Source organism: Lacerta agilis, chromosome 8, assembly GCF_009819535.1.
Source record: "Lacerta agilis isolate rLacAgi1 chromosome 8, rLacAgi1.pri, whole genome shotgun sequence".
NCBI lineage: Eukaryota > Metazoa > Chordata > Lepidosauria > Squamata > Lacertidae > Lacerta > Lacerta agilis.
Genome location: NC_046319.1, coordinates 20,377,349 through 20,499,244, shown reverse-complemented (window position 1 = coordinate 20,499,244; position 121,896 = coordinate 20,377,349). Strand labels below are relative to the sequence as shown.

The window sequence follows — 121,896 nt, the reverse complement described above, 5'->3', positions numbered from 1 at the left end:
GCGATGCAGGGCTGTTTCCACCTGACTTAACCAAAGCCAGTGGCCCCAGCCAATTTGATTCAGGATTTGCCTGGATCTAGAGCACAGCCCTAATCCTGAATATTCAAGTACGCATTCCAGCCAAGTGAAAGAACCATACCTTCCAATAGTTTTCCAATGAAAATAGGGGTGTCCTATTCTGTTGTTGTTGTTGTTGTTGTTGTTGTTGTTGTTGTTGTTGTTGTTGTTATTGTTGTTGTCATACCCCACCCATCTGACTGGGTTGCCCCAGCCACTCTGGGCAGCTTCCAACATTAGATAATTTCCCTATACAAGGCTGCCTTCAGATGTCTTCTAAAGACTGTATAGTTACTGATCTCCTCGGCTTGAGTGTCATATAACTCCATACCCTACAACATTTCTCAGATGAAAATAGGGATGTCCTAAGGAAAAGCGGGACATTCCAGAATCAAATGGGAAATGGAGATGGCTTCTGTAAATCCAGGGCTGTTCCTGGAAATTAGGGACACTTGGAGGGTCTGAAGAACTGGAGGAGAGTGTGGAGCAAGGCTGGCGAGGGGTGTGGCCTGGTGAAGGGGTGTGGCCTGGGGATAGTCCCAGGGGCCAACAGAGAATCTTGGCGGGCTGCATTTGGCTCTCTGGCTTAAGCTTCCCCATCCCTGTGACTTGGAGGTTTACTGTGAGCTGTGTCCTGCTCCACTCTCTCCCTCCCTCCCTCCCTCCCTCCCTCCCTAACCTTCGATGGCAGCAAGGCCTCCCCACGTGGTTTTTTGAGGAGCCTGAAATGTAAAATGAAGAGAACTCCCAGGAGAGACAATCCTGCACAAGAAAGGGACAGCCAGAGACAGGAGGAGGGGGTGCAAAGTCACAGGGAGAGAAGAAAGGGAGGAGAAGGGAAAGGAGAGGCCAAGGAAAGTGATTCTTCTCCCGCAGAATACTCTTTGCAGCTCTTTTTGAAAGCATTTATCTCTTTTCCCCCTGGAAATGGTGTCTTGCGTCTTTAAGGCACTGCTGCCAGAGAGAGAGAGAGAGAGAGAGAGAGAGAGAGAGAGAGAGAGAGAGAGAGAGAGAGGCTGTCTCGAAACTGTGTGTGTGTGTGTGTGTGTCAGTCAAGAGAAATCCCTGGCTAATTGCTGTGTTGTGACAGCACTGGCGTGTTAAGGACTATCCGTGTAAGGAGGCATAGCATGTCAAGTGCTCCCCAGGGGAGGGGAGGGTTTGTTGCTTGGCTGTTACTCCCTCCCCCCTCCCTTCATGGGCAAAGGAGGGCCTAGAGTGTCCAAAAAAAAAAAAAGCAGGAGGAGGGGCAGGGAGGAAAGGACTAGACTCTCCATCCACTGTCAGGGGCAGCAAGTACCTCTGAATGCCAGCTGCTGGAAACAGCAGGAGGGGAGAGTTGCTGCACTGCTCAGGTCCTCCTTCAGGGCTTCCCATTGAGGCATCTGGTTGGCTGTGAAGGAACAAGATGCTGAATTACATGGGCCCCCTTTGGCCTGATCCAGCAGGGCCCTTCCTATGTTCTTAGCTCTAGTCTGAACTAGGAAGTGGGGGGTCACCCATCACTTGTCTCGAGAGACAATGGAGTACACCTCTGGGAATGAAGTCAAATCACTGTGTTAGCAGCACTGAAGTGACCTCCCCGGGTGGGGGGGGGAGTGCATATGGAGCTCCTGGGCTGCCCAGATGACAAAAACAATCTCCCCCTCTCGACCTCACCGATGTGGCCCAAAGGAAGGCAGAGCAATATGCTTGGCACCAGCGTGGATGTCAGAGTTGCTGCAAGCAGGCATACAAGGCGCCATCCAACCGTCTTAGGGACTCTTGTGTAGGGTGTACTCCAGGGGTTGGCAAACTTACCTGGCCTTGGGCCGGTTCCTCCAGCACCGATTGCATGGTGGGCTGGAGGGCAGGGGCTCACTATTGCCAACGCACTTCTGGGTCGGTGCAGCACAAGCGTCATTTCTGGTGCACTTCCGGGTTGGTGGACAGGCCTCCACAGACCCGGAAGTGCACCGGAAATTACGCTTGCGCATGCACACAAGCTATTTCCAGCACCACGCTGACCCAGAAGTGGGCAGCTGCGCCGGTAAGAGCGGGTGGCAGCAGTGGGCGGTGGGGGTTGCCACGGGCTGGATAATTGGCTTGCTTGGGCCGTATCCGGCCCACAGGCCTTAGTTTGGGGACCCCTGGTCTCCTTACTTTTCTTCTTCCAAAGATATCCTACAAGGCAGCGGAGGTTTAGAATCAGAGTTTAGGATCAGCTACCTTCCCAAGCTGATGAGCCCCACCTCCCTCTCACTTCCTTCCACAGCACATGCAGAAACTGCCTTCTTGACCACTCGAAACAAAATAGAAAATTCTTTCCACTAGCACCTTAGAGACCAACTGAGTTTGTTCTTGGTATGAGCTTTCGTGTGCATGCACCAGATGAGGTGGTTGTAGCTGATGCTACCTTAACAGGACCTGGAGGCAACATGGGGAAATTTAAGGAGGTGGTGGCAGTTGTGGTTGCCTTGTGTGGAGCTTATCTTTGGAGTGCCAGGCTATTCACCACCACCCATCTCTGCAACTCCTCTGTGCAGCGTCTCCACCACCCTTGTGGAGGGTTCCACTTCTCCAACTCATGCGATGCAATTCTCAGCCAACCAAAGTTATTTTAAAATTGCACATATGATGGGGAAACATGCATCTAAATGCATATATTCATAAGAACAACATATAAACATGCATTATATTATGAGGAATCGTTTGCAAAAAAATAAAATAAAAAAATGCACGTTAGCTAAAGCTGCACAGAAATATCCATTAGGAGAAATTCGCATTAAAATGCAGGGGAATTTTCACAAACATTTGGCAACAAATTGCTGCAGAGATGCGGATAACGGAATGTAAACCTGGAAGACCAAGAGGGCAAAATGGGGCCCTCCTTCCTAGCCTTGTCCATTGACTCCAGTGGTTCTACTCTGAGTAAGACTAGCCTTGAGTCCAAGCAGCAGGAGAGTGTGCAGGCCCTGCTGCCTGGGCTCCTGAGGAGCAGCCTGCTTTGCTGGTGACCCCTCCTTGGGCTGAGCTGTGCGTCAGGGCGGAGGGAAGAGAAATGTTCTGCCCGCACGGAAGCGGGCGCGAGGAAGCCCTGCACAGCGGGAGGCATTGATCTGTTTGCATGTTTCCGTGCCAAGGTTTTCGTGCCTGGCTGGTGTGTGGATGGATTCCATTCCCTCCTTGTCACCTCCGCTGAAGCTCACGCAGCAGCGATAGCGTGCTGGGATGGCCGTGACTCAGCCGCAGCTGATGCCAGAGCAGTGGGTGGCGAGGCAGAAAGCAGGATGGCCTGGCATGAAACACTTCGGGGGGGGGGGAGGGAAGATCCCAGAGGGCCCCACAGCACCATCGACTAATAGTCAAGTGGCTAGACAGAGGAGGGAGAAAGCCAGTTGTGCGCTAAAAGAAAGAAAGGGGTGGGGAGAGGACTTTTGAGCATGCAACTTGTATGGGATTTGAAAAAGCTATCTCGGCTGAGCACTACAGATGGCTTTTCCATGTCCAGTGCTTCCCACAGTGGCAAAATGCCATCTGGATATTTCTTCTTTGTGTTCTGCATGTTTCTACCTCCCAAAGTATCACTGGCTTTCTGTTGTTGTTGTTGTTGTTGTTATCACTGTTGTTTTTCTAAAAAAAAAAGAGGTGCCGGAATTCACCATGAATGCCTCCCTTGTTCTCTTATGTTGGCAATGGTGCCCACTTGAGAGGTGCTGGAACTGAGTTCCTGTGAGTTTCAGCCATAAAAATCATAAAATAATAAGACGCTAATGGAACTAATACAATACAGTGGTTTACAACCATAATCCGTTCAGGAGGTCTGGTTGTAAACCAAAACAGGTTGTATCCCAAGGCATGCTTTTGCCAATGCAGCCTCCCCCCTCCCCAAGAAAATGGGTTGTAATTAAAAAAGGGGGGGACTCGCACTTCCGGGTTTGACGTGGTTGTAATCCAAAACGGTTGTAATCCAAAGCGGTTGCAAACTGAAGTACCACTGTATACATAAAAAGCTCAGCAGTATTAAAACCCCTTTCCTTAAAAAGCAGCCAGTTCCAAAAGGTCTGCCAGAATAAAAACAGTCTTCACCTTCCTGCAAAAGGACAAGAAGGAGGGGGCCAGTTTGGCTTGTCTAGGGAGTTCCAAAGTCTGGGAACAGCCACCAAGAATACCCTCTCCTACATCCCCACCAAGCATGTCTGTGAGGGTGGTAGGACTAAGAGAAAGGCCTCCTTTCTCAGAGCCCAGGCAGGTTTGTAGGAGGGAAGACAGTCTTTCAGACAGCTTGGACCTAAGCCTGAAGTGGTAGCTGTACAACCTGAGGTGTAAATTCAGACTTGCACTCGGTTCTGCGCCTTACATCTTCTGCCATTAAGATTAGAGCTCATATTCATTGACTTGCTGAATATGTGGTTGGATGTTGCCCTGCAGACCAGGGAAGCTTATCTTTGCTTGAGCTACAGGCAGGGATTATTTCTTTACATGTTCTGGCATTGGAGCGGCAGCGGAGGAGTTTGTGTGTGCACGCTCATTTCAACACACAACATGTGTGTGCTCGCTCATTTCAACACACAACATCCTCCATTCCAGCAGGCAAGAGGCATGGTCAGAGTTCAGCCAGGCACCCAGGGATTGGGGAGAGAAACCTCAAGGGCCAGATAGAGACGGGTCTATGGGAGGGCTGCATTTGGCTCCAGGCCTAGGGTTCACCGCTTTTGGCTTAGAGGACTGCATTGCCTTAGAGGCCACTCTCCAGAGGCAAATGTGTTTGAGGCCAGAGGCAAACATGAGCTGAGGAAAGGATGCAACTCTTACTTTTGTTTCATAGGATGCAGTCCAGGCATGTAGTCATGTAGGGCTGCCATACGTCTGGGATTTCCTAGACATATCTGGGATTCGTCCGGGAGGAATTTCTGAAAACTGGGGAAAATAATGTCTGGGATATGGTAGCCCTTATTGGAAGTATTGTGTGTTTTTCTGGTGAATTTCCTTAAAAATAGCTCAAAAACTCCAAAATTTTTGGTAGGTCTTGAGGGGGGGAGCTCAACAACTTTGCCCTGTGTCTAGATTTTCACTTTTTGAAATATGGCAGCCCTACAGACAGTCACGTGCACACTCACACAACCCTGGCAGGTGAGAGGCATAGCCTAGTGCTGTGCCAAAACCTCTCCTCCAGTGTGTGTGTGTGTGTTGTGTAATCTTCTTCTGTAAAGAGGTTTCCATTTTTCCAACTCATTCCTAGGGCACTTGAGAATTAATCTAGAATTCCCCTCACTGAGGGTTTTGAACTTGACCTTAAGGTTATGTGTTTGTGCGTGCCTCGACTCCCCTAAATGAGTCTAATGGGTGCTGCGTCTAGTGGTGTTGGAGTTTAATCAATGTTTGGAGTATTAGGTGCTGAATTTAGCAGTGTCAAAATACAGGCCAAACCAGCCCCCCCCCATGCCCAGGAAACTGCCTGGGAGAAGATGGAGCATTAAAAGTGGATGAAAGAGGAGGTGAAGAGCCATTTGGAAAGCCATATAGAAAGCATAGGCTGTGCCAGACAGCAAGGGGGGTGGAGCCCCTCCATCCAGTGAGAGATAGTTAGCAGAGACAAAAGTGTAGCAGTTGTGGAGTATTGGGATTGCAAAGCCGCGAATTGAGCTGGAGGAGAAATAGTTGCAGTCTGTAGAAATGCAGGTGGCTGCAGAGGATCAGAGAACCATGGCTGATTTCTGGTTTGAGTGTAATGCTGGAAGCCCCTCGATTGTAGGTTCAGGTTGTATATATGTGGTGCTGTGGTCTAAACCACAGAGCCTAGGGCTTGCCGATCAGAAGGTCGGCGGTTCGAATCCCCGCAACGGGGTGAGCTCCCATTGCTTGGTCCCAGCTCCTGCCCACCTAGCAGTTCGAAAGCATGTCAAAGTGCAAGTAGATAAATAGGTACAGCTCCAGCGGGAAGGTAAACAGCGTTTCCGTGCACTGCTCTGGTTCACCAGAAGCAGCTTAGTCATGCTGGCCACATGACCTGGAAGCTGTCTGTGGACAAACGCCGGCTCCCTCAGCCTATAGAGCAAGATGAGTGTGCAACCCCAGAGTCGTTTGTCAGGGGTACCTTTACCTTTACCTTTATGCCATATATCATAAAGACACCACAGTCTCTGCTGTGCCTCATTTCCAAAGGAAACACAAACCCTGGGTAAGTGTTTGGAACCCCCAAAACCTCACACGGGCATGGGAATTGCGGTGGCGTGTAACATTATCATGAGATGTCCAGAGGTCAGATATGCTGCTTCTTTGCAGTAAATATGTCTCCAGCACCCTGGTGGCTCCAGGGAGCCATAGCATCTGCTTTGAATGCAAAAAGTCCCAAGTTCAGCCCTTGGCAGCAACCTGTCTGAAACCCTTGATTCAAGGGTATGGGGGAAGTATGGGAGAAGTTGTCTCGTGGTGTCTTCTCCTGGGCTTTAATTGGCGTTAGATGCTTTGCAGAATGAAAGGCCAACACCTTTAGTAAAGTAAAGTAGTAAGCCATTTAGTAAAGTAAGCCATTAAACTATGGAACTCGCTTCTGCGAGGGGCAGTGGTGACCACCAATGGATTTAGAAGAAGACTAGATTGATTTGTGAAGGACAGGGCTATCGGTGGCTACTAGCCACAATGTCTGTGTTCCACCTCCATTGCCAGAGGCAGCGTACCTCTGAATGCCAGCTGCTGGGAGTCGCCGGTGCACAGAGTGCTACTGTTGTGTTTGGGTGCTGTTAGTGGGCTTCTCATAAGAGGCATCTAGTTGGCCACTGTGATGCTAGAGCTGATGGGCCATTGGCCTAATCCATCATGCTCTTCTGGTGTTCATATAAAAGAACCTGCTCCCGGCTCTTCATCATTGCACATTTTGACATCGGGGTGCTAGGTGCTAGGTACATACAGTTGGGTTCCTCTAGCTGAGTGGGCACCTTGGCTGACCTGTGGCTTGTGAGGCATGGCCAACAGGCATGTTGACATGAAAGGGTTGGAAAGGTAAGGATATTTATACAGGTAAGGTTATTGATGGCTACAAGGCACAATAGCTGTGTCGTACCTCCACTGTCAGGGGCAGTGCCAGAAGAACATCTGAAGGCAGCCCTGTATAGGGAAGCTTTTCAATGTGTAATGTTTTATTATGTTCTTATATATCTTGGAAGCTACCAAGAGTGGCTGGTCAGATGGTGGGGTACAAATAATAACATTTAATTATTTTCTTCATAGAATGTTAATCTTTGAATGGATCAGGTCATCCACTATGAAGAACATCCACAAGTAGAACTCCATCAGCAGAATTGGCCACTCTTATAATGAGGTTCATGGAAAAGGGTTCGTGGAAAAGCTGATGCTCGGTCAAAATGCCCCCTCCATGAGTTTCCTATCTGCCTTCCTAAAGTGGAGGTTATTTTTTTTCCTACTGCTTTCTAGTGGGGTGAGGGACTTCTCTGAACATTTCAGGAAGGGGGTACCACTCACTTTCCTGGTTCCCACCAGGAAGTATGTCTCTCCAGGGAGCCATAGTATCTGCTTTGAATGCAGGAGGTCCCAAGTTCAGCCCTTGGCAGCCCCCTGTCGGACACCCTGGGGAGCTGCTGCCAGTCAGTGTAGACAGTACTGAGCAGGATGCACCAATGGTCTGGCTCAGTATAAGGCAGTTTCCTATGCTCTTTCTGCCCCCACTAGTGCTTGGGATGTTTTTTTCCAGCTCTGCCCCCCTGCTCCTCAGCTGCCAGCCAGGCCAGGGAGTTGCGGTGGGGGAAATCACATCAAAGGGTAATTGTTTGCTTCTGCCTGTTTGAAGTTGTCTGCTCGCAGTTGGCATGCGGAGTGCAGCCCCCGCTCCTCAGCTCCCACAACGAACCCTCATTGCCTTGCTCCTAAATTATCAGAGACACCTGCACCCACCAATTTCCATCTTTTATTCATGCTCTCTTGCCCAAGCAGAGGCTGACAGGCACCTTCCAAAATACAAAACGGGAGAAATCTAGAATGGGAGCAAGCGGGAATCTTTCTGTGGTCAATTGCCGCATTCCCATCTAGGCAATCTTATGGAGGCCATATGTCGCTGGTAGGCAGGACAGGGCTGGATACAAAGGTGGGTGGAGCAATTAATGCTAATTTTGCCTTTGTACAGTAGGCTGGTTTCTACTGTCCCTGCTTTTCCTTAAAGGTAAAGGTAAAGGGACCCCTGACCATTAGGTCAAGTCGCGGACGGCTCTGGGGTTGCGGCGCTCATCCTGCTTTACTGGCCGAGGGAGCCGGCGTACAACTTCCGGGTCATGTGGCCAGCATGACAAAGCCGCTTCTGGCGAAACAGAGCAGCACATGGAAATGCCATTTACCTTCCCACTGGAGCGGTACCTATTTATTTACTTGCACTTTGACGTGCTTTCAAACTGCTAGGTTGGCAGGAGCAGGGACCGAGCAACGGGAGCTCACCCCGTTGTGGGGATTCGAACTGCTGACTTTCTGATCAGCAAGCCCTAGGCACTGTGGTCCTTAGGACATCCCTATTTTCATCAGAGAAATGTTGGAGGGTATGGCGTTATTTGACCCCCTGAGCCAAGGACATACAACCTTTGGAAGGCAACTGAAGGCAGACCTGTATAGGGAAGTTTTTAAATGTTTTATGTTTTATCATGTTTTTATATATGTTGGAAGCTACCCAGAGTGGCTGGGGCAACCCAGTCAGATGGGTGGAGTATAAACAGTAAAACTGTTCTTGTTGTTTTTGTTGAATAGGATGTCCCTATTTTCATCAGAGAAATGTTGGAGGGTATGTAAGGTTTGTGGCCTGTGGAGAATTACACCAGCTCTCCAGTCAGGTGGGGCAAAAGCAACAATAATTGACAAAGAACCCGCTGCCCCCAATCTTGGGAACTTTAGTTTGTTAAGGTGCTTGGCACTATAGCTCGGTGAGGGCTGAACTACAGTTCTCAGGATTCTTTGTGTGGGGTTGGCGGGGAGAGAAATGTGTGTTAATTGTGTTTCAGGTGTATGGAGAGGATGTGACCCGAATAAGCCTAACGTCAACTAAAATGCAAACCGATCTAAATGTCTCCTCCTTCCCGATCTTGAACTTTGGGGAAACTTCGAGAGAGAGATAGCTTGTGCCAGAAGGGATAAAAGCACCTCCCTGCTGAAGTGAATGGCAGAACCCACAGATGACACCCCATCAAATAAGGAACAAAGAGGCAATCTGTGAATGGAAGAGTTTTATTCTCTGAGGACAGCCTGGACAGGAGAGGCGCAGGGATCCGAAAGAGCAGGAAGGATGAATCAACTGCCTGGCAGAATCCTCAAACCCACCCCTCTTCCTGGACCTTCCCGGCCCTGATTCTGGGGAGCAAGGTCTGTCCTGCAGCTTTTTCTCCCCCCAATGCACCCTCTTCCCTCATCTTTTAGGAGTCCCTTTTAACCCCATATGTGCTGGCTGCCAAAAAAAAAAAAAAAGACACTGGGCTCCGCAAGCCCTTGCAGTTCCTACAGGAGGTTGGTGTTTCCTCTTCCTTGGCTGCTGAATTTGTACACTGTAAAAACAAGGTATTGCATCTTTCTCTGCTTCAAAATAAAGAAAAGGAAGAAAACGAAAGAAAGAAAGAGCTTCCATAGGAAGAAAGAGTTGCTGCTATACAACTGAAGTGGCATTTGCCCTGCAGAGATGGCTAAGGTTAGCCAGGTTTATTGCGTTATGGAATGGAATGACTCAAATATTACTCGCATGTCCTACTCCTAGGATCCTGCATGTGTCACATGAAAACATATGTATGGAAACTGATCACTGGTCCACTTAATTGAGTAAGATCTGCTCTTGGGGTCCTCAACAATGACACCCTTGAGGTTTTTCCATTACACCCCTGAGCACCCTCCCCCCAGACTTACTGACCACTGGATCATGATCTCATGTTGAGAGTAGGAGTGGTTATCATCCTTTGAAAGGTACATAGAGATGACAAAGGAAGTTGGAAGAGTGACGATCTTTCCCACTTCCTCTTTCAGCTTTGTGTGCTTTTAAGGCTCAGACTAATGCTACTTGGCTGACTTTTACCCAAATATTTTGAAAGAGCAAAGTGTGCCACGCTCTGTCTTTTTTTTGTGGGGAGAATTGATGTGGTGGATAGAACCGACCAAAGAGTCTGGCACCCATGTCAACTCTCTCAAAAGTTCAAATCTGCCCACAGGCTTAAAAAGTTGGTGGTCCAGGTCTACTCCAGCAGCAGATCCCCAAGGTCTCTGGTAGAGCCCCCACCCAGCTCTGCTACCAGAGTTGAGGAGATGCCAATTATTGAACCTAAGACTTTTGGCATGCAAAGCAGGCAACTCTACCACTGAGCTACATACAGCCTTGGGAATGCACAAAGAAAGGTGGCAGCTGTAGTCAACACAGTTATACTCATAGTAGGACCACTGAAATGAGTGAACCCAAGGGTTGCATCAAATGCTAGTCCTATTTGGAGTTGATCCACTGAAATAAATAGGCATGACTAACTTAGGTCCATTAATTTCAAAGGTTCTGCTCTGAGTAAACATTAGTTGGAGACAACCCTGAGTGAGCCATGTCCATTAACCTCAATGATTCTGCTCTTAGAACTAGCATTGGGTATAAATGCTCAATTGTTATGCTGGGAGTCAACATTCCAAAAAAGATGGACCAGTTGAGCTTCCTTTATGTTGGAGACTGTGCAGGGGGTGGGGAGAGATTCTGTGCTTTTAGACCATTTTTGCTTATTCAAATGGAGGTGGGGAGGAGAGAGAACCATCTGGACTGTGGCAGACAATCCTATTTACAGGGAGGGTTGTGGGGAGTCTCTCTCACATGCATTGCTTTTTCTGTGCCTTTGTTTCCTCAGAGGGCTGTTTCTCCCCTCCTTCAAAGAGAGAGAGAGAGGAGAAGAAGAAGAAGAAGAAGAAGAAGAAGAAGAAGAAGAAGAAGAAGAAAATGGTACAGCCCAACACCAGAGTGCCTGGATCCTCTTGCCAGCAGAGAGGCCTACTAAGAGATCAATGGGCTTTCTCAGACCCAAGTTCTGTACTTGGCTCGAAACAGTCACAAATGCCTTTCAAGGAATCAAAATACATCAACCCCACCCCTCCCTGTATCCCATAATGAAAGACCAGAAGTACAGTGGTGCTTCCTAGCAGCTGAAGAGAAGCTATGTTTGGTCCCGTCCTGTCCCGGTGAGGACAAGACCTTGGTGGACATTAGAGAGATCAAATAGAAGAAGGTCTTTCTTTTAGCAGCAATGGAAGAACAGAGATAGTCTCTCCCCAGACCCGGAAGAGGAACTGGGCCACATCAGGTTAGTCTCTGGCTGGGTGAGCTGGAATGTGGGAAACCTGAGTTTGTGGCCCCAAGTGCTGGGCCCCCAGCCCAAGCTTCAGGCTTGTGGGTGTGAACTGCTGGTAGATTCAAGGTGTGGCTTTTTCCTCCCCGGCAGGCAACATCCTCCACTTCCAAAAGGATAATCTCAGATTCCAAGGCGCAGGTGAGGACCCAGAATGCATCTTCTCTGCTTGTGCTGGCTTTGGCGAGATGTTCCTTGAAAGCCCATTCTCTTCCATCCCAATAAAGGGCAGCTTAGGGTGCCTGCCAGAGCTTATTGCAATGGGATGGCAGGATAAGGCTTAAAGTCCCTTGATAGTCCTCCATCTCTGCTCATGAAGAATGGTCAGGACCATCATGCACAGCAGAAGTGCTAGTCCTTGGCCCTCTGCAAGCAAAGTCCAAGATATGGGAACTGCAGTGCATATGAAGTCCACCCTAGTAATGAATTGTGCAATGCAAGCTCCAGCTCTGCATCTCCAGGGGGGACAGGCCTTCAACTGAGAGTGGCAGATCATTCTGTGTGCAGCCCAGAATCCTACGTCTAACCAACCATCCTACCACACAACCTTTAGAGGAATTTCTTCTTGGCAGGCGCTTAGCCGCCAACACAGGTGAAGAAGCTTCTGGGTCTATAGAGGAAGGGTCCATCACAGGTGTCTTCTGGAGCCCATGGTATTAAGCAGCTGAGACCTCATGATCTGGATGCTGGTCAGGATCTTCCTCTGGTGACCCACGAGGCTGATGCCCAAACTCTGCACATCACTGTGGAAACAAAGGCAGCATCAGGCAGAACAAAAGGAAAACACTCGAAGAGGGTGCAAAGTAGGGGCAGTGAAGGGTATGGCCTGAGGAGGGTGCCAAAAACCAGAGAGAAAGAGATCTAGAGAGCAACATTTATCCTGTTCAAGGACATGCTGCAATCAGGAAAAAACACTCCTAGGGGGTATAAAGCAAGGCTGGTGAAAGGCATGGCCTGGGAAGGAGGCCCTGGGGTCATATAGAGAGAGCCACATTTGACATACACACCCTGCTGGGACCAGATGCTTCCCACCCCTGGTCTAGCAAATAATGCTCATGGGTATTCCGAGCCAGGCGACATTATGCCGATGGATCTTGCAACACAAAATGAGATTCTACCCACGTCCCTCCAAAACACCATTTAGGTTGCTTGATAATTGAAAGTGCAAAAGTGTGTTCAATGAGGGAGAATCTTTCACTGAAGCAAATCACGGGGGAGGGGCGGAATGAGTATTTCTCCCTGTTTTTTTTTCATTTTGAGTGAGATTCTTTGCAGAGCTCTATCTAAACTGTGATCACTGCCCAGGACTTGGATCCAAAGGAGTAGTGGTGGGGCGGCAATCGAAACTGTTTTCAGGGGCAATTGAAACTGATATGGCAATAGGATAAGAGACAGATCCATCACCAACACCACCACAGTGGTGGTCAGTGCCCACTGGGAATGGTAGGGTGAGGCCAATAGTAAGTGGGGACAGAGCCAACGAAAGGAAAAAGCAACTAATTCTACTCTTGTCGCCATCTCCTCCCTGCTGAGCTATACAACAGCAATACAGACTAAGGAGGAGGAAGCTGACAGCCAGGGACACCTGTCTCTCTGGACTGGTTGTCAGGAAGATGGCAGGCAGCTGGGGGCAGGCTGAGGGCACACAGAGATTATTGGGGCAGTGCACAATTTGCCCTAATGGAAAAACCTCCTCTGCCCCTGAGAGTAGGAATGGACAAGTCTGTCAATTTCAAGTTCTCTCAGTTTCTCATTTTTTCCAACCTTGAGTTCAGGTCTCCACATTTCCAGAGCAGTTGGTTCCCCTCCCCGCCCTTTTAAAGAGTCCTTGTGAAAATTCACCAGTCATTTAGCGTGAATTTCTCCCGAGAAACACACATCCGTATGCAATTTGGCCCAATACACACGTTCCTTTGCAAAGCGTTTTACCCTAACAGAATGCCTTTTTGTGTCTTATTTTCACGAGGATATGTAGTTTTAAGGACACTAGTATGTGCGTTTCTGAACACATGTTGTAGCTGGAGAAACGGCATTGCAGAGAAGTGTGAATGTTGAACGATGGCTGTGTTTCGGTTGGCACATTGGAAATTGTGAATCAGGTCGGTTTGCCTTTGAATGCAAGCCCAGTCATAATCCGCCCCCTCCCTATATATATATATTTTTCTTTTCAGAAGAAGAGTTTGGATTTGATATCCCGCTTTATCACTACCCGAAGGAGTCTCAAAGCGGCTAACATTCTCCTCTCCCTTCCTCCCCCACAACAAACACTCTGTGAGGTGAGTGAGGCTGAGAGATTTCAGAGAAGTGTGACTAGCCCAAGGTCACCCAGCAGCTGCATATGGAGGAGCGGAGACGCGAACCCGGTTCACCAGATTACGAGTCTACCACTCATAATCACTACACCACACTGGCTCTCCCCCATCCCTACCTGAAGGAGCCCTGGGCTTCAAGCTGATTTTGAGCCAAGCTGAAACGAGTTCACCCACCATGAGCCAGAAAGCGGGATCCCTTAGAATGCCTTGCTGGTCACCCATGGAGCAATGAAGTAGCTTCTGCTGATGTTTTGTGGCTGCTCTCTGAGAGAACGAGGAGGAATCTGTGCTGGCTGGGGGGGGGGGTTGAGGTAGCTGCCTATTTCCTGCACAAGCATGACTATGTCTCTTAACACCTGCACTTCCCAATTTTCTCCAACAGAACCACACCTTCTGTTCAAACCAGAACAGGTGGGGGGGGATACAGCCCAATCTGGAACAGAAAGCTCCTCAGCTGTGGCTGAGGAATTGCCTGGCGCTCCTCATACAATATTTTCTAATGCTTCTCCTGGCCTATTTCAATTGATAGGTTGTGCACCTGTTTAGGCTCCGAAAATGCAGGGGCAGGAAGATCCAGTGGGGCTCAAGAGGCTTGTAGATCCTGATTGGAGGTCAGTAGCAGAGCAGGCAGATGTTCACTGGGATTGGTAGGGTGGGAAGCAGGGAAGCCAACAGGAGGTGGAACCAGAGCCAACGAGAGACAGACCCAGAGTCAATGATAGATGGAGCCAACTAATTCTGGTTTTGTCCCCATCCTTGTCTCTGCTGAGTTCTACAAGGGCAACACTGAGGCTAAGAAGACAACAGGCAGCTGCACCCCCTAGACTGGGGACTCATCCAGACTTCCGCTTGTCACACTGCTTTCCTCAAGAAAAACCCAATCTTTTACCACTGAACTGGAGGAAATGTCGTCCGGGTTTCCTGAAGATGGACAATTGCTCCAATTTAGCACTAAAAATTGGGTTTCCCTGGGGGAAACAGCATATAGAAAACCGTTTGGATAAGCAGAAGGATGGAGGAACCCTAAATGCGAGTAAAGAGGCAGATGGGGGCTGGCTGAGGGCCGACTGAACTTGGAGGGGCAGTGTCCCACACATCCCAATGCACCAGCCTCCATTCAGTGGAATAACATGGGCCCCCTACCAAAGAGGAGCATGACCAACGCCGGTGCTGGTAAGTGGTGCAGTGTAACAGGGAAAGGGGTGTCACAGTCATAGTACAGGGGGTGGGGGATCCTTTTTAACCCAAGAGCCGCATTCCTTCTGCCAAAGGCCAAAGGCCAGGGGTGGGCAGGGCCAGAGGCAAAAGTGGGTGGAGCACCAGATGTAAATTTTACCTTTCTGCAGCAGGCTAGTTCGTACACACACTCACTCACACACCTCTCTCTAGCCTCCAACCATGCAAATGAAGTGTGTGGTCAGAGTTTGGGGACAAGTTCCAGCAAGGCAAAAACACTCAAGGAGGGTGCAAAGCAGGGGGAGTGAAGGGTATGGCCTGGGGAATGTCCAGAGAGAGAGAGAGAGAGAGAGAGAGAGAGAGAGAGAGAGAGAGAGAGAGCTACATTCAGCCTCTGGTCCCTACCCCTGCCATGGTGCCTAGCACAGTAACTGAAGATGAGGTGTTGGGACTGGAGCCCCATTTTGGCCCCCGTTCACCAAGCCTCACCCCGCCCCCTTTGTGCTTACTCGATGTTCATCCGCATCACCATGCCAAGGGAAGAGTAGCCAGCCAGAGCAAAGTTCTCTTGGTATCGCCCCAGCCGGATGGAGTCCAGCCAATCTTCCACAGTTGCACAGCTGGTGAAATCGATGCAGCCTCGTTCCGAGATGGTTTGGGTGAATCTGCAACCCAAGAGATGGAGCACAGGAAGGAGAGGTGAGTGGAAAGTGGAACAATGATTCTGGCAGCCCTTCATGTGTAGAAAGCATGTGGTAGTAACACAGCACCTAAGGAAGCATAGGCCAGTTATTTTTTCCCCTTTCCCAGAATGCACTGCTTCTTGACAAGAGGGAGAACAAAGCAGAGTACAGCCAGCTGAGCTCTGGCTCACTCTGTTCAGAGCCAGTAAGTCAGACAAGGGAAATATTCATCATCCCTGCTGGCTGGTGCTGATAGCCATTGTAGCCCAACATCTAGAGTAGTGTTTCCCAAACCTGGGGCTTCAGCTGTTTTTGGACTACAGTTCCCATCATCCCTGATCACTGGTCCTGCTAGCTAGGGATGATGGGAGTTGTAGTTAAAAACAACTGGAGACCTAAGTTTGGGAAACACTGATCTAGAGAGCCACAAGTTCTCCATTTAGTGTATCAATAGAAGTCAGAACAGTGACTCATACAGAGAAACAGCACAGGATGGGAGAACCTGTGGCCTTCCAGGTGTTGCTGGATCACAACTCCCATAATCCCTGAGCATTGGACATGCTGTCCGGGTGTTGATGGCAGTTGGAGTCCAGCAGGATCTGAAGTGTCACAGGCTCCCCATTCCTGTAGTAAGCAATCACTGCTGCTCGTCCTCTAATTCCTCAAAGGTGTTCTCCTCTGTCGGTCTACCTCATTCACAGAGTGCTTGGAAATTTCATTATAATTTCGATGGCGCATGATAGACCCCCCCCCCATCACCTCACCTTGTCCTGGGTGGTTCTAACCACCCTTGGCTGCCTTCCTCCATTCCTGCCCTCATTGCCAGGGGAACAATGGACACCGATGGCCTTACTTTGGTTTCCAGGCACGCAACTAGCTTAGTTCTCTTCCCATGGGAGCAGAGCATCTCTCTGCTGGTGAACACGTACCTGTTGACTGTGGCCGTGCACTTGAGGTTCTGTGGGCTGCGGATGAGCTTGTCCAGGATGCTGACAATCTGGGGGAAACGTGGCCTCTCATTCCGATCTTTCTGCCAGCAATCCAACATGAGTTGATGCAGAGCTGTGGGGCAGCCCATGGGGGCAGGAAGCCGGTAACCCTCCTCCACCGACTGAATGACCTGCGATGAAGGTTTGACCATGTGCATTTATTGGTGTCACACCTCCCTTTCCTCCAAGGTTGTGAACTCAAGATTCTGCCCTTCTCCATTTTATCTTCACAACAACCCTGCCTGGGAGGTTAGGCAAATAGGCAGTGACTAGCTCAAGGACACTCAGTGAGCTTCATGCCCGAGTGGAGATTTGTACCATGGTCTCCTAGGTCCTAGTCTGATTCTCTAACCACTACACAGCACTGCCCCTCCCAAGAAGCACCCTGCTAGGTGAGGCCTTTCTAAGAATCACCCTGCTAGGTGAGGTCAAGAAGTTTGTCTTGAGGCCCCCAGAGAAGCTTAGAAGCAGAAAAAGACAGTTGCAGCTAAGGAAGGGTGAACCTGTCCATTTTTTTTCAGTCTTAAAATTAGTTTTGCCCATTTCCACATCAGTTTGCATTTTTAAAGAAAAGAACAAAATTCGTCAGAAGTTCTCCTTATTTACACATTTTCATACGCTGTGCTACATAACAGACACATTTTAAAACAGCAATTTCCCTCAATAGAATGCAGTTTCATGTTATTTTCACTAATATATGCCCACGCTGTCCTAGTATATGTGTTCTCTCTAAAAACTTATTGGTTGGAGAACTGGCTTGCAAAATTCAGAGAACTGCAAATGCTGAAGGGCTGCTGTTTTCCAGTTTGTGTATTGTTTCAAGCATTGCAAACTAGGCAGGTTTGCCTTTCAATGCAAACTGATTCAAATCTCTCTCTCTCTCTCATTCCATCTTGTTAACCTCCAGCCTTGGGCCTTCAGGGCTGCCTGGAGAATCCTTGGGAAATGATACTGTGCTGCTAAAAGAGAGAGAGAGATGGAAAAAAAAGAAATGGAAAAGTAGAGTGTGTTTCTAGACCTCATATCAAATTCACGGAAGACCCTTTTTGAATGGGGAGAGTCCTGCTCCCGCCAGAGATCAGCTGCCCCATCTAACTCCCACTGCTTATTTTCGCCTGAATTTCCTTCTACTTGCATTCTTGTCCCTGGAGGCTACAGGGACAGAGTGGAGGTGCAATTTGCCTGATTTCCCCAGTTTGTTTAATTTTCTCTAGAGCCTAAGCCCGCCCCGCTTTGCAGCTGTGTCTGTTTCGTAAATGACCAGCGCTTTCGCTCTGGTGTGCTGTGCCTTTGTATGATTTCATAATTGCTTACTTAGTGTTTTGTGAACACGCACAGAATGCCTGCATGATCTACACTTCTTCCCCACTGCAACATACAGGGTGTGTGTGTGTGTGTGTGTGTGTGCGTGTGTGTGTGAGAGAGAGAGAGGGGGGTGGGGGAGAGAGAGAAATTGGAGCAGTACTAGCCATGCTGGGTAACCTGCAAGCCCCCACTTGGGAGGGTACGCAGGGATGGATAAGCAGAGACCGAGCCAGGGTTCAAGGCTCTGTGCTCTAGTCAAGGTAATTACTGCACGATTCATCCAAGGAATTGACTCAATTGCAATTAATGTTCTTTTTTAAAACAAAAAAAACAAGGCTATCAATTTATTCTTAACAGGGTAATCAAGTCACACAATTAACTGAAGCATTTTAATTTTTGACAAAAAAAGATTGTGAACACACGTGCAATCCCATGCCATGTTTGGGTAGCGAAAATTCTGAAAATTATGACTTTCTTTGCAGTCCCACCCAACAACTATGATGTGCGGAGGTTGGGGGGGGGGCTGGGAGACATCTACAGCAGATTGACCCTCTGGCTGAAGGACCTCCCTCTGCTCTTCCGTTGCCCTTCCTTGATGCCTTCTTGGGCACACTTCCTTCTAAGCTGGCAGCCTGTCTGGACTGAGTAAGAAATTCCTCAAGGAGAGGCCAGCTAGTCTGTCACAGTGCAAAGATCCCCATGGAGTCTATTTAAGACCAACACACTTGATAGAGTGGAATGTGGACTCGACAAATTCTGGGGCATGGGAGAACATGGGAGGAGCCAAAATTGGTGGAGCAATGGTGATGGCAGCAGGGTGGGGACCCTCTGAAATTTATCAGTTCAGATAGCTCTGCCAAGGTGTAGGGGGAATGAGAGAGGGAGCCACTGTGGACAAAGTGATGGGAAGAAGGGGAGAAATCCTTTTTTTAGGTCATCGATTCAGACCTCTGGTAAGAATGGTCCTTCTTCCAGGAACCTGCCAGGAGCAGGAGTGAGAGGGAGAGAAAATAGAGAGGCAGAAAGTGTGTGGGAGAGGGGGGGGAGGAGGTACGTCCCCACCCATTTTCTATTCTCACTCCATTTTCTGCCCACACGTGGCCCGGTGCCCAACTCCTGCCTGAAACCCTTGAGAGTCACTGACACTCAGTGTGCTTAGCTAGATAGGGCAAGTGTCTGAACTCGGGATAAGGCAGGTTCCTTTGTTCTCACATCTTAACAGAAGGGCCATAGCTCATTGCTTTCCATGCAAGAGGTTCCAGGTACAACTCCCAACATTTAGACAGGTAAATCCCTGTCTAAAACTATTGGGGAGCACCCAGTGGTGGAGCACCAGGGTGTGTGTGTGTGGAGAGCAGGCGGGGGTGCGGTTGGCGTGCATCCTAGGGGCGTGGCACACGTCCTGGGGGCGTGGCGCACTGCCTGCGGGGGCATGGCGCCCAGTGTGGCCAGGGGGGCAGCCACAATGGCACCCCACTGGGATCGTACTGACGGGGTGGTGCACTCCCCCTGCCCCCAATTTTTTCCCACCAGTGGGAGCACCTGCAAGTCAGTGTGGACAGTACTGAGCAGTAGTGTGATTTAGCAGAAGGCAGCTCCTGATGAAGTGCAGGAGCAGAGTGTTGAGAAGGGAGCATGTCTCTGGTCCCAGAGTCTGTTCCAGAGGCTGCAACCAGTTCTCCTACACTGGTCCCACCAGCAGGGACTATTCTTGTCTTCCTGGCAACTTGGGGAAAGGAATGACTCAAGGATGTGCACAATCCCCTCCCCACAATGCTGAAATCTACAGGGATCGCTTTCACGCAAGTTCTGTTTTAGGTGGAGGAATAGATTAAATCATGGGCAGCAGCAGCTGCTTCCCTTACGTCTCGGTTGGTCATGTTCCAGTAAGGCCGCTCCCCATAGGCCAGCACTTCCCACATGACAATGCCGTAGCTCCACACGTCACTGGCTGACGAGAACTTCCGGTATGTGATGGCTTCTGGCGCTGTCCACCGAACGGGGATTTTCCCACCCTGCAATAAGGAAAGTCCAAGGCAGAGACATGCAAGTCAACCAATCTGAATGAAGCAACCACCACAAGCCACCAAGAACCACTGGATTCATCAAAACAGGCACCAAGGGTTGTGTGAAACCCTGAACCCTTGACTGGCTGCTAAGTTAGCTAAGAGCTTTCCATAGCTAGCTGTGTTCGTGTGCATGAGCTTCTGCAGTTAAAGGTAAGCAGTGAGAGAGTGCACAGCAGTGGTAAGGAGCATTTTTCAGCCTGAGGGCCACATTCACATCTGGGAAGCCTTCAGGGGGCCACATGCCAATGGTGGGTGGAGCCAGAGGCAAAAGTGGGCGGGGAAACAAGGGTCAATTTGACCTCTTGCACAACAGGCTAATTTCACACACCCTCCCTGTCCTTCATCCAGGGATCAGAGTTGAAGGACACGTGCCAACATCTAAAGAGGGTGCAAAGTGGGGCAGGGAGAGGATTATAGAGGCTTGGGGGCTGCATTCAGCCCCCCCCCCCCTGGTAGCATTGGGAATACCTTGATAGTTTCATCTGCCCCTCAAAATGCCATCTATGCTGTAAATGTGTGTGCCATTTTCTGGGGAAAATGAAGCTCGGTTCAGGATACTTCTGAGCATTGCAAGCTGCCAGATTCATCACTCTGAAGCAGCATCAGCAGCAACATCTCAAATGCAGAACCGGATGCTGGAGGAAGACAGTGAAAGAGACCTGTGGGGGGCAATAGGAACTTGACAGGCTCCAGAGAGCAGGATCAGACATCCTTAAGGAAAGATCTGTAGCTCAGCAGGAGAGTACATGCTTGGCCTGCATAATGTCTGATGGTCAATTCCCAGCATCTCCAGGTGATGTGAAAGACCTCTGCTGAGAGCCTGGAGAGCTACTGCCAGTCGACGTGGACAGTATTGGGCATAGTGGACCATGGTCCTTCCTGATATATATAAGCCAGGGTCCTATCATGTTTTGCTGAGAAAAGAATATTGGGGGGGGGAGGCTGTCTGAGAAACAAGGAGGGGACAAGCAGAGTTAAGCTGAATGTGGTTCTCTCTGTGTGCATGTGTGTGTGAAGAGCCCCCAAGTTAGGATCTGCAGGAAGAGGCACCAATTCAACAAAGATACAAAACTGCTTGAAGGAAGGTCCCCCCAAAATCTGTCAAAGTCCAGGGAATTCTCCAGATGCCTTAAATGACTACAGAGATGCTGAGGAGTGGGGTTCATCTGGGCTAATGGGGCATTGCCCTGCTAACCTCAGTCTGTCCTCTTCCACCCCCATCTGCCTCTCTGCTTTCAGAGTCCAGAGGTGGCAATACCTGCCAGCATCAGTGTTGCCCCTGTAAGAATGCATCAGAGAGGAGGATGGGTACAAAACTAGCGATAGCTAGCTCTGCCTGTTATTGCCTCTTGCTTCACCTACTGCTGGGCTCCCTACCTTCTGCCCCACTAGATGCCATTGGTTCCAAGAGACTACCAATCTCCTTTCAGAGGCTTAGAAGCCATCGTGGCAATCCAGCAGTATATAAAATCATCATCGCTGTCAGGACTCCATATAAAGAAAGCTAATCGTAATCACAGCTTAATCACGGTGAGTACCCCCCCCCCCGGTGTGCCGCAAGCCAGAGCATACCGTGGTGGTATAAGCAGCCTCGGGGTTGTTCTCCAGGATTCGCGACAGGCCAAAGTCAGAGACTTTGCAGACCAAGTTGCCGTTGACCAATATGTTGCGCGCCGCCAAGTCGCGGTGCACGTAGCCCAAGTCCGCGAGGTAGCGCATGCCAGCACCGATGCCTCTCAGCATGACGACCAGCTGAAGCACCGTAAATTGCCCATCATGTTTCTGGAGAAAGATGAGCCCGTTTTAGTTTTCAGCCAATGTCATGTCACTGGTAGAGGCTGGTCTGGAGGGTGAACAGGGCACCGCCACACCAAACTCAGCCTGCCTCTAAGCAGCCCCAGATTGCCAGTCCAGTGGGTGGCACTGCCTGCCAGCTTCCTCCTCCTTGGTGTTGCCTTTGTAGATCTCACCAGGGAGGAGGACAGGAACGAAACTAGAATGAGTTGGCTCTGTCTCTCATGGGCAACCCCTGGAGGCACCAGCCGACACTGGATCCCACTAATGCATATCCCAGGACCAACCTAAAATACAGAGGTTACATTTCAGGGCTGACACTGAAGAAGAGCCTGGCTGCTAGATCAGGCCAAAGGGTGCTCTAGTGCATTATGCTGTTCTTGCAGTGGCCAACCAGATGCCTCTGGGAAGCCCACAAAGAGGACCAGGATGCGACAGTGCTTTCCCCAGTGGTGATTTCCAGCGACTGGAAGCAGAACACAGCCACCATGGGTTTGTTTAATCCACTTTTATAGCCATCCATGTTGGTGTTCATCACTACCCCTTGTGGAGGCAAATTCTAGAGTCTAACAATGCACCATGTGAAGCAATGCTTTCTTCCATCCTTTCCTGAACGCTGGGAGATGTTGGAAGAAGCCTGTCCTGAATCATTCAACATTCAGCTTCATCGGATGCCCCCCGTGTTCTAGTATTCATAGAATCATAAAACTGCAGAGTTGGAAGGGGCCCTGAGGATCATCTAGTCCAACCCACTGTGTTGCAGGAATATGCAGCTTTCGCATATGGGGATCGAACCTGCAACCTTGGCATTATGAGCACCATGCTTGAACCAGCTGAGCTATCGCCAGCTCCACCCCCTTGATCATTCTGGCTGCCCCTCTCTCAACCATTTTGAGCTCTATACTATCCTTCCTCCTGTGATCCTCCAGTCAGACACCACTGTCATGAGGCTGCAGCACCCGCCACTCCTTGCTCCTGTCAGTCACTCTGCCAGGAACCACGCAGCATGAATAAGAAGGCGTGCTGTTTTACCCGGAGAAAGGAATCCAGCGAGCCGTTCTCCATGTACTCGGTCACAATCATGACTAATTTGCCTGCAGGAGACAAGAGAGGTCAAGTTAATAAAGATGTGCTGATGTGTTTCTGTCTGTTCAGGACTGGTATGATACACTGTGCAGATGAGGGGCACCAATGGGTCCCCCATTCTACTTGACCACAACCGTGCAGTCTTTTCTTCTTCAGTGGCTGCACCACTCACTGCCCTCACAGATTCCCCCCTCCAAGATATCATTCTGGCAGTAGATGAAGAGTGGTGCCACTTTTGAATGGGGTGCAAGCTTAATTCCCACCCATGGCGGTCACCGGCCATCTTTATTTTCCCAAAAGGAAATCTAGGTATGTCAAACCTGGAAGAGCTTGTAGAGCAGGGGTAGGCAAACTAAGGCCCGGGGGCCAGATCCGGCCCAATCACCTTCTCAATCCAGCCCACGGATGGTCCAGGAATCAGCGTGTTTTTATATGAGTAGAATGTGACCTTTTATTTAAAATGCATCTCTGGGAATTCGTTCATTCCCCCCCCCAAAAAAAAATATAGTCCAGCCCCCCACATGGTCTGAGTAATGGTGGACCAGCCCACAGCTGAAAAAGGTTGCTGTAGAGCCTATAGAGCTATAACAACTATAGAGTCTCTAGGTCAGGAGACTGCATTTGGGGTAACCTCCGGAGTAGAGTTCAAGCTTCGCTCTCATTCCAAAGCAGAACTTATGCCTGGCTATTTCCAATAGGGCTGATTTGGAGCCCATTGGGGAAGGCGAGGAGGCAGCTGGGTCAGGCAGTGCAGTGTCCCCGGGGTGTGTGACCAGTGTCTGACTTGACCAACTGCTGGTGCCAGGTCTTGGGGTGCTTATTGGAGGGGAAGGGGCATTTAGAAAGCACTCTCCACTCCACCATAGCTCCTGTGACTTCCTCACAGGGTGCCAAAGACAGACAATCTATAGGCACCGTTCATGTTATAAAGTCATTCTGATATTTGCATCCTATTACCATAATGCTTTGCATCAGAAGTGTGACCCGAAAGCTCCCCCTCCTCCCCAGCTTTATAATTCAATTCAATTCAGCTCATCCACACACACACACACACACACACACACACACACCCCAAAATAGAGAGTGAAAGGGCATTTTACTTCTGCGCAGGAAAAGAGTCAGAAGCACAAGCCAAACGTTCCCTCCCTCCTCCCTTTTTTCTCATCTCCATCAAATGAACCGCTGCAGGAAGAACAAACCCAAATCAACGGCTCATTTTGCTAATGATATTCGCAAGGAAGCAAGGACAGCAGCCGGGGACAGGCTGCCTTCCTCTCCCTCTGAAATGAGAGGCAACAACTAAAGGAGAGAGGAGGACTAACTTCCCGCCTGAGGCTTCAGAACAATTGACAGCTGGCCAGCCACCCAGAGAGGTAGGCCAATCCAAGCTGAAGGTTACCAAGACTTGGGCTGGACCCTTGGATTGGACCCTTGTAGGTGTCTTTTTTCAGGTAGGGATGGGTGGATCATAGGAATAGAAGAAGAGCATGAGGGAATAGGACATTGACCCATGTGGCCCAGCATCCTGCTCTCACACTGGCCAACCAGATGTCCATGGGTGGGAAGCCCAAAAGGCAGATATGAGCACAACAGCACTCTGCACACATGCGACTCCCAGGAACTGGCATTGAGAGGCATAATGTTTCTGACAGTTGAATAGAACACAGTCGTGGATGCTGGGGACCAAAACTCAGTGACATATGTTGATTTAAACCAGAGAAGGAGGATCTGTGGTCCTCCAGATGTTGGACCACAAACTCCCATCACCCTTGAATATGCTGGCTGGGGCTGATGGATGCTGAAGATCTACAGCATCTATTTTTGTTTTATTTATTGCATTTCTATACTGCCCTTCATCTGAGGATCACAGGGGCAGTTTAAAATATAAAAACACAAAAATATATAGCATACCTGTAGTAACAACTAAAATCAATAATCCCCTGCCACGCACACAAAGCTTAAAGGGCCATAGATGGCTTAATTAGCCAAAGGCTAATCAAGAAGGCTGCTGGGTCCTCATCCCTCACAATCACTTTCTCAACATACAAGTTGAACCTAATTTGCATTGTGACTGGTCAGGGTAAAAAAAAAAAAAAAAGGCTGAGTTTGATAGCCAAAAGATGAGACTTGCCCAATGCCTTTCCAATGTCCCTCAATGACGCAGGTATCCCTGAAAGAAGATTGATTTCTTAAAGCCATTCACGACTCCCATCTTCATAATAAATTCCCTTTCTGGGTTGGTCTGCAATGCTGATGAGTCCAGACTGATATCAAAACGGTCTTTGATTAGTTTTTCTCTCTGCTTGGGGCCTCAAATATCCCACAGTTCTTCTGAAAACTGGCCCCTTCCACTCTCATTGCCCACAAATTGATTCTTGATGTCCTTATTCATAAGAAACCATGCATTCCTCAAGTGTCCCCCCCCTCTGTATTTTAAGAGCCTTCACACACACACACCGGCAGCCCATTTGGATGGAAGGAAGATAGGTGTATGGGTCAGGGGAGGCAGAAGAAGAGAGTAACTAGCTAAGTTGTGGCATCACATCATAAATAACTGTGAAATATGAGTGTAGACTAGTGGCTAAGAGTCTGATTCAAATCTCACCTGTGCCATGGGTTCCCTGGGTAGCCTTAGGCAAGTCACACTCTCTCAAACCTGCCACCTTCTGCAATATGGAGGATAATAATATAGACCTCTCTTACAGGATTGCTATAGGACAGCCTTCTTCAATCTCCTCCCCTCCAAACGTTCTGGACTAGAACTCCCATTATCTCTGACCATTGGCCATGGGTCCAAAACAGCTGGACAGTAGCATGGAGGAGAAGGCTGTTGGAAGAACTGAAACCAAATCATAGGCATGCAAAGTGTTTTGAACAACATCATTCTCTCTGGCAGCCCCTTGGTGTCATCATGAAACAGGCTCCCCTTGTTCCATACTCTAAACTCACCTAGCTGAGTCAGACCTGGTCTCACACTTACTTTTGGTGACCACCCCCTCCAGGTGGATGACATTGGGGTGGTCAAACTGGGCCATGATGCTGGCTTCACTCAGAAAGTCCCGTCGCTGCTTCTCTGTGTACCCAGCTTTCAGGGCCTTGACCGCCACAGGTACCTCCCTCTTCCCAGGTAGCTTCAGACGGCCATAGCACACCTCTCCTGACTCTCCTGCAGACCAAGATGGACCAGCACATCACATTCAATTTTTATCATACTGCCAAGCCCCTTCTGAGCTTCCCTTGGCCCCCAATTCCACCCTCAGATAGGCTTCTGAGAACTTTCCAGAAGGCCAATGATTCTCATTTGAGAAAATGAGATGTGCTGCCCCATTCACCTTAAAAGAACAGCTTTCCCTGCCCCTGGATATTCTCTGGGTCAAGGGAGAGGGACATCTATGGGGGAAAGGGAGTACACACCAGACCCAATGACTCTCTCGATTTTAATCCTGGAGGCTTCGATTTCTCGCGTGAACTCATGCACAGCCTGGCAGGGGTCCTCATAAGTGTGGGGCTCCACGTAGAACTTTGACTCGGGGAATTTCACTGTAGGGCATTCCGGGAAGGACAGAAGAGACATGAAGCTTGAGGCAGTTATGCAAAGCAGGGATAGGGGAGAAAGTCGATCTTGTTTGCATTTGAATGAGAAACTGGCTCCTTCGCATTTCCCAAAGCAATACAGAAACTGAACCCCCTCCCCAAATCCTCTGAAATTTGCACTTCCCTGAATGTTGCAGCGCAGTTCTCTAACCAAGCAATGTGTACATACATGAAACTTCATTATTATTATTTTTTTAAAAAGAAATCCCGCATGCATTTACAAAACAACCCCCACTATTATACAATGGAACACTGCTTGCGAAAAAGTGCATGTTAGTTAAAACTGTTTACAAAAAACAACAACACATGTCTCTTAGGAGAAATCAACACTAAGATGCTGGCAATTTTTCACGAAGATTTAAAAAGAAGAGAGTTGTAAATTGTGGAGGATATATGGATAACCACATCTAAGATTTTTTCGGGGGGGAGCCTAAGGAACTGAGAGAAACTGAAACTGACAGATTTATCTGTCCTTGGATGTGCTCAGGTGAGGCCAGTTGGTTTTTCCTGAGGTGAAGGTGCAGGAGATACAGTCATACCTCATGTTGCGTACGCTCTGTGTTGCGTACGTTCGGGATAAGCACTCCCGCACCCCGGAAGTGTTTTCTGGAGTGCAGGGGAGCGCACGCGACCGGCGGATGCGCAGAACGCTTCTGCACACTTTGTGCATGTGCAGAAGCACTCAAATCGTGCAACTTCTGGGTTTTCGGGGTTTGTTTTACGTGTGTTTGAGTTACGCACACCCGCGTTATGCACGGCGACCCAGAACGAATCGCGTGCATAACCCGGGGTTCCATTGTACATCCCATTAGGAGAAGGGAAAGGACTTATGTTTTAGGATCATCATCCCTGCTGGTCAGGCTGATGGCAGATGGAGTCCAGGAACGCCTCTCTCCCTGCTCTAGGCCAGTGATCGTTGACCAGTTGAGACCCAAGACCCACCTGAGACCCCCAAGCTACAACATGGGACCCAATTCCACATTTTCACTTTTGTTATATAGTTTTTAGTGCTAAGAATGCACACTATCAATCCTTACATGGCAATTTACAGATAATATGCATAGGATTAGCATGAAAACTAGTCCTCCAGTGTGTCAGGAGAAAGGCATAGGCATGCGGTTGGTCAGAAATATGTAACTTAGTGTAAAACAGTTTGTGCCTATCTCTTGCCACATTGCACCACTCATGAAAATTGATAAAATGAGCATCTCATCAGAACACATCCCAGTCCTGACAAGCATGTAGGGCACCTAAGCTGGAATCCAACATGGAAGCAAGAGCTTTGCTGCAACCCACCTGGTGTGGCCTTGCGACCCACCTGTGAGTCCTGACCCACTGGTTGAAGACCTATGCTTTAGGCTTGTCTACAGTAGCTAATGGTTGAGGAAATCAAGTGAAAGTCCTCTGCCAAAGGGAAATCACCCGTGGCCTCCTCAGCCCTGAAAGGATATCAGGGAAAGCAATAGCAATCTAGCAAAACATAACTCAGGGAACCAGAGATAGGCTCATACGAAGCTTCTTCCTCTAGAGAACCCAACTTCCTATCATCAAGGTTGCATCCTCCTCCCAGGTGGTTCAAACCTCGAGCCAGCCAGGTACAGTGATGCCTTCACTTTGCCTCCTGGGACAGTGTCAGAGTTCCATGTGCACCGTGATGGAGGCTCCGACCCTGCACATTTACCAGCCAAGGCTTACTCTTGGAATGGTAATGTTAGCTCTGGTGCTGCAGAGTGGGCATACATGAAGGTCACTGGACAAGCTTTAGCTCAACTCTTACCCTGTCCGTTCTGATAATGCATCTTTTCCTCGTCGGAGTCCTGGAATGCCTTGCTGTAGCCACAGTGTCTGCACGCCCGGCGATGCGGCGGGGTGGAAGGTGAGGAGAAAGATGAGACACAAAATATGCTAGTGAGGCACCACCTTAAGAACATAAGACGAGCCCTACTGGATTTGACCAAATGCCCATCTAGTCCAGCAGCCTGTTTTCACAGTGGACAACCAGGTGCCTATGGGAAATCCACAAGCAGCAGATGAAAGCAACAGTGACTTCTCCACTTGTGCTCTCCATCGACCTTCTCCTTCATAAATGGTCTAAAACTCTTTTGAAGCCATCTAAGTTGGTGGATGTCACTTGCTTGCCTTCCTTCCAAACTAAGAAGAAGAAGGCCAACCCCCCAAATGATGCAACTTTTCCTCTTAGGGGACTTGTGCATGCAAACAAGCAGAAGGGTACCGCTTGGGAGGAGACCCCTGGTGAGAGATCAGCCCTTAAAAGATAAGCCTACCTCTTCTTGCAGATCAGAAAGAGCAGCAACGCGAGGAGGCCACTGATGAGGGTGAGGCAGGTCCATACGACCGCTGTGGTGTCGTAATGGGGAGCTACTGGGAAAGAAAGATTGCAGGATTCTAGCTCTGCAGCCTGAGACAGGCAAACATGCAGCCCCACCCGTGCAAAATGCCTCTGGACATCCAGTCCTGCCCCATCCCACACCTGCACTCTCATGCACCCCTCTGCTCCCCCTGCTTTGCCTCACTTGCTTTGGCGGTCTCCACTTCCACCACCTGGCTGAATTTGCCACAGCCGGCAGAGGTGCGGGCTCGGACCTGGAAGACATAGCAGGTTGCCGGCTTCAAGCCTGAGACGGTGGTGCTGTTGCCTTTGGACTTCAGGGTGGAGTAGCTCTGCATTTCTTTGTCCTGGGGAAGCAGAAAGTGACGTCAGTCCAGGGCAGGGGTGGGGAACCTCAGGTCTGGAGAGCATACATGGCCTTCTGGGCCTCTCCATCTAGCCATCAGGACTCTCCCCAGGCCACCCTGTCATCAGCCCTGTTTTGCCTTCCCACTGCTTTTTCCTGGCTGGAATGTGTCTTTCAACTCTGGCAATGTCTTTTCAATGGTGGTTGAGGACGGATGGGTGCAGGAACTAGTCTTTTATACAAAGGTAACATCTGCAACGTTTGCTCCAATCATTTTTGCATCTGGCCACTCCCACCACCAGATCTTTGAAGGGTCCCGGGAAAACAATATTCCTCACCCCTGGATCAAAGCCTTGTGCTAGAGAAGGTATGATTGGCAATGGGGACAGGAAGTAGCAATGAGTTTGTTTCAGCCTTTCCATACTTGCTTGGCTTGCCTTCCAGGTTAACCTGGGGAATTTCTAAAATCAGTGTAGGAATTTGGCAAATGCAGGGTTTGCTGGAGTCTTCAGTTTATGGTTTTGCTCGGTTTCCGTATGGCTTACTGAAGCACACCAACCACCAGAGCTTATGAGGATGGATGAAATCTGGTCAAGAAGATTCCATCAGGATTCCTTTTTATGCTGCAATTTAGTCACTGCACATATGAGCACATGTGCATGGAATCCTGATGCAACTGCGTTTAATCAATGCACATGCATGCAATTGCATTAATATTCCATGTTGTGCTGTGATTTAATCGGTGCATATCGGAGCATGAGCAGTTGTGTGTGGAATCTCGATGCAATCATGCAGTCATGTCAGAACTCCATTTTACACTTTGATTAAATCAATGTCATCATGACAACTGTAATTTGTAAGTTAAAAAAAAGGCAAGCTGAAACTCGTGAGAAACTGCACCTGCACAGTTGTCTGAACAAAGTCTGGAAATAAAAGGAAGCAGAAATAAATAGCTGCTTGCTAACGGAGAAGTGCCCTGTGGAAGCAAGACTCTGGAAGGAGGAGGAGGGAAATTTCTATTAGCATTATTTGCACCTTGGAATCTGGGAAGCAACTTGGATGGAGAGATTTAGCACAAGCAATGGCACACAGATAGAGCAGGCCAACCAGCACAATTGCTTTTACCTTTTCATAGTACTTGATCTCATATTCCAGAATGATGCCGTTGGGCTGATCCGGTTCCTGCCACAGGAGCGTGACGCTGTTTTGGCCCACGTTCTCCTGGTGAACGGACAGCACTTGGGATGGTGCTATGGAAACAGACAATAGGAGACCATATGAGGGTGGTGCTGATAATGCCAAGGTTGCAGGTTTGATCCCTGTATAGTACAACTGCATAGATTGGGCTAGATAATCCTCAGGATCCCTTCCAACTTTACAGTTCTAGAGTTGAGGGAGAGAGAGAGAGAGAGAGAGACCGCGAGAGAGAGAGAGAGAGAGAGATGCCATGGTGGTAGTGGAGAAAGCAAGGAGGCCAGCTGTAGATGGAGCCAGAGCCATTGCAAGGTGGGCCCACCTCCTGTTTGATTGCAAGTAAGACAGTAGAAAGATAGGAGCTGGCCCAGGGGAGACTAGGTTGGTAGGGTTCTGTTCCATCTGCCTTAGTGGACCACTATTATCAAATGGGTCAAGAGGTTCCTGGTGACTTAGGTGACCAAGCTCAGCCATACAGCAATTGCTATAAGAGGGAGACTACATTTAGTCTCACAACAAGCAGGAAGGCTTACCGTTAGTGCCTGCCTTGTGACTTCCTAAAAAACACCCAACAACCATTATAGCATGACAACCATTATACCATATATTTGGTATGGACACATCTGGACGTACAATTCAGGTTGCAAATTCTCCCATTTGTTTATTTGATTCCATTTAGGAATCACTTCCCATAAAATATCTCAAAGGGACTTCGCGGCAAAAATGCCAACCACCACCAAAACAATTAAAAACAATTCCAGATACAAACCCAAAATTAATTTTAATATGTAAAAAACAACAACACAGTTTCAAGCTTTATACAGACACAGTCCGGAATAAAGATCTGCCATTGAAAGTGTTGTTGACAAAGGAAAGTTTTCAGAGAATTGGAAAGAATTCTTCAGCAAAGTATACTCCAACTCAGAATTGGAAGAGTACTTCATTCCTCAATAAATTGGTGCGTTGACCTTTTCTTGCTTTCTAGAATTAGCAATTCATAGTTGCTCTTGGTATGTAGACCACATTTTGTATGTATATAAAACATTTCTGCAGAAATGGCCCCTGCCTGATATGTAGGGGGGGATTTCAAAAGGGAGGTGCCACCACCTTAAAGGCCCCGATTGCTCTCTCATACAGAAGTGACCTCCTGAGAAGAGTAGAGTGGGCATGTCAGGGGTGAGAAGATATTGTAGGTATATTGATCCAGGTCTTTCTCATCATTAATAGTAACAGTTGGGGGATTGGACTAGACAAAATGAATTAAGGCTGCAATCCTATGCCCACTTACCTTGAGCTATGCTCCACTGAACTCATTTCTGAGTAGACATGTATAGGATTGCTCTGTTAATCTGCAATGTTTATAATGGGTCAAAACATCCAGAGTAGGGTAGGTATGTGAGATGGAGTTCTGGTTGGTTCTATCGTGGAGGGGAAAGAAAAAGAAAAGAAAAGCAGAAAATAATGGAACTGGGAAAGGTCACAAAACGCAACCCAAATGAACAGAGGATGAATAATCTTCCTCACAAAGAAAGGCTTTTTATTTTTTTTATTTTTTTTTAAAGACTATTGGAGGGACATGAAAGAGGTTTATATAATGTTTCATTGGTGTGGAGGAAGTAAACAGAGAGGATTTCTTCTCCCTCTCTCATAATACTAGAATGCAAGAGATTACCCTGGGAAATTGGTTGGCAATAGATTCAGGATGCATGGAAGGAAAGGACTTCTTCATGCAATTTCTAGAAATCAGTCAGATTTGTGGGATTCAGTGCCACAGGGGTGGCGATAGCCACTAGCCTAGGCTGCTTTTCAAGAGGATCAAGCAAGTAACAGAGGATAGAAGGCGGGCACAGGGGTGTAGGAAGGCTCCTCGGAACCAAGGGCAGCGACTGGAGGCACCCCTGGGGGCGGGGCATCATGATGTCATGCTGTGACATCACGACACAACGTCACTGCGGCTCCAGCCCCGGCAGCGGGGAAAAAGCCATTTTTTTAAAAAAAAAAAACCAAAGCAAAGGCAAGCAGGCTGCTTGCCTTGGCTTTTCTTTTTTAAAAAGGGCTTCTCTCCCCGCTGCTGGGCGGAGCTGCCTGCGGGGGGGGGGCAGTGAGGATGGGAGGGTGTCACCCTTGTGACACTCCTCCTCCTCGCTGGCCACCCCGGCAGCGGGGGAAAAAGTCCTTTTAAAAAAGAAAAGGCAAGGCAAGCAGCCTGCTTGCCTTGCCTTTTCTTTTTTTTTAAAAGGGCTTCTCTCCCCACTGCTGGGCGGAGCCACACACAGGCGCAAGGGGCGGGGCAGGCCAACGAGGATGGGGTGTCACCCTTGTGACAAGCCTGACACCCCTCCTCCTCGCTGGCCGCCTGGCAGCGGGGAGAAAAAAAAGGAAAGCAGGCGCCAGCCAGCAAGCGCGGTGCCGCCGATTGCGGGGGGCAGTGCCCCCCACCCCAAGTGTCATCCCCACCCCAGGGCGCTGCCCGGGGCGGCATGCCCCCTGCCCCCACCTTGCTACGCCCCTGGGCAGGCACCTAGGCACTGCCAAAATGAAAAAGGAGGTCCCAAGAGGGCTGATGTTTGCATAAAATCTGCACATGCCAATTTGGGGGTTGCCAGAGTGACACCTGTGGAAGCCCATGAAATTAAGCTTGAAAGAAATGTTCCATCGTTGCTAATAAAATGGGTTGCAATGTGTGCTTGGTTGCGGTGTGCACGGTACCCACCAACAGTTTCTCCAGTCTGCAAATGTGTGTATGGGCCCAAAACGGCTGGTGAACCCAGGGCTCATACATATGCACATTTTCAAATGATGGATGCAATTTAAATAGAAGTGCAATACCTAGCACAGGAGTGGGGAAGACTGTGACCAGGTGATCTGGGTGCCTGCTCAGCCAATTGTAAAGGTGCCATTTGATGGGCAAATCAAGTCCCCTTCCTTCTTTGTGTTCATTATCTTTCAACATTATCAGCAAAGCAGATCCTCCAAATGTCCCTATTTTTCAGGGACAGCCCCGAATTTACAGAAGACATCCCAGTTTCCATTTTGATCCTGGAATGTCCCATTCCCCCCCCCCCTAAGGATGTCCCTATTTTCATCGGAGAAACGTTGGAGCGTACAGAGTTATGTGACCTCCCCGAGCCAAGGAGATAAGTAACCATACAACCTTTAGATGAAATCTGAAGTCAGCCCTGTATGGGGAAGTTTTTTTTTTAAAAAAATGTTTTATTATGGTTTTTATATATGATGGAAGCTGCCCATAGTAGCTGGGGCAACCCATTCAGATGGACAGGGTCTTGTTGTTGTTGAATAGGGCATCCCTATTTTCATTGGAGAAATGTTGGAGGGTATGGTAATGCTCATGATCTGCACAGCCCTTCAAGGAGAGGACTGTCATCTGTAAAGTGGGCCACATAACCACCTGAAATAACACGCAGCTGGTGATGAAGGAACCATCCATGTCACTTCAATTTGGGAGCACCTCAATGGATTCCAGCCAGTCCTTTTTGCTTTTCTTTTTTTAGAAAAAAAGATGTTGCTACTCACCATGAAGTTGTTACATTAAGTGCCACACTTTTAGCATTTAGGGGGGAAAGGTGCCAGTACTGAACAACACTGAGTGGACAACACTTGAATTAAATGGACCAAGTGTCTGACTCAGTATAAGGCAGCTTCTTACATGCCTGATCCTGCCATAAAAACCTCTTTACCCATTCGGTGAGATCCACAATGTTTAGCGCTGGACCAGTCCCCGAGAAGCAGGCTAAGCAGAAGCTGAAAGCCAGTCTGGCAGGGCAAGGAGGGGGAGGGCATCTCCTACCTGCCTGGTTTGTGGTGATGTTGACGGCAGCGAATTTCGGCGGCTCGAGGGTCAGGTCGGAGACCCCATTGACGGCCTCCACCCAGAAGGAGTAGTTGGTGTGGGCCAGGAGGTTTGTGACGGCCAGGGATCCCTGGGCTAGGTTGACTGGCTGGGGCAGGAAGCGGATGCCAGTGCCGCAGGCCTCGCACTGGCCAGAATCCCACAGGCAGTGGCGGCAGAGGACGTTGTAGAGGATGTCGCTGCGGCCGCCTTTGTCCAGAGGTGGGGACCACTCGAGGGTGATGGAGGTGCCATTAACACTGGAGAGCAGGTTCACGGGGGCAGAGGGAGGACCTGGAAACGATCAGGAGGAGCATAGGGTTAGCCTGATTCATGGAGGAAGAGTTGGAAGGAAACTCCATAACAGCCCTAATATGTTATTATTATTAATAATAATAATATGTTATTAATAATAATAATTCTGAAGAAGTGTGCATGCACACGAAAGCTCATACCAAGAACAAACTTAGTTGGTCTCTAAGGTGCTACTGGAAGGAATTTTTTTATTTTATTTTGTTTTAGCCCTAATATTTGTTCATTTCTTTAGGGCATTTGCACCCTGTTGTTCTTCAGTCAAAGAAAAGGATCCCAGCCTGCAATCCATTAAAACAGGCTTATCATCTTAAAACACACACGCGCAACACAACACACAAGGGAAAGGGGACAGGGAGGAAAGAGGAAAACCAAAGCCAAACCTCAGGAACCAATTTCTGAACAGCTGTTCCTGTGCCAGCTGGCACAGTTCAAAAGCAAGAGGTGCCTGATGGAGCCAGGCCTCCAGCAAAGCCGAGCCTTCTGATTCTTACCTCTTCCACTGAGGCAGCCTGACGGAATGGCTGTCCCCACATGATGGGAGAAGAGGTCTGCAGGCAGACCCCCTGAATTCTCTCCTCTGCTCCTGTTGACATATAACTCAGAGTGGAGAACGTGCAGCTCTCCAGATGAGGCATAGGCTACCAAGGTGGTGCCCTCCAGATATTACTGGACTACAAGTCCCATCAGCCCCGGGGCATCCGGAGGGCACAATCTTGGCTACTCCTGCTTGAGACGATGTTGGACTCCCCTCCACCCCAACCAGCATGGTCAATGCTCAAGCAAGATGGCAGCGGGTGGGGGGGGGAGGCAAATTCTGCACAAGAATATAGGGATACTGCCCCCTCTTTTTGAGCCAGGGAAATGGGCTGCAAAACACTGCATTGGCTTGCGCAGGTGCATCATTTCAGTGTAAGGTGTTTAAATCTGCTTTTTGCATGTGTGTGCATGTAATTGATCGTATATGATTGTCAACCAGACAGATGTCTGTAGGAGATAAATGGTGTGGAGTGCCTGGTGACAGGTGAGTTTTTCCACTAGCTCTAACTATTTAGAGACAGTCAGGTGTATTCCAGTGCTTGGGCTCACTCAAAAGCTCATCCAAATGGGAATTTGGAGACAAAAATCATCCAGCAACTTGCATACAAATATTCAAAATGTTTTCGTAGTGTTTATTTATTGCATTTTATATTCCACTTCTTTCTCCAAGGAGCTCAAGGTGGTATATATATATATATAAATTCCCTCTCCCCCATTCAATCTCACAATAACCCTCATTTGATTGACAGCACCAGCTTGAACTGGGGCCCTCTTGCATCCAGTGCATGTGCTCTAGCATCAAGCTAAGGTCACTCTTTCTGACCACGGGATTAAAAACAGAGAAGCATAGAAATGAAAGCTGCCCTAAACATCCAAGTAGGACTCTGGATCCTTGCCCAAAAAAACCCCATTTGTTTACCACCTCTGCTCCCCTGTCAACAGGCATCTTCCTGACCGCAAAAAGAATTTGTTCAAGCAAATGATGGGATTTGCACGTCCATCTACAGAAAAATTGCAATGAGATGCAAATGGATTTGCATGGGGCTCCTGCTCCTAAAACGAGACAGACTCTCTTCCTCTGCCTCACCCCTCTTGCAAATTCTGGTCCCTTTTATCTTTGGCCTGCAAATCTGAGGATTTTGCTTTTTAAAAACAATGTTTCTCATTTTTCTACTCTTAAGCTGTCCACATCAGCTTTAAAAAAGCAAGTTCTTGTGAAAATGCACCAGCGCTTTACGGCAAAATCTTCCTACTGTTTTCGTACGCTGTTTTCCCTAATGCATGCATATTTTGCAAAGCAATTTTCACTCCTTTGATGGATTTTTGCAGGCTACTTTGAGGACTGGAACAAGGTGTCCAATGGTGGAAAGTCTTGGAAAGCAATAGGTTCTCCTTTGTTAGAGGTTTTTAAGCAAAGGCTGGGTAATTATCTACCAAGAATACTGGAGCAGCAAAATGGCATCCTCTCTGACTCTTACAATTGTAATATACAAACATGGATGGATAACCTTGAAATCCAAAATGCTGAAATTTAATTGATAGAACATTACTACTACTACTACTACTGCTACTACTACTACCACTACTACTACTATTTAGAGCAGGGAATTTTTTATGGACCACATCAGATCCTCTTTCAAATTTTCACACTGGGGTTTCATTTTACCTCCCTTTGGAAATGCCACACCTTTTCGACTTGGATTCCAGAATAAGTGTGCAAACAACATTTAGCATGCTGCTGGCTCCCAGGGGAAGACTTTTTTTAAAAAAATAAATTATCTAAAGGAAAACCAGTTGACAGACAGAAAGGCTGAAGCCCTTAAGAATAGCAGAGGAGCTTCTGGCTTGGCAGGTCCCCCAGGTGGCTCAGACCTTTCATGAAATGCACATGCTTGGCATGTACAAGTTTGCAGGTTCAATCCTCACCATTGCCAGTAAAATCATCACAATTTTAAAGGTAGCAGGGATAGTAAAAGCATATCTACCTGAGACAAAGTTGGGTGAAAACAGCCTGCTGAAATGATCTGCCCTGTGTATGTGTGTTTAAAAAATGGTTGTAGCCAACTAAGTTCTACTCAGAGAAGACCCACTGAAATCAATGGTCTTCAGTTAGGGCTCATCCATATTTAACTTTGCTCCATGATTTCTAGACATGGGTCCGGGCTTTCAAGGGGTCCATGTCTGGGTGGGATTTTTATTGCTCTGGCAGTTTCCCTGGGAAAAGCTGCATTTTACTGCTGAATCGGAGCAAACAGCAAACAGGTTTTTCCCAGCTTGCTATTTGCTCCAATTTAGCAATAAAATGCAGGTTTTCCTGAGGAACGTGCCAGGATAAGACCCAAAAGAAAAGAAAAACACTCAGACACAGATCTGGAAAGCTCAGACCTGTACCTAGAAAAGAACAGAGCAAAGGTAAGTATGGACGAGCCTTTTGTCGTGTTCTTTTCTTTCAATGGGCCTACTCTGAGTAGGACTATCATTGTAGAGATATGTAATGTAACAGAAAGAAAGAAAAAAAGAAACATCAGCTCAAAATTAAGAACTATCTATCAATCCTGCTTTAGGCGTATTCTTCAATATAAGCAGTCCACACGCCCAAATAGATACGCAAATGAAATGGGCAATTATAAGATATATGTTTGAATGTAGAAATGGCAGTAAGATTTTCAGCCCAGTGAGTTATGGATGGTGGGTGTTTATCTTCCTGTAAGCCACTTTGCAAGCATAAGAGCTTGAAGGGACCACTTTCATTATCTCATTTCATTCCAGCAGGGAAGCAGTTTAAAAGCACTTCACCGTATTCGCAAGCAGATAATTTGGGGGGTGTTGGATCGGAAGTGTTGGTTTTTTGGCGATTTCCCTAAAAAAATATGGCAACCCTATAATGAGCTAGGGGACATATTTTTAGTGTTTCAGCTTAGTTTGCAGCTGGAATTAGACAATTTTGATGTTTTGACATAGTTGCTGAAGACATTTTGGTTGAAGAAGGAAGTGCAACCCGGTCGTTTTATGGCAATTGTACAATTGTAGAAACGGTTTTGTTGCTTTAGTTTACGGGGTTTGTCATGAGGTTTGTCATCTTTTTCTTATTTATTTAGGAAATGCATGGATCAAAACAATCTTCCAAGTAGCGCACAAATAAGATTGGAGTGGGTGGAGCCAGAGGCAAAGGTGGGCGTGACAACACACACTCCCGTGATCCTCTCTATCCTCCATTCAGACAAGCAAGAGGCAATATCACAGTTCAAGGACACATTGTCCACAGTCACTCGAGCAGGGCTCTTCCTGTGGTGGCCCCTATTCTGTGAAATAGCATCCCTGTCAAGATACAATGGGCACCACTATCTTCACTTTCTGGAAACAATTGAAGATAGGTCTTTGCCACAAGTGTCTATTTGCATGGCTTCAGTTTTAAATGGATTTGCTCTTTCATGCATTTTTAATTGTCTTTAATTATCTTTAGTGTCAATCATATTGAGATGGTTGTTTGGAAGGTGATTAATTTACTACTACTACTACTACTACTACCGTGTTTCCCCGAAAATAAGACACTCTCTTATATTTATTTTTCCTCAAGAAGACACACTATGGCTTATTTTCAGGGGATGTCTTGTTTTTATTACATCAGTTATAAAAATCTTCTTAACCGCTCCGCGTTGGTATGCTGCATAGCCACGCCTATCACTATGTCTTATTTTCGAGATATGGCTTATATTGCGCAAACGCCTAGAAATCCTGCTACAGCTTATTTTATGGGTATGTGTTATTTTCAGGGAAACACGGTACTACTACCCAGGTAAAAATGCTGCAGATATAAGCAGTGAGAGGTGTGGCCTGAGTGGAAATCCAAGGGCCAAACAGAGTAAGCTTGAGGGCCACATTTGGCCACTGAGCCACCCACCCCCGCCCTCGTATTTATGGAGTTATGCTGTTTCGCTTCCTTATTGCATTCTGGTATCAGGCTAATGTATTTCTGATGTTCTTGATCCCAAGAAATCTGAATCACAGGATGGAAAGAAAAGCCAAGCCATTTATGAATAGTGCAATGGGTGCAGTATTATTTATTTATTATTTATTTTATTCATTATTCATTACATTTTCATCCCACCAGCTCAAGGTGGTGTAAATGGTTCTGCCTCTCCTCATTTGATCCCCACAATAACCCTGTGAGATTGGTTAGGCTGAGAGGCAGTGACTGGCCCAAGGTCATCCAGTGAGCTGCAGGGCCGAGGAAGTAGGGATTCGAACCCTGGTCTCCGAGGTCCTAGTCTGACACTCTAACCACTACAGTACACCACACTTATTATTTGTTGGCTCTGGCTCCTCCCTCACTTTGTGGCTACAGGGTACTCATCAGTATCCTGGGAATTATCCGCTTTTATCAGACTGAGACTCGCAGTAAGGGTCTGGGGTGTCCAGGCACGCATGCAATTCAAGGGAGGGTTGGCGGACGAAGTACGTACGTGTGCAGGCTGCCGAAGGAGGGTCCTGTGCTGCTCTGTAAAAGTTGCTCTCACAGCGACACACCTGTGCAGCCTGGGTCTCGGAATAGCTGTGGGCAGGGCAGGTGGCACACAGCTGATCCCCAGGGGAAGACTTGTAGAAACCCAGTTGACAGGCTAGAGGGCAAAAATAAGGAGAAGGGAGAGAGATGAGAAGGCAGAAGACCTGCAGGTCTGTGCATTAGCTCCTGCTTTGGCAGATCCCTGGGCAGCCCTAACTTTTGCTGCCGATGCGACACTGGAAAAGCAGCCCGTTCCCATTCAGATGACTCCTGCCTCCTTCATTGATTTTGTCCTATGGGAAAACTAAGCAAAAGTTGGCTGTAAATTTTAACTTTGGGTACCGTAGGCTAGTTTCTTCACATGCACCCCTGTCTATCCTCCATGAATGCATGCAAGAGGCATCATCAGATCTCCAGGGCATATTCCAGCCAGGCAAAAACACTCAAGGAGGCAGCAAAGAAGGGCCGGTGAGGGCAGGTGGCCTGGGAGAGTTCCAAGGGCAAGGTGTAGAGGGCCGCATGTCACCCATGTGACTCAGGTTCCCCACCTCTGCTATAACCACTACACCGCATTGTCGCTCTAGCTTTTAATTGGTTGGTTTAGTTTTTGGAAATCAGAGCTTTGAAGGCATGATCTTCCCAATCTGCCACTCCTTCCCATTTGTCAATAAAGAGCCACTCCCCAAATACCAGTTGCTAGGCATCACGATTGGGGAGTGTGATGTCGCACTCAATTCCTGCTTGCAGACTTTCTGGGGACATCCCACCTGGTTTTCATGAGAAAGGGAAGCTGGTCCTAATGGGCCACTGGCTTGATCTATCAGGGATCTATTTGTTCTTCTTCGTCATATTGTCCTTTGAAAAAAATGATTGTTCAAATTCTGAGAGGATAAGGAGTAGCAATCACTGGACTTGTAAACGGGTAAAAGAATATTGGGAAATGATCCATAATGAATTGGAAAAAAAATGTTTAAAAGTACTTTAAAAAAAATCCTTTCTGTTAGGGATAATTCAGACTGAAATTCCCCAGTGTTAAAAAAAGGTTATTTATATACAATATGCTACTACTGCAGCCTGTGTTTTGTTAGCCCAAAAATGGAAAACGAGCGAGGTCCCAACCAAAGAAGAAGGGCAACTTAAGTTGACTGAATGTGCACAACTTGCAGACTTAACATATAGAACAAGAGAACAAGAAGAACATGCATTTAAAGAAGATTGGAAAACATTTATTGAATATATGGGAAATAATTGTGTGCAGCTGAAAAGGCTGGCAGCATTAAGATAAATTCAACAGTATAAACAAGATTTGATGGATGCAATAATGGAATACTGAATGGTATAGTTTTTTTGTAAAATATGCAGGGATTTATGATATGTAAAATGAACCATGGAAAGAGAAGAAGGGAAGTCATGGATGTCTTAAGGATGTGAAATCAGTATTTTAAATTGTAAAACAGAAAATTTAATGTGTGTGTGTGTGTGTGTGTGTGTGTGTGGAGTGGCAATGGTTGCTAGTCAATGTGGCTCTGTTCCACCTTCACTATCAGAGACATGAAGCCTTTGAGTACCAGTTTCTGGGAGTTGCAGGCAGGGAGAGTTTCTCTTGAACTCAGGTCCTGCTTGCAGACTTCCCATAATGGGTTGACCACTATAAGACAGGATCCTGAAGCAGATGGTCCTTTGACTTGAACCAGCAGAGCTTTTCCTACGGTCTCAGAAGATGCCCTAAGGCTGCTCTGCAGATCCCATGACATTTGGAGTACACATTGGTTTTCTACCTTGGAGTACACATTGGTGTTTCTACCCATGACATTTGGAGTACACATTGGCTCATTTCCCCACTACCTTCCCCATAGGCAGGGTCCCCCCTCTGTCTCCTGTTCCTTCCTGCCTGCCCTTTTCCATCGCTGCTTTCCTTCTTCCCACCCATCTCTCTATGTAACCAGCTGCCACCTGCCGCGTCCTCCTGCCTCAGGAGCTGACAGGCTCATCTCTCAAAGCGTGGGGACGACGATGACGGGTGTGGGTGGGAGGGCCCAGCCAAGCCATCTGCAGCATGGTCCATTTGTCCTCCTGCTCGCTCTTCTGAGAGACAGGAGAACATCTGCTAATAAGCCGGTGGGATGGCTGAAATGATAGGCAGGCCTGTCTGTCAAAGAGATGATAGCAAAGCAAGAACCACTCTGCTGGGTACCAGCTCAGAGTTCAGGGGGGCGGGGGCTGCACCATGCATATGAAAGGATGTTGGGGACACAAAGGCTGCATTCAGAGCAGCTCAGCACAGGAGTAAAGAAAAACAAGAGAGGCTCATCCCCCACCCCCCACTCCCTACCCCACAATTGCCAGGTTCAGAGTCTGCAACCATCACACACACTTCTTGCAAATTCTACTGCTCAACCTTATTTACTAATTGGCTTCCCTTTGGTTTTATCTAAGGCAGGGATGGGCTCCTGTCTGGCTCTTGGGACTCTCCCCAGGCCACACCACTCTCTGGCTCTCCTTTTCACCCTGCCTGGGTGTTTCTGCCTGGCAGGAATGGGTCCTTGAGCCGGATCTACAAATTTTGCCATAGGAGGCAAATGTCTGCGCTGCCACCCTCACACTCCATGATTGTGAACTCCAAGCGTCAAGGGTCTATCTTTGATTTACTTGAATATTGATAATCTCCACTTCCCTAAAATATATTGCTACAAAAGTTGGGTGCCACCCCGCACTCTCTGCCGAGCGATAACAAAATCCCAGGGGGTTCCAGGCACACACCCAGGGTCTGTGGACTTTTGGAGAATTAAGACACAAATAGTGGGGTCTTTGTTCGCCTTCTGCCACCCATCAGTCTGCTCTCCTTCCGAGCAGCAACAGCAAAAGCTGCAACCACAGTAACCCCCCCTATCATCAACCCCAGCCTTTTGCTAGCCATGGCTAAAGGAACAGGCTCTTTAGCAATGTGGACTCCTTCCTAGGGAACAGCAAGGACAGGGCACTGCTGGAAGCTGAGAAGCTTCTACAGCTGATGCATGGGTGCCAATTTGCATAAAATATGGGGGGTTCAGGTAAGCTCCACCCTGCATATCCGATCACAACATACAGACACACCATTTGTGTGACAATGCCCATTAACGTGGGGGGGCAGCCCCTCTCAAATATTTTATTGGGGGGAGAGACAAAGGGACCTCAACCCCTAGGAGTTGGCTGATGTTTGGGGCTTGCAGAGCACCAAACCCTATGCTAGGGATCACCACTGCTTGGAAAGGTGTAGTTCAGGGGGGCTTGGCTTGGCCACACTGTGCGCCAAATCAGGCCTATGGGCCAGAGGTTTCCCCATCCCTGCTTTAACCTAGGCCCTTTCCCTTCCTGGACTGCTTGTCTGCTGGAGAAGCTGATGCTTGACGGATGGACTCCAGCCTTTCTTTGACTGTCAGTTCATTATACAGAGAGAAAACCCTGGGAGAGTTGAGGGGGTGGGAGGCGCCAAGGAAGGTAGCCCAGTTGTACTAAGCTGACAGCACCCAGGCCTCTGTGACAGGCCCTTGCCTCTGGGGACGTGCCTTGTGGTGACCTGCAAGGGATGAGAGAGACTCTGAAGCAGGAGCTCAGGTCTCCCCTCTGTGCTCTTTCCGAAGGCGATGGCTCCTGAGGGACGGCCAGGGCGGCTCCAAGGTTCAGTCTCTTTACCTCTGATTGGCACGGGGGTCGCAGCCTGCTTAGCATAAGTAACACAGCCGTGGCTGGGAGCCTTTGGAAGGGCTCGAGCAACGATCCCTGTGAAATGCTAAACTCTCCAGCGAACCAGGCTTGCAAGTCTTATGCTATTGGAGCAGTTGTAGGGCTATGAGGAAATTCTTTTGTATCTAGGACCCCCCCACCCTAGATACAGAAAGACAGCATCTTTGTGCCAATATCAGAGTACAGGGCAGAGCACATGGCATTTGTAGTTCTGCCCTCTCCCTGCACCTTAGCATTTGCCACCTGAGCTGCCTCGCTCTGCCTCTTCCTAGGGCTGGCTTTACCCACTCAGCACACCCTCTTCCCCAAACCTTGCTTCACACTCTTTTAAAGGGATCATTAGGGAAAGGAATTGAAAGCAAAAGTGCCATTATCATAATGGTGTTATATCAGTCGATGGTGCATTTGGAATACTGTGTACGAGTAACTCACATCTTAAGTGAGGGTTAGGTTCCGGGGCTCTGTGTATATATGCAAAAATGGTTAAACCAGGAACCCTGGGAAGTGGGCTCTGGAATGCTGCCAGAGCCCTTGCAAGCTCCTTCCCCAAGCCAGATAAGCCTGCAATTGCAGCTTTGTGTGGGGCCAGGGGAATAAATGAATGGAAAGTGGGTTTCCTTCACTTTCCATTGATTTATTTATCCAGCCACAATCTTACAATCACATAAGTAAAATAATTGCAAGTGACCTGTACAAAATCTCGCCATGACACCTCAGAAAGGAACTGGGGAAGGTTCAAAATAAGTCAACCAAAATGATCAAGAGGTTGGAGTGACCTCCCCCTCCAAGGAAAGGTATTTGGGACATTTTAATTTAGAGAAAAAAATAGGAAGAGGTAACAACATGACAGAAATTTGTAAATTTGCTTTGTGACCGACTGGCAGTCTCGGTGGCACAGGGAGCCAGTCTGGTCCGTGGGGCTCTTGGTTCTGCCACCTTCCTTGACCCTAAGAAATGCATAGCCACAGCAAGACTGTGATGCTTTCAGGAATTCCCAGCAAACACAGGAGGGATGACCAACTTCCTTTACAGTCTCAGTCCAGCTACAGGCACTATCCTAGGTCTCCTCTTCCGCTGCCTTGGAAGCTCCTTTCTTAGGTAAACAGTAAAGCTATAAAGAAGTCCTTAGCTGTGCAAACATATTTGAGAAATAAGATGCCTAGCTGTGAGAAGGAATTGGGAATTAATTTGGAGTCACATTAGGATGCTACCATGAAGGTAAAAGTTTAATTTCTTCCCCTGCCCCCCAAAATTGAATTTCTCTGATATTTATAGAAAGATGATTAGGACTACAAAGTGGGGTTTACATCATCCTGTCCCAATGGCAGGGAATGAAATATTACCCAGGGTGACAGCAGTGTGGGATCTCGTCCTGACAATTAAAACGGCGGCACGAGGAATTTACAATTCCAGTTGATTTAATCAATCTTGCAGTGCCAATTCTTTTCTCTACTGAAAGGGCAGCCTAAACATCAGGAAGAACTCTCTGACGGCAAGAGCTGCTCAACAGAGGAATGGTCTCCCTTGGAAGGTGGTGGACTCTCCTTCCTTGGAGGTTTTTAAGCAGAGGTTGGATGGCTATCTGCTATGGATGCTGTAGCTGACATTCCTGCATTGCAGGGGGTTGAACTGGATGGTCCTCGGGGTCCTTTCCAACTCTACAACTCTGTGATTCCAAGCCCAGGCTAAGAGTGCTTTAACGGTGGCTGGGAGATATGAGGACATCGTGCCAATGATTCACCAGGGATGTCCACACGCCACATTCAATGAGTGTGCTAGTGTGCGTGCCTGTGTACACAAGTGGTGAACCTGTGCACTCGCACTGTTGTTCAGATGCAGCATTCAACAAACATGGAATCTCTGGTCTTCACAAATTTGCTGCCAGACAAAGGAAAGGGTTTAAAGTGACGCCGATTAAGGTTGCATTAATACGAAACTGTTTTCCGTTTCTCTGATGTTTCCCTAACTGCTAATTTCCGCATTATATTTGAGTTTCCACACAATGTAAAAGCCACTTCCAGAAATGTAGCAGAATATAGCACATGTTTAGCACTCGTTCATCTGTTACTTGCTTGAGAATTATGTGCTTTGCAAATAACACAGAAACAAGCACTAAATTTCCAGAAGTGGCTTTGACGTTGGGTGAAAGCTCAGGTGTAATGTGGAAGTTGGGGGAACGTTGGGGAAACAGGTTCAACTGCTGTGTGAATGCAGGGATAATATGCCATTGAAGCAATTCCCTTTTACTGGCAACGAGGCAAGGCGTGCTAGGTCTATTGTGCTTCCTAAAAAAAAACCAAGCCTGCTACCAAGGTTTACATTTGATAGAAAGAATTGTGCAGTGTTGCTCTTTTCATTCTTTTTTTTCTGCACAGGGTCTTAACTTTAGAACAAAAACACTAACTTCTCCAACTATCAGACTTATACCAATTTAAAAACACACCTGTAAATAAATAATTCTTACTGTCTAAGGGGTGTTCACATGTTCAGTTCAAGGCACGCACCATCTGTGCACCCGTGTACACAAATAGCTAAGCTGTACCAAGTATATTACTTCACACAGTACATGCAGAGAGAGAACTTGTACCTGTGTTCAGTGTAATCCCAGGTCTTTTGGGGGTCCAAGGTGCTGGTTTTGATCCTTAAGTCCCTTCACAGCTCAGGGAAGGATTCTTTGACTCTCTCTCTCCCTCTCTCTCTCTCTCTCCCCACCCCCACTTATATCTCCCCAGACCATCATATTTTCCCTGAAGGGTCTTCTCCAACTGCCCCTATTGCAGTGATGCCCATGTGACCTCATGAGACCTCAGGTGCAGGACAGGAAAAAATTCCAGGGCATTACTGAAAAGGAAGAACTGGAGTTCTATTTTAGGGGAAATTGCTAGCAAAGAATATACAACAATAGAATTGCAGAGTTGGAAGGGGTGCCTAGCGGTCATCTAGCCCCACCCCAGTCTGCTTGACCTGACATTCACTTTCCTGCCTGATGCCTATCCCTCCGGATCACCCCTCCACTCAACAGCTGTTGAGGGGGCAATCCTGAGAGGGAGGCGCCTCCAGTCTTGGTCTGGAGGAGGGGGGGCTCCTTCCCCAGTCCTCTCCTTCCTATATCATAATTATGATTTTAATACCTAATTAAGCATTAGCAGGGCCAATGAGGGCTGTGGCTTGCAGAGAGGGAATGTGGCCTAGGGAGAGTCTTGACGGCCTGATAGAGAACCCTGGAGGGCCACATTCAGCCTCTAGGCAGGAAGTTCCCTCTTTGCTTCACCTGGTTCACAGCCTATGTGACTTCCGAACTTGCAATGTGTCCAGGGCACGTGAAGACGGGCATCTGTCTAGCTTAGCCGTGTCCTTCCCTGCGTGACTTTGCCAGAGGTAACCTTGCGCAAGGTATTGTCAATCCTGCTGTTCACATTCCCCCCCCCCATCGCCTCTAAACAAATCCGCCTTTTCATATTTGCCAAGTCAAAGCTCTGCTCCTCTAAATAGCACTCCCCCCCCCTGAAAGAAAGTGAAAGCAAACAAAGCCTCCTATGAGGGCCCCAGTCAAGTCGCCTGTTGTACACATGTAGCCTCAGGGCAGTGTGTACTGCTGCCTTCTGCACAGCTGCTGCCTCCTTATCGTCGTTTATACAGTTGCGAGCTGCAGCCGTCTTCCCAGAGCCCACGGACACTCGGGGAAAATGCCTCCGTCTTCCTCCAAGTGCTCGCCGGCGATGGATTAAGGAGATAGCTCTGTTTCTGTTGACTTTGCTTTTGTTTTCTTTGCCGAGGAAATTTCCTGCCAAAGGAAAGGCAGGGCTGCAGGAAAAAAACAGCCGGCTGATGGAGCCCAGAAGTGGCCAGAGGCCCCCCCCCCCCAGGGATGGCCCTGGAGCAGAGCCAAATGCACACAGCTGGGGGGGAGGCCGCTCGGCACGGCGCCAAATAATCAATGCATATGAGGCTGGAGCTCAGGGCAATCTCTACGCGGAGCAAATCGGGTATCTCCATTGTTATTGACTCCTGCACTGTACGTGGGCCCAGAAGGACCTCCAGCTTCTAATTACACCTCGAGAAGTCCTGAGAAGGTAGACAGCGGTGGAACCGGGAACATTGTAATAATCCTTGACTCCAGGATGCGTGCTGTAAGCTGTTAGGGGTATAAGCGGGCCGTTTCCCTCTTCTGTCCGGTTTCCTATTTTTCTCCCCTTAACCAACACCTCGGCATCCTCCAGGTTATGGAAGCAGCACCAGATTTAGGGTGGTGTGGGCTAAGGGGGCATAAAATTGAGGAAACCCATAATCCATTTGGGGGTGCCAAATTTTGGCCTTGCACAAGGCATTGTATTATTAGGGTTGCCATTTTCTGGACATATCCATAACATCGCAGTCGGCAGCAGTGTCCGGGCAGAAATAGGTCAAATATAGACCTACGGCAGCCCATGTCAGCAGTGCTGAAGAACAGCAATTCTTTTTGTGATTTTGCAAAAAAAAAAAAAAAAAACTCAACAACTTTTCTGTCCAGATTTTCACTTATTGAAATATGGCAACCTTAGCATTATGAAAGATTGCTGAAGTCTGCCCCTGATGGAAGCTCACAGGTCAATATTGTGATATTTTTTTTTAGCTGCAATTCAAGGGGGGGCAACCCTGTTTCTGTTCTTTGAAGTGGACCTGATCAAATAGAGCAGCACCGAAACGTTTTTCCCCAGTGCCTCTTCCCTCCATCCCTCCCAACAGCAGCAACAGTAGTTTTGTACAACCCACATCCAGACTTACCCAGACACGAATCCCTCTGCTCCTCATAGCCGGCACTGCAGACGCATTTTCCGATGGGCACCAGCCACTCCCCGTCAGCACTGCAGTACATTTTTGGGGTGTCCCTTTCCTCGGAGTGCCCCACGCACTCACCCCGCACCTCCACAAGGGATGAGGAGTCTGCTCCTGTCACTGCCTCGGAGAAGGACGCCAAGTTCCTCACCATGGCCGGGCACTTCTTGTAGTAAACTCGGACCGAGACGATGGCAATGCAGGCTCCAATGTCCTGGAAGGCCAGGTAGAAGCCTCTTTTGCTCAGGGGCCCCACGCCACGCACTTCCGTGTTGAGCTTGAGTCGCCGAACGCCCAGGTCCACATTGGTGAAGCTCTCGTCGGCCGCGATGGTGTCAATCTTCACAAACTGGCTCTCGCGGGGGGTGCTGCCCAGATCGCGGTCCGACTGGAGGTAGTAGAGGTTGAAGGTCTCCTTGCATGTGCCCAGGACCCCTGGCATGCTGTTGCAGTCCCGCAGGGTGAACCGGATCTCTGCGTACACCCGGTGAGCCCCGTGACGCTGCACCCAGCTAGTCCGCAACCAGTTGTTCTGGTTGGGCGACATGACGTTGCAGACTTGGTAGGTGTGGATGGGGTTGAAGAATTCATCCATTTCGTTGATGGAGTCCCACTTGGAAGGAAAGAGCAGGAGAGAGGCGTTAAGAGGCACCAGGTACAGCAGATTTTGTACTTCAAACCTACGTCCCAAGGTAAGGGATGTCACAGCAGATAGAAGCTAGGCGGGATTCATTCTTTAACTGACACCTTGACCTTTGTCAAGAGATAAGTGTAGGGGGGAGCTGTAGGGCTACAATCAAAAAGACACCGACTTCAGTCTCACTGAACTCGGTCAGGCTAGGGGAAGAAAGTGGTTCAATTCACATTTTAATGCCGAGTCTGTGCTTTCAAAGGCGAATATGCAAACTGAAACACATTTCTCTGAATTTTGCAGTGCAGTTCTCCGGCCAAGCAATAAAAGTTAAAGTGCACATATTCATGAAATGTGCACACAAAATAAAGTATAGAAATGCATTCCATCTGGGGAAAGTTGCTCGTGAAACTGCATATACCAGAAACAAATGTGTATAAAAATGTACATATTAGCAGAAATGAGCACAAAAAAGCAAGTGCGAATTTTCATATTGCCGTTTTGGGGGTAGGGAAATGTATGTGGGAATGGGGCAATCTAAATTAAGATTGGGGAAATGAGAAACTGGAAGAAACCAAAATATGCAGATTCATCCATCCCTAAACAGGACTTATTTTGAGCAAACATTCACAGGATTGTTAGTTGGATGAGTTCAATGGTTACAGAACTAAATCTGGACAGAGGACCAGGCCGAGAAGTGGCCAACCTGACACAGCCCACTCTGGCAGGTAGGCGGGCAATGTACCTGTCACTCATCTGATGCTATATGATGTTAGGTCATCGAAAGTTCAAGCCCAGGTGTGCACCCTAAGTGTGCTCTTGATCCTTCCTTTGCAAACAAAATTTGGTGTGTTTTGAAGTTGGAGACTTTTTTTCTTTTACTGTGCAAGGCAGCAGAAAAAAAGGCATCCAATTCAAAAAGTTCAGGGTTTTGCCTGCTGAATGCTCTCATATGACTTGAATTTTCTCATATGACATCAGGCCCAGGAAAGATGGCCGAGGTTTGCCCCAAACAGCCTTGCAAGCCGGCCTCCAAGACCATATTAGGCCCATGAGGTGGAAGTTTCCCAACAGCTGATTATTTAAAGCACTTTCCATATTTGAAATAGGTTCCTCTGATTAACTGGGATGCAAACTGTGCAAGAAAAGGGACAGGCTGTGAGAGCTCCTATTACAGCCTAACATGCACCACCTTGTTCCTATCTCTGTTTCTTTTTTCATAAAGCGAAATGACTCTCCTCTCTTCCCATGTCATTGAGATAAGGTCTCCTAGCAAGATGAAAATGAGGACATCATAATTAATGCGCCAGGCAAGCGGGTTTGATTACATCTGTATTCAGGAACTTGTTAACAGTTTAAATTAAAATCAACACAATATTTTAAACACACACGCACACACATACACACCAGATTATAAAGGGATAAAGATGCAAATAATAGATACGAGTGTGGCTTAAGCTTGCCCACATGGGCAAAGGAAGAAGGAAGCACAGATGTTTGCTGGGAGAAATTGTTTGGCACAGGGGGGGATTTTTTCCTCCTCCTACGGTACTAGAATTTGGGGTTATTCAATGAAGCTGAACAATGGAAGATTCGGGACAGACAAAAAGAAGTAACTCTTCTTCACACAGTGCATATTTAAACTGTGGAGCTCTCTCCCCCAAGAGGCGGTGGTGGCCACCAACTTGGAAGGCATTAAAAGAGGAATAAATAAATTCATGGAGGAGAGGACTATCAATAGCTATCAGCCACAATGGTTATATTCTACCTCCACTGTCGGAAGCAGGGTGCTTCTAAACACCAGAGTCTGGGAATTTGCAAGTGTGGAGTGTGTGCGTTTGCAACCTGGTCCTGCTTCTGGGCTTCCCATTGGGGCATCTCGTTGGCCACAGTGAGAACAGGGAGCTGGACCAGTCAGGCCATTGGCACTTCTTTTGTCCACAAGGATGGGGTGCCGCCAATCTCAGCTGCCACGTGTCTCAAACAGCTCAGGGAGGACAGGCCTGCGCCAGGCAGCAGCGCACACCAAGAGGCTGCCTTGAGTGAGTAGCTTGTCATCCAGGACAACAATTCCATCACTCAGGTGAGTGGATCTCGATAGGCAGCATAATTTAGCAAGGCATCATTGGAGAAGGGACTGCCCTCTCCATCCAGGCCCTCTCCCCACAGACTATGCCTTTCAGCAGCTGTGCTCTGCGCTACATTGAGGGCTGGAATGTGAACTGGGATAATTAGAGTTGTAGACAGGCCCCTTGATTTGATATGGGGCAAACCCATGGGCATAGCCAGGCTTTATCGGGCAGGCAGGTAGTCAGGATTTATATTGCGGGGGCAGGAAACTCACCTGTCACCGTCCTCTGTCTGGCTCAGTCTAGCAGATTTGGATTGAAATGTCTCAACAACAGTTGCTTTAAATTACTTCCTTTTGACCCATGGGCCAACCCAACATGATCTAGAATTGGAACCAATTTGTGGACCTTACACAGCCGTGGTTCGGGTTGGGGGGGAGATTTGTCCCTCCTTCTCCCCCACCCACAACTGAATGTGTAACCACTCTTTTAAATACGTGTCTCTTTCTCAACACCCCCTCCAATCCCATGTTTAATTGAGATTTTAACCCTTGACTAAACATGCGGTCAGGAAATACAGCCAGGCTGCCTGTACATCTCCTTTGCCCCCCCAGCCTTGCCACCAAGACCGCCCCTCTTTTGACAACCCCTGACCCAATCAGAGACTGGAATGGTCCATGGCTGCCTCAGTCTAATCTGGCCAAATCCCAAGTCAAGATAAATTGGCTCAACTCACTTCCAGTTATGGGATTCAGCAGCTTCCTGTGCACAGTTCTAATGATAATATATATTTTTTGCCACTATGAAGGATGGAGAGATGTGGGTGGGGCATGTGCCTCTGTGTAGAATGCAGCCTACTGTGCAAAGGTAAGAGTCACACCTGTAGCTCCACCCTCTTTTCCCCCTGGCTCCACCCACCACTAGCATGTGGCTCCCAGAAGGTTGCCTATGAGGGAATATGGCCCACAGGCTGGAAAAGAAGAAGAATAGAGGCCGTGGGGCAATCAGTTCCCCACTGAGCCTTCTAAAGCTGTAGCCTAAGTCAGTCCATAAAAAAGATGGTGGCTACTTCCTTCCCAAGTGGTGGGATTCTCAGAAATGTTGGGAAACAAGAAACTTCACAGTGTGGAAATTTGACTCAACCCAACAGGAATAAAAAAAAGTGTAGAATTGGAAGAGACCACAAAGATCATCTAGTTCACCCCCTGCAATGTGGCAATTTTTCACCCAGCATGGGGTTCAGACCCACAATTAAGATTCCCATGCTCTACCAACTGTCCCATCGCTCATCCCTCTCCTTAGGTTTTCCAGGTGACTTACCCCATGGGAAGGGTAGGTGAACCAGCCCCAGTCGCCAATAATGGTGGAAGTGTCCAACAAGTTCACTGAAAGATATGAGAAGAAAACTTTCATTAGACAGAGAATGTGATGCATGCACAGTCCAACGAATGCTTGGGCCTTCTTAGGAACCCATTCATCAAAAGTCAGAGTCTGAAGGACCTGGGAGCCCTCAAATGAATGGATGCTCTAATGGAGGGGTGGGGAACCTGCGGCCCAGGAGCCAAATGCAGCCTTTCCGTTTGCCCCTTGGGATTCTTCCCAGGCCACACCCCATTTTCAGACACACACCCTCTCCCCAGGCCACACCCCTCTCTGGCCCAACTCTGCACCCTCCTTGAGTGTTTTCACCTGGCTGGAATCTGTCCTTGATAAGGCCTTCTGTTTGCCTAGATGGAGGATAGAGAGGGTTGTGTGCGAAACTAACCAACTATACCATGGTAAAATTGTGCGGTGTGCATCAAAATGTATGGATTAGTTAAAAAAATAATTATACAAACATGCATTCCATTAGGGGAAACTGCTTTGTATAAATGTGCAAAAATACCTGCAAAACTGCCAAGAGAAATTCTCATTAAAACGCTCAGTTTCCATGAGGATGTTTTTTTAAAAAAAATTCACAAACTGATGTGGACATGTAGAAAAGCAAATTTAAGAGTGGAATGGAGAGAAACAGAAACTCACAGATTGGGCCATCACTAAGCCTGAGCGAAGGCAAGGTTGGGACTCTCTGCCCTGGGAAGTGTGATGGCGGAAGCAGCAACATTTGTTCAACAGCTTGTATTTGAGTCTGACATCGCACACATGCAAGCACACCTCTAAAGCCCAGTGGTGTTACCCAGAGCTTTTTTCAGCCAGAACTCACAGGAACTGCATTCTGGCACCTCTCAGGTGGGCACCATTGCCATTATAAGAGAACAAGGGAGGTATTCATGGTGAGTTCCAGCACCCCTTTTTCTAGAAAGGGGTGTTAGCCACAACTGCAGAATAGAGCTTGCTTTTTCCATAATGGACCAGCCTCCATCGTACACCTGAGTTTTGATTTTGATTAACTGCTCTGAGAGCCTTTTTGGCTGAAGAGTAAGGTACAGATCCACCAAATAAAATAATAAATCCATCTGGACACCTGGAAGAAATACCAGGTCCAGCATTTCTCCCCATGAATCTGTGCGTTGTTCTTTCTTTCTTTCTTTCTTTCTTTCTTTCTTTCTTTCTTTCAAGGGCAGAGCCACTCCATCCAAAACTACGTGCTCCCACTTCCCCCTTGCAATCTTTACTTTCCAGAGGCTCAGCCAAGTCCTTCTCTGTTTGTTTCATACTTCCTGCGGGAATTAATCCAGGTTTGAAGTCTGCACACTAAAGCCAAAGTAATTATGCCCCGTGGTGCACAGCTACAACACGCACACAAGCACACACACGCAAACCCATACCAATACCTCTCGGCTCACACCAAAAGAAGCGAGCGAGCAGGATCTCCCAAGCAGAGATTTCATGGAGTAGGGGGAGACAGCAGGGGTGGAATCAAAGTCACCTGCTCCAAAGTTGTCCGCCTCCAGGGAGCCCAGCTTAAGTTAATGAGGAAATCGAGGCAAATTGCTCAGCTCGTGATCTGGAAACCAAATGCCTTTCAACACTCTGGTGAAGGTTCTCTTTAATCTAGCCATGTGTGTGTGTGCTGTGGGTGGGCAGCCAAAAGCCCAGCCTCCTCCATGTTGGACATTCGTTGTGTCAAACAAGAGCCTCATGGGACCATTTTCTTGGCAACCTTGTGATGGTTGGGAATGAGAAAAGACTAGCAGCTGCCAGCCAAGGTCCGTCATACCGTCCAACATTTATCCAATGAAAAGAGGGACGTCCTGTTCCATCATCATCATCATCATCACAATAATTTTATATTTATACCCTGCCCATCTGAACAGGGTTGCCTCAACCATTCTGGGCAGCTTCCAACATATATAAAAACATAGCAAAACATTAAACATTAAGAAACTTTCCTACGCAGACCTGTCTTCAGATGGCTCGGGGGTTGGATAGCTCCATACCCTCCAACATTTCTCCGGTGAAAATAGGGATGTCCTAAGGAAAAGGGGACATTCTAAGAACAAATCAGAAACTGCAATGGCTTCCGTAAATCTGGGACTGACCCTGGAAAATAGGGACACTTGCATGGATACTTTTGTAGGATACAGCTCATGCTGCAAGCCAACAGATTTTGGATCAGGGACATAGGCCTTATACTGTGTCAGAATCTTAGGTTTATCTATGTCAGTACTGTCTGCACAGGAGAAGAACCTTGTAGCTTTCCTAGAACTCCTTGGCAGAAGGATGTGACTGAAATATACCTCTGAGTGTGCCCGTTTTATTCCTGCAATGTATTCATCCTGCTTTGTCTGAATAATTTTTCTGGAGGTTTTCCTTCCTTTAAGTTTCTAGCACCTGATATGCCAACCATGCATTGGAGAACAAAGCCCCACTGCGTACCTGCCCATTAAGTAGCAAATCCCCCCATTTTTCTTCCCCTAGGGCGCCAGCACAGAAATATTTTCTGCTCTCCATGCTGACATTTCCCATCCCCGCATTTCCTCTGCACCACTTCAGCCACAAATAGGCCACAAATTACGATCCAGTTCTTCAGGGGAACACAGATGTTCTGAGTCTGGCCTTTGTTTTGAATCTGAGAAGTGATTCCAAGGCTTAAAATGTGCTTGTGGTGAGAAAACAACTCACCACCCAGCCAGCAATAAACTGCAATATTTATGCTGCTGGATAAATATTATTCTCAGCATCAAATTGCATGGCTGTGGCCACCATGAGTTGCTTAGTCAAATACAGTGGCATGCAGGGCCGGCACGAGACATTTTGACACCCGAGGCGAAGCCACCCCCTCCACTCCAGGGAAGAAGGGGTAAGTGAAGATCAGGAAGATCAGGATCGGGGGGGGGGGATAAAGATCTACACTGCAATTTGTTGTCCCTGTAGAACCTGCCACCTGAGGCATGGCCTCCCCTTGTCTCGTGGGTGGGCCAGCCCTGGTGGCATATGTCAAATCAGCCTCTGGCTAGTGCTGGTGAAGACACAACTAGGAATTTGGACCCTCAATGTCATGCTCACATCATGTTGAACATTGCACTGTCTTTAGAACTAAGTTTCATTAACTTACTCCAAGGTAAGTGAGCACAGAAATCCAGCCTTCATTGCAAACCCTGCACATGTCTACTCAGAAGCAAGCCCAGTTGAAATCGGTGGGATTTACTCTCAGATAAGTATGTATAGGATTGCGAGTTTGGGGAGCACTCCTGTACCCATTTGCTTAGATGTAAGGATGAGCACCTATGCCAATTTTGGTTTTTCTCAGTTCCTAATTTTTCCATTCTTAAATTTGGCCCTCCATATTTCTACATCAGTTTGCAATTCTTTTACAAAGTCCTCATGAAAATTCATCAGCATTTTAGGGCAAATTTCTCCTAATCTATACTTTTGTATGCCATTATCCCTAATAGACACATTTTTTTTTTGCAAAGCAATTTCCCCAAATAAAATTCATTTCTGTATGTTGTTTTTTAAGTCATACGTACATTTGTATGCACACCTTATCCTTACATGCACATTTTTTGGTAGACATTACTCGACTGGAGAACTGCATTGCAAAATTCAGAGAAATGCAAATTTCAGTTCTTGTTTTGCTTCTGAAAGTGCAAATTAGGTGGGTTCACCTTTAAATGTGAATGGAATTGGACTACCCCCCCCCGACTACTTGGAAGTAAGCCCCACTGGACTTAATTCTAAGTAGACATGCATAAGGATTCCACTGTTAATATTTTAAATTATTCTTTTTAAAAATTGGGAGGATGTGGAATCAGCAAGCAAACACACACACCCCTACCTATTGTATCACCCAATTGCCAAGAGGCTCAATTAGTTCTTCAAACCAAAAGGCTGGCCCAACCCCCCCCCCCTTTCCAGCATTGCTCTGACCATTTCATTCTGTCTCCCCACCCCCCATCCAGGTTCTCTTTTGGCCGACGAAACTCCCTTTCCACTTTTTCTACATTAGTTCATTTGCCCATAAATTAGGATTGACCTAGATGTGCCGTTGTTTGTGCAATTAGCAATTGCACGGATAGGATTAAAAGCAAAAACTGTAAACGAAGCTGGCATGGTCCGTAGTGATGGTGTTGAGAAAAGGGACTTAATCCTTGCTTCTACTATGACTCTGCACCCCCCCCCCAAACTGCAGCAAGCCAGAACTTTGACTGCCTCCGCTCCCCATAGTCCAGCTTTGACAGGTGGTTGACCCTGCCCACTTGTCAGTCACTTGACATCATTATGATGACAGGTGACAACTTCAAAGAGGCTGATCAGCTGTTGGAGGAATGCTGTCAGCATCAAGAGGCAGATTCTGCTGAAGATATGTCTCCGAAGGAGCTTGCTATAACCCCTGGCAAGCTGCCTACGGAATGAAAATATCTATTTGCAGTTTGTATTCTTAGCCGTTCCGTCATTTACGAATCAGGTGTGGGGTAGGTAAGTACCGCTTGTGGAAAACCTTTTGGCTGTTCCCTCACTGGGAGAAGTGAAGCTATAGGGAGTCAGGCAGAGGGCCTTCTCAGTAGTGGCACCCACCCTGTGGAACGTTCTCCCATCAGATGTCAAGGAGATAAGTAACTATACAATCTTTGGAAGACATCTGAAGGCAGCTCTTTATAGGGAAGTTTATAATGTTTGCTGTTTCATTATATTTCTGTATATGCTGGAATATGCTGCTGACCAAATTAAAACAACCTTGTGGGACAAATGGAGACATGTGTCATGTCTGTTTAATGAGCCAGAGGCTCTCTACCTCTGCACTGTTACATTGGGAGGAAGGCTCTCATCAGCGGTGGGGGAAACTGCTTCTCTTGTACCACAGCACACATCTCACCTTACTGGGGAGTGCCAGAGAGAAAGAGAGATTCTCAGTCTATTTTGGTTCTGCACTTTTGCTCCTGGAAGCGAAATTGGTTAAGCTCCATTTAGAGCATGCTGTGTGGCAAGGCAGTTCCCAAAGCTAGGTAGCAAAAACATTTCTCCTCCACCTCCGCCTTCTCCTGGCATTCTGACCTGGCAAACTGCATATAGTTAATTAAAGGACCTGTTAGGGCCGTGGGGAGGAAGGGGATGCAAGAAGTTTAAGAAGGTTGCAGGACGTTTAGCAGGATTGCATAATTAAGCAATTGAATGAGGCAGTCGGTGCTGCTGGGTTCTGGTTCTCTCTCACACATAGCCTTCCTGCACATTGGGGAGAAAATGTGTCTCTACAGAATTAATGCTGCAATTGACCTGTATCTCCTGCATTTATGACATTTGCATGGGGAAGGATGATCCTGTAACAGGGGTAGTTGATCATATTTTATTTTATTTTATTTTATTTATTTTATTTTATTTTATTTATTTTATTTATTTTATTTTATTTTATTTTATTTTATTTTATTTTATTTTATTTTTATTTTATTTTATTTTATTTATTATCCCCAAGCATTGGCCATGCTGGCTGGGACAAAAAAAATGCTTTTAAAAGCATACTCGAGAGATTCAGAAGCACTGTTTTGATTATTTTTTTAAGTTTTAAATATCCAATAAATGCAGATTTTTGGTGCAGATTATCATTCTTTTTAATCCACATAATAATGCAGGAATGGGATGAAAGTAACCCAGACATAATGTGCCCTCTTTAAGCAGGGATGTACCATGCAAATACCTGATTATGTCATGCCTCACAATTACTTTGAAGCCCGACAACACAGATGAGTCCAGTGAGAGTGATCAGTGCCTTATTCTGGGAGGGAGTTATACTTCCCTGCATAAAGAGGTTTCAGAAAACTAGCATCCAGTTTGCAATATTCCTTTCCAGGACAAGGAGGTTGAGAAAATGGTGGCTGGCCAGATGCAGATGTTCCTGGGGGAATATATAAACTATTTAGATCTATTCCAGTCTTGTTTCAGACCTGGTTTTGCCACTGAAACACCCCTGATTGCCCTGAATTATTACCTCTGTTGGGAGAGAGCTGGAGGATTGGTTCTCCTTGACATCTCAGTTGCTTTTGACACCACTGGCCATGGTGTCTCCTTTTTTAAAATAAGTCTTTATTAAATTTGTGTTTTTTAAAAAAAGGATTTCAAACATAAAACAAAACAAAACATTAAATCTTACATCACACAAATAATAACAGACATAAATTTACAATAGTCTCTTCAAATTATGCATCAAATTTAAAATATGACTTCATATTGCTTCTACAACGGTTTTTCTTAGTATAATACTCATTTCATTACTCTAACTAATAATTAATTACTCTCATTCTTACAAACAAACAAACAAACAAAAAACAACAAAAATCAAAATTTTATATAGTTCAAATCTCCCACGTGCATAACTTAATCTAAGCAAATCATTAGTCCGGTTTTCAAACCTTCTTTCTTAAATATTCTTCACATATTTCCATTCTGCTTTTGTTTCTGTTGTTGTATGTCTCTTATTGCCGCTGTCATCCTTGCTAAATTCATATATTCTATTAGCTTAATTTGCCATTCTTGGACTGTTGGTATTTTTTTCTCCTTTCCAGGTTTTAGCTATAAGTATCCTAGCTGTGGTGTCTCCTTCTGGAGCAGCTCAGGGAGGTAGGTATTGGAGGCCCTGTACTAGAGGGTTTTGCCCCTACTTATGGGATCAAGAATGTTGAGTGTTGACCAAGCTAGTTGTTTATTCACTATGCATTTGGATAGCTCTTGAGATATCATGGCCAAATTTTGCATGGCGGTCCCTGAGATGAAGGAGCAGGTTTTCATCTCTGTTTGGATACAATTTTGATTCAAGATGGTGGACTGAAGCATTCAAAACCAAACTGATTTTGACTACTGGTTTCAAAACTGCACAGTCCTTTTTGTTTTCCAGGAATTCCTTAGCAATGTTGGGTGCAAGGCTGCTAGTAAGTACATAAATATGACATGAGTTTAGCATTGACCAACTGAAGAGATCCCACATGGTCAGGAATTAATTCCTCTTTGCACTCGCTTCTTAATTTCCATCCCTCTGCTATTTCCTCCTCTCAAATCAAATACAGGCAGATCTTGGCTGGCCAGCTACAGAATCAGGCTACAATAATCACACCCAGTAGAAAACAAAGGAAAACATGCCAGACCAATGAGTTTGTACTAATGATGGCAAGTGGCCCCTTTCTTTCTCACGCTCATTCCGCACCACACAGGACTGTCAGAACGATGAAACGCTTCCAGACGGCCGAAGGCCTTGCTTTGAAAGCAATAGCCAATTAAACTGAATTTTGCATGATGTCAATAGAAGTCTCATTCTGAGGATATTGCATGACAAAAGCAGGCACCAGCCTGCTTAATAAGTCGGACAAATCACACACTAGAAAATCATTTCAAAATGGATCTCCTGCCGACATGGCTTATAAAACTATCATCAACAGCTTTTCGAAGGGTGTAGTTACAGTTAATGAAAAATTAGCCTCTCTCTCTCTCTCTCTCTCTCTCTCTCTCTCTCTCTCGTGTGTGTGTGTGTTATGTGTACAGATAAATATGTCCTTGCATTCCTCCCTTCCTAAAAGCACACACACATCAAACATATTTTAAAACTAGATAGCTGGAAACAAGTGTCCGTAGTCGTAAGCATAAAGCAAGTATTGTCAATTTACTTATGTAAGCATGTGTGAGAGAGATGTGGGGTCTTACAGAAGCAATTCTGGGGTGACCTCCAGTTTGAAGAAATGAATTCCAAAATTAGTGTTTATTGTGAGCATTTCAGGGAATGAAACATTTTTAAGGGCACTGAAAAATTCACACATAATCAGGAAACATGATTGACACAAAATAAAATGGAGTGAAATAAATTCTCCTGAATACATTTAAAGATACTGAGTTGTATCCAGTGCTTGTGCTACAGAGTAGACCCATTGAACTTAATGAACCTTAGTCATGTCTATTACCTGTACTGAGTTTGAGTAGAACTAATATTGACTGCAACCCATAAAGTTTTTATAGATAATTACATAACTTTTTTTAAAAAAAAACAAAAAACTATTGACATTCTAAAAAAACAAGGGTGAAGTTCATGGTGAGCTCTGGCACTTGTTTTTCTAGAAAAATAGCATTGTATACACACATTATATCCAGCGCGAAAGTAGGTGTAAAAGGTAAACTAATAATTTTTAGCAACACTTCTAACACACCAAGGATAATGCAGTAGCACCTGCTATAGAAAACATTCAATGTGGAATTCGTCATAATAAAATGTGACCTCTAGTTTGGTGACAGACTGGGAGCTTGCTTACCCCTTTTAAGGACCCACAATTTTAGGACTAAGGAATGACGTTTCTAGTTTTCAGTGACTGTTTGGGGCATGTGGATATTCTAGTCCACACCAGTGACTCGGAGTGGGGGACTGTATGGCCTAGTCTTTAAAAACTTGAGACCAGTTCACTAGAAGGATCACCTTAACCAATATAGACCCACTCAGCCACCTCGATCTGACACTTTTAAAGAGTCCCAACCAATCTTTGTGCTGTATGTGTAAGGAACTGATCGTTTCTACATTCTGGATAGGAATGGCCACTGTGCATCCTAAGAACAGAACTAGAGGCTCCTGGATCAGGCCAATGGCTCATCTAGTCCAGCATCCTGTGCTCACAGTCACTGGCAGAGAAAGGGGGGTGCGATAGGTGCGGTCCGTCCTGGGCGTCATCCCTGAGGGGTGTGTGACAAAAAGGCAAACAGCAGGGGGCTTGTGCGCAGTGGCTCGAGCCACCACCATGCATGGCAGATGACCCCCAATGCCACCGCTGCCATGCATGGCACATGGGCCCCCCCCATGCAGCTCACACAGATTGCCCACCCCCCCAACTCTCAGTGGATCGCCTGCCCCCGCGCAGCTCGCCCTGCCCCCTGGGTGACATAGCCACCACTCCTGGTGCCCATGCAACTAACTCCGCCACTGCTCACAGTTGCCCCCCAGATGAACCAATGGGAAGCCCCAAAACAAGACCTGAGCACAGCAGCATTCTCCCTTGGTTTCCAGCACTGGTATTCAGAAACAATCCACCTTTGACTTGGGGAGGCAGAGCGTAACCATTATGGCTGGTAGCCTTTGATAGCCTTCCCCTCCGTGAATTCGTCTAATCCTCTTTAAAAGCTGTCCAAGTCGGTGGCCATCACTGCCTCCCGGGGAAATGAGTTCCAATGTTTAGCTACACTCCGTGTGAATACTTCCTTTTGTCCTTCCAACATTCAGCTTTTTTTGGATGCCCGCAAGTTCTAGTGTTGTGAGAGAGGGAGAAAGACCAGAGCCCCCATCGTCCGGCCCATATTTTTTCAGCGCATTTTTTTTTTCTAGCCACAAAACTAAACAAACAAGCACACAAAGATTTCTCACCCTATCCACTTTGATTGCAAGGTAGTGAGGCACCAACCTGCTTCTGACTGATTTAGAAAACGCAGACTGTTCATAATCCCAAGGAAGCTGATAATTAAGTTTCTACAATTCAGTTCACTTGGGGTAAAAACTTCAGGAAGTCAATGAATCAGTGAGCAATACCGTCCTTTGGCTTGCATTCCCCCCCCCAATACTTTACTATGGTATATTTTATTAGATTTTTAAATTTCCTTTTAATAGCTTGCTTTAATTAAGTAGTGGATTCTTCTGCTGGGGTTATGTTGTCATAGCCATAACCTACAGGCGTAGCTCTAAATAATGTTGTGGCACCTTCTGCATCTTGTGGACTGGAGCCTTACTCAGAAGGGCTAGGATGCTAGGATCACGATAGACCACATTCGCAGGTCAGTTTATTCTGTTTCCCCTATTAATTTCTGCATTATATTTGAGCTGTCAGGTGACATAAAAGCCCTAATTCCAAAAGGTTAGCAGAATATAGTGGAAATTTAGGACTCATTTCCATGTTAATTGCTTCCGGGGGGGGGAGACCCTTGCAACCACGTTGACCCAGAAAATTGTGGGAGTAAAGTGACGAAATTTGGGGCAGTATACTGGCATACAGTTCTTTCTTGCCATTTCGATGGGTGAATGATGGGGGAACAGAAACATGCATATGTGGAAAGGGTGTGGGAGTAGCTATTATTATTATTATTATTATTATTATTATTATTATTCAATTATGTTCATTGTTGTGTCACACCATGCCCACTGGTGAAACAAGATGCAAACGAAAACACAGCCATTTTTTTGAATTTTTAAGCTATCTGGATTTTCCAACGCATTTCTCCAGCCAAATGACGCGTATAAAAGTGCATACACCAGGAGACAATGTGCATTGTAATGCATGCATTAGTGAAAATAACACGTGGAAATGCATAATCTAAGGGGAAACTGCTTTTCAGAAATGTGTGTATCAGACAAAATTGCGTACAGATCTATGTATGGAAGGGAAAATTCAAATTATTTATTTATTTATTTATCATTATTCAAATGCTGCTGAATTTTCATGAAGGATTTTTTTTAATTAAAAAAATTGTAAACTGATTTCAAAATGTGGAATTATTAATTATTATTGTTATTATTATTTTTCAAATGCTGCTGAATTTTCATGAAGGATTTTTTTAATTTAAAAAATTGTAAACTGATTTCAAAATGTGGAAAACTGAATGGAAAAATGAATTAAAAAATGAAATGGACAAATTCACCCAGGGTCAAATAGTACCCTGTGTTAAGGGTGGGCAACCTACAACGCACAGACTAATTTTATGTGGCTCTTGGCTTAATTTCTTGCAGGTGGCATAGAAGGGGGAAGGGGGAAAGGGAGGTGGCAGGAAGTGAAGGAGGGATAATACCAGACAGACAAAACAGAAAGGTGGCTCCACTCACCTTTTACTCCAGCCCCACCCACAGCTCCCCCTTGATTATCCCTGCTCACCCCTGCCCTACATTAAACTACAACAAACTTCAGACAGACCTCATTTGGGATTGGGATCACATTCAGCTAAAGGAAAGGCTTTTCAAATGCACCACCCTCCCACCCAAACATGCTGTTGTCCCAACGAAAATCCCTTCTTCCTTTAAGCAGAGAGGGAGGGTGAAATTAGTGGTGACTGGCAGTGGAGAAAGAGAGGATCGTGGGTCAACGGAAGTGCAGGTCAACCAGCTCTTTACCTGTCCGACTTTGAAATCATTTCCTCTTTTTCTGTCTGTCTCTCTGACACACAAAATACTGAATGCATAGGTAAGGTAATTGAGCACCCTCTGAGTCAAAGGTAGAGAAGCTTTTTTCCTCAGGTGATGGAGGTGATTTGTCTTGGGTGCGAGACCAGATTCCTCCTCCTGCCACTCCCATATCTCTCTCTCTCTCTCTCTCTCTCTCTCTCTCTCTCTCTCCCTCCCTCCCTCCCTCCCTCTCTCTCTCTCTCTCTCTCTCTCTCTCTCTCTTTTCTGGTACTCCTACTCTTTCTCCCTCTCCACTCATTCTGCATTCACACAGCAGTTTATTCCACTTTCTTCAATGTTCCCCTAACTGTTAAATTCCATATTATATCTGAGCTTTCACATGACACCTCTGGGGGGGTGGGGAAAGAAAAAGAAAACGTAGCTCAAGTTTAGCATTCATTTCTGTGTTATTTACTTCCTGAAAAGAATCTGGTTGCAAATAACACAGGAATAAGTGCTGAACTTGTGCTATATTCCACTATATATCTGAAGGTGGCTTTTATGTCATGTGAAAGCTCAATCTCTGGTGGCGGCGGGAGGGCACCATTTCGTGGTTCTGGAATTGGAATGGACCATTTGGCCAATAGCATCTGAGCATTTATCTTTTCAGACACATTGCTTCCTGCATGAGTTCAATGTCCATGCTCCAATTCTGGAGTATGACGTGGTGTTAGAAGCACATGGCTGCCAGGACCAAACCATCCTGTTACTGGATGCAACCTTGACACCACACAATACTGTGACCCAACTGTGATCCTGGAACTAATAATAAATTATCTGGGCATGTCCTGTACTGGAACAGCCTCTGGTTGTGTGAGTAGAAGGTCACAAATACACACTAGGTTTGGATGGATCTGGCAGCCTTGGTTCCTCTGACTTTTTCATTTTTGTAAGCGACAGTTCAGTTCTCCATGTTTCCACATCGTTCGTGATAGGCACACAAACATATATACATTGATAGATAAAGATATATTTAAATATCCTTATGAAAATTCTTCAGCAATTTAGTGGACATACAGCTTTTGCCAAGAATGCCCATTTGTATATTATTTCATGAAAATATGCATTTTATGCAGGCGTTGCCCTAATAAATCCATGGTTGTACTTCTTAAACTTTCTTGGGGGGCGGTGTCAGAGTACTGCATTTCAAAATTTGGAGACGTATGAGGGTTCATCCAGATTTTCCTTTGCCCCGTTGCTTTCCCCCGGGGAAGCCTACTCTTTAGTGATAAATTGGAGCAAATGTCAATTGAGTTTTTTCTGGATTGACATTTGCTCTGATTTATAGCTAAAGAGTAGGTTCTCCTGGGGAAAGTGGTGGTGCAAGGGCCCAGCTGCTTGGACCCATGCTTTCTAGACAAAGGACAGGTGGAAGGAAGTGTGGGTGAGCTCGGAGTTTCCAGCGATTGTGCTTTGGCTCATGCAGTGGATGAATTAGTTGGTCTGCATTAAAATGTGAACTCAACTGAGTTTATTCCCTGTGCCCACCACAAACAGTATGGTCACAATTGGAAAACCCAGACAAGTAGGTCCACCCACCCTGGAAAATATTTTTGTGTGTGAACGCAATGGGCATAAATATGTCCAAAAATATTTTCTCATGAACTCAGTTCCTGCCAGGCAGGAGATCTTTGATATGGAGAGGAAAGGGTGGGATTTGGGGATCAAGTATGTAATGGAATAAGGATCTGGAATCAAGGCAGTGGCGACGGATCTTCAGAATGGAAAGACCGCAGCCACTCCCCCCCCCCCAGCCACCAACCCTCCTTCTGTAAGGTGGCATTTGGAAAACATTAATGCCAGTACCAAACCTCTGCATTGCTTGGCAGGGACCTGGCAGCAAGGGCAGCATCATGCTGGAGCCAAGGACAAATTAGCCTCGTGTGGCCCATACTTCAAACCCAACCAGCATCGGGGGCGGGAGACCCGCTCTGCAAATCATAGCATGCTGTTACGTAAACAGGAGCAGACCCTCCCAGCCAGAGACAGGATGGCATGAACAGTTTGGACAGCTCACAGGCACCATGCCCCCCAAGGAGACAGAGCAAGTGCACTGCCCCAAGCCCCGAGGTCAAGGTGATGGGCCCTTTGTTTACCTGGCCTCAACTCACATCAGAACCATCTTTCCAGAAGGGTGGACTGCGAGAAGCAACGTCGACCACTCAGCACAGGCCATGCCAGGGTATTAGGAGCCAAAGGAACGCAGGTCACCACGATCTCATGCAAATTCCCCAAGACACCTTCCTCTCTCCCACTTATCTCTACCAGCCTGGAAACTGCAGGTGTGGTGCCTGCGCAAAAGCTGCAGGAAAGGGCAGCGAAAAAATGATCAAGGGGCTGCAGCAACTCAAATGTTCCGGCGCTTTAGGCTTTTTCACTCGGGGAAAAAAAAAGACACAATGGTGTGGGGAGGGGGACAACAGCACATAATCCAGGTGTGTAAAATGGTGCCCGGCATGAAGAAAGTAGAAAGGGAAGCATTGTACCCCCCCATAATACCAGAAACCAGCGGGGTCACCCCTCAAAGCTGAATGGTGCGAGATTCAAGGCAGCGAGTGATTAAACTGCAGAATTCGCTGCCACAAGATGTGGAGGTCACTAGCTTAGACAGCCTCAAAAGGGGGTTGAGTAAATTCATGGAGGAGAAGTCTGTCAGTGTCTATGATAGTCAGGACCGGTGCTAGGGCTTCTGGCGCCCTAGGCAAGACCAATCTTCTGGCGCCCCACCCCCCTGCCAAAGCCTGCTTTAGCGGGAGGTGGGGGGGTGGAGAGGCAAGAAGTGGTTTCTCAGCTTTAGCGGAGAAGCCGCTGTTTGCCCACCCCGCCCCCACCAAAGCCTGCTTTAGCGGGAGCCGGAGGCCGGGGTGATGCAGCATCCTCCAGTTGGAGGCCAGGCGGCAGCCTACGGGCTGCCGGGCAGCGGGCACAGGCGGGCCAGCAGCGCCCCCCTCCATTTTGGCGCTCTAGGCAGTTGCCTAGTTTCCCTAAATGGACGCACCGGCCCTGATGATAGTCCTAATGGCTACAGACAGCCTCCAAGATCACAGGAAGCATGTCCCTGAAGACCAGTCTCTAGAGAACAGCAGGGGGGGTGCTGCTCTTCTGTGCTGCTTGTGGGGAAACAGGTTGTGACCCTAGATAGGCTCAACAGCCCTCTCCTCTTGTGAGTCCCCTGCAGATCTGTAATAGGCCTTGAGTTTGATCCAGCAGGGCTCATTTGAGGCGCCCATCCTCCGTCACAATCCCTTTTCTGCCAGCTGCCTTTGACCTGACATGCTCTCTCCATGTGGCTGTGGTTAATGTAGCTTCAGAGTTGGCGTGTGAGAGAGAGCAGCTAGGGAGCTGGGAGGGTTGTGGGAGATGCTTTGCCCTGCCGTGACCTCCTTGTGATCCCTCAGCCACCAGGGGAAGCAGGTAAGAACCGTGGGTGATGATCCTCCTGTCTCTAGGTGGCAAGGAAACACAACTGCACTTGTGATTCTGAAGGGCTAGGCCAGGGTAGAGGAGGAGGACGAGCACCAGGAGAGGGGAATATCTTCTTTAACAAGCACACGGAGGCAGGTGAGCACCCAAGGAGAGCACTGCTGGATCAGACCAAAGGGCAATTGAATTCTACATCCTGTCTCCCACAGTGGTCAATCCGATGGCTCTGGGAAGCCCATAGGCAATGCATAAAGATAATAACCCTCCTTCACTGCTATTCACAAGAACGTAAGAAGAACCCCTTTGGATCAGACCAAGCACCCATCCTATCCAGCATCTTGTCTCTGCCAGGTCATCCAGATGCCCATGGGATGGCCCAACCATCCATCCCCCATTGTCCTCACCCCCCAGCAACTGATATTGAGATGTATGCTTCCCCTGAACCTATAGGTTGCTTTTAGCATTAATAAATGCTAAAATAAATGGCATTAATAGAATTATCCTACATGAATTTGTTGATTCATAGAATTGTAGAGTTGGAAGGGACCACAAGGGTCATCTTGTGCAAATGCAGTAAATATTTTGCCCATTGTGGGTCTTGAACCCACAACTCTGAGATTAAGAGTCTCATGCTCTTCTGACTAGGCTATCCCAGCTTTTTACCTTTGTAAGAGAGACTTGTAGCAGTTAGAGTCATGGCAAGTACTGGGGAGACTCAGGGTCATATCCCAATGAAGCCACAAGGTTCACTGGATGCCTCTTGGCTAGCTTCTCTCTCTCTCTCTCTCTCTCTCTCTCTCTCTCTCTCTCTCTCTCCCCCTCCCTCCCTCCCTCCCTCCTACCTCACAAGGGTGTTGTAAGGGTAAAGTAAGGTAAAAGGTAAAGGGATCCCTGACCATTAGGTCCAGTCGTGTCCGACTCTGGGGTTGCAGCACTCATCCCGCTTTACTGGGCAAGGGAGCCGGCGTACAGCTTCCGGGTCACGTGGCCAGCATGACTAAGCCACTTCTGCCAAACCAGAGCAGTGCACGGAAACGACGTTTACCTTCCCGCCAGAGCAGTACCTATTTATCTACTTGCACTTTGATGTGCTTTCGAACTGCTAGGTTGGCTGGAGCAGGGACCAAGCAACGGGAGCTCACCCCATCCCGGGGATTCGAACCACCGACCTTCTGATCAGCAAACCCTAGGCTCTGTGGTTTAACCCACAGCACCATCCGCGTCCCGCAAGGGTAAACTAGAAGGAAGGAAATTCATGTATCTTGAAGAAAAGAAGGGATATAAATGAAAGCAGATACAGTGGTACCTTGGTTCTCGAACTTAATCCATTCTGGAAGTCCATTTGACTCCCAAAACGTTTCAAAAACCAAAGTGTGGATTCTGATTGCCTGCAGGAGCTTCCTGCACTCAATCAGAAGCCGCGGAAGCTGCATCGGACTTTCAGCTTCCGAAAAAGGTTCGCAAACCAGAACACTCACTTCTGGGTTTGCAGCATTCAGGAGCCAATTTGTTTGGGAGCCAAACCATTCGGGAACCAATGTACCACTGTAAATGAATGCACAAATCAGGTAGGGGATTTGGAAGTATGGTTGTGGCACAAAATTGACAGGAATAATGGAAAGGTGGGCAGCTCTACCAAGAGGCATGCTGTAGCTCAGCTTTTGCCAGCCTTGTGCCCTCCAGATGCTGGCTGCGGCTGATGGGAGATGTAGCACCAAAAAACATCTGGAGAGCACCAGGTTGGTGAAAGCTTCTGTAGGCGAAGAGGTGTGGAGACTTCGCTGTAGTTGCTGGAGAGGAGTAGTGGAAGAACTCAAGCTAACAGCACCAGACTTCACAGAACTGGTCAGTACTCTGGCTAGTTATCCATCTACCTGATATTCACTCTGAGGCCCCATAGAACAATCCTGGATGTCTTCCAGAGATGAGTCAAGGAAGAGCAGAGGTCAACAGTGGAATGCGAACATGCCAGTGGATGGGCACTTATTTAAAGTCCAGGGAAGTTGGCCATGCAGAGTTAGCAGCTCCATTGCAGGAGTTGGTTCTGCCATAGTTTCACAAGTAGGCATGCGCCATGGTGGAAGATGCAGGTGGTCTTGACAGTATCAGAGGGAGGGGTCAGCAGAAATGGGCAGCTGCTCTAGAACCAACAATGCCAGTCAAGACAGACTGGCACTAGAGGTGGCCTCAGCCCAAAATCCCCCCCCTGCTGATCCCAAAAAGCCAAGGGCACCGAGACCAGCATTTGGGCAAAGGAACCAGCAACAATGTTGTGGGACAGTCTCCTCCTAAAGCATAGAGGTGATGAGTAGTTGTGTCCTGTCTGCCTCCCCTTCCTGGACTTTTCTACGCAACAAAGTCCATCTTTTAACAGCTCAGTGACCCACCCTCTTCCTCTTCTCAACTCACAGACCACAAACGCCCACTGCGCTCACGCAAAACTGGGGCATTCTGTCTGCACACCCCCTGCCACTGCTGGCGCCCTGGGCTGGGCACTCTCTTCATTATTTACAGAGCGGGAGTTCCCAACGTCCTTCTCCTCCGCTGTGTGGCGAAGGACCGTAGCTCCCTGAGCCCCTGCCTTCCAACAAAAGGTCCCTGGTTCAAATCCCGCCGTCTCCTGCCCGAAACCCAGTCAGTGTGGGCAACGCTGAGCTGGAGGGACAAGCGGTCTCGGGCAGGTTCCCGGGTCGCTGTCCACCAAACCTCCAGGAGCATCAAACTCTGGGAGACCCTCCCCAGCAGTGCGGGAGGAAGTTTGCTGGGCGACAAGCCCTCGCGAGCGCCCAACCCACCCGCCCCAGCCGGCACCTGAGGCAAGGGCTGCTTCTCCGCGCTGCTCCCGGGCTCTTACCTTCGCTGGTGGTGGCCGCGAGGCAGGCGGCACAGGAAGCGAGGAAGGCGGCCAAGGAGGCTGCGCGCTCCGCCGGGGTCCTGGCCATAGTGCACCGGGGGCAGCCCGGCGGGCCAGAGCGAGCGCCCTGGCTGCGTGCTGTCAGCGGAGCCCCGGCGCCTCCGACTGCACTTTCCCCACATTTGCTCGCATCCACACTCCGGCAGCGCTGCGCGCGGGAGGAGGGGGCGAGGCGCCCGGCTGCCTGTCACGGCGCAGAAGCCAATTGGATTTGCAGCCTCGCCAAAGTTTCCCCCTTCCCTCCTCCCCCACTCTCCTCTCCTCCCCATCCGCCACCTCCCACCCATCCCGATCACTGGGCCAGGAAAGCGTCTCCTTCCGCGCAGCCAGGGAACTGGGTGGGCACCTTTGGTCAAACACCGCCTGCGCCTCCTCTGCGCGCAGCTCCAAAAACAAGCCCTTGCCTCTTCTCGGTCCTTTGCGCCTTCCGCATGGCAGGTTGTTTGCGGTTGCTAGGGAACCGAGCCTGGGCAGTCTGCTGACGGTTTCCCCTTCCCGGACCCTCGGGTTGGGTGGATGCTCAAGTGAGGGGAAGGGGCTGCTGGACAGGTCCCGGACCCAGCCGCTTGGACGGGAAGGCTGCAAAGAGCTGGCTAGAATGGCACGGATGGATTTGTCGATTGCGGTTCCTCATCCCCTCGGCCCCCAGTCTGAAGTTCGGTTCTGTACATTTGAGCATCAGTTTATGGTTTATTTGTTTATTTTAGTACACATTTCTCCTGATCTGCCTCCTTTTTTTGCAAGCAGTTAGTATAATGTGTTTTGCACATTGTTTTCACGAAATTATCATTGCAATTTATTACCCACCCTTCACCCTAAGGTCCCGGGGTGGGTTACAACAATTAAAACACAGCACTGATATTAAATCACAATATTGCACAATATTGGACAGGACCCTCACGATCTTAACACTCAAGAGGGTCTGTATGGAAGGAAGCAGTCTTTCATAGATTTGGGACCTGAGTAATTTATATGCATTTTATGCATAGGCTATACCCACCAAGGGGTGGATCTCCTATTAATCTAATGGAGATTCAGCTTTACAGCCCCTAATCCCGGAGGGGCCTCCGAAGTGACTTTAGTTCACATTGCTTTTTAAAAAATGGGTCTAGTAAAACCAATTTCAGTTGCACAACTCAAATTGATTATTATTATTATTTTGTTGTTGTATATATTTCAACAATCCCAAAGTCTGAGATTCAGTTGCCTTTCCTCTTAACTAAGCCGCAGACTTGCCCCCCCCCCCCCGCTACTTCAGGACTCCATATTTTCTTGCCTCTCGTGAAAATCATCAAAATGTTGATTTTGTAGGTTTTCTGCTCAGCCTTAAAATACATCTTTAAAATGACAAATTCACAGCACCATGTGATGACACGTAACGTTAAAAACTAAAGTGTACAATTAAAACGAGCAAATCACGTTTAAAAGCAGAAGTAACACATCTGTTTCTAATCAAGCTCAGTGTATTGATCTGGAAGTATAATTTTAAAAATGCTGTCCTGAGTGATAAAATGTTTGTTCTCCTCCAGTTCCTGACCTTCAGCAGAGGTAGAGAACCTTTCCTCAGCCCCTAGGCTTCACTCTCCCATGGAGAACCCGCTAGGGATTGACTATGGGATTGGGGGTCCCCTTCATCAGCGGATGAAAGAGAGGGCCGAGGGGCAGAGGGGGAAATTGCATGCAAATCAAGCCCCATGCAAATCAAATCAATAAGGTGAGTCCATAGTGGCTATCAGTGGCCCTCTGGTTTCAGGTAGTCACACTATCATCCTCCGACTCCACTGAAAGGCTGCTGGAGCAGTTGAGGTGGTCCCTTCCCAGAGTGTGCAGCTGCAGTGGAACTGCTGCTCCTACATAAGGCTCAATCTAGAACTGAAGCAACATCAGAGGGTGAGGCCAGGCCTCTGACGAGGTCAAGGCTTGCATCACAACACTGGTGGGCAACCAATTCCTAGGCTTCTAAACAGGGCTGTGCACCAAATCTGTCCGAATTCCAGATCTCAAACCAAACTGGGCCAATTTGGATCAATGCAGGATTCAGCTGGGTCTGGCAGAGGCAGCCACAGATTGAAGCGGGTCTGCCCTGAATCATCCAGGGCTTTTAAAAGGGCCTGTTCTGACAGGTGGGGAAGAGAGAGAAGAGGAAATGCCATGATCTCCATTTTCTATCCCTCCCAACTGCATGCTCTATTAACCACCGTCCAAGGCCCCTGAACTGAGCTGGGAGCCAGATTCGGGTTGGGTCAGCCCCAGTTTGTGTTGGGTCAGGTTGGGGCCAGTCTGAAGCATCAGGGTTTTTTTTGTGAAACTCCTACTTCTACTATAACTGCATCTTGCCCCTTTCACTGCCTCTTATTCGAAAGGCTGGCTAGAGCATCTGCACACTGCCTGTTGCGGAGGAGGATGCTGTCGCTATTTGACACCAGACTTCTGTTTTATTTTGTTTCCCAGGAAGCTCTGGGAACACAGTTCTCATTGATGAAAGAGTGGCCATAAATAGAGTAGGGTTTATTTGGGGTTTTTGCTTCTTTTATCATTTCCCACATAGCAATGAATCCCCATGGTCTTAACTCAGAGTCCTTGCCATGATGACTAATCTGACCAGATTCTGGAACTGCAGAAAAGGCAGATCTTCTAGTGCAGAGGTACGGGACCTCCTTCCTTGGACCATTTGACCACACCCTTCAACTTTTCACAGATGAAAACAAGAATGCTCTTGTAAGACCTCTGCCCTCATACTACAGATCACTGTATTGTGCAAGTTCACCCCCACCCTTTTCCTCTTAACTTTGTTGGATCCAGGATATAAAGGACTCTGAGACACAGCACCATGCGTGGACCTGTCTAACCCAGTACAAGCTGAGAATTCTCTTGGGTTGAATCTGATCTTCATGGCTACTTTGTACCAAGTGGAAATGCTAATACTGTAAAAGTGATGGGCCCTCTTGCTGGTCTTGTGTCAAGGAACTGTGAACGAGCCAGGTCAACCACAGGGCAGGGACACAAATGGCAGGCACGGAATGCAATTAGCTCTTTATTAACAGAAAATAACAACACAGAAGAGTCCTCTGGTTCACCTTAATCCAGCTAAGATGGTGCTGAAACTGACCGCTAACTCCAGCCTTCCCCCTCTAGCCTCTCACTTTGAATCCCTCCCAAGAAGATGAAGGGGGTGAGATCCTCCTCCTCTGGGCCTGTCTGGCCTGTTGCTCAAATAATGTACAGCACTCTCCTCGATCGGGGTGTCAGAGGGGGAGGTGAGCCACCAGGACTGGGACTGTCCTTCTGCTGTGTAGCAGGGCCAACCTCTGACTCCTCTCTATCTGAGTCTGTGCTCACATGGTGACTCTCAGCTTCTAACCCTGTCTTGGTAGACCCTCCTTCTCCTGACCCCTCTTGATCTCTCAAACTCCCTGCTTCTCATCCCTTCTGCAGACTGCTCTTCAGTGTCCCACCACTAGGATCCGGGATCTAAGTTGTCTTCTTCTGTGCCCTCCTTAGGAGGCTCTTGGGTAGGTGGCTCCCACCACTCTTCCTCATCTCAGCCAGTCCCTGACATCTTGGGACCCTGACAAATGACCAAGTTTGCCACCTTCTGGAGCCAGCTCTGCCAACTATATGTTGCTAAGCCACCTCTGATCCATGCTTTATTCCAGGGACGGGGAACCTATTTCAGGCTGAGTGCTGCATTCTCTTCTGGGCCACCTTCCTAAGTCCTCATGGCAGTGGTGGGTGGGGCCAGACACAAATGCAAATTTTACCTTTGCTCAGCACACTAGTTTCTGCAAACACCCCTTTCTATCCTCCATCCAGGCAAGCAATAATCACTATCGGAGTTCAAGGACATATTCCAGGCAGGAAAATGCAAAGCTGGGCTGGTGAGGGGTGTGGCCTCAGGAGACAGGGCATGGTTGGGGGCGGTGTCCTGCGGAAGGAGGATGTGAAGCAGGGCTGGGGAGGTGAGGGGCCTAGGGGAGGTCCTTAGGGCTAGAGGGAGAGGCCTGAGGCACTGGGCTTGAGGTTCCTCACGGCTGACCTAGATAAAGCAGTGGCCAGAAATGGCATGAGGCAGCTTCCTCGGTCCCAGCCAAACCCAGCTAGAAATTTCAGAAGCCGCCGTCTATTTGAGATCCATCCATAATGCAGAGCTATTAACTTTAAACTGTTGTCTTTGCTGCCGGGCCTTTGCTCACGCTGCGAATGCAAATATCAGCGAGACCCAAATTACACAGAGATGTGCATAATCCCTTTGAAAGCAATTGGTAAAAGTACACGCTCTGTGCAGAGCACCGTTCCCTTGGCCCAGGCAAATTATAACTAAGGGCTGGGCTACGCCTTATGGTTACCGGGGTTGACAAACCATCGCAGCTCTGCTTGTCTGGAACTCAGAGGGCAGGCTGAAGGCAGGACAGCTCCCCAACAGCTTAGGAGAATTGGTGGGGCATAAAGTTGTCCTTACATGGAAGGAGGAGCTATGGACTGGCCACCATTCTTCTACTAGCTCACCCTGGTTACCTCTTCTTTGTAGTTTAATCTGCCAGGGGTTACTTACCAGCAGTGGGTGGGACCAGAGATTAAAGTAGGTGTGGCCAAAACCATTGGAGGCGGGGCAGGCTAAAGAGGGGAGGTGTCACATATTTACTCTCTCCTTCAGCTAGAAGTTGGAATGGGAGGGGGAACAAAATAGGAGAGAGAGAGAGAGAGAGAGAGAGAGAGAGAGAGAGAGAGAGAGAGAGAGAGAGAGAGAATTGGCACATTCACACAATACCTTTAACACACTTTTGAAACAGTCATGGCTTCCCCCAAATAATTCCGGGAAAGGTTCACGGGCTATGAAGGACTTGCTCACAAATTTATTGACAGCTGCACAAATTATGATGGCTAGGAAGTGGAAGGGGCAAGCAGAATATAAAATGGATGAATGGTATAAAGAAGTGTGGGGTATAGCTATTAATGAGAAATTAACATATGCCATTAAGGTAAGAGGGGGAATATGCAGGAAAAATGATTTCGAAAAGATATGGAAGGTGTTTGTAGAATTTGTACTGTTAAAACAGAAAGGGGTCAAACCATCGCAAGAGGTGTTGACATTTTGGGAGGTTGGATAGTTACAATGGAATAGTCTCAGTGGTAGGGGGTGCACATTTTTATTCTTATTTATTTATTTGTGATTATAGCTTTCTCAAAACAAAAATGAATGAATGAATTCTGGGAGCTGTAGTTATTCCCCTCCCAGAGCTACAGTTCCCAGAATTCTCTCTGAAGAGGAATCAATGGCATAGTGTGGGTTGCCAGTGCCCGGGGCCATGAGGAATGTGAGTGTGAGGGAGGGAAACAGATTGAATACACATGCACATTCACCTCTCTCGGGGTGTCTGTGCATCACCCAGGAGATCGCAACCACACAGATATGAAAACAAGAGTCATACCTTTGTCTGGAAAGGTCACTTTCTGGTTTGCATGGAGAAACCATTTTCAACGGAGCCCAGCAACGGAAGCATGCAGCTGTTTTGAGGCAGCAGCGGGTGTTGAAATTTTGCACCCCTAACAATTTTGCACCTGCGGCAACAGCCCCGTAGGTCCCCCCTCCATGCTACTCCACTGAGAGGGGTTGTTAAACCACTCTGTAGTGGTTTAACAACCACTCAGAGCGAGGGAGAGGAGATGATGAGACCAAGGCCCAGCCATCACCGCTACCATGGAAGTGAAGAAGGGCAGAAGCCAGTCCTGGTCATGTCACTGAAGAAGCTGATCTTCAAAACTGCCTGATGTTTTGGGGAGGGGGCACATCCTGGAGAGCAGATGGCGTGAAAAGATGACCTAAGCAATGGTTTTGGAGTGTCCCCACGCTAGTAGGTGGCGCTCCCAGCTGCCCTGACCAGAATGTAGATGCTGGCCTCGTACAATGGATTCCCAGAGTGCAGTTGGCAGGTCAGCTACCTTCTAATCCCATCTGAGGGTGTCAATGAGGCTCAGTAGTCACACGCCTAAGCGCTCCGTATTCCACCCCCGGGCTCAGCTTTGTATGATGCCAGCCTCCATGAAATCGTTCTGACATTAGCCACTTCCTAATAAAGCTGTCAGAGGCACCCCCATTATCTCCCAGCCTACCAGCCCCACTTGCCCTCAGTTTCACCAGATAATCTGCCTTTTAAAAATAGATTTTCTGCTGGCTCAGTGGAAGTTGAGCCCCATCTCAGCTACTTGTTACCACAGTGCAATGCAAAAAAAAAAGAAGAAGAAGAAGGGGAGGGGGGGGACTTGATTGTCACAGAGACTAATTATTGTGCCATTCCCAAAAGTCCTGTTGAATGAAATTAAAACGTTTCAAGGGAAAAACTCAAGCACCTCCACTTTCGAGCCCAGGCTTGTGGAGGTTAGGAGTACAGGTAGATAGATCAGATTAGTAGTGTCAGGTAAGGCGAAGAAATTCAATTCAGTTTGCATTTAAAGGTAAACCTGCCTAATTGTCAGATTAAGACACAATATGCAAGCTGAAATCTGCAAATGTTCCTAATTTTGTAATGCAGCTCTTCAGCTAAGGAACATGTGTCAAAAATGCATATAGTAGGGTAAATAACAATGCACTTATTGGTGGAAAAAACATTTAAAAACGCACAGTATTAGGGGGAATTTCATTCATTCATAGATAGATAGATGAGAGGGGGGAGGAGGGGAGATCACAAACTCTTGTGGAAATGTGGAGAACACAGCACAGCACATCATTAAAAGCTTGGCAGGCAGGGCATAGAAACTGTTGGGACATATTTCTTGCTTCCATCCAGTTCTGAACTTCTTGCCTGATTCAGGATCTCCTCAGTTGTGACTTTTGAGCCCTGTCCTCTGCCAAGCAAGTCCTGCTCTTTCTCACGGCTGGATAATGTTGGACAGGAGCAAGGACACCTTCTTCACACACTGGCTCTGCTCTGTTCTGCCCTCCCCTTGAGTCTTTTCGGCCCAGTTGGGAATGTCTCGTTGAACTCTTGCTTTCCTGCATGGAGGACAGAGAAAGGGGTGTGTGGCAACTAGCCTACTGTGGAAAGGCAAATTTTACATTTGGTGCTCCACCACTTTTGGCTCTGGCCCTGCCCACCACTAGAAATTCTCCCCAAGTAGTTTACAGAGAAGGGAATGTGGTCCTTGCCCTGTAAAAAGTTCTCCTGCCGTATTGGTTCTGTTCTTCCCATATATATTGAGTTCGTTCTGTTCAGAGCAGATCCGTTGAACTTAATAGACAAAACTAGTTTAGGACCAATAATTCCTATGGGATTACTCTGAGTAAGACTTGGTTAGATACATTGCATTACATCCAGGGACAACTGTATCCTATTGATCATCTGGCTGTGATTACTGCATTGCAAGGGGCAAGTCAAGATGACCCTTTGGGTCCCTTCCAACTGTACAATTCTATGATTTGCTCTGTGCCAGCATTTTTTCTGATCAGCTCACCACGTCCATATTCTCTCCCTTTTTGCACCATGCACCCATATCCATGCATCTCACCCTCCCGTCTTCTAATTTTTGTGTAGAGCCATTTATGTTTGTATATACAGTCCGTTGCTATTGAGAACCTCAACTATAGAGGATTGCATACATTTCAACTTGGTCTTGGTTTTTTGTTTTTTGTTTTAAGAGAGATGCAGGTCAGTGCCCAGCAGGGGAGCCCTGGCAGACATAGAACAGCTGTGTGCAGCCTGCAAAGGGATATGCCAATCACGCAAAGCAGCAGCTGCAAACACCAGACATGCTATATGGGGGGGGGGGGAGAGGAGGCTGCAAGTAGACCAAGCCCAAAGAACACAAAAAGTTGTAAACTTCAAAGAGAGACCCCGGTTCAGCTCACTAATGGGAATAGATGTTTGTGCTAGGAGGCAGACAAGATGCAATGGAGGATTTAAGGCTTCTCAAGATTTGTTGTTGTTGTTTTCAGGTGTATTACACAAGGACGTGAATTGAGGCTGCTGAATCAGGCCAATGGGCCATCTATTCCCACAGATAGATGCCTGTGTGAAGTCTGCAAGATGGTTATGAACAGAACAGCAACTCTTGCCTACTGCAATTGACAGCAACTGGTGTTCAGAGGCATACGGCCTCTGGCAGTGGAGACAGAGCATAGCCATCATAGCTAGTAACTGTTATAGCCTTGACCTCCATGAGAATCAGAATCAGGAGAATCTTTATTTGCATCTGCCACTAGCCATAGCAATAAAATAAAATGTACTGAAGACAGAGGTGAAAACTTGACTATACAAAATACATTGCATCAATAATCAAATCATAGATCTTATTCTAATTGCCCCTGCTAAAAACCTTGCAGTTTTTGCTGTCACCTGATCATCTTGATCTGCTAAAAGAAAGGACACAGTAGCAATGGTTGAGCGACCTGGTATGGACAATAATAGAGGGGTAATAACCTCGCTCCTCAAATCTTTATAAAGAGTGCAAGCCAGAAGCACATGAGCCACCGACTCAATACTGCCATCTCCACATGGACATAACCATTTTTCCAGTGGAATTCTTTGAAATCGACCTTCAAATACAGCCGAAGGCAGTATATTCAATCTTGTGAAAGTGAAAGCGGGTCTGTATTTTGGAATTGTTAAATTTTGCAAATAGGGTGTCTAAGTGACTAGGTGGGAAATAATCATACCATGGACAAAATTTCCTTATTGTGGCCAAATTATTCTGTGACTCAATATCATATAGTCCGTCCTGCCTAATTAAATGATTTGCTTTGTTGAAGCCCAGTGTTAATAACCAGAAAAGTACAGCTTTGGGTTGACCATTTCAGCCCAATCTCATGAAAATCATTGTCCTCCATGAGTTTTATCCGTTTGTCTTTTGAAGCTGCCTTCTTTGGGAGAGAGTTCTGTAGATTCAACTATGTGCTGCGTGATTAATTCCTTTTTATTCTGCAACATGTCGTTGACACATTAGCACTGCATTAGTGTGGTGGAGGATTGTCCACAGCTTATTCTACTTTATTAGTTGCTCTTCAATGCTTCTGCTATGTTGGCAAATTATTGCCACCTGGAGGGGCTGTCTTGTGCTATAGTGCAACAAAAGCAGGACAAAACCACAAACCGGAACATTTGTGGGACGGAAAGTTCCATGCTGTCTTCAGGAAGTTTCAGGACTGATTGTAAGCATAGCAGTGTCCAATCATAGAAGTGTGGAGTTGGAAGGGTCATCTCATCCAACCACCTACAATGCAGGAATCACAGCTGAAGAATCCCTGGCAGGTGGTCATCCAAACCTCTCTTTAGAAGCCTCCAATGAAGGGGAGTCAACCACCTTCCAAGGTAGTCTCTTTGACTGTCAAATAGCTCTTACTATCATAAAGTTCTCCCTAATGTCAGAATCTCCTTTCTTGTCATATGAATCCATTGTTTTGGGTCCTACCCTCTGGAGCAGCAGAAAAGAGGCTTGCTTCACCTTCCGTGTGATAGCCCTTCAGATATTGAAAGGTGGCTATCATCACCTCTCAGTTTTCTCTTCTCTTCTCTTCTCTTCTCTTCTCTTCTCTTCTCTTCTCTTCTCTAGGTCAAACATACCCAACTCCCTCAACTGGTCCTCACAAGGCTTGTTTTCCATCTTGGTCGCTCTCCTCTGCACATGTTCCAAATTGTCTATTGACAAGGTCTTCTTAAACTGTGGTGCTGAAAACTGGACACACTACTCCACATGGAGACTGACCAAAGCATAATAGAATGGTAATATACTTTCCAGTAGTTGTGGGAAGAATTGCAGGAGGTATGTTTTCCTCTTTTTCTGTACAGGACAGGTGAGCAACCTGCAGCCCTGAACGCAATGCAAACTCACCATTCCATAAGGAGGTAGGTTTTGGGTAGAAGAACTATGGAGGAAAGGGGTGTCATTGGTGGCTACGAGAGACGTTGTGTGCCTCCCCTTCAATGAACCGGGTGGAAGGTATGGAAACTATAGATCCTATGAAACCCAGGGGGGAGAGCCATAGCCCAGTGCTTTCCATGCAGAAGGTTCTAGGTTTAATCCCTAGCATCTCTAGGTAGGCCTGAAAAAGAGGTGGTCTAAAATTCTGGAAAACACCTGGCTGTCAATATAGTCAATAATGAGCTAGCTAGATCAATCCATAGTCTGGCTAAATATAAGGCAGCTTCCCATGTTCCTATTTAAACAGTTGGAACCTTGAGGACTCAATTCTTGAATTACCTTTAAGGAAACAGACCACAGCTCTGTAGTAGAACATCTGCTTGGCACGCAGAAGGTCTTGGGTTTAATCCCAGGTAGCCTACTGGATGAGCGTCTGAAAACCTGGAAGGCTGCTGCCAATCAGTGCAGGCAAGGCCAAGCTAGATGGAGCAACGGTCTGACTCTGTATAAGGCAGCTTTCTAGGTTCCTTTGTAATGGAGCGGAGTGGACAGAATTCTGAGCAGGCATGCTCTGCATTGCAGTTTCCACTTGAGTATTTGGGTTGCTAATTGATTGTATTATTTGTAAGGAGGCTTAGACACTGATGAGTGCAACGGTGGGATGAAACAGTTTAAAATAAATGAAACAAGTAAATCCGAACACACACACACAGCCTTCTATCAGCCTGCTCTCTCCTTGATTTTCCCAGTGGCGAGGCAAAACCTCATTGGGATGCATGGCGCGCTCGCTTACGATTGACAAAAGGCATCACAATCTTCTCCATCTCCCTGTCACCATGAACACCTCCCAGGCCCCTGAGACTGGCCACTTCTGGGGTCTTGGGGCTGATTCTCATTCATGTCAGTCCGCCTGGTGGTCAGAATGTGCTGGCCTAGCTTCCGTGGTAGTGAGTGGTGGCAGTGGTGTGTGCTCACGTTGTACGTACAAAGTCCAGCAGAGTCTGGCTCAAAGCGATGTGGACTTGGTTCAAAATGGCCCCAGCGACCCAGCATGGGCAGCTGAGATTCCTTTGTCCCATGGTTCTCCGTCTCAGACTGTAGAAGGCAGCTGGGATGAAGCTGTCTCACAACAGGCAAGGCTGAAGATGTAAGGAGAGGCATGAAATTAGCAATGACAGTTGTAACCGCCACCGCGTCAGGCATTAAATGGAACATGGGCCACACAGCGTGGGTCCTTTCTCGCCATCAGCTACACTGCGCCCAGTGCTGCAAAGCCTGTCATGTGAAGATAAAGGAACAAGTACAATGAGATGAGCAGAAAAGAGAGGATTGGCTCAACCACTAGGCCACTGACAGCAGTTGCTCCAGAAAGACACCTTTCTTCTCTCCTCAAAATATGAAGTTTACTAAGACAAGATATGGTAACCGTTCCAATGCCTAGCCTTAGCGAGGGAGGCCTTTTGTATGGGGACTGGAAGGAAAAAAGAAGCCACTTCCAGGATGTGTTTGAGCAAATTTGTAAGTGAACCAATCACAAGATTCAAGTTCACCCCATTTGGATATAATGCTCTTTTTATGATTTTCAATTTTATACATTTCAATAATTTTACACTCATTTAAACATTTCAAAACTCGACTTTCTTCCCCCCTCTTTCTGTGGTTCCTTAAATTTATTTTTTATATTTCCTGCATATTCCAAATTAACTTAATGTACTCACTTATTCATCTACTTTTAAAATATACTCTTATAAAACTGCAGGTTATTACAATAATCCCGCCAATGTTCTCTGGTTACAGTTTATTTGTAAATATTCAATAAACCATTTCCATTCTTTTATAAAAAGTTTGTTATCTTGATTTCTTATTTTTCCGGTAAGTTTCACCATTTCTGCATAATGCGTATTCCATAAGATTTTGTATCCATTCTTCTTTCACTGGGACTTTTTTTTCTTTCCATTATTGGACAAGTAACATTTTTGCCACTGTAGTCACATACATGTATAAATTTCTATACAGTTTGGGTAGTTCTGTCCCTATAATTCCCAAAATTCCTTTTCGAATATAATGTTCTTCGCTTCCCACTAGCACCCATTCCACTCTCCCTGTGTTCAGCCCAAAGGCACCAGGTTGGCCCCAAGATCGTGGGGGCCCAGCACATGACATGGGCATGACATGTGTCAGTGTGTGACGTCACTTGAGACATATGTTTGTGTGTGTGTGTGAGACGTCACTGTGTTGTGTGTTGCATGCATGCACACAATGCATGTGCAATGGAGAAGGCTGAGCGCTCTGGAGAAGCCAGCCACTGGACCTGCAGTGTGCAACGTGCATCGTGCATATGACATCACATGTACAACACACACAGTGCCTTAAGATTCTCGTCAGCAGGCAGGCGCTGAGGTTTGTTTGTTTACACTCCTGCCAGTTAGCCCACCGCTGGGCTCTGCTACTCTAGAAAAACCTCCTCTTTCTCTGTTTCCTCTCTCTTTGGTAACACTTGCCACCCACTTTTACTTGGCTGCAATTTCTCTAAGTTCACCGCAGGTGATGCTCTTTACCCTTATTCCTGCACTAGTCAGTGTCTTACATTGTGTCTCTGGTTACATTTCCTGTTTTTCTGCCTGTCCTCTGCCTGCCTCTCCACTTGTTCTTTCACACTCTCTCATGCACCCTCCATTCCAATCTTCCATCCCTCCCATCTCATCCCCTGTCCTACATGTTTTCTTTCACTCCCTTTCCCTCTCACAGGCTCCCATGCATCCCCTCTCTCTCTGCTGAGGCCCCTTTCACCCCCACTTTCTTTCCCATTTGTCTGCTCGTATGCTCCTATTTCCCCTTTTGTTTCTCTACTCCTGGGACCTACACCTCACCTTTATCCTCTGCTGGGCTACAGAGTGCTATGTTCCCTGCATGTTCTCCCTGTAACCTCCCAAAGAGAGGCTGAGTGTCAGTCAGAGAGAGATCCGACTTGTTAAACTAGGCCTGTATGGCAGGGGATGGGAAACCGGTTTTTCCATTTTGGGCAGCCTCCCAGGGACTACATACCAGTGGTGGGCACAGCTAGAAACAAATGTTACCTTTGCCCGGCAGTGGCATATCGTGGGGTTGCCAGTCCCTGGGACTGTGCAGAGCAGGAGGTGGGAGGGAAATGGACGGAGTACGCATGCACATTCAACTGCCTAACGGTGTCTGTGTCACCCAGGATATTGCAACCACAGAGATAAGAAAAGAAGAGTTATTCTGTTGTGTGGAGAGGTCGCTTCCTGCTTCGCATGATGAAGCTGTTTTCAACAGAGCCCAGTGATGGAAGCACACACCTGTATTCAGGCAGTACCGGGTGTTGAAATTTTGCACTCCTAACAATTTCGCACCTTGGATGACTGCTCCCATGCCATGCCACTGTTGCCCAGTAAGTCAGCTTCTATACACACATGTACACAGCCCTCTCTATTCTTCATCCAGACAAGCAAGAGACATTATCAGAGTTCTAGGACACATTTAAGCCCCTCAGCAAAACTTGAGGAGGGGGCAAGCAGATCTGCAGTGGCAGGGTGGCCTGCATAGAGGGATGTGTGTCCTGGGTAGAGTCTTGAGGTCTAGACAGAGAGTCTTGAAGGCCAATTTTGGCCCAGGGATACGAGGTTCCTTATACCTGATTTAAAGTATAGAATATGGCAGTGATAACATGCAGCTGGGAATGTTACCATTTATATCTTTATTTATGTGCAATTCTGATATTTCACAAATATTGTATCTTCAAAAAAGATATCTATGATGACCTTTACCGATGTAGCAGTTCCTTTTCCTAACACATTCAATCCCCCTCTCTCCCTGCTTGTTGTTGTACTGTCACCACCCCCCTCTTACAGATTTCCCTTCCCTTCCTTTCTTTCCCTCCACCCCACGTCCTGCCGTAACAAATCAGTAACACACAGCAAGAGGAAGCAGTTCCACTGACAGATAGAACTGGTGCTATCATCCCTCTTGAATGTCACCAGGAAAATTGCATGGCACACTCTGAAATTCAAATTAGAGCTTGCTTGAAACTGCTAAAACTCATCAAATGCTTGCTTTGAAGTCCACTGGGAGGTTGGTCATTTCTTTTAAATTAGTCCCTGTTGAAAATGAAAATGCAGGGAGCTGATGCATTAGCATACCGGAGTGTCAGAGACGGTGAAATGTCTCTCCCCCCCCCCCCGTTTTTTTGAAAAAGAGAGAGAGAGTACCTGTACTTTCACTTTCACACAAAGCCACACACTCAAACGGAACTCTTAGCACATTAGCGTACATGAAGGAATCATGTCAAGCTACCAGTTTGACAACGAAGTGATTTCCTTGTAGGAACGAGGTGAGACAGCTCCCGGCTCATGCGGAGAATCCCTACCGTATCAGCTGGAGCCCTCACAAGCCATTTGGATTTTCCCAATGGCCCAGGCCCCCTTGCTAAGTGGTGGGGTTCTGATTCTGACATCATGAAAGTGACCCCGAGGAAGGGACATTTGAACACGATGCTCTGTTTCACGTGCGGCCTCTTGCCGTATGTTGCACGATGAGTTAACTCCCTTAGGCTCAGAGTTGATTAGCTCAGTTTAAGCAGAGCTCTTTCGCCCCAAATTGGAAAATAACATGGCTTAATTGAGTCCATCCAAATCAATTCAGACCCTTGATTGGGTCCACTTCCTTGAGAGCTTGAGGCTTGCAGGATAAGCAGGCAGTGCCCACTCAAAGCAGAGAACAGAAAGAAACAGGACCTTGGACAGCTCCAAGAGGCTGCTGGATCAGATGTTGCCTCTGCAGGGAGCTGTGGTAGGTGGAGGTACATGTCCCTGCAGTCCTCAGAGATGCCAGGGATTGAACATGGGACCTTCTGTATGCAAACCAGATGCTCTTCCACCGAGCTACAGCCTTTCCACAATCCATCTTGCACCAAATTCCGTGCTGCGCATATTTTATGGCATTTAGAGTGGGAATGGGAAGGCGGAGGACGCCCATCTTCTCTGGCCATTGGCCATCCTGACTTTGACCGATAGGAGTCTGGCAGCACATGGAGAGCCAAACTGGGAGTATGGTGATGGCAATAATGAGAATGAGATGTTTGGAAACAGAGGGAGCTTGGGAGGTACTGCTTGCTAGGGCCGTGCGCTGAATCTGGCCAAAGGCTGGATCCTGAACCAAATTGGGCAAATTCAGGTGGATGCAGGCTTACCCATGTTTGTGCTACAAGAGAAACGGTCTATTTTGCTTATTTATTTATCATATTTATATCCCACCGTTCCTCCAAGGAGCTCAGGGTGACATACACAGATCTCTTTCTCCCCATTTTATCCTTACTACAACCCCCTGAGGTAGGTTAGATGCTGAGACAGAGTGAACTGGCCCTGAGGTCACACCCAGTGCGCTTCAGTGGGAATTTGAACCCTGGTCTCTCAGGTCTTAGTCCAACACTCTAACCCAGGCATCCCCAAACTTCGGCCATCCAGATGTTTTGGACTACAATTCCCATCATCCCTGACCAGTGGTCCTGTTAGCTAGGGATCATGGGAGTTGTAGGCCAAAACATCTGGAGGGCCACAGGTTGGGGATGCCTGCTCTAACCACTACACCACAGTTGCATCCAGTTGCATCCAGTGCTACTGTTACTCAAAGTAGATCCTTTGAAGTGAATGAACATGGCTAACACAGGTCCATTAATTTCAACCAGCCTACTCAGAGTTGGACTTAGTTGGAGACAACCCTCTGTATTCTTTCTAATGTTTCATCTTGTTCTTTGAGCAATTAATCAAAAACTTCCAACAGTTATCGACTTTGAGAGGGAATTATTAAACAGTCCTGCAATACAGTCAGATGAAGAAGGGACTATTAGACACTCTTTAAATTAATTATCTGGATTGGATGGTGCTAGGAGAATCTTACTAAAACTTTGCCTTTATTCTATCACCTATGTTTTTTAATTAACATCTGCAAGGAATTAATAAGATTAAGCAGGATCCTATCATCTTGGGATGAGGTAAAATGGGTAGTAATCCATGTTAAGAAGAATCAAGGCTCTTCAAAGCCTGTTTCTCTCCTGAATATTGACTACACTGTTAGCTGTCCATTTATATATGGATTTTTCCAATCAATATACCAGTCCTGATCACACAGGGGTGCAAATTCTCTGATACTGTTGTTGTTTTTTATAAATATGATTAGTATAATAGCAAAATTAGAAAGTTTAAAAAAAGCTGTCCTGCTTTTCTAATTTACTGCTGCATACCTGAAAGGCCCAAAAGAATGGAAATTTCTGAAAAGTCTCGCTGGGGAATATGCCCTAGGGAAGTATTTAAACAATGGCTAACATTGATATAAAATATCCCTAAAGCATGGATGATTCTCATTAATGGGGGCTACTCTGTTTTTCACTTTTCAACGTAACGCAGCTAGAATATGACCACATCTAATGCTTGTTTAGTGTATGTAATACTTGGCAATTGCTATACAGGAGAATGAAATTGTCCCAGGGATTTAAAACTGGTTGAAAAGAAAATTGCCTTTATAAGAATAATATTATATACCAGTGACGTCAATTGTTATTCTGCAATTCAGTATGGAACACCTCACTTTGAAACAATGTTGAACATGATTCCAGTGAAGATTATTAACATCACGTAAATCAGATGCAATTGTTTTGCAATGCTCCCCGAGAGAATCAAACAATGTCACATCTTTGTAACAAGAAGGAAATCCCAGCTATAAACTAGGAATAGCTTTCTAATGGGAAGAACTATTTGACAGTGGGACGGACTTCCTCAGAAAGTGGTGGACTCCCTTTCATTGGAGATTTTTAAACAGAGGTTGGATGGCCATCTGCCAGGGATTCTTTAGCTGTGATTTCTGCATTGTAGACAGTTGGATGAAAAGACCCTTAAATCTACAGGTCTATGGATCTATGATTCTCTACAGCTTTATTTATAATCAGTACTTATCCTGCAATTTCCAGCTGAAATTGTGGAACATTTTCTCCCACTCCAATTTCTGTTTTTGTCCTGATTTTGTTGTTCTATGGCACGAACAACAAAGCAGTATGTGGACCGAGAACTCCCAGAAGTGCAAGCTGGATTTCGAAGGGGCAGAGGAACCAGAGACCAAATTGCAAACATGCGCTGGATTATGGAGAAAGCTAGAGAGTTCCAGAAAAACATCTACTTCTGCTTCATTGACTACACAAAAGCATTTGACTGTGTCAACCACAACAAACTATGGCAAGTTCTTAAAGAAATGGGAGTGCCGGATCACCTCATTTGTCTCCTGAGAAATCTCTATGTGGGACAAGAAGCTACAGTTAGAACTGGATATGGAACAACTGATTGGTTCAAAATTGGGAAAGGAGTACGACAAGGCTGTATATTGTCTCCCTGCTTATTTAACTTATATGCAGAATTCATCATGCGAAAGGCTGGACTGGATGAATCCCAAACCGGAATTAAGATTGCCGGAAAAAATATCAACAACCTCAGATATGCTGATGACACTACCTTGATGGCAGAAAGTGAGGAGGAATTAAAGAACCTTTTAATGAGGGTGAAAGAGGAGAGCGCAAAATATGGTCTGAAGCTCAACATCAAAAAAACTAAGATCATGGCCACTGGTCCCATCACCTCCTGGCAAATAGAAGGGGAAGAAATGGAGGCAGTGAGAGATTTCACTTTTTTGGGTTCCACGATCACTGCAGATGGTGACAGCAGTCACGAAATTAGAAGACGCCTGCTTCTTGGGAGAAAAGCAATGACAAACCTAGACAGCATCTTAAAAAGCAAAGACATCACCTTGCTGACAAAGATCCGTATAGTTAAAGCTATGGTTTTCCCAATAGTAATGTACGGAAGTGAGAGCTGGACCATAAAGAAGGCTGATCGCCGAAGAATTGATGCTTTTGAATTATGGTGCTGGAGGAGACTCTTGAGAGTCCCATGGACTGCAAGAAGATCAAACCTATCCATTCTCAAAGAAATCAGCCCTGAGTGCTCACTAGAAGGACAGATCCTGAAGTTGAGGCTCCAGTACTCTGGCCACCTCATGAGAAGAGAAGACTCCCTGGAAAAGACCCTGATGTTGGGAAAGATGGAGGGCACAAGGAGAAGGGGACGACAGAGGATGAGATGGTTGGACAGTGTTCTCGAAGCTACTAACATGAGTTTGGCCAAACTGCGAGAGGCAGTGAAGGATAGGCGTGCCTGGCGTGCTCTGGTCCATGGGGTCACGAAGAGTCGGACACGACTGAACGACTGAACAACAACATGGCACGAGAGAGCCCCATCATATTGAGCAACATTGAGCTGGCACTGCAGAAGCTTCGAAGGACAAGTAATAAAATGGAATAATGTGTGGACTTGTTAGGAGACCTCTGTTCCTCTCCCAGACAGGGCCGGCCCACCCATGAACTAAGGTTAGGCAATTGCCTTGGTCAGCAGGATCCACAGGGGCAATAGATTCATCCTCCGAGGAATGTATTGCCCACTGCTGCTGATGCCACAATTTCAGAAATGACTGTAGTTCGCTTCTTGGAGACTAGATGTGCCTCCTCCTCAGCAGCCCACCCCATGTCACCTCTACAGTGGCTTGTTGGCAAACAGGAGGTGTTGCTGGGCTCCTCCCACCTTTGTCCGCAATGTACAGTATATCTTCATTCCTCTCTTGTTTCTGATGTACATCTTCACTCACCCCTTCTTCCCTGACAGGTAAGGGGTGCCATTTTGTGGTTCACCTCAGGTGGCAAAATGTCTTGGGCTGGCCCTGCAAACAGAGCTACAATCCTCAGAACCATACCCTCCAACATTTCTCTGATGAAAATAGGGGTGCCTTTTCTAGTAGTAGTAGTAGTAGTAGTATTCCCCGCCCATCTGAGTGGGATGCCTCAGCCACTCTGAGCGGCTTCCAACATGTATGAACACATAATGAAACATTTTTAAAACTTCCCTATACAAGGCTGCCTTTATCACCTTGGCTCAGGGATCGCCTAACCCCAACATTTCTCCAATGAAAATAGGAATGCCCTAAGGAAAAGTGGGACATTTTGGGATCAAATCAGTGACCAGGACAGCTTCTGTAAATCCAGGACTGCCCCTGGAAAATAGGAACACTTGGGGGGGAGAGTCTACAGAGTTCCCCCGAGAAGAGGAATTCACTGTTAAACCACTCTGGGAACTGCCTGTGTGGTGTAGTGGTTAAGAGTGGTAGACTCATAATCTGGGGAACCGGGTTTGCGTCTCCGCTCCTCCACATGCAGCTGCTGGGTGACCTTGGGCTAGTCACACTTCTCTGAAGTCTCTCAGCCCCACTCACCTCGCAGAGTGTTTGTTGTGGGGGAGGAAGGGAAAGGAGAATGTTAGCCGCTTTGAGACTCCTTCGGGTAGTGAAAAGTGGGATATCAAATCCAAACTCTTCTTCTTCCTCTTCTTCTGCCTTTCTAGGAGGGGATAGGCAACTTCTAACAACTCTCAGCCCTCTTAACAAGCTACATAGTGCTTTAAATGTGTGGTTTAAATGTGACCCTTGTTGGATACAACCTGTAGTGGATAGGCGACTGGACAGCTGAACAGAAGCAACATGCACCAATCCTTTCCCTGCTCCCGGAGAGGTGGTATCCCTTCTCTTTCTGCCATTTCCATTTCCCCGCCCCCTCCATCCCAGCCCCTAACCTGCCATGAATCTCTGAGCAGGGGCCTCATTTTGTAACTGAAATCTTGAGGTGTCAGCTGTCTGCAGATTGATTCGTCCCTTTCATGACTGCACTGATGGGATGGCATGGAGTGCTGAGCGATGCTAGTCACACACCAGCCAGTATCAGCAAGCAGGCTCCAACCCTAGAATTTTGCTCTCCCAGTTGCAGATTTCCACCATTCTGAGAGTGAAGGGGGTTCGGCAGAGGTCAGAGGTCAGAGAATGGCCGATTCTCTTGTGATCGGCCAGAAGCACAAAAGTGAGGTTTTTCTGCCACAGTGCGTAACCTGTGACATTTCACTGGGCTAATGTGGGTTGTGCTGATGCAGACAGCAACGCGAGCTGCCGGCATCACACAGATAAAGCTGTCAAGGATGGGATCTGTAGCAGGAATATTAATTTGGAAGCAGCAGGGACAATTCGTTTGGGGGTCAGCTGCAAAGTGGGTAGGCCCAGAACCGAGAAATTCTTGCAGCTTTTGGTACAGGGTGGAATGGCAAACATACAGGGCAAATACTATAAAGCAGGGGTTGGGAACTGCAGGCCCAGGAACTGAATGTGCCCCTCCCAACCTCTCTATCTGGCCCTCATGACTCTCTCAGGCCACACTCCCCTTCTCTAGGCTACACCTCTCACTGACCTTGCTTCACATCCTCTTCGAATGCTGTTTCCTGGCTAAACTACCGCCATGCCCTTGACCTTCATCTTGCTTGCCTGGATGCAGGCCCTCCAAGTGTCCCTATTTTCCAGGGACAGTCCCGGATTTACAGAAGCCATCCTGGTTTCTGATTTGATCCCAGAATGTCCCACTTTTCCTTAGGACGTCCCTATTTTCATTGGGGAAATGTTGGAGGTATGCATGTCCCCCGAGTCATCTGAAGGCAGCTCTGTATACAGAAGATTTTTTAAACGTTTAATGTTTTTATATATGTTGGTTGGAAGTGTCTGGGGCAACCAGTCAGATGGGCAGGGTATAAATAATAAAATACCTATTATTAATTATTATCATCATCATTATCACCATCACCATCACCATCACCATTATTAATATTGAATAGGATGTCCCTATTTTCATCTGAGAAATGTTGAAGATATAAATCTCTGTGGGTAGATACCAGCCTCTATGCAAGGGCAAAATGTTCCTCAGTGTTGCAGAAATAGGAATCAAGAGTGACTCTTCTTCTTCGCCTGTATTAATAGGTGAGTTGGGAGAGAGATTTTCCTACCAGCAAATAAATCAGGAAATTGTTTGGTTTAATTCAACCTGAATCTAGTCAGACATGGTCACAGGCCTACTGGTGATGCAATAGGGCCTGACTCCTGCCCCACTCACGTGAACCCCCAGTCACTTTCACTTACCCCCACAGGTCTTCTTCCTTGTCCCTCCCAGACATAGACCCACCTACCCATTCAGCCTGTTTGCTATTGCTCCCTTTTGGAGCAATATTCTGATCAACGTCCTAGAACACCTAGAATCATAGAGTTGGAAGGGACCCCAAGGATCTGTGCTTATGATGTAAGACCAACACCCACCCGTCACAACCTGGTGCCTTCCTGGTGTTTTGGACACACAACCCAGTCAGTATGGTCTTGCTGGCTGGGGCTGATGGGAGTTGTAGTCCAAAGCATGTGGAGGGCACTGGGTTGGGGAAGAAGCACCTAGGACTTTCAGGGGGCCTGTGGTGAACTCAGAACTATAACGCATTTGATGTTTTAAACTGTTTACGCAGATTCTGCTCGTGCACATTTGCATGCCAGGCTGTGAGAATCAGAGAAGCAAGTCCGTGCATCTTATTTAAAGATGAAAAGAGGATGCCTTCCAGGAACAAGAAACAAACAGAACAATGGCTGCATGAAGTTTTGGATCTTTGGTGGAAAAGATGGTGACAAGGCAAGGATAATGAGAGACTCTTTGTGCATCGGTCGCTCTGCAATTTCCCCTCCTCTCCCAACCGCTTTAGGTTTTCATTTAGCTATCCGCTCCCGCCCCAGTTTTTGTTCCTAAAATACAAATGCCCCAATCCAGCTAAGACAACTCATATGTGGAAACAGATTTCTGCTGCATATGTATCAGCTGCTAGATCAGGAACCGCAGGCATAACTTGGATGTGTGGAAACAATGAGAACTGGGGCCGGGGCATTGAATTCTATGAATGCATTTGAATGAAACCCTCATCCCAATACAGCCACCATGCAATTATTCTGCATCTACAAAATCCTGGCATCTGCATTGTGCACGTTTTAGTGACTCTTCAAGATGCACCTTTTCACTCGGGATAAATGTGAGTTTTCCTTTCTGTTCCTGATGCCGGTATTGCTTCATTTTCAAATTGGCACTTCCTTATTTTATATAGTAAGTGAATTTTTAGTCTTACTATATCCCATCTGGGGACATTTTGTGAAGGGTGTGTAGCAGATATGTGTAATAATTTTGGGGGGGAAGGGGTGTGAGAGAGAAAGCATCACTTTAATGCCAGGATACACAGCACTGTTTTTGAAATACCTTCTGTGTTGTTGTTGATGATGTTGTTTTCAACCATTCTCCAGCAACTAATAAGAAAAGAAATCACATTCAAACATTTTCAAAGGGGAAAGTCAATGTCCGTTAATTTCTCAAGGGGTGGGTGGGTGTGCAAGGCTTTTTACAAATCACAGAATCATAGAGCTGGAAGGGAGCGCGAGGCCCATCTAGTCCAACTTCCTGCAATGCAGGAATGTTTTCACTCGGGCTCAAACGCATGACCCCGAGATTAAGAGTCTCATGTTCTACCAACTGAGCTATCTATCTGCTGGTGGGACTGGGCAGCTCCAGCTTCCAAGCTTTTAAACTCTTTCTATAAATTATAAACCAACCTTTTTTAAAAAAAAAAAATTGCAGAACCCAAGAGCCCATAAACTGTGGAACTTCTTCCCCACAGCAGCAAGTCTGTCACCTTCACTATGTCACGCACTGACAATGCAGCTCTGTAGGAGTCTGGCCTTTAATAGCTGAGATGCATATTTTTAGGAGCCCACCCTATTCTTGCAGTTGCGATTTAGAAGCACAGAACTGTAGAGCTGGAAGGGTCCCCAAGGCTTATCTAGTCCAACACCTGGAAATGCAGGGGTCACAGCTAAAGAACCCCTGACAGATGGCTATCCAACCTCTGTATGAAAACCTCCAAGGGCGAAGAGTCCACCTTCCTCCGTATTCCACCATTGAGCAACTCTTGGAAGTTCTTCCTAATATTTAGTTGGAATCCAGTTCCTTGTCTTAAACTGCTGTGACCTCTCCTGGGACTGTTGACTGAAGGATGGACAATAAATCACATCCATCACCGTCTATCCAGGAGGACATCCCATCGAGCACATGATTTGCAGCCTAAAGACACAGGAAAGGCTGCGTATTGAGTTGTGTGTTCCTGGCTTCCACTGATAAGAATCTCTCGGATCCTGTGTTTGCTTGTAGTCATGACTCTCTAAGTTCATCACAGGGTAATATCACATCTAGTTCCGGCCTGGGGTGGAGGCTGCACACATGCAGGGAGGGAAGGTGCCTTCATTCCCTAGGGATTAATCCAAAATTGAGTTTACCTTTTGCTTAATAAACTGGCTTGCTGGTGCCTGATTGGCGTGTGTGTGCGAGGAAGGGGTGAGGAGCAGGGTGGAATGAGCAAGCAGCTGAGAAAGTCGCACACAGATCAAATCAAGGGCAGAGCCAAGTCGCACTGGCAGATCGCTGCAAAACTTTCTCGGTTTTTCAAATCCTCTTTTCCCCACCCCCATGATTGATACCCAGCAGTCACTGCCCTGGCTGCTCTTCTCTGCCTCCCACCCCCTTCCCACAGATTTAAAGACACAGCCTCAGGGGGCTTATAGGAGCAGAGGTAAGACATAATAGTCAGATCAATGCAGCACCCCACTGCGCCGGAGAGCGAGAGGAGGGTGGGGGAACAGACCTCTGAATGCAAGCAGGAACAACAAGCAAAGGTACGGATTGATCTGCTGGCTGGTGTTAAGGCGGTCATGTGCACATTCCCAGAAAAGAGGACATGTTTACATAGGTACATTTGTACGTCTCAATGCAAATGCAGAAATAATTGCTCACATTTCAATCAGGGGTGAGAAACCTTTTCCAGCCGGAGGGCCACATTCTTTTCATGGCAACTTTCCAGGGGCCACATGCCAGTGGTGAGTGGAGCCAGAGGCAAAACTGAGTGGCTCAATGAATACTAATTTTACTTTTCTATGTCTGGTTTGCTTCTACACAAACCTCAGCACCCGTCTCTCTCTGCTCCATCCAGGCAAGCAAAGAAGCACTGTGGGAGTTCAAGGACACATTTGATCCAAGCAGAAGACACTTGAGGAGGGTGCAAAACAGGGCTAGAGGGGTGTGGCCTGGGGAAAGGAGGTGTGGCTATGGAGGGGTTGTGGCTTGGGGAAAGACTCAAGGGCCAGGTAGAGGGGTCCTAGGGGCTACGTTTTGCCCCCAGACCTGTGGTTCCTCATCTGTCCTGACCCTTCCCAGACCATGCCAACAGAGACTCTTACTTGAGAGTCAGGAAGAGATCTTTATGGGTGCAAAGAAGAGATACAAGTGCAGCAACAGTTAACGATTCACAGCAGCTGCTATGCTCAGGCTCGGCAACCAGAAAGGAAAGGCTAGCTGGCCTAGAGGCAGCCACCTGAGTTTAAGGAGTCCAAGCTCAGGGAAAGGAGTTCAGAACTGCATGGAAGCAGCAGAGGTGTCCCAATGGGTTGGCGTGCCCATCCACCAAGCTTTCAAAGGCAGGGCAAGTTAACTCTTGCACCTTATGAGACTGCTTAGCATGCATCGGGGAGGGTGCATCTGATCTCAGGGATGTATCTTTGATTCATTTTGATATGTTGCTTACAGCTTTGGGGAGGCCTTTGGGCCAAAGAGTGGCATGTAAATAAACCCTAAGATAACATCACTATGCAAATGTTGAAAAACGTACTTTCTAAAAAGAAAAAAAACACTTTCAAAACAATGTTTCTTCCTCTTCTGATTTCAGAATCACGCGTGTCGGAATTGATTACACTGTTTAAAAAAAAAATTACTCTATGATTATTTTAGTGGAGATAATCCAGCGCAGATAACATAAGAAGATCCATTTGCACAATTCTTTGTAACAAAGAGGCAAGAAAGAAAGCGAGGAGGGGGTCCTCTACCCAATGTTGTCCTTGATATGCAGAAAGTGGTTGGCCTTTATGCAGAAAGTGGTTGGCCTTTTAATTGGCAATTTTGGAGAAAGCAACATTAATTAGAATGAAATCTTGCAGAATCATAGAATTGTAAAGTTGGAAGGGACCCCAAGGATGATCCAGTCCAACCATCACAAAAGAATATCTGACAGATGGCCATCCAACCTCCATTTAAAAACCTCCAAAGAATTCATCACACACACAGCCCAACAAGACAATGACAAAAATCTACCGACAGCATACAAATCAATATGGCTAACCTGACCCAAAACACCCACCAACCCCACTCACACAGGAAACCAAAGATCACCACAGCCAACCACAAACGAACAATCACATCCCACACCAAACCCGACCTCTCTCACCGCCAAAGGAGCACAAGCAAACAACAGAGAACCTACATAAACAACGCTGACACCAAACCCTACTCATATCAAGTAAAAAAAAAACATTGTCACCCCACCCCACCTATCTCCCCGTCCCACCCACCTCTCCCCCCCTTTTTTTCTAATGTCTCAACAACACTGATTTGTAAAAATGTTATATGGAAAAATACGAGAGAGACATTGCACTACCTTTGAAAATCTTTAATAAATTTAAAAAAAAAACCTCCAAAGAAGGAGAGCTCACCTTTTGAGGTAGTATGTTCTATTGTGGAACAGCTCTTCCCATCTGAATATTCTTCCCAATGTTTACTTGAAATCTCCTAGCATTTGGAGCAGCAGAAAACAAGCTTTCTCTCTCTTCCATGCAACAGCCCTTTTGATATTTGAAAATAGCTGTCCTATCACCTCTCAGTCTTTTCTTCTAAACATACCCAACACCCCCACAAGGCTTGGTTTCCAGACTTTTTATCCTCTGTCCACATTTCAGCTGGCCAATATCCTTATTAAACTGTGTTGCCCAGAATTTGGCCCTAGATTATTAAAATGGTCCATATCCCCCAAGGCTGCCATAGCAGAAATGGCATATTAAACCAAATTGCTTTGGGGAGTGGGGCAGTGAGAGGAAAAAGACACCTTTCCTGCATTTCCTATACTCCTTGTGCCCTTTGCTCGCACCATCAGGGATAATCCTAAAATAGTTGGTTATCTCATTGGTTCTGCGACGCGCCGGATCAGTCAATTTCCAGATGGTGCTACTTTATTTACGGTAACGACGTTTCCAAGCAATTCAAACTGGAAGGCTCTGAGAAATTGCAGGGTTTGAAATTAACGTGGGCAAACCTGAAATATTCCAGATTTAGTTGACAGATAGTTCAAAGCAAGATCTTTAGGGTATCATGCCATATAGATTGCTTGACTACCCCACGAAGATGCTAGAAGTATTAAGGAGAGAGAGAAGATCTCATTTCCTAGAGTGTCAAAAATATTCAAGTAAAAACTCCTCACTTGCTGATAAACTACCAGCTCCTCACGGGGGGGGGGGGAGGACAGGGAGAAATGGAGAACATGGATATTGAGTTCTCATAGTGTTGATGGATCCTAGAATCAGAGAGCTGAAATGTTGTATCCTGAAGGTCATCTTGTCCAATCAATCTAGTCCAAGAATCTTGCAAGTCCGGCATTCATAACAGATAGTTGTCCAGCCTCTGTTTAAACACCATAAAGTTAAGCATTGCAGGGGGTTGGACTACATGACCCTTTGAGGTCAGATAATATAATAGGATTGTAGAGCTAGTCCTTCCAGCTCTTCAGTTCTAAGATTCTATCCTGTCACCTCCCTGAGCCACCTGTTCCACTGTCAAATAGCTCTTGTGGTTAGGAAGCTCCTGCTAATGAATCTGCCCACTTCCTACTTCTGCCTACTGGTGCCTGAGGTTGTATGATGAGCAGGCAGATATGACCATTAAAGTGGTCAGGCTGTGTCGAAGAATCTGGAAGCCCAGGCCAGAAAAGGTATACATGTTTATGCCAATTTTCATGTGTAGTACACATAAGAAGCTGCCTTACAGTGAGTCAACTCAGCCATCTCTTTAACTCAGTATTGTTTGTCTGCAATAACTAACAGCTGCTCTTCAGAGTTCCAGACAGGAGCCTTCCTCAGCGCTGCCAGGACTGAACCAGGGACTTTCTGTGTGTAATTTATATGCTGTAGCACTGAGTTATGGACCTTCCCTTAATATAATTTAATATTCTAGTCTGCATAGTCCCAAACAAAGGGCTGATTTAAATAGGAACCCAGGAAGCAGCTTTATACTAGGTCAGATCATTGTTCCACCTAGCTCAGTATTGTTGACCCTGGTCAAAACAAAATAAAATAAAAAATTCCTTCCAGTAGCACCTTAGAGACCAACTAAGTTTGTTCTTAGTATGAGCTTTTGTGTGCATGTTGGACAAAGAGGAATGGCAGGAGGAACCAGCTGGGGAGTAGTGGTGGGACAGTGATGAGTGGTCCGAGGGAGAAGAGGGAGAAGACTGGGAAGAGGAGGTGTCGGAAATTGAAGAGGTAACTGGGTTAGTGAGCTGGGAGTCTGTGGCAGAGTGAAGTTCAAAATCAGAGGCAGAAGCTGAAGCAGGAGAGTGGAGGAGGGAGGCCAAGAGGCAGAGATGAGTCAGGCTGGTGAAGAGTCACGGGTATCTCTCTCTCTACTGCTGCAACAAGCTCCCACTCTTCCTGGTCTCCCAGAACCAGAAGAGCCATGAAAGGGCAGAGGAGAGTTGGTTTCATGCCGGCACAGTCTCCAATTGCTTGGGAAGAACCCAGGAGAGGAGGGGCCTTAGACGGCTGTGGGGAGGAGGGGAGGCAGGGACTTTCAGTCTACCAGGGATGAGCTACTGTGCTCATTAGATCTGACACTCACCAGGTCTACAGAGACTGAGCTTTTTTTTGCTAATAAAGACTTTGAATGGTGTGATCTACTGCCGGCTGGCTCTTTGACCACTGGCTGGCAGCAGTTCTCCAAGGGGACATTTTGAGCCTGGGGGCCTATTGTAAGAAAAAGCGGGTGCTCTGCTTTTGTTATTTAGCTCTTCCTCTTAAATAGCAACCCAAGAAACTGCTCTATACTGAGTCAGACCATTGAGCCACCAGTTCAGTATTGCCTGCACTAACTAGCAGCAATTCTCTGGGGTTTCAGGAAGGGGTCAGGGATTGGACAAGGGACCTTCTGTGTGCAAAGCTGAAATCTGCCCCTTCCTGTGTGAAATTCAACAGAGTGTTGCACATTAGTGGGAACAGTACCCTGTGCAAATAACAGGCCTTGTGCAGCATGCACACAACACCTATTGTAATACTTTGTTCCCTCTATTCTCCTGTTCTTTGTAGCTCAGTCCATTTTTCTGCTTCTGTTGGACCTTCAGAATCGCATCACAACAGGGTTTCTATCCAGGAGTCTCCCTGGCCTGGAGACATCGAGAAGAGAAAATTCAATTACAGGCCCAGGACCAAGTTTAGAACTCTTGGATCTCCACTGTTTTTTTGAGTTGATTGCAAAGAAAGAAGAAAAACAAGAAAAAAGAAAGGGCCCAAACAATTTCTCAAGCAGCTAAAAATAAGCACCGAATAGATGAGAAATGGATTGTCGTCAAATTTCTCTGGGGGAAAAAAAATCACTTCTGAGCTTGAAGAAGAGAAATATCAGTCCCAAAGGTAATTTGGGAGCAGGGTGAACTGCGACTTGCCGTAACTGAGGACTGTGGAACACTATTCCCGGGGCTGTTCTCATCCCTGCTGGGATAAATAGGATCTGTGACACCAGCGGGTCTTCCTCGCTCGGCAACTTTCTCCATGCATCAGCCGAGTGGTCTGAGATTAGGTGTGTAATTGACTGGAAGATGTATCGGAGCAATGGCTCAAAACAGAGAATGCCTCTCTATAGCAGCTATTTTGCAAGAAGCAGGGAGGGCAGGAAGCTCTGCTCCCCACCTTCTTGGTCCCCCCACCCTAATAAAAGCCACAAAGCAGGAGTCGTAAGACCGTGGCAGAAGAGAGGAGTAATTGACTCTGTTTGCACAGGTGAGAGCTTTATGGGTTTTTTTTTTGGGGGGGGGGGGTTGGAACTGTCTCAGATTGGCTGTGCTGATAAGATTTGCCAAGAGCTCACTCTTGTTTCTCACTGGTCATTTATATACTGGCATGGCAAGCAACAGGCACCCATAGCTCAATCGGCAGAGCATGAGACTCTTAATCTAAGGGTTGTGGGTTCGAGCCCTACATTGGGCAAAAGATTCCTGCATTGCAGGGGGATTGCAATAGATGACCCTCGTGGTCCCTTCCATCTCTACAATTCTAGGATTCTATTATCCTTCTTGACTGTATGCTATGGGGTGGGGGAAACCCTGAATGTGGCCCTCAAGGCTTTTCTGGCCCAGGGGAGTCTCCCCTGGCCATACCCCTCACCAACCCTTCTTTGCACTCCTTGAGTGTTTTCTCCTGGCTGAAATCAGGTCCTGGTGGCTGCAACTGGCATCTACCCCAGCCAACCACAGGATGGGAGTCTTGGCAGTCCAAAACACCTGGAGAGTTGGCAAAGGTGTGGACAAATAAAGGTTTATCCCATCACCTGGGAAACCCAGCCAGATGGGTGGGTATATTATTATTATTATTATTATTACTATTATTATTATTATTATTATTATTATTATTATTATTATTATTATTACCTGTGACCTGAAATCCTTCTAAGGAAGGGATCAGGGAATTGTAGAACTGGAAGGGACCATGAGTGTCATCTAGTCCTACCACCTGCAAGGCAGAAATCTTTTTGCCCGACATGGGGCTCGAACCCACAATCCTGAGATTGAGAGCCTCATGTTCTACTGACTGAGCTTTCCCGCAGGCTCGGAGGAAATGTTTCTAGACAAACTTTCCATCTGGGCCGCACTCGCTCTTCAGTGGGAGCAAATTGGCCACACACATGCACATTTGGGAGAAGATGTGAGTTGGCATTGGGGATCTCAGGGGCTGGGGTGCCCAAAAGGAGGGGAGGGATCAGACTGCTATTTAAGCCCCCTCCAACCCCTCAGCTTCCTTCTTCTTGTTTGCAGTTCCCTCTTCCCTCGCTTCCCTCTACAGCATGAGTCTTTCGTTCTAGTTCCCATTTCCAGGGGCCAAGTCAGAATTTGGGACATTTCTTTTTTGTATACTCTCCACTGTAGGTCTGTTTGGTCTGTTTGGCATTCAGTGCAGGCAGGTAAGGGAATTTAAGTACTATTATTATTATTATTATTATTATTATTATTATTATTATTATAGATTTTCTTGATTTACAAAAGTGTGTGCAATGTCTCTCTTGGGGTTTTTTCCATGTAACATTTTTACAAATCAGTTTTGGTTGTTGAGACATTAGGGAGAAAGGGGGGGAAGAGGTGGGTGGGTTGGGGGGTGGGTGAGGTGGGGTGACATGTTTCTATTTTCCTTAATATATGTAGGGCTTGGTGTCAGCGTTGTTTGTGTAGGCTCTCTGTTGTTCGCTTGTGCTTCTTTGGCGGTGAGAGAGTCGGGATTGGCGTAGGGTGTGATTGTTCATTTGTGGTTGGCTGTGGTGGTCTTTGGTTTCCTGTGTGAGTGGGGTGGGTGGGTGTTTTGGATCAGGTTAGCCATATTGATTTGTATGCTGTCGGTAGATTTTTGTCATTGTCTTGTTGGGCTGTGTGTGTGATGAAGGGGAACCATGCCAGGGTGAATGTGTCTTCTTCTGTTTGTCCCTGTGTCAGTTTCAGGTTACTGGTTAGTTTTTCTATAAGAGCTGTTTCCTATACTACTTGGTACCATTGGTCCATGTTTATCCCTGACAGGTCTTTCCTGTGTCTGGTTATGATGTTTCTGGCTGCTGAGAGTAGGTGGGTTATGAGTTCTTTGTGTTGTAAGTGGGCATTATTGTCTTGGAAGATGTGAACTTAATTGATGGGCACTCTGAGAAATCTTGGGTTAAGGGCACTCTTGAGCCATTTTTTGCAGCCTTTGACTTTTGTGTGGGGGGGTTGTTTTTGGGTCTTCCCTCTAGGCCAAAGCTTTCCAAACTTTTCATGTTGGTGCACACTGTCTGGACATGCATCATTTTGCAACTCAGTAATTCAGTTTTGCATCATTTTGCAACACAGTAATTCAGTTTTACTAGCAGACGGGAGGTTAAACTAACCCCTTTCCAGCCCTGGGAGGAGCATGGGGAGCATTCACACAACACACCTATGCACTGCAGCCAACACACTAATGTGTTGTGACAAACAGTTTGGAAAACTCTGCTCTAGGCCTTTGAGAACACTGGACAGTGGGGCCAAGGTGCACATTTTGGCTCACTGAGAAGGAACAGAGAATCTTCTCCCAATCCTTGGATGGGCAGCCACATAATCCAGCTGTTTACATGTCCAGTGGAATGGAGGAGTGCTCCCCTTATATACAACAATTCAATATCCACCTGCCCGTACTTAGATCAATGGGTTATTGCTTGGCAGACTTTCTGTTGCTCCATCTGGTACACAGGCTGAGACCCTACCTGCCCGCAGACAGTTTCGCCAGAGTGGTGCATGCTCTGGTTATCTCCCGCTTGGACTACTGCAATGTGCTCTACGTGGGGCTACCTTTGAAGGTGACCCGGAAACTACAACTAATCCAGAATGCGGCAGCTAGACTGGTGACTGGGAGTGGCTGCTAAGACCATATAACACTGGTCCTGAAAGACCTACATTGGCTCCCAGTACGTTTCTGAGCACAATTCAAAGTGTTGGTGCTGACCTTTAAAGCCCTAAATGTCCTCGGCACTGTATACCTGAAGGAGCAACTCCACCCCCATCGTTCAGTCCAGACACTGAGGTCCAGCTCTGAGGGTCTTCTGGCAGTTCCCTCAACTGTGAGAAGTGAGATTGCAGGAAACCAGGCAGAGGGCCTTCTCGGTAGTGGCGCCCGCCCTATGGAACACCCTCCCACTAGATGTCAAGGAAATAAACAACTATCTGACTTTTAGAAGATATCTGAAGGCAACCCTGTTTAGGGAAGTTTTTAATGTTTGACCTTTTATCATGTTTTTAATGTTCTGTTGGGAGCCTCCCAGAGTGGCTAGGGAAACCCAGCCAGATGGGCAGGGTATAAACAATATAAATAATAAATTATTATTATTATAAATTATTATTCAAATAGATACAACCTTTCCACCTTTACTCTGTCTCACAGAAAGTGTTGGACCTGTCTTTGCCAGAATTTTTTTTAAACAGAGGTTGGATAGCCACCTGTCAGGGATTATTTAGCTGAGTTTCCTGCATTGCAGGGAGTTGGAGTAGATGACCCTTGGGTGTCCCTTCCATCTCAACAATTCTAAGAGTCTTCTTCCTGGGTGTGTGTGGGAGTGGCCAGAGGCAAAACTATGCAGAGCAAGGAATGCAAATTTTAATCCACTCTATCCTCCATCCATTTCAAGACACACACACACACACACCCATCTCTGATGAACACCATTAAGTCCGGAGTCTAAAATTACCTAGCCCTAAAGAAATGGTGCTGTAATAAATGAGGAGTCTTGCCAGGGCCAGATTTAGGTTTGATGAGGCCCTAAGCTACTGAAGGTAATGGGGCCCTTTATATGTCCAGCTGTCCTTTGTCAGCAACAAATTGTCACTGTTTTTTGTTTTGAATATAATTTATGGACCTAATCGGTATCTAAAGCCATTTGCACATGCAGAATGTAGGCACCCTATATATAGAAATGAGCAAACCAGTGATATTTTAGGGAGCAGGCTAGCAGGTGGGGCCCATTACTTGCATCATAGGAGCCTACACAACACACAACACTGTTGCTGTATGTAGTTTTTTTATTTGCTTTTTATCTTATATTTTGGAAATGTACATCCAGTTTTTTTTCCTTTTAAATTTTTTGGGGGGCCCCAAGAGAGTGGGGCCCTAAGCTATAGCTTGTTTAGCTTATATGTAAATCCGGCACGGAGTCTTGCTATAAAGCATCCTTTGCCAACGGGGCGCCCTCCTGATGCTTCACACTGCAACTCACATCGGCACCAGCCAACACAGCCACCCAACATGGGCAAGTGAGGATTTTAGAGCATGAATCTGGAGGGTGCTAGGCTGGCTAAGGGGGCAATCTATTCGGAAAAGCAAAGGGCACTGGCTGAAATCTTAGACGTGTAAAAAAAAACCTTTTCCCGATACATATATGATACAAGAGGGAGACCATAATTGCCATCCCAATATGTAATGTTCTTTTAACTTTTCCTTTTTTTTAGGCTTACCACTGAACAGTAAAATATTTGGGTCAAATAATGCCACGTCAACACTCTCCCCTCTCCCCCCCCCCCAAAAAGAGGAAAATTAAATGTGGACCCGCAATTCTGCTGAGCCCACTGTGCTTTCAGACAAAGCTGCTTGCTGGCTCCTTCTTAAATGTGCATTCTGGCAAATGTGTTAACCCTGCTGCGCCTCGTCGTCTTGATTCTCATATTTTATGCACGGGATATGCTCGCAGGAGCCGTCGGACACGCGAGGAAACCGCTCTCCGAACTCACGGAACAACATGATGGCACGCAAAAAAGACATGCATGAGTTGAAGGCATCCCAGGGCTTTGCTTAAAATTCTGGAACGGATCCTGTTTTAATGAAGCTGTGCACAGCCCCAACAAGCCGTGAAAATGACAGAAAGTTCCGTGGCAAAAACAGGGTTTCTTGAAAGTATGGAACCGGGTTTCATGGACCAGGGTCCACATCGTCAGATGCTTGAAATGTGCTAAGTCAGAAGGTACGAACACATGGTTGGAAGGGAGATTGTCATATGGATGGGGGGGGGGGAGACTCAATTTTGTTCGCATTTTAGTGAAAAGCTCACTGATTGCTAAAAGCAACACTTCAACTGAAACAGAAGTGTCCATTGAAATTCACACTCCTCGGAATTTTGCAATGCAGTTCTCCCAGATGTACCAAAATGTTTGGGGAAACGGGACATAAAATTGCAGGCATTCATGAAATTAGCATACAAAACTGCATTCTGCTAGGGGGAAGTGCTTGCAAAAAACGTGTAGGTCTGTCAAAACTCCATACAAAAAAAAAATGTATATATTAGTAGAAACTTGTACTAAAATGCTGATGAATTTTCAAGAGGATTAAAAAAAAATCAAATTTCTGTGAAAAGGTGGAGAACTGAATTTAAGACTGGGAAAATAGAAAACAGGGAGAAACCAAACCTGGCAGTTTTTTCCATCCGTAGATTGTAAGCAGTCAAGTTAGTGTCCCTTTGACATTCCTTTATTCAAGTGGATCATGCTCCATGAATGTTTGTGCCATGATATTTATTTACTGGTTTGTTTAATTTTTATCCTGCCATTCCTCCCAACCCAGCCCTCTGTTGCCTCCTTCCAGACAAGCAACAGGCGTGATCAAAGCTCGAGGGCATATTCCAGCAATGCAAAAACCCACAAGGAGGGCAGCAAACAACAAATGATAAAACAATAAAAAACTCTCTTAAAAACATCTTAAAAACAATTCCAGCACAGAGGCCGACGGGGAGAGGTCTCTGCCGAAAAGACTTGTTGGAAGAAGAGGCTTTTCAGTACATGCTGAAAAGACAACATAGACTTATATTTGCCAAACTTGGGTCTCCAGCAGTTTTTGGACTACAACTCACATCATCTCTAGCTAGCAGGACCAGTGGTCAGGTGTGATGGGAACTGTGGTCCCCAAACAGCTGGAAACCCAAGATTGGGAGATTGTGATATAGATAGATAGTGCCTGTCTAATATTCAATGGTTAGGTAAAGGTAAAGGACCCCTGGACTGTTAAGTCCAGTCAAAGGCTGGACAATGGGGTTGCTGCGATTATCTCATTTTCAGGCCGAGGGAGCTGGCGTTTGTCCACAGACAGCTTTCCAGGTCATGTGGCCAGCATGACTATACCGCTTCTGACGCAACTGAACAACGTGACAGAAACCAGAGTGCATGGAAACGCCGTTTACCTTCCTGCCACAGCGGTACCTATTTATCTACTTGCACTGGTGTGCTTTCGAACTGCTGGGTAGGCAGAAGCTGGGACAGAGCAACGCAAGCTCACCCCGTCACAATGATTCAAACCACCAACCTGGTTGGCAAGCCCAAGGGGCTCAGTGGTTTAGACCACAGTGCCACCCATGAGGGAAGTCCCAAAGAGAGTCCAAAGCAGGGTCAGGGAGATGTGTGGCTGGTCCAGCCTGGAGAAAATTTTGAGAGGCCTGGGGGGCTGCACTTGACCCCAGTGTCTAATGTTCTTCACCCTTGGCCTTGGAGATGAAGGAACAAGGTGGGAATAATGCCCTCCCCTCAAGCTGAAGCCAAAAGGGCCACAAACCAGCCCTTTGCAATCTCCTCCTGACTGTGGGCTGTGTTGATGGGATTTGGAGTCTGCCCACGTGCGGGGGGGGGGGCTGCCACCACTTGCCCACCCCGCTCCTGGGAGGGTTCTTCTGCCTGCTTCTTTCTGAACCAGTTCTAAAGACACACTTTGCCTTTGCTCAGCGGTTGGGTGACCAGAGGTTCCTTGACCGCCTCTGGAGAGTTAGCAGAGTTGTTTCCCCCCCCTCTTCCATCTGACAGCCAGCTGTGGCCTTGTACACCAAACATTAACCACCAGCTCGCTTTTATTTGGTGCGCCTTCAGATAAATGAGACGTTTTCCCTTTCATTGTTTAAAGAGAATAGCAAAGTGTTTTCTGTTCGCCTCGTGCCTGGGATAAGCTTTGCGATTCACTTAGATCTGTGGCAGGGACGCTTCTAACTGCTGGGGAACAAAGCATACCTTGCTGCTGCTGTCCTTTTGCTGACTTCCCTGGCATTGCTACATCTTTCCCTGACCATTTTTTTCTTCTCTCTAATAGGAGAAAGCAACAAACATAAGAACATAAGTGGAGCACTGGAGGATCAGGCCAAAGGCCCATCCAGCCCAGTATCCTGTTTTCACAGGACGGCCAAACAGATGCCCATGGGAAGCTCATATAAAAGACCTGAATGCAACAACACGCTCCTTGCTTTTGATCCCCAGGTAACTAGTATTCAGAGGCATACTGTCTCCAACAATGGAGGTTGTTGGCATCCGTCTGTCTCAAGAGACAATGGAGTGCATCTCCGGGAGTGAAGTCGAACCACTGTGATAGCAGCACTGAAGTGACCTCCCTGGGACGCAAGTCTGGGCAGTGTGTATGGAGGTCCTGGGCTGCCTAGATGACAAGACACACACCCCTCTCGGTTTTGCTGATGTAGTCCAAAGGAAAGCAGGGCAGTACATTTGGCACCAGCTTGGCTGCAGGAGTTGCCAGAAGGAAGCATACAAGGCGCCATCCAATTGCCTTAGGGACTCCACTCCAGATTTGTGTAGGGTTTACTCCTTAGCTTTTCTTCTTCCAAAGATATTCCACAAAGCAGCAGAGATTTAGGACCAGAGCTTCTCTTCTCAGGTGGACGAGCCCCATCTGCCCCTCACTTCCCTCTACAGCACATGCAGAAACCACCTTCTTGACCATTGGACCCAGTACTGGTCCCCTCCACTAAATCCACCGGAGTCTGTCTTCTCATGCAGGGGAAGACCCTAACTCACAAAGAGTTTGAGATCCATCAGCTTCCTTCAACTAGTTTGGGCGGCCAGTCAAAGCCATCCCTGGGGTGTGTCCACTGTCGCCTGCTGACAGCTTCTGTGAGCTGTAGGTGAGAGCTGAGTGTGTCTCCCACCAGAACTACTACCCCCCCCACACACACACACAACACTCCATATACCCCTAAGAGTGGAGATGGAACAAAGGATTTGTGTAATCTCCTTTCCAAGCCATCCAGGGAGAATATGAAGAATAAGAATGTAAGCAGGGCTGGCTCAACCATGGGGGCAAGCTTTGGTTCTTGGCTGGCTCTCCTGGCTGCCAATTTGTTTTTGAGCCCAGTTCAGGATGCTGGTTTTGAGCTTTAAAGCCTTATTTGGAGTGCCTTTCCTCTGAACTTGCCAGGACCCTGATATCATCATCCAAGGCCCTTCTTTGCACCCCACCTTCAAGGAAGGTAAAGAGGGTAGCAATGAGAGAACACATCTTTTCTTTTTCTTTTTTATTTAAATCTTTATTGAAAATTATAACATTCATACATTAAAAACAAAACACAACAAAACATACATCACAAAAAACCTAAACCTAAAAATAAATATCAAACATAAAAAACTACACCAAAAAATATAACCAAAACAAATCATGCATATTCAATCATTCTATTAATAACATATCAATATTCACTATTTAAATAAATAAATCATAACCAGTCAAAATTGATCATAAATCATAATACCTAATTATAAACTTTTAATCCTGTCAATTTCTTGGGCTTCCAATTGCCCTCCTCTCAGGTTGCTTAATTAAGTTATTCGATACTGCTTTCCTCAGCGACTTAACCAAACTTCTTGTAGATTTATTGACCTCTTATCTTTCCTTCCCCTTATTACCAATACAGAAAATTAGAAATGGATCCAAGTTTTCATATTAGGGCACTGTTTTTTCATATATACTCTGAATTTTTAAAAATAGTTTTATTGTTTTTTTATATATATAAATCCTTTATGAAATATCTAACAATTTTCCTTTTTTCCCCTGCCCCCCTCCCCTGGACTTCCCTCATACTTCCACTTTGTTTTACTATCAATTTATCCATCCTGCGTATTATTTTCCCAATTAATTCCTAATCCATTTACATATTATTATTATTATTATTATTATTATTATTATTATTATTATTATTATTATTATTATATACATTTGTGAAAGTTTACTCAAACCCTGCCAATGAGTCCAACTCTTCATGTTGTCTCTTCATATATATTGTAAATGGTTCCCAGTCTCACCTACTTTTAAAGCCATACAAATTGGCGTTGGAGAAAATTCAGTAGTGTTAACTATGCAATGCATGAAGGAGTATTTTCTTTTGCCTCTTCTGGATCCCCTGCCATTTCACAGAATCACAGAACAGTCGAGTCGGAACAGACCTCAAACGCCATGTAGTCCAACCCCCCAGCAGTGCAGGAACCACAGCTAAAGAACCCCTGAGAGATGGACATCCAAACTCTGCTTAAAAACCTCAAATGAAGGAGAGTCCACCATTTGACTTGATTGAGATCCAGTCGTATGAGAGAGGGAGGAAAACTTCTCTCTGTCCACTGAACCATTGCACTATTTATTGCGGGGTTGGGTAAAAAACATACAGGGAACTTTTAGATCACAGCCACATGTTTGGTGGAGTTCAGGCGCTCCCTTGGTTCAGTCTTCAGTGGGTGGGAAACAAGAGAACCTGGTCTGGAAAATCAGGGTTAAGCTAGTAATCTAGCTAGTCACCTGTTTCATGGTTTTGCCCTGTCAGCCCCAGAGGGATAATCACCCCAGGGGACGCTGGGTAATTACAATAGCTTTTATTTAAAAGTGAAGGAAATACAGTGATTTCCCCCCCCCCCCATAAATGTCCCCAATCCCTCTTTGGGGCAACTGCATTTGCTTATTCATGTCTTCTCCTCTTGATGACCCTTGTTTGGATCTTTGAGGTATGCCAGCTCTTTCTACATTGCATGGATCATAGCTCAGTCGCATAGCATTTGCTTCGTGTGCAGAAGGTCCCAGGTTCAATCCCTGGCATCTCCAAGAAGAACTGGGAATGTCCTCTGTCTGAAAACCCCGAAGAGCAAAATGGTCTAATGGGTCTGATTGGGTATAAGGCAGCTTATGATATCCCTGTAGACCATTTGCTTTGCATGTAGAAAACTCCAGGTTCAAACCCCAGAATTACTAGGTGTGGTTGGGAATATCGCCTGCCTGAAACCCCAGGGAGCTGCTGGTGGTCAGAGTAGACAGTAGACAGAGTAGACAGCTAGATGGGCAATATCCTGAGTCAGTATAATTCAGCTTCCTATATGGTGGAATTTGGGTCTCAAATTTCAGCAGCGCTTTATGTGACATTAAAATCACCCACCTTTTGCACTCCATTCTGCATAATTGCAGCTGAACTGGTCGTGCTACCCTAAAACTGCCTCTGTCCCCGTGTCCCTCTACTGTTATAACCTGAATTGTGCTCCTTAATCTGTAGGCGGCTTAACTGCAAACAGATGCTAGAGGGTTAGACTTGGTTTTCTCCCACCCTCCTTTTTCTCCTCCTTCTTTTTGCTCTCCAATAGTCAGTCAAAATTCTGAACCTCCTGAATATTTTTTTCCCTTATCCCGAAAACCCTGTATTGTCGCAGATCTGCTGGTGCCTCCAGTCTAGCTGCTTGATTATCTAAACTGAAAGATGGAGTTTGCAATTGGTATGGAAGTATTCCTCTCATTTATTTATTTTTTAAACTTGATGGGCTTCAGGTCACCTCCACTTCTACAATGAAAACTACCTAGGTTTTTCCCCCCCATTACTACCCCCCTCCCCCCCCCCCAAAAAAAGTGCCAAACTGGTTATTTTAACAGCTCACCTTTCTAAACACCTGCAGATTTGTAGTCTTTGGCTCCCCCTGCTGACATGATATTTGTACATTGCATTCAGCTTGTTTGAATAAGTCGAAGCATTGCATTCCATTGTTGCCATCTGAACCCCTGCACTGAGAGGTTGGGGGTCAGTTGTCACGTCCTGTTCCATAGGGGTACAGGTAGTGCGAGCTGTTAGAAGACCCCTATTCCCCTCGCAGAGCTTCCAGAGTGGTTCAACAATCAATCCCTCTTTCCAGAGCACTCTGGAAACTGTAGCTCTATGTGGCTCTCAAATTACAGTTCCCAGCCCTAGTCACTTATTTATTACTACATTTGCATTGCAACTTTTCTCTGAGGAGCTCAAAGTGGAGTAGATGGTCCCCCCCCCCCCCCGCTTCTCGATTCTGTCCTCACAACGACCTTGTGAGGTAGATTAGGATGAAGTGGGAAATGGGTTAGTCCTACTACTACTTCTAATAATAATAATAATAATAATAATAATAATAATAATAATAATAATAATGAATGTTTATTTATACCCCACCCTCCCTGGCCAGGGCTGGGCTCAGGGCGGCTAACACCAAATATAAATTACAATAAAACATAATAGAAAACAAACAAACAAACAAACAGTTAATTAAAATACGGCTTAAAATGCAGCCTCATTTTAGTAGTAGCCCATAAATCAAGACGATAAAGGGAGGAAACATCAGATATTCACCCGAGTCAGCTCTCCATGCTGGTCCTACATGGGCCAGCAAAAAAGCCAAGGGAAAATTTATATGCCAAATCCCATATAAGGGGTCAGAGTGAGTCTAAGCCGAATGCCAGGCGGAACAGGCTCTGTCTTGCAGGCCATGTGGAAATCCCACAGGGCCCTGGTCTCTTGTGAAAGAGCGTTCCACCAAGTCGGGGCCAGTGCTGAAAAGGCCCTGGCCCCAGTTGAGACCTACTGAGAAAAGACCTACTGAGATTAATGGACATGACCGACTTAATTTCAGTGGGCCTACTCTGATTGAAGCTTAGCTGGATACAACCCAGTGACTAGCCCAAGGTCAGCTTCCTGGTCAAGTAGGGATTTGAACCTGCTCTTACCACTACACCACACTGCCTCTCCCTGTTTGCTGGAGGCTTATTCCCCCCTGCGGTGTTGAGAGGGATAAGCAAAGGTCTTTCTTTGCTGCTCCACGGGTTTACTCTCTGACCTGTGTTCTGCTCCTCCTGGATTCAGGTTTAGCAAGATCGTCCACCGTGTGTTACTCATGAGTAGTGGGTGGTGTGAATAGACAGGAGTTTTGGTTAGAGAAATGGATTTTGAGGACTCAGGAACCAGTAACCATGGTAAAAGCTAGCAAACATAACCAGGGTGAGGGAAAGGAGGGAAATCTAATCATTTATTCATTGAAAAACAGAGCATATTTGTTTATGGATTGGTGTGCCAGGATTGAAGGGAATATTCTGCTGCATATATTATTAGGAGCCCTGTAAAATATTAATCATCTATTCCAGTTTCTTTCTTTATATTTTGTTATTTATTTATGAGTCTCCCGTATATTAGTACAAATCAGCATTGCTCTAATATTGGATATCTGTGCAGGCAATCTGTTTGCTGCTTTCTGTTTACCCTGAGCAATGCTACACATAGTCTTTACATATTTATTTTCAATCTTTGCCGTGCATTATCTGAGTACGAGGAAGGAGGGCTGGAGGAGAAGGAGGGGAATGAAGGGCGGAAAAGGAAGAGGGAGCTGCAAGGTGGTGCTTCTGTTGCTAAGAGCATATGAAGAATCTGCTGGGTCAGGCCAATGGCCCATCTAGTCCAGCATCCCGTTCTCACAGTGGCCGAACAGATGTCCTCATGTTGAAACCCATAATCAGGATTCCAGCACAAGAGCCCTCTCCCCTCCTGTGGTTCCCAGCAACTGGTATTCAGAAGCATTGCTGCCACCAGCCATGGAGGCAGAGCCCTCTCCTCCATTAATCTGTCTAACCCTCTACCTCCTGTGGCAGCAAGTTCCACATTTAAACTATGTGCTGTCCTTTCATTTCTCTGCCCTGAATCTTCCAACGTTCAGCTTCAAGTTCTAGTGTTATGAAAGAAGGAGAGGAGCCTTTCTCGATCCACTTTCTCCATACCATGCATAAGGCACTGCCGACATGGGTTTACATACGTCCAGATTTTCCTGGACTTAAAAATTATTATTATTATTATTATTGCCATTTCCGCCCAGGACACCGCTTCCCGCTGCAGTATTCCGGCTATGTCCAGGAAAATCCTGACATATGGCAACCCTGTTTATTTACTTACTTACTTACTTACTTACTTACTTACTTTATTATATTTTTCAACTTCATGGATCCGCCAATGTTATGCTTATTATACATGTTATGTTTATTATACATTTTTTGTTCCACTGTACAGATTAATAAAGTATATGTACATTCCCATATGTGGTTTGTCTTTCATTGGCTCTCTTTTCTTTGCTTCCTCATACACATAAAAATAATTAGGATGCTAATGATAGTAAATAAAATAAAATAAAAAGTTACATAGAATATAAACATTAACCCATATTAAACATACACAACATACAAAAAGAAAATAAAAAATAAAAATATAAAGGTCATTCATCACAATGATTAGACTTCCTATTTTATCCCAATGAACATTCATTTTCTATATGTGAATGTACTCAACGCAATTAGATTATCCTTTATATCCTTTCAAGAGCATTCCCAAGTCTAAACTTAGCCATATCTTATGTTATACACCATTTACAACCCTATTTAAGTGCATCGTAACACTGTGACACCAGATAGTGCTGTAGAGTTTGGTCCTTTGGCAACGTGGTTTCCCATTATGAGCTTTACAACGCGTTTTCCAAAAACGTTTTTTTAAAAATGTATCTAGATCCAGCTCAGATGTCAAACAGATGAGTAGCTATATAACTTTTAGAAAACATCTGAAGGGAGCCCTGTATAGGGAAGCTTTCTAATGTTTAATGTTTTATTATGTTTTTATATATGTTGGAAGCCACCCAGAGCAGCTGGCGCAACCCAGTCAGATGGGTGGGATACAATTATTATTATTATTATTATTATTATTATTATTATTATTATTATTATTATTATTGCCACCTCCTACTAGGAAGTCACCAATACTCCTTCCTCCATCCCTTGGATCATTTTGGTTGCCCTTGTCTGAACCTTTCCCAACTTTTCAAACATCCTTTTGGAGGTGAAGTGACCAATATTCCAAATTTTGGCTGCAACATAGATTTGTCTACGCCTCCCAGGATAGACCTGCATAAGAGAAACCACAACTTTCTTGCATGTGCTTCCTCTGTCTCCACATGACCGGGAGCTCTGAATGTGCAGACTTCGATGAATGAATGTCATGATTTCGGTCAGAAGGAGATCTTGGAAGCAGGAGAAAAATAGAACCATGGAAAGCTGTGGAAGGAATTAAACAGCTCATCTGTCTTCATACACCTCCCCTCATTTCTCAGGCAGGCTGTCGGCCTGTCAGAATATCTTAATGCGTGGCTCAAATATTCAATCAATTGTACTTTCCTTGCCTTATTGTCTTCCAGAAGACAAGGCAATACCGTATTTTTCATTCCATAAGACACACTTTTTTCCTCCTGAAAATTAAAGGGAAATATCTGTGCGTCTTATGGAGCGAATGGTGGTCCCTGGAGCCGGATTGCCCAGGGGTCAAAAGCAGATAGTGCTTTTTATTTTACAAAGAGAAAAGGAGGTGTTGAAAGGACCCCACTCAGCAGCTGATCAGCAAGAGATCGGGAGAGAGATGGCTCCCTTTCAGCCCCGCCCTCCTTTGTTGAATGTGCTGCAGAGGGAGGTTGTTTGTTTCCCCAGAAACATGTGACTGGCTGATTAGATTATCTGTCTGGAAACTGTAGAAATGGCTCCCTTTCCTTCAGAAGCTGCAGAAATGTGAGTTGAACCCCATAAAAATGGGCCTTTGCTTTTCTCCCTTTGCAAAAAAGCTGCAAAACTTTTAGCTGATCCTCAAAAAAAACCAGGGCTTCTCCCTTTGCAAAAATGCTGCAAAACTTTTAGCTGATCCTAAAAAACAACAGGGCTTTTTCCTTTGCAAAAAAGCTGCAAAACTTTTAGCTGATCCTCAAAAACACAGGGCTTTTAGAGGCGGAAAACCAGAAAAATATTTTTTTTTCTTGTTGCCTCCTCTAAAAACGAGGTGCGCCCTATGGTCCGGTGTGCCCTATGGAGCGAAAAAATACGGTAAATGTTGACATTGGTTAAGCTGCTTTGGAATGGAAGTCATCTCGTGACATCATAAGGCACTACCCAATTGAGACAGTATTTCCTCATATGAACCTACTCGGGTTTTGAGATCTTCAGGGGAGCCCCTTATCTGGGTCCACCACCTTCACAGGCATGCTTGGTGGGGACATGAGAGAGGGCCTTCTCCATGGGTGCTCCCAGATTCTGGAACACCCTCCCTGGAGAAGGTAGAATGTCGTCCTTGTTGTCCTTCCATCCAGTGGCAGAGCTTCATGCTCCGGCACCGGGGGCGGAGAGCAGGTGGGGGCGTTGCTGGCGCGTGTCCCGGGGGTGTGGCATGCCGCCTGCAGGGCCGTGGCGAATGTCCTGAGAGCATGGCGCAGCGCCCTCAGGGGCACAGTGCACATCCTGGGGGTGTGGCGCTCCACCTGTGGGGGGGGGCATCTGTGATGGCACCCCACCGGGATTGTGGTGCTGGGGGCATGCGTTCCCCCGTCCCCTCTTCCTCCACCGGTGCTTCCATCAACATGTGAAGACTTTCTTATTCCAACAGGCTTTGGGGAACTGACTGCTCTTTAATGAATAAGCTGGTGCTGTGCTGTTTTTATTGTAATAATCCGCATGGCTTTAAATGGATCCTGTATGTATGTATGTATGTATGTATGTATGTATGTATGTTAATGATCCCCACCCCTATGTTTTTAGCTGTTCCTATTTTAAGCTGCTTTGAGTCCCTATCAGGTAAAAATGCAGAATCATCATAATCATCCATGCTATGCACAATTGGATGCTGCCGAGAATTGGTTTCCCTTGAATATGTATATATACACATACATACAGGTATATACATCTATATACAGAATATATATATATATATATATATATATATATATATATATATATAATGCTTGGTTCAACAGAACCCTCTGAAGAAGGGTATCTGAAGAAGTGTTCATGCACACAAAAGCTCATACCAAGAACAAACTCAGTTGGTCTCTAAGGTGCTACTGGAAAGAATTTCCTATTTTGTTTCGACTATGGCAGACCAACACGGCTACCCACCTGTAACTAGAACCCTCTTTTGTTAGAGCTGACTAGCTGTAAATATAGCAGAAGTGACAGTATTGTATTATTATTTTTTCAGGTCCTGGGTTTCCATCTCATATTTTCATGGTGCTCCACTTTCAGTGGTGTGGAGCTTCTTGAATGCAGCTTTAACCATAAAATTATAAAAGAAGAGTTCCCCACAAGCTTTATAATGCCATAGCAAATCCAGTAGCAATGCACTCTGCTGGTCAACAGATGGCAGCATGAAACCACCCAACAGAAAACGAACAACTTTAGCAGTTAAGCAATTAAGGAGTCGCAAACAATTGATATGTGAGTGAAGTTTTTTTTCTACAGAAAAATCTGGGATACAGAAATGTGCGGCTCAGGGAGAAATACAATAAATGCATTTTTAGGGGAAATGCTTAAATACTTTTTCCATTGTCTCCCCAGACAGACAGACGCCAACAGCAGCGGTATTAACCATTATTAGAATACTTGTTATTAGATTAACACATTTCCACAAAACAACAACAATTTTTAAAAAAAGTAACAATGCAATTCTTTGTAAGCATACAAACTCTTTGCAGCAAAATTAAAAAAGAAATCAAAATAATATTCACCACAGTTCACCTTACTATATTCTTTATTAGCTAATACTATTAAATTAGCACCTTATTAGTGACCACTGAATTAAACCAATGCAATACAATTCTATTGCTTTAGATTAAATACCATTTTGAATTGTTACCTTAAAATGGGGGTGGGGGCACTTCTGGAGCTTCCTTCAGTTCACAAGTCATCTGCATTTGACTTTCAAGGCTGCTTTGGTCAAGCCAGAATAATAATTTTATAATATAATAATAATTTATTATTTATACCCCACAAATCTGGCTGGGTTTCCCCAGCCACTCTGGGCGGCTTCCAACAGAATATTAAAAACATGATGAAAGATCAAACTTTAAAAACTTCCCTAAACAGGGCTGCCTGCAGATGTCTTCTAAGAGTCAGATAGTTGTTTATTTCCTTGACATCTGATGGGAGGGCGTTCCACAGGGTGGGTGCCACTCCCAAGAAGGCCCTCTGCCATACTCCTGAAATTATAAAGGGCCCCAGGTGTGGGGCAGATAAAGCCTGGGCCAAAAGGGTTTGCAGGTTAACAGCTATGCACAACACTATGGAGAGTGCCAGTGGTCAGCAGTTCATCAACACAAGCAAAGACCCATCACCTGGTGTCACTTTGGATAGCTCAGTTGGTAGAATGAGGCTCTTAATCTCAGGGTCATGGGTTCGAGCCCCACATTGGGTAAAAAGATTCCTGCATCGCAGTGGGTTGGACTAGATGCCCCTCATGGTACCCTCCAACTCTACCAATCTATGATTCTATGTCAGGTGATTGACGGGTAGGTGTTCCCACTGTCCTGTCAAACTTGGCCAGTGGGATCTGGTGTGCTCAGGGAGATATGGACCTATCTGAGCTAGATCCAGTCCTACACACACACACACACACACACACACAAACACCCACACACACCCTAGCAGAAAATGGGATGGGAGGGGTTGTACTCAAATAAACCCATTAATGGAAGAGGAGGAGGAGGAGGAGTTTGTATTTGATATCCTGCTTTATCACTATCCTAAGGAGTCTCAAAGCAGCTAACATTCTCCTTTCCCTTCCTCCCCCACAACAAACACTCTGTGAGGTGAGTGGGGCTGAGAGACTTCAAAGAAGTGTGACTAGCCCAAGGTCACCCAGCAGCTGCATGTGGAGGAGCGGAGACGCGAACCCGGTTCACCAGATTGCGAGTCTTCCGCTCTTAACCACTACACCACACTGGAAATTAATGGCTGTTAATTTAGCTGTTAATTTTAACATGTTTAAAACCTTCACTGGAGGTTTTCAGAGGTTGGATGGTGATCTGTCAGTTTTGACAGCTCCCTGACCATAAGGGTCCATTAGTTCATCTTGCACTCCGGTAGAAGAAACCATACTTCCTGCCTGAAAGATGTCCCAGAACTGCTCTCTGATGGGTCCTGTTTCTGCTGCACCCCTGGGATGCCATCTGCACTATCCATTTTTTAAAACAAAAACAACAACAACAACAACAACAACAACAACAATTTTAATTGATTTGTAAACAAACAAATACAATACCCATTAAACACTTGTCCGGCACTACATCTAATGGTGTTTGTTTTATCCATTGTCTCTAGGCATACACTTACACATTCAACATTCAAACACTTTACGCCAGTGACCTTTTCAACCGTTGTGCTGTGACACCGTGGGGTGCCTTGACTGGTGGTCAGGGGTGCTGCGGCCAGCACATCTCCATCCCTCTGCCCCTCCTTCCTTCCCTCCCTCCTCTCGCGTCTCTACCTCCAGAGGCTTGCACAGCTGTTTGTTGCAGCGGCCCCGACTACAAGTTCTCCAAGCCAATGGTGCCTCTGGGGTCAGTCAGGGGGTGCTGGTTGCCAGGAAGGGAGGTGGCCTTGGAGTAAACAAGCAAGCGGGTGAGGGCTCCCAAGGATAAGGGAGAGGAGGCTAAGGGAACCCTCCACAAGGGAGGGTGTTCGAAAAGGGCTGAGGGACTGATGGCTCAGCATGCAAGGGGTAACATATCTGGGCTCCGGAGCCCCACAGGGGTTCCAGAGAAAGAATGTAGTTGGTCATGGGAGCCGTGGACTCAAAAAGGTTGAAAAGCTCTGCTTTATGCAACCTCTCCACTGAGAATATTGAGCAGTTGGTATAAGAAGATCTTGATTTTGATCATTAACATAGTTAAAAGAAAGGGGTCCACGTTTCTTGCAATGCGTCTCTGTTCATTATGCCTTTGATTTCCCTCCTATGTCTCTTGAGATGCTCAGACAACCTGCACTATCCTTTTCAAGCACTGTCGCAACACTCTAAACAGTCGCGGCTTCCCCCGAAGAATCCTGGGAGTTGTAGTTTGTTAAGGGTGCTGATTGCTGTTAGGAGACCCCATCCACCTCACCAAGCTCCAATTCGCAGAGTGGTTTAACACTCAACCCCTCTTCCCAGAGAACTCCAGAAACTGTTGCTCGGTTGGGGGGCAGGGCAGATGTCAGAAAATACAGACAGAAATGGGAATGTTTGATTATTTGTCCCGTGTCCAGAATGGAAATCAGTCCAGCAAATATTATCAATATGCACTCTTGTTCTTGCTTTCAGTCTGCAAGCGATATGTAATGGATTATGCTCCCACCGTTCTGCAGTGCATGGACTTTGCATTGAAGTGAATGGGTTGGAGCAATGGCAACAAAATTTACATCACTTACAAAACTAATCACATAAATTGCCTAAGTTGCATCATTTCAGCACAGCCAATGCTGAGACGAGTGATGTATTTTTTTGGGGGGGGGGAGAGATGATCTGCAGCAGAACCGAGACATTGGGGCATGCATCAAAATCAGGGCAGGACAGAAAACGATGCCTTCTTACATCTCTAGGAACAGCTAACAAAGGGGAATGGTATGTGTGTGAACAGTCCAGTACAATAAATTCACCACTAAGGCACTGTTACTGCATCAAGGACACGTTACAGAATATCTCTTCCCACACACACACACACCCGCAAATTTAAAAAACGCCACCCTTCTTGGAGGGACCTTTCTTGTGCACCCTTTTGCAAACCCAGCCTTTGCTGAATCCTCTCTCTTACACACCCCGCCCCCTGCCACCTCTCCCTTGGGAGAGCCTTGCTAACAGACACTGCTCATCTGTAGCAACCACAAGCAAGGCGAACAGGAACCCTGCCTGACAGCCCTGTTCCCTTATAAATCACTGAGGCCTGGAAGTCGCCACATTTCTAAATATTGATAGTGTCACGGGGGAGAGCTCGGGGCTTGAGAGAGAGCCCCCATTCACCAGGGGAGAGAGAGACGTCGCTGTTATTTCTGGCTTTGTCAACAGAGGTGATGTGTGGGTTGCCTGTGTGTGGGGACAGAGCTCCAAGGAGCCATTGCCCCGTGTGTTTGAGAAGCAGCTGAGTGCCCAGGGGGATATTTGTTCTGGGGTCAGGGACCTGGAAAGAGCTTGGCTGTCAGACGAGCTTTGAAAGAACCAACCTGGGTGGATGGAACTTGGCGGGAGGCTTGCTCCTCATCTCTTGACCCTGCTCAGGCAGGAAAGAAGGGATTCTGGAGCTGCAGATCAGTCAAGACAGCAAGAATCGGGATTCAGGTTTTGTGCAGCGAACTTAAAGAAGCCTCCAGAAAAGAGATCATCACCATCATTTTATCTGTATGCCGTCTTTCCACACTTAAAACAATGCTCAAGGCGGCTAGCAACATGAAAAGATTTACGGTACTTTTCCATGTATAAGACGATGTTTTTTATGTTAAAAATTGGGGGTTGTCTTATACACAGATAGTGCATAGGGGGGACGTGGGATTGGTTGGTTCTGCAAGCCAGAGATTGTCAGTGGCTATTGGGCACATTATTGTCGGCTGCGGCAAGGGCTGGTGTTGATTGGCTGTCGCTGCGGCAATTGGGCGGGTGATTGGCGGCCTCTGCCGGCGATGGGACGGGCGATAAGCGGGTTTTGTGATGCGTGTGAGTGGCAGTGTAGGTCAGACAGGCGAGCGGTTTTCAGCAATCCTCCCCAAAAGAAGCTCAACAACTTTGGGCAAATCCCCCCCATTTTCTTTCTTTGGAGCCCCCCAAAATAGGGGGCGTCTTATACACAGGGGTGTGCTATACACGGAAAAATACATTACACAGTTACAAACATAGCAAAGCAGTCACAAAAATAAATAAAACATATCAAAAACTGCATAACCAAACTGAACAATTTCCTTTTTTTTAGAAGTTTTATTATCATATACCCCCGTCCTTGTTAGGCAGCAGCAGCAGCAGCAGCAGTTCTTATGAAGCCTGTCAGTTGGAGAGAGGCAGGAACAGAGCCCTCCGTCTCCCAGCAGGTCAGAGATGGCCCTAGGCTTGAGGAACCCCATCCCTGCTTTCAGGGAGTTAGTCAAATTAAAATTGTGGCAGGCAGCCAATTCCGTCTAGGGAGGCGGCCAGGCACCAAAGCTCAAAAGTACAATTGCAAAGTGAAGGCCGGTGGGAGAAGATCAATCCTGCCACCTAGCAGACTTACAAAAAAGAGGGGGTGGTGCCAAAGAGAGGTTGGCAGCTCCGTCCACCTGGAAGGTACTTCACCTGCAGCGGAGCTCAAATCAGGCAGCGCCTCCACATACCCTCCAACATTTCTCCGATGAAAATAGGGACGTCCCATTCCATAATGATAATTTTACTGTTTATACCCCACACATCTTACTGGGTTGCCCCAGCCTCTCTGGGCATCTTTCCACATATATAAAAACATAATACAACATTAAACATTTTTTTTTATTAAAAAAATAAGTCTTGCCTATACTGAATTGCCTGAGGGGTCGGATAACTCCATAACCTCCAGTGAAAATAGGGACATCCTACCATACCCTCCAACATTTCTCCAAAGAAAATAGGGACGTCGTAAGGAAAAGGGGGACATTCCAGGATAAAATTATGAACCAGGACAGCTTCTCTAAATCAGAGATGTCCCTGGAAAATAGGGAAACTTGGATGGTCTGCCTTTAGCAGAAAATGCAAAATAAAGGAAGGAAGGCTTTCTTCACACACAACACATCATTAGCAAGGAATTCTTCACCATAGGATGTGGTGTTGGCCACCCACTTGGAAGACTTTACAAACAGATTAGATACATTCCTGGAAGAGAGCCTTATCCCATGGAGATTAACCATGGCCTTGTTCTTCAGCGTTGGGTCTGCAGATCTTGTCAGACTACAACCCCCATCATCCCTGACCATTGGTTAAGCTGGCTGGGGATGAGGGTACTTGTAGTCCAACAATGTCAGGCGGGTCAAAGGATCCGTATCCTGACAGTGGACTTAGAAGAAGAGGCACACTTCTGTGTGCTTGTCAACATCCACAGAGCCATTCTTTCCTAGTGGAAGCAAACACGATTTCAATCCAATTTTAGAGACTGGATTTGTGTGCGCCATATGAGCCTCTAGACTGCGATTCAACCCATCTTGGCTAATCATCTAGGGACATCTTAGGGGAAGGCTGTAGCTCAGTGGTAAAGGTTTTATATGTGAAAGTTCCCAGGTTCAGTCCTCAGCATCTCCAGGTAGGATCGGGAGAGATCACTGTCTAAAATCCTGGGAAATCACTGCCAGTCAGTGTAGACGGGACTGGGCTTGATGGATCCATATTTTGATTTATAAAATAGGCTATATTCCAGACACACAAAAGTCAGAAGCTTCTACACACACACACACACACACACACACACACACACCCCTCCATACTCTGTTCAGGTAAGAGGCCTTATCACAGTTCAAGGACATATTCCAGCCAGGGGAAAAGCACTTGAGGAAGGTGGGACTGTAGATAGTCCCAAGGCATAGGAACCAACTCCAAGGGGTTGTGGGGGCTTCGGGCCCCCTCAATAAAATATTTGCACCATGTCATGTGATCATTTTTGCAGGGTGGGGCCCCCACTATATTTTATTCAAGGTGTCACCCATGTCCCAAGGACCATGTAGATAGTTCTAGAAGACCACATTCAGCCTCTGGGTGGGTCTGAAGTTCCCCACACCTGTACTAAACTCTTTGGAATAAACAACAGAAAGCTGCTGTCAGTCAGTGTAGACAGTACTGAACTAGATGGGCCTGACTCAGGATAAACAGCTTTCTATGTTCCTATATAAGGCTATATAAGGTACAAATTCCCCTTCTAGGATAGGGAAGGCACAAAATGCCACTTACCGGGGTGGGGGGCTTTATATCAGGAATCTGGCTAGGCCTCTTTCTGACCGAGCTTTCCATTATGACTCCCTCCTTCCTCTACCTCACCCCACCCAATGAGAAGCAGCAAGAGGGTTTGGGTGGGCGAGGCAGGAATCAGCTCTCCTGGCCCGGGTCCTGGGAACGCACATGACAACTGGGGGGGGGGGGGGGCTCGGGATGTGAACCAGAAAATGATAATAAAATGTGAGTGAAAAAGTGTCGATGCAGACGCAGAGCTGCTAATCAGAACAAGCCTTCCAGGAATGCTCAACAGCTAATTCAAACCAGGGACAGGGTAGCAGTCCATGGAACATCTGCCTGCCCAGCAAGAAGAGCTAGAGAGTGGAAGAAGATATATCTGCCAATCAAGCTGGGGGGAAGGTCTTGCCATTCTCTTAAACTATGTGGGGTCTCCAATGTGGCACCCATGGGTGCCATCATGCCTGCCAGTACACCTATGGTGCCCTCAAAAATCCATGATGAGAGATAATTTGTTTTTTCCCAGCTCAGTGTCTGTTTGCACTGGCTTGGTCTCTCCTACATTGAACATGCCCAAGTGTCATTGGATTCCAGAATTGGCCTTCCAGGACTGGGCAAGAAAAGTGGGTCCTGTGAGCCCTTGTTGTGGCTAAGAGGCTTATAAGAGCATAAGAAAAGCTTCCTGGATCAGGCCAGTGGAGTGGCCCATCAAAGTCCAGCATCCTGTTCTCACATTGGCCAACCATCAGCCTCAATGAGAAACCCACAAGTAGGGCCTGAATGCAACATTGTCTTCCCAACTTGTGGTTCCCAGAAACTCGCATTTAGAGGCATACCGCTTCCAGCAATGGAGACAGAACATAGTCACTGGGGTTAATAGCCATTGATAGCCTTAACCTCAGTGAATCTGTAGCTGGTTGGGGAGAGATTGAGAAGAGACAAAAAGAGGCCCATAGTTAACTTACGGATTTCACAAGTTGGGATCTGATCAGGTCAGCTCTGGTCAGAATTCACCAAGCTCCAATTCCTCCAT

General features: G+C 46.7%; 1 protein-coding gene across 1 annotated transcript; it reads right to left on the bottom strand.

Annotated features, from left to right (window-relative positions):
• Positions 1-10,969: 10,969 nt before the first annotated feature.
• Positions 10,970-69,799, bottom strand: EPHA8 (EPH receptor A8). The gene is made up of 17 exons (XM_033156453.1): positions 69,554-69,799; positions 52,050-52,114; positions 47,979-48,642; positions 39,451-39,606; positions 34,094-34,429; positions 30,217-30,341; positions 28,930-29,092; positions 28,681-28,774; positions 28,173-28,240; positions 26,216-26,341; positions 25,782-25,967; positions 22,748-22,809; positions 21,494-21,703; positions 19,718-19,867; positions 16,488-16,678; positions 15,385-15,540; positions 10,970-12,130 (listed from the first exon to the last, which is right to left on the bottom strand). Exons 1-17 carry the CDS (start codon positions 69,639-69,641, stop codon positions 12,016-12,018), a joined length of 2,955 nt encoding a protein of 984 aa, XP_033012344.1. The 5' UTR covers positions 69,642-69,799; the 3' UTR covers positions 10,970-12,015.
• Positions 69,800-121,896: the final 52,097 nt, after the last annotated feature.

Excerpts from the sequence above, each read along its gene's own strand:
- EPHA8 (XM_033156453.1), bottom strand. The coding sequence starts at position 69,641 with ATGGCCAGGACCCCGGCGGAGCGCGCAGCCTCCTTGGCCGCCTTCCTC. Across the intron at positions 21,704-22,747 it reads CGCTGGATTCCTTTCTCCGG|AAACATGATGGGCAATTTAC; the intron begins GTAAAACAGCAC and ends ATCTTTCTCCAG. Across the intron at positions 19,868-21,493 it reads AGGCTGCTTATACCACCACG|GGTGGGAAAATCCCCGTTCG; the intron begins GTATGCTCTGGC and ends TCCTTATTGCAG.